At 58.2% G+C, this 107,102-nt stretch overlaps 3 protein-coding genes across 11 annotated transcripts; all 3 read left to right on the plus strand.

Moving 5' to 3' along the window:
• Nucleotides 1-8,056: 8,056 nt before the first annotated feature.
• TIMP2 (TIMP metallopeptidase inhibitor 2) lies at nt 8,057-52,701 on the plus strand. 2 transcript variants are annotated; one of them, XM_059149398.1, is made up of 5 exons: nt 8,057-8,495; nt 39,510-39,610; nt 41,736-41,844; nt 47,555-47,679; nt 49,795-52,701. In XM_059149398.1, exons 1-5 carry the CDS (start codon nt 8,366-8,368, stop codon nt 49,990-49,992), a joined length of 663 nt encoding a protein of 220 aa, XP_059005381.1. In that variant the 5' UTR covers nt 8,057-8,365; the 3' UTR covers nt 49,993-52,701. The 2 variants fall into 2 exon arrangements, with proteins under 2 accessions (XP_059005381.1, XP_059005382.1); XM_059149399.1 differs by lacking the exon at nt 8,057-8,495 and adding an exon at nt 15,578-15,662.
• On the plus strand, nt 18,264-39,502 carry CEP295NL (CEP295 N-terminal like). Of its 5 annotated transcripts, none has more exons than XM_059149383.1 (3): nt 18,264-19,315; nt 20,188-20,326; nt 27,215-39,502. In XM_059149383.1, exon 3 carries the CDS (start codon nt 27,382-27,384, stop codon nt 29,044-29,046), a length of 1,665 nt encoding a protein of 554 aa, XP_059005366.1. In that variant the 5' UTR covers nt 18,264-19,315; nt 20,188-20,326; nt 27,215-27,381; the 3' UTR covers nt 29,047-39,502. The 5 variants fall into 5 exon arrangements, 4 of the variants coding, with proteins under 4 accessions (XP_059005366.1, XP_059005368.1, XP_059005367.1 ...); XM_059149385.1 differs by having other exon boundaries at nt 18,264-19,287; XM_059149384.1 differs by lacking the exon at nt 18,264-19,315 and adding an exon at nt 19,322-19,711.
• Nucleotides 52,702-59,818: 7,117 nt separating the features above from the next.
• On the plus strand, nt 59,819-97,745 carry USP36 (ubiquitin specific peptidase 36). 4 transcript variants are annotated; one of them, XM_059149374.1, is made up of 21 exons: nt 59,819-60,075; nt 62,332-62,493; nt 64,423-64,684; nt 65,226-65,447; nt 71,992-72,102; nt 72,774-72,876; nt 77,934-78,001; nt 78,498-78,568; nt 78,983-79,065; nt 79,916-80,027; nt 83,554-83,694; nt 84,160-84,260; nt 84,960-85,098; nt 87,742-88,407; nt 89,052-89,179; nt 91,001-91,576; nt 91,969-92,180; nt 94,120-94,221; nt 94,827-94,942; nt 95,332-95,483; nt 95,799-97,745. In XM_059149374.1, the coding sequence occupies exons 3-20, from the start codon at nt 64,432-64,434 to the stop codon at nt 95,461-95,463; spliced, it is 3,336 nt and encodes a 1,111-aa protein (XP_059005357.1). In that variant the 5' UTR covers nt 59,819-60,075; nt 62,332-62,493; nt 64,423-64,431; the 3' UTR covers nt 95,464-95,483; nt 95,799-97,745. The 4 variants fall into 4 exon arrangements, with proteins under 4 accessions (XP_059005357.1, XP_059005358.1, XP_059005360.1 ...); XM_059149375.1 differs by having other exon boundaries at nt 59,819-59,980; XM_059149377.1 differs by lacking the exon at nt 59,819-60,075 and adding an exon at nt 62,025-62,142.
• The last annotated feature ends 9,357 nt before the right edge of the window (nt 97,746-107,102 follow it).

The raw sequence follows: 107,102 nt of genomic DNA on the forward strand, positions 1-107,102 counted from the left end.
ACAAGCTCCTCTAGACAGCACTGCTGGTAGGATCCTGTCTTGCCAACAGGGAGCAGAGACGGTCGAGGGTGGGCGGTCACGGGCCAGCGTCGCGGTGGGCGCTGGGAGATACACCCTGGTGCGTCTGATTCTGGGGAGCTGGTTTTGCCCCAAGGGAAGAAAGAAACGTCTTGTGGTATGATAAGCCGTCGTGAAATATAGAAGTTGAAGTGCTTCTCTACACAGCAGAAGGACAGATCACCCTTCAAAAAAACCAAACACCAAAAAACAAAACTGCTCTTCCGTAGTTGACTCAGGAATGACAACGTCCGGGATCTGCTTCCCAATAACCCGCTGGGGCCGGGGCGGGTAGCTTGATGGTTTCCAAAGCCGGGCACCCGTGGCTGGACGTGCATGACCCCGTTCTCTCTCCGTGTCAATATGCTGGCGAACTCTCGTAACAAAATATTGTTAAAAAGTAACAAGGAGGGACAGGGACAGGGTGAACAGTGTCGCGGCGCAGACAGCGGGCCCCTCCCCACGGCTGCCGCCCGCCGCGCCCCCTCCCCACGCCTCTGCCTGTTGACTCCCTTGTGGTCCAAGAACCCTCGGCTCTGAGTAATAAATGTGCGCTCTCTCGGCGGGACATGTGTTTCCAATCATTCTGCTCGGCAGTGAGTCACCCCCGACAGCTGCTGCCTGTCTGTCTCCCACCTCTTACCTTCAGATCTGCCGTGACGACACCCCAGGCCCTGCTCCCACCCCGGGTCGGCGCCCAGCCCCCACCTCCCTCCACCTGTGGACCTTCACACATGTCCCCCCTTCTGTCTGGAACAGTGTCCTCCCTGCCGCCCCCCTGCCCCGATGGGATAGCTCTTATCACCGTCCAAATCTCATTTATCCCAGGCAGCAACCGCCCCCCACCCCGCCCCCCAGACCCTCTGATGCCACAGTTGCCCATCCAGAACCCACGCCCTCCGGTCATTCTTTCTGTAGGTGTTTCTGCGAATGGGTGATTTTGTGCTGTAGAAGGAAAGGAGGCACGTCTGTTCCTCCCAGGCCCCCGACATCTGCACAGGCCTGGAAGATGGCAGGTGCCTAACACACCCTCGTTGAATAGACGAATGAATGAAAAAGTGAGCTATAACCTTAAGAAGCAGGGAGTCGTGGGAAAGCCGGACACGAAGGCAAGTAGCCTGTTAGAGAAAACGCGAGCAGCCTAATGGGTCCAGGCAATGGGGTCTGAAGGGGCCGTGACCATTGCTTCCTCTACCTGGGGCATCCCGCTGTCCACACATCCCCAGCGGGGCACCTCCCTAGGATGGAAATCACTCACGGGACTCACGGGCTGGGCTGGCTGCCCAGGGCACCAACAGGAGGGATCTCAGGCCACATCCAGGCTCGAGGGGGAAGGAGTGCTTGGGGTCTGATGGGGCCCGGGGTGGCAGAGAGCACAGGCACCCCCACTTCCCCAAGGAGTCGGACCACCGTCTGATGTGATGGGGAGCACTGATGGGGATCCACAGCACCCTTGATGCGGGAACATCCCCCACCCAGACCCCAGTGGTCCCCTCTGACCATGGGCATCCAGGTCACACCTGTGAGGGTGTGGCTGAGTCCTCGTGGGAGAAAGCAGGAGACCCCGAGAGGTGGCTGGCTATTGGTCCTGTTCCTGGGCCCAGAAGAGCAGGACAGAACCAGGGCTCCCCCAGGAAGAGCAGAGAAGCAGCAGGGCGTGGGCTGGCATGGCTCACGTGGGCCCACCTGCACCCAGGGGCTGGACAGGCCAGAGAGACGCAGGCACCGGACGGAGCTACTGCCTTTGGGCCCCTCGTGTGTGGGGAGCTGGGCAGGCTCTCTTAGCCGAGAGAGGGCGAGGGTGCCAATGTGCTAGACCCAAACTCCAGAAACCAGCCGGAAGTAGTGATAAGGACCCGACGACTCACTTTCCAAGGGGCCGGGTCCCTCCTTGCCTTTGTCCTGGCTCTGCTGCCCTCTGACCTTCTGGCTGGTGACCCGAACCACCCCCAAACCCGCTCTTCCTCCCGCCTGCCATTTCAGCTCAGGTCGAAGGAGCTCCTTCAGGAATTCTGCCCCTCGCTCTCACCCTGTCCTCCCCTGGATGGCATCCAGGGGCTGGGCCCTGGTCCATATATGCCCAGGCTGGTCAGGGAGGGAGGGGAGGAGGGCTGGAACCTGACGGTGACAGGAGCCTGGGCTGGTGCGCGGTGCTGCTCTGGGCACCCTGAGAACTCGAAGCGCCCCTGAGCAGAGAGAGCCGGGGGAGACGAGCGGAAAGAAGGCAAGGCAGGAGCATAGGGAGAAAAAGAGGCTGGGGAGAGGGAAGGGGAGCGAGAGAGAGAGGAAATTCCTGGGCACAGTCCTAATCATAGCCTTGAAATGAAATTTACTGCTGCACTCAGCATGGGACGCTGGCCAGCGCTGCCAAACCGGCCCCCCTCCTGTTTGGATTAGGCGATGACATCATGGCCACGGGCCGTCACTGCCAGCACCAAAGAAGAGAAGGATGGCGGCGGGAAACCTGAGCCTCCAACCCCCGGCTTCCAAGGGAGGGGAACCTGAAACCGGCAGAAGTCAGCCTCGACACACCCCTGCAGAGCTGGCCCAACGGTTCCCCTTGGCCCCGCTCCTGGCCGGCACCTGGTCCCTGGGTCGCCAGTGGAGGCGGCCTTCGGAGCAGGCCAGGGGTGGACGGAGTAGCGCCGGCTTCCCGGCGCTGCCCTCGGGCCCTGCCCCCTGACCCGCCCGTGAAAGGAAGCGCAGGACACGTGCCCAGGGCCAAGGCGAGGGCTCGAGCGCGGGAAAATGCGGAGCGGCGGGCGTGGGAGCCGAGCCGGCACTGGCCGGGCTCGGCCCGCTCCTCTGGGTTTTGCAGGAACTGAGTCAAGGTTAAGGGTCCCAGGAGAGCCCTGCATCGGGGGCCTGCAGGACAGGACCCTCTGTGTCCAGGGGAGGCAGAATGCACGCACGAGGCCATGGTGGGGAGAGGCAGCGCTGACGCAGAGCCCAGGCGGAATGAGGTGTGCGAACCTGGGCCCAGGGCGTGCGCGGGTGGCGCCAGCCCAGCCTCCCCAGAGGACGCATGTGTGCCGTCCAGCTCGGATGCGGTGGCCACTTCAAGCCCATGACTTCATGGGGCTGCCGGCTCACCAAGGAACAGCCTCCTGCCTGCCCGCCCGCCCTCTCTCTGGAGTTACTCTAGACTGGATCGGAGCAGCACGGGTGGGCAGGCGGTGCCGGGAAAGCTGCCCGGCCTGTGTAGGCTGCACACTGGGGAGCGGGCTGGCGGGGCCCACAGCAGGCGGGCACACCAGGTGGGTACCCAGGATCTGAGGCCCTTCCCTGTGGGGCACCTGCCTGCAAGGAGAGGGTGGGGGTGCCTGGAGGGGAGGCAGACAGAGACGGAGAGAGACGCCAAGACCCCGAGGGGAGACGGCATCAAACAGCCACGGATGTGGCCAAGGAAAGCCACGTGGGGAGCAGGAGCTAAGGGCAGTGAGGGTGATGGGATCACCGACATAACTGCCTCGAGGAGCTGTGCCCCGGGCAGGCCTCGACAGCGCCAGGCAGACAGCCCAGAAAATTCCCTAGGTCCGCCCCTGCCCCCCCAACCCTCTGCCGCCAGATCTAGCCCCCGCAGGGCTGAAGCGTCACCTAAAAATTGCTTTCCCAGGACAGGACGCCCATCCCGGTCACCCAGGTCCCCACCACCGGGAGACACTCCACAGACTTCCTGGTCGGCCCCGTCTTCCTCTGCGGTCTCTCCCGACGCATTTGTGTCATTTCATGTAAGCGAAATAGGACGCGTGCCGGTGGCTCACGGATGTCGGCCCAAAACATCCCTCTAACCATTCCTTGCCCTCCCCATCTCCCCGGAGAGCCCGCGTGGATGGTCTGGTCCGCCGTCCCCTGTGCCCTTGCCCGGGTCACGCACCAGCACCGTACCCTCCCCCGTGCGCCGGTGTTTGCTCTAAAAAATCGAACCTTGGGGCACCTGGGTGGCTCAGTGGGTTAAGCCTCTGCCTTCGGCTCAGGTCATGATCCCAGGGTCCTGGGATCAAGCCCCACATCGGGCTTTCTGCTCTGCGGGTAGCCTGCTTCCTCCTCTATCTCTGCCTGCCTCTCTGCCTACTTGTGATCTCTGTCAGATAAATAAAGAAAAAATCTTTAAAAAAAAAAAAAAAGGAAAAAAAAAAATCGAACCTTGTTTATCTGTCTCTGCGTTCGTTTTCTCACGTCCAGAGACTTTTATCAAACTTCCCTTCGCGGGTGCCGATCAACCGGGTGGTTTTGCTCCCCCACGGGGACATTAGGCAATGTCTGAAGATGTGTTTGGTTGTCCCAACTTGGGGGGGGTGGCATTTAGAGGGTGGAGGCCAGCCATGTTGCTCAACACCCACAGGGCACAGGGCACGCCCCCCCCCCCCCGGGAAAACAATCCGACCCAGAGGTCAGAGGCAGACACGTCAGGCCTGGCCAAAGGGGGTTAGTAAGGGCAATGCATGCAATGAATGAATGTGGAAGGTCCTTCAGGTGTCCCCCGCCCGTCGTGGAGGTGCTAACTGTCCAGACACCTGCAGCCCATCGCCAGGCCACAGTCGGCCCTCCTTCTCCTGACTCACCTTCTTGTCATCGGGGATGTTCCTGGCCAGGGGACATGGGGAACAGATATCTGGGCTGGCGCTGTGGTGGGGGAACCACCTGCCTATGTGGCCATGAGTCAGACGCCCAGACTGGACAGGCCCACTGGGATCCTGATCCCTGAGAGCCACGCATCCCACAACCCCAGAAACCTCCCAGATAGCCGGGCACACGGCTGTCCCCCAGCTCCCTGCACAGCCGGCAGCTCCCCACCGCCCCAGGAGCTGCCCAAGACATTCCCACTTGTCCGCATCCAGCTTCCTGGGCCTGCGGGGCCCGTGTGAATGCCCATATGCTGGGGAGCGTGTGGCTCTCTGCAACCTGCCGGATGGGGCGGGGAGGCTTTGGCTCCTGTCCTGCTGTCTCCGGGGAGAGAATACGCTCCACACACCCAGGAAGCGGCAGATCTTCTCCAAACGGAGAGAGTGAGTCTACGCAGAACCCACACTCCCAGGGCTCGCCCGTGCCGGGTGGAAAGGGCCTCATGCCCGAGGCCTGAGAGGTCACTCTGACTCTATTTACCCGACAGGAGCAGGAGGGAGGAGGTGCTGGCATTTCCTCCTGGACCCGGTGGGTGTTTACTCCGCCAAGCCAAGCCCAGGATGTGTTTGCAGGGTGTGCCCCGACATGAGTGGGACGGGTGACAACTGTGCTGGGCTCCGTGCTGGAAACCTCTCTCGGTGGGGGAGGCGGGGGCGAGGTGAATGTTCCTGGTGGGCCGTCGTGGGCCGGGCAGTGATGTCCCCCTCCTCGGCTGGCCTGGCAGGTGCTGCTCCCTCCCGTCTCTCTTAGGAGAGACTCTTAGGAGAGAGTCGGCCCGAGTCAGGCTCTGGGGCAGATACAAGCTGAGGTCCAGCAGGCTGTCGTCAGGAAGGATGCGGCCCGCTCCCCGATATCAGGGTAGAAGAGGCTGGTTGGCAGCGAAGGCGAAAGACGCAGCTACCAGCCCCGGGGCCTCTTCGCCAGCGCTCCTCCTGGGCCTGGGTGGGGGCGGCTGTGGGCCAGGCTGACCCCGTCCTCCTCCTCTGGGTGGGGATCCAGAGTGCAGGCCTTGCCCCGAGGTCATCCTGCGTCACTGCAGCTCTCTTGGCGCTGCGGAGCGCGTGAAAGAACCTCTCGTTGCCGGCCGCGGCCGGTCCTGACCTCCTCCTCCTTCAGTACTTCCTGGCCAGTGGCCTCGGTGTCCTTGGTCCTGAGCCGGAAGAGAGCGCGTGGAAAGGGCAGGCCCAGGACGGGAAGAGGGGCAGGGAGGTCCGCGGGAGCCGCGGCTGCAGGAGGCCGTCCGATGGCCGGGGCGGGGGACGCGGAACCCGAGGGGACCCGGGTTCCAGGCACCGCTCCGACCCTTCACCGGCTACATCCTCGTGAGAGTCGCTTGACATGGGCGCCTCGTGGTAACACGGGACACAGGCACCACGTACGAGAGACCACGTCGGCCTCTCAGAACAACCCGTTCGGGGGGGGGGGGGTCTAATGACCCTTGTGTGGACGGGGGCGGCGGAAGCCGGGTGGGGCGCGCGAGCTGGCTGGGCTGCTGCGTCTGGGTCCTGCCGGCGTCCTCGGCGCCCGCCCCATCCTCACAGAGGGAACTGCGACGCCCGCTGCTGAAAACCTACCAACACACTCAGAATCAAAGGTGCAGTCTCCCCCCTCCCGGCCCTTCTGACTGGGGTCTTAGCTGCTTCTTTTCCCTCATGTTCCTCCTCCTCCTCTGGCTCAGGGGTCTTTCCACCTGCTGCCCCTGGGACTTCTGTCTGTTCGGTGGATTTCTGAATGGCCTGCCCTTGGGACAGTGACCACTGTAGATTCTCCTCTGATGAGCACTGTTGGTGGACGGATGGACGGGCGGGCGGGCGGGCGGGCGGACGGGCGGCAGGCCAGGTCCCTCATTTCCAACCCCATGCAGTGGCCTGGCCCGCACCCCCCCACCTTGCCCCACCATCAAACCCGCCTCCAGGATAGTCATCACCCTCACTGTGCGCCACTGCTAATGTGTGTATCTTGCCTAAAGGACAGGGTGTCCTTAGGTTATCTGTTTCCCTCATAAACTGACAAATCGACTTTCGATTCTGTAAAGTTCAATTGCACTTTTCCCCACTTGTCATAAAGAAAGAAGGACAGAGGAAGCAAAGACCCAAAGCAGCCATCGTGTCTTGGCGTTTGAATGCACAGCTGAAAAGTTAGCATCCTACATCGTTTCAAGACGACACGGTTCTATTTTATGGGAACAAAAGTGGGAAAAGTGACTTTGGATTCCTCAGGGTGCTAAAAATAACCACAGGGCCTCTTTAACTCTGCTCCCAGTTGTTTGCTGCGAAGACACATAAACAGAAAGGAACCGTTTTTTTCCAGCCTTCCAGTACTTTCCAGTCTCCGACGGCCAGGCCAGTCGGCAAGTCGGCACCACGCAGTTTAGTGGGCAATTACTCCTCCGAGTACAGCCCTCCGGCCAGACTACAGACGTCCTGCGGGCAAGAGCGAGGGCCTGCGCGTGACAGCACCGACCACAGAGGGGCTCAGGGCAGACTGGGTGACAGGCACAGAGGGACCCCGGTGGCCACACTTCAGAGGCTTCTCGGCACCTCCAGGATCCCAGCCTTTCCTGGAACACAGAACTGTTTTGGGGAAAGTCCTTCAGTCCCACATCTGTGGGCGAAGGGAGGGAACTGTGAACAGAGCCCGGCTAACGTTTTCCTCCAACCCCAGCTCCTCGACTCCTGGGCCCACCCCTCTGGCTCTTGTCGGCTGGTCAAAAATATGGCCAGTTTATATAAAATCCTGTTTTGTTCATAGTAACCACTCCCCTCCCCCTCCATCTGAACTGGCCAAGCGCACTTAAAATTCTAAGACCTCCATTTGTAAAAGGATTCTTCAGTAAGCTTCCCCAGGCCACCTACCACGGGGGGCGGCGGGGGTTGACCCCTACCCCGCAGCGCGCCTCCCTTTGGCTCAATCCCTAGCTCAGGGACCCCAGGAGTGGACGCGAGTCGGGCAGGGTACACCTCCCGTGCCAAGCTGGAGAGGAAGGGGCGGTGGGTGGGCGCCTGGTGCCCTTGAGGGGTGGGCTTCGGGTCCCAAGTGCTGAGTCAGGCCCCCCCCACTCCCTCCAAACCCCCCCCCCCCCCCCCGCCACGGGCGCCGCCCGCCCCGCAGCGGCCAACCCGACCTCGGGAGATCTGGGGCGGGGGTGGCTGGGGAGCTGCGGGGGCCTGAGGGGCGCGGCCCGGGGCCAGGTGCGCAGCTGCGGGCCCCAGACGTGCCTGCGGGTCCGGGCACAACAAAGCCGGTTCGGGGGAGGGCGGGAGGCGCGGGAGGCGCGCGGGGAGGGGGCGGCCGGGAGCTCCCGGCGCCGCATTGGCCGCCCGCCACCGGGGGGCGGAGCCGGCACGCCTCGGAGCGCAATAAAAGGCCGGCTCGGCCCGCGCCCGCAGCGCACGCATCCACAGAAGGCCGTGGCAGCCGCTGGCGGCCGGTCGCGCGCGCGCTCCTCGCTCCCTCGCCGCCCCCGCCCGCCCGCAGCCGCGTCCCGCGCCCCCTCTCCGGCCCGCGACAAAGACCCGGGAAAGTTTGCGCGGGCGAGCGCGGGCCAGGTGCGGAGGGCGCGCCCGCGGAGCGCAGCGAGCCCCGCGCGGCCCCGGCGCGCCCCGAGGCCAGCGCCCGCACAGCCGCGGCGGCGGTCGAGCCCCGCGCCCCGCGCCCCCGCGTCCCCGCGCCCCCGCCCGCCATGGGCGCCGCGGCCCGCAGCCTGCGGCTGGCACTCGGCCTCCTGCTGCTGGGGACGCTGCTGCGCCCGGCCGACGCCTGCAGCTGCTCCCCGGTGCACCCGCAACAGGCGTTTTGCAATGCGGACGTAGGTAAGCCGGCGACCCCGCCCCGGCCCGGTGCCCGCCTCCCCGAGGGTCCCCGGCGCCCCGCCCGCCCGCGTCCTGCCGAGGGGCCCACGCCCGTTCGCCGGCCCTCGGGCCTGCTAGAATCCTGCAAGTGGACGCCGAAATCGCACTTTCTTTTTCTCCTTTCGTCTCCCTTTCTTTGCGTCTCCGCCGAGATGCTTCTCAACCTCAACATTCCGCCGAAATTCCTCCGCAGCTCCAGCCCCAGAAAAGGGAGCCAGGGAGCCGACGGGGTTTGGCAGGCGGAGGACCCTGGGGTGCCAGCGCGGGGGGCGGGGAGAGTGGGGGCCACAGCGTGGGCTGGGAGAGTCCCGGCCCCGGGGCTGGAGGGCTGGGGACCCCGGGAGAAACTTTCCCAGACAGACCAGATGGGGCTAGGCTTCTCAGGCCCGAGGCCGGGTGGGGCAGGGCTTCTCTGCCTGGCCCTCTCCCACCAGCCCGGTTTGGGGGCTCCCCGGATGAAGCTGGGGCAGAATGGAAGCTTCCCTCCTCCGGCCGGTTCCCTGGGCCCAGAGGGGCGCGGGGAAAGGCAGGTAGAGCCCCAGGGGCCGCCCCTTACTCTGTTCCTGGGGGGCGTCGCGCTCAGGGCTGGACAGGGAGGACGGCCCTTGAGTGCTTGGCCGCTGGTTGCCTGCAGGACATCCACAAAGACTGGAGACTTTGGGGCAAGTGGGGTTGTGTGGCTGCTTAGAATTCTCAGAAAATATCTTTTCCTCTGCGCACTCCTTTCCCCACAAAGGTGGGAGCGAGCAAGGGAGGGGAAGCAGCTCCGTATTTGTTCTGACCCACGCTGGGGCCAGAGACCAGCAGGGAGAACGCAGCAGGAACGGGAGGAACCAGCGGGGCCCCAGAGGTTTCCGTCAGGGCCTCCAGTTGCCCTGGTGAGGGTGTGCCAGATTTCCTGGGCCGAGTTCTGTTTAGCCAGAAGGACCCCCGTGTAGCAGGTGCAGGCCCCTGTCATCCTCCCCGCCCCCTTGGCTTCTCAACAGGTTCAGGTTGAGCTTCTAAGTCGCAGCCGGTGGAGCATCTGGTTGCCAGGCGAGGTGTGGGGAGGCCGGCTGCCCTCACCTGTGCACACCCGGGGCCGGGGTGTCTGGGTTTCTCCTGCTGCTAGCCTTGGCCTCCGATCTCCCCACACCCCCAGGGCTCCTGGCTGCTCCCGGGTTGGGCCTGTGACCTGCCGCCTAGCCCGAGGGGACGCAGGCGCCCACCTGCAGGTATCGCGTGGCTCCGCCACCTGGGTGTGGAGCGTGGCGTGTGCGTGCTTGCGATGCCATTTTATGTAAAGCCTGAGCCGGGGGGCATAAGGCTGACCCCTGATTTGGCTTTGGTGCCCAGCAGGATCTGAGAGCAAGGCACGCTGGCCTTCCTCTGGGGAGTCCACTGGGCGCCCAGGCCCCTTTGCTAAGAGCAAGGCCGTGCTTCTGACCATCTGGCTGGCGGGCAGGATGGTCCCAAGGCCCAGAGGAACCGACTCTTGTAAGGGCTTGGGCTCGGGCTTGGTTCACAGGAGCCGAGCAGGCAAGGGCTGGGCCTGGGGACCACCTCACTCTTCAGCTGCAGGAAGCCAAGGGTTCAGGGTCCAGGAGCTTCAGCAAGCCTCGTGGTTCTTTCTTGCTCTGTGCGCTCCTCCCTCCTCCACCTGGATCTCCTGGCATGTGTGTCTCGTTTCCTTGCATCAGAATTGTTCAAGAGCCTAAACTTGAACCCCGTCCCAGCCTGGAGGCCCTGTGGGGCTGCCCACGACTTGCCCGGTAAAGCCCAGTCTGTGAGGTTCCTGGGGCGGCCGTGGGGAATCCTCTAGCTGGGAGGCTCCAAACAGCCTGAGTTGCTTCTGTCACAGTTTGGGAGCCTGAAGTGCAAAATCAAGGTGTGGCAGGGTTGGCTCCTCCTGGACGGTCCAAGGGAGCATCTGCTCTGGGTTTCCCTCTCCCAGCTGCTGCTGGCTGCCAGCGCTCCTTGGCACCCCTGGGCTTGTGGACACGTCGCTCCGGCCGCTGCTCTGTTTTTAAGTGGGTTTCTCTGTACATGTCTATCCAAATCCCTCTCTTGTTAGAAGGAGCCTGGTCCCTGGGTTGAGGGCCCACCCTCGCCTGGCATGACCTCATCTTGCCTTGATCACATCTCCAAAGACCGTCTTCCCAGATACGGTCCCAGACGCAGGTTCCGGGTGGACATGATTTTCGGGGAGAGGTCTTCGAGCCGGGCCGCTGCAGCTGGCCCTTCTGTGCCCAGCCACCATGGGATACAGAGCCGAGACACGGCTGGCCGTGGAATCCATCTCCCAGGGAAGGCTCTGGCTTTTCTGTGTCTGCTTCTCCTTTAAGGGCGCTTATTCATGACTGTCTTGCAATGATCCCAGGCTCTGGCTGAGAACAGAACTGCCTGGGGCGCTGGTAACCATCACTGAAGTCTGGGTCGCTTTGCGGATACACGGAGTCTGGCCCGGACCTCTGGACCTCCGCTCCACCGGTGACCTTGGGCCCCCTGGGGCTGTGATGCAGGGGCCCGTGAAGGGTGACAGCTGCGAGCACGTTGGGAGCCTACAAGCTGCCCTTCAGTGTGGTGTCCTGGCACCTTTAATTGTTGGCCTGGTGCGGGCTTGTTCCCTGGCCTGGTGTCTACAAGAGGCGGCTGACTTAAGAAACAGTCGGATTTCTGTCTGCCTGTGCGGGGACTTCTGGGAGCCGGTAGGACTGGAAGTGTGGTCGGCAAAAGGAGCTCATGATGAGGTCACGGAATTCGGGATGAAGGGAGCGGTACGTAGGTGAGAGGTGATTGGGTCCCTCCTGGAAGGCTCTGTTCCCCGTCTTTCCGGGAAAGCAAGGACAGGCGGGACGCGTCTCCCGTCTCCAAGCACAGCTCGCATGTGCTGCTGGCCCGACCCCGACTGTCTCGTGGACTCTGTGGCCATGGATGGCGGGCGTGGACGGCTCCCGGAACCCGGCCAGAGACCAGCTTTGGGCTCGCTCTTCAGGCGGTGCCGTCGTGGAGCGAGCCCGGAGGCAGTTAGCCCGTTGAGCGACTTGGCAGATCTGGGCCGTACGGGCTAGTTTCTGGAGTCGGGTAAATCCAGGAGCTCTGTGGTCTGCAAACCCCCGGGTGATCTCCGACACCAGGTGGAGAAGGACCCGTAGCCAAGGCCATGTGCTGGTTGCCAAGGCGAGGGGACCGGCCCCGTGCGTGCACTGATGGGGGTCCGACAGCAGGCACCAAGCACTCGGAAACTGTGTGTCTTCTGCAGACACGCGTGCTGGGCTCCGGGTAGGGGTGGCGGGGTTTCTGTGAATGGCTACGCAGCGGCCAGCTCTGCCCCAGGGATTGCGAGGCCCGATCTCGTCCTCACGAGTGTGGACGTGGGTTTAGAACTGTGTGTGGCAGGTGGGCACAGCCCCGCAGACCCCTTCCCCGACGGCCAGGCTGTGGCATAAAGTCAGACAGGTGCCAGGGTCTTTGGGCAAATGATAAATGAAGTCACCATGTGAAAAGGGGCAATGCATTTTTGGGGTCTGGAGGAAGAGGGTTTTGAAGGGAGGGAGCTGTGGGGGGAGTGCCCTGGACCTGGATTCGGACAGCGGCCCTGGAAGGCTGTGTCCCTGGGGGAGTGACTAGAAGGCTGCGTTCTCCCAGGGGAGTGACTAGAACCAGAGCTGCTGGCAGTTCCTGGGGTTGGGAGACAGAGGGAGAGAGATGTGTCCCAGACTCGGGTGTAGACGCCGTGCTGGGGCATTGGGGAGCTCTCCCCGCACCTGCCTGGGATCTGAGGGCAGGCTGCCAGCCTCCAACCAGGACACGCTCGGCCCTCGGGAACTGGCAGTCGTGGCCTGGGTTCCGTGAGCTACTGATGAGCGCGGCTGCCTCCCCGTCTTCCTGCTGCCTCAGCCGGTCGTCAGGCAGACACCCGCGCAGGCCGCATGGTCCGGATCGGTCAGCAGTATTTGAGCCTGTTGAGAACGAGGACGTGGACAGCCGCCAGGCTTACGGGGTTGGGAGGGACATGCAGCCACCCTCGTCTAGGTGCAGAGCCACTGATCAGACACCCGAGGGGCTGCAGGTGTGGGCGAACCCCTTAGAGTCCATAATGGCTAAGAGATGTGTTTGGAGGAGCCTAGAAGGATGGAAGACGCCGCAGGAGAAAGAGAACGCCTGCAGGAGACAGAAGGAAGGAGAGCGTACTGGGCAGGGTCAGCGCTTCTCCCCTGCCTTGGATGCTCCCTGTCCCCTCGGCACACACGCACAAGGGATCCAGGGCAGCCGGACCCGTAGCTAGGATGGTCTTCCTGGGAGGAGAAGAGCAGTGCTGGGACATCAGGGTTGGAGATTGTGAACCCTCACTCCGAGGAGAGATCAGGGAACACACACCCGGGCACAGTGAAGTGTGTCCAGCCAAGGCCAGAGAGTGTTCTGGGCGCAGATGAGGCCAGAGAGGAGAACGAGGGGCCAAAGGACACCCCTCTGACTTATCACCTGCAGTCTTTGTCCCCTCCCAAGGCCCCAAGGTGAGCCATCGAGGGTGTGCACCTGCGGGTGACGGCAGGCGTGGCCCGGGGAGTTGGCTAAGTCGCAGGTGTCTGAATGGGTGTCCCGAGTTCCAGCCTCAGGGTCCAGGCCATGGGCACTGGTGTTTCTAACACTGTCCAGGTGATTCTGATGCCCACCAAGGTTTGTCTCCAACGCAGGCTACCCCGGACACTTGAGGTTAGAGAAAAGAATGTTCTAGGTTTTTAACATAGACATCGACACCTGCACTTGTACAAATTTTTTTCTTATTTTTAGACTTTTATTTATTTATTTGACAGACAGAGATCACAAGTAGGCAGAGAGGCAGGCAGAGAGAGAAGAGGAAGCAGGCTCCCCACTGAGCAGAGATCCCGATGCGGGGCTCGATCCCAGGACCCTGAGATCATGACCTGAACCGAAGGCAGAAGCTTAACCCACTGAGCCACCCAGGTGCCCCATGTATAAAATTTTAAATGGGCAGGTAAGTGTTGAGGCTGCTGGGTTAGGTTTCTGTCTTGGTGCCAGAGGGTCTGAGCACGTGTGGAGAGTAAGGACCAGGGGTAAGAGGGTCGACGAGATGCCCCGGAATTTGGGAAGAGAGGTGGCTGAGGGCCGTGGTGGAGGAAATCTTCCAGACCAAGGGAGGGTCAGGGGCAGTGTCTCCGAGGGCAAGTGGGATGAAGCTGCTCCCCCATTTGGAGCTGGGAGCTCCAGGGAGCCACTTGCCTGGACCCTGGGGCCCGAACTGGCTGGAAAGCTGGGATCCTTCCGTGCCTCCATCACTGTGACTCCAGGGGGAGAATGCGCAGAGACCCAGAGGAATCCCACTTTGTAGCTGACGAAACTGTACTGCCCCCTGGTCAGCTGAGTCAGAATACCCGGGTCAGGCTTCCCGGGGCCCCAGCGAGGCAGGCTGGACAGCTGTTCAGTCTAAAAAGCCAACAGGTGGGGTCTCTGGAAGGAAGGAAGCTGAACGGGGGTAGATGGAACCCGCCCAAAGCCAGCCGGGGGTGGGGGTGGAGGCAGGGAGGCTCATGGGAGGGCCGGTAGGTGTGGATGCGGGGCAGTGGCCCTGAAGCTGTGGACAGGAGAGTGATTTAAGGGGCTTGTGGTCCTCCGGGAGCCTGCGCGTGCACTCGGGGAAGGACTCGAGACATGAGGCAGATCTGGCAGCTGGGGGGTGGCGTGGGGGTGAAGGGCTCGTGGTGGGCTCGCCCCTGGGGTTTGGCCTCAGGCCTGAGGCTCCATTCCCTGCTTATTTCTGCTGGGGTACAGCGACCCTGGGGTCTGCGCGAGAAAGGCTCGGCGGTGGCTCGGCACAGTGGGAAATGTGTGCAGGGACCCGGAGGGAAGGGGAAGGGGAACGTGGCGGGGAAGAGGGGGCGGCAGGAAGCAAGGAGACTGGCCTTTTCGAACAGGCTGTGAGGGAGGCCGCTGTGGAGCTCCCCAGCGGCGTCCAGGGGAGGGGTCCAGGCGAGCGCCTCTGCCTCGTCTCTCCAGCTCCAAACAGGAGCCTCGGAGGGGTGCGGGCGGAGATCACAAGAACCAGTGGAGGTCAGATGTTCAGGACGGTGCCCCCGGGAGGCTGTGTGTGTGTGTGTGTGTGTGTGTGTGTGTGTGTGTATAGGGTGGGGACGTGAGCCCTCTCCGAGCTCAAGACCCTGCACTGTGTTCGCCGTCCGCACCCGACCCGGAGGGCGGGCCACACTGATGGACCACACGGGTTGGGGAGCTCAGGGAGACACGGGCCCGGTTTTGGTACCACCAGGAGGCAGCCAGGGAGCTGGGAGGAAAAGCACCCTCGTTTGTGAAGGGAGGGTGATGGGGGCCTATTAACCTTGTCCTTAAGAAATGCTAAGTGCTGACAAGTGGATTCCCAAGGTTCCTGATGTCAGCCCCGGGTTCAGTCCTTACGCCCATTTTATAGAAGATCAAACTGAGGCCTGGCTGAGGAAGTCCTGCCCCTGAGACAGGGGCCGGGGTGGGGGCTGTTAACAGAGGAGGCTGACCTTGGTGATCCTGAGCCTCCTGGGCTTGGCGCGGGGGTGGGGTGGGGCTGGCTGCTCCAGGCAGTGGGGGGCAGTGGGGGGTGTGGGGGGAGAGGAACCCCTGGCTCAGAGGTTAGCCCGCAGACTGCAGATGCGCCAAAGAAATAAAGCTGTAACCTGATGGCAGGGTTCCTTAGGGATCCGCGTTTCCGACCTTGAAGGACGTTTGGAGGGTATTAATTTGACGAGCCCAGCTGCCGCCCGAGTGCTTCGCGCGCGTGCTCTCCCTCCGGCTGGGGCCGAGTCTGGGGCCAACACACACACGTTTTGTTAAAACGCACACCCAAGCGCTCTCCATTTCTCAAGTTTCCGAGTGAGCATCCGGGTCAAGAAACAGAACATTGCTGCCCCCCCACCCCCTTCCCCGCCCCAAACCCTCTGGTGATTCCCTCCTGGCCCAAACTTCCCCTTTTTCCTTCGGGTCGCCCCTGGCCTGGTGTTTGGTGGCCGTTCCCTGGCTTTTCTTTATGCGGGTTTATTACTTTTGTGTGTATCTTTACGTCACGAAGAAGCATGTACACGTCGAATGCTCACAGGAAGGTCTGGAAGGGTGTCAGAATTCTAGGCCATGGTGAGGTCAAGGGTGAGTTCTATTTCCTTTAGTTTATCTGCATTTTCTGAATTGTGTTTGATGAACGTGTCTTGGGTGGGTAATTTCTTCAGTCGAAAGGCATCAGGGATGGATGAGAGAGGCAGGGGAGGTGAGGGTCTCCTCCGGAGGGGGCAGGCGGCAGGGAGGCCCCCCGTGACTGGGTGATGGCGCTGAGCCTGGGGGGGACACACGGCACCCCAGGGCCGCCTGACGCTCCCTCCGGTCCCCCGAGAAGGGGTCGCGTGGAGGGTTTGTGGCTCTGTGAGAAGCCTGTGGTCCTTCCTGGAACTCGGAGCCTGGCCGCTCTGTGTCGGCTACCCGGGGGTGTCACTCGCGTCCTGCACACCTGTTCGAGGTGCACAGGCTGGAGTCTTGAGCTCATTCACGGGTCTGGCTGAGGCTGAGGCTTTATCGGTCCCTTCCTGATCTGTCGTCTGGAGGCCTGGGCTGGGGGCACCATCACAGGCCCGGCGGGGCACGGGGTCCTGCCGCAGGCTCTGCCGACAGCCCCCGCTTGTACTTGAGGGCCCCGGGGTACAGACGCCCCCGGCTGCCGCTTTCCCGACGGCAGAATGAGAAAATGGACCGACATTTTAGAGGAAAAAGACAAACTGGAAAGTGTTGGGAGAAAAGCCAGCCAGAACCGGTTCTGAAGCCCAACTCCGTGCCCGAGGCTCCTTTCCTTGTTCCAGGATGAAAGTCCTCGGGATCCTGGCCCAGCAGAGGCTGGGAAGTCTCTGCGGGGTGAGCCTAGTGCAGACGCCGGGGAGGGCCCACCGCCGTCAGCCTGGGATGCGTGGCGCCCCATGCGCCGCAGCGCTGTCAGAAGAAAGCCGCCCCCCGCCCCGATTCGCGGCCAGCTCTCAGCACGAGCCCAGCCTGCCTGTCCTGTCCCCCGTTGCTTGTCACCTCCTTGCCTCCGGCCGGCGGGGAGTTCAGGGCACAGGGATGGACGAGGGCCGTGGACTTGCTCACGACCACACAGGCTCACGGCACCAGAGAGAAATGATATCCTCGGGGGTCTGCGGCCCGGCCTCTGCCGCATCCCTCTGCCTGGTCACCCCGGCTGACCCTCCGCAGGCCACCGTGTCCTCTCCGAGGTCCCATGACACGGAGAGGGCGGAAAACAAGGGCAGGAGGCTGAAGAGAGCCGGGAATGTGTTGGAGGCAGAGCCGAGGGGCGACGGGCCCATTGGGCTGCGTGTCCCGCGCGCTCGCACGTACCCGGCGAGGCCTGCGCTCACGGTGACCTCACCGGCAGCGGCTCCAACACCGGGGGAGATGACCCGAGCCTTTGCCCGCAGTCACAAGCCCACTGGGCGTCCCTGCTGGAACCCTAGCTGGTCACCGGAGCTTTCAGGAGACGGCATTTTCCATCACGGGTCGGGGAGAGAGGACGCTGGCCACCTGTGGGCTTCGGGTCCATGGGGGACCGTGCTGTCCGGAGGACAGAATCCATTTCAAGAGGGTGATTTGACTCTGTGACAGTGGGGGCTGAGGGGGGCCCACACAAGGCACCCTGCTTTTTGGGCAAAGGGTTGTTGGTCGGACGTGGGCACACAGTTCTCTCCTGGGGCCTCTCGTCTAGCGTTGAACCTTTCATCCCTCGATGTCTGGGAGAGAAGGACCAGCCCGGCATTTCGGGAGGGAGCGGCCGTAGCGCAGAGCTGGGATGTGTGTCCCCCGTCCCGGGTTCTCGGTCACGACATCCTGTCCCTTCAGCCCGGGTGGCTCCAGAACGGAGAACAAATCTGAGGTGGTCTTTGTTCTGCCGGCGCCGTCCTGGGAGACCCATCCTCCCCCATCGGACATCTCTTAGATCGAGACCTCGCCTGTCTCCGCCCTTCCAGTGCAGAAGCCCTCGCCAGCTCTCCCCTGACTGGCAAGGAGGCCTCCTTAAGGCAGGTGAGGCCCGTGTCCCCTCCCGTGTGGATGGGGAGTGGTTGGATGACTCGCCCAAGGTCAGGCCACCGCGGGCTGCTGCCAGGAGTCGAAGGAGCCCGGTCCTGGCACGAGTGTCTGGTAGCGGGATGGGATGTCACCGCGCTGGACTTCCCATGGCTCGGTTCATCTGCCTCCGGGGCTGCCTGTCCTTGGAAGGGCTTGAGGAGAGGGTTGCGCTGTCGCAGCCTGAGCGCTGGAGAGGGCTGGAGGGCTTTCAGCGAAGCCCCCCTCTGATCAGGCAGGCGGCTCTGTATCCAGGCAGCCATCGAGGACACATGTGAGCGTTTAGACGAGAGAATATTCCTCTCCGTCCTGTTTGTCTTCGGGAAACGTTGGAAACACCTACATGCATGGCAGCGGGGGTGGGGGGGGGCGGTTAAATCAATCACAGCTTTGGACGCTCCGCGGGACCAAATGGTGTTGGGTTTTTTTTTTTTACGGGAACTCGGATGGGGGGAGGGGGAGTCCGATGTCCTCGGCCCGGCATGCGTTTTCTCACGTTCCCGCCGTGAGCGCGAGTGATTCGTGTCCCTGGGAAAGTTACAGCTCAGCAAAGTGAGGGTCCAGCTGTGGAGCGCGGTCCCGGGTGGGGGAGAGGGGTGGGCGCCGAGGGAGTGCTAGGTGGGGAGGGGGGGATGTCCTCGCTCCGGAAGCAGCGCGGAGAGGATGGCCGTGGTGGCCGTGCTGGAGCGTTCAGGAAGGCCGGCAGAGGCCCTCTGAGCTGGAACGTGTGGAGGCCACGTCCGTCCGCCACCCCACACCGCCCCCGATCTTGTCCCTTAAGGGCGTGGGTACACCAGCCACATGCAGAGCTCGAGGGCTTGACGGTGCTTGCTGCGGAGGGATAGTCCCCATCTACAGACCCTGAAGAGGGACCCCAATGAAAGTGGGTGGCGGGGGTGGGCTGCGGTTGAGCCCTCCCCGCGGGAAGAAGGCCTCCCGGGGCCCTTCAGCCTCAAAGGCTTTTGTCCCCGAGACTCCCACACTTCAGCCAAGTTCCTGTTAAGAACGGTCTCCTCTCCAGAAACCAGACCCCGAGATCGCTTGCTTTGACTTCTGAGGGCCAGAGTCCTGTTCCCCAAACTGAATCGGTGGTGAGATTCGTGGAGGGTGCCCCAGCCCTAGCAACGAGGTCAGATATGTCCGATTGCTTTGGGGGCGTGGGTGGCCCAAGGGGGCCCGGGCTGGGAGCCCTTCTTCCCTGCCCCCCCCCCCCCGTGAGTCCTGCAGGGCAGTGACCCCCTGGAGCAGCAGGTGTCCCGCACCCGAGGGGGAGCGGACGCCCTCCCTGCGGCGGGGAGGGGCGGCAGGTATCGCGCGGGGATCCTGGGACAGCCGGGAAGAGCCCCGGCAGGGAGCACTGGCACGTGCTGCCAGGCTGGGGAGGAAAGGACCTTCTCGCCCAGAGCCCCTCCTTAACACCGAAAGGGCACACGTGCCAGACCTTCAAGATGCCCCTGCGTCCGGGCCGTCCCCCTACAATTTGGAGCCAAATTGTTGTGTTTGCTAGACCCACAGCAGGTGTCCTGCTGGGCGCTTGCCCTCCGGCTGGCTTGTCACTGCCCCTGAATTCACCCCTGCTCTGATGTCACAGGCCAGCAGCTCTGTGGTTCCCGTGGCAGCAGCCTGCCATGGTTCACCAGCTGGGGCAGACGCCGGGCCGCTGGTGGAGGTGGGGAGCTGCGATCCAGCCTGCTTTGGTCAGTGGGTCCTGGAGACCCCAGCACGGGCCGACCAAAGTCCCGCGGTGCCCGCCCCTCATCTGTGGTGGGGCGGGTCTTGTGTGTGCCCCGTGTTTGGGGCCTTGGGAAGTGGGACTGGTCAGGGTGGCCAGGCCGCATGCCCAGAAGGCTAGTTTGAAAGTCCTGTGCTGTGGGACTCTCCCTGTAGAGTTGGGTGGGGGTTAGGGGGCAGGACGGGGTTGGGGAGGAACATGGTGGTTTGGGGGAGTGGGGAGAGGTTATCGTGCAGCAGGAACAGCTGTTGGTCAGGGCCACCACCTGACCTGCACTGTGTCCCTGGAGTCCGAGGGGAGAGGGGAACCCGATGACTGGCCTCGTCAAGGGACATCGAGTGAGCCACCGGCCAGGTCCACTGTGAGTCTGGCCCTGTTCTGAGTCCAAAACTGGCCAAGGCAATAATGGAGACATGATGAGCCTGAGCCGTTCCCTCAGAGCCAGGCTGCCCGGCCATCTTGGCCTTCTAGAACTGTCCCAAGCAGGCTGTCCGTCAGGATGATTGACAGTTAGACGTACAGATCTAAAGCCCCCACTGCAGGATTCTGGTGCAAAAATCTGCTGTGGGACCTGGCCCGGATTCCTGCCTACTGTGACTCCCCCACCCCCCACCCCGGGCCCCCAGGGATTTTGATACAGGCGGTCCAAAACCCAGCTGGCTTTAGGAACCACTACTCTGGGACTTGGCTGAGAGTCAGGAAGTGGGCAAACCTCGAGGCTCTGGGTGACACAGACTGTGTCACCGAGTGTATTTTTAGAGGCCGGAACTCAAAGAAATGGGAATTCAAAATGTTTCTGACGTTTGTTTTATCCGGGCTTGGCTTGGATGCCTTCAGTGATGGGTGTCTCACTACCTACCAAGTCAGCCCAATGATTTCAAGACAATCCTGTAGGAAGTGCTTCTTTCCACCTGGCCTGTTTCTGCCTCCCTGTAATGTGCTCTTGGTCTAGCTCCGCCATCTGGAGACACGCACAGTAAGTACCATCCTATTCCCCGAACAGTGTACTGAGCGCTCGGGTGTTCCTAATGACCATCAGTGCCCTTATTATGGCCATTTCACAGAGGAGCAAACCGAGGCCCCCCGAGTTAGGAAGCTTGCACCGGATCACACAGTTCATACTCTGCACCAGCACACTGTGCTGCTCTAGACTTTTCTGTCACCTGGGAGTTCCCCTGCAAACCCTCTTGGTTCCTTAGGACTTTTCCTCGGTCGGGTTTTTCATTCTCCTCCTGACCTCAGACTGCGGCTTCTTCCCCCTCACTGAACACTCTAGTTGTTCTGAATTCTTTCTGTGAAGTCCAGTCCCTCCGTTGTTCAGATTTTCTCCTTATTTAGTGAAGTTGCACACTTGTCCCTGTCTGTTTCTTGTTTAGGTGAATTCCTGAGCATTTCAGTAGTTAGACTTTGATCATGAAACTGTCCCCCGACGTTTGCGAAGTAGACGAAGTAGACGAAGTAGACGTTGTGAGCTCTCGACACCTCTTTATGGCTATTCAGACCCACGTCTGTCGGCTGTGTGCCTGGGGGCGCCGCATCCCCCGTCTTTACAGCTCTGTGGTGCTCAGACACTCACAGAGCCTTCTTGTAAGCCTCGGGCAGTTTGCAGAGCCCCACGGGCCGCCTCGCTTGATCAGGACGGCCTGTGGCGGGGGAGCAGGATGGGCTTCTCCTGTGTCGGCCTGCATCTTCCACTGCCCTCCAGCTCGGCTCGCCAGGGCCCGGAATGCCCAGCTGGGATCCGAGCCGGGCATCACTGGGCTGGACCATTGTCCTGCTTGTTCTAGGTCCCTCTAACCTCACAGGGAAAGATCACACCTCCTCTGTTGGCCGTGCGTCTCTGCCAACCTGTCCCCGCTCTACATTTGTGCGGTGAGATTGGGGGCCCATGTGCGAGTTATAAATGTCTTCCTAGTACTTGGTTCCTCGTTATGTTGGACCAGGCATTCAAGCCCATTAACAATCCTCTGTGCAGGGGTGCCTGGGTGGCTGAATCAGTTAAGTGTCTGCCTTCAGCTCAGGTCCTGATCCCAAGGGCCTGGGATCAAGCCCCATCCTTGCATCAGGCTCTGCCCAGCGGGGAGCCTGCTTCTATCTCTCCCTCTGCCTGCCACTCTGCCTACTTGTGCTCTTTCTCTTAATCAAATAAATACATAAAATCTTTAAAAAAAAAAAAAAAATCTTCTGGGCCAGAGGGGCCCCTGACCAGTTTTTGCCTCCCGGAAGCATCTGACTCTTGATTTCAGCTCAGATTGGGATCTCAGGGTCGTGAGATCAAGCCCCTTGTTGGGCTCCGCACTCAGTGTGGAGTCTGCTTGGGATTCTCTCTCTCTCTTTCTCTGCCCCTCCCCTGCTCTCTTGCTCCCTCTAAATAAATGAATAAAATCTTTAAAAAATCTTTTGAGCTTGAGGAGCGCCTTCCAACACCGCAGCTGGTTCTCTGTGTCCCTGTGGGTCCTTGGAGGCTGGCTGTCCCCCGTTAGACTTGGTAGGTTGGAGTCACACACCCGTGTACTTGACTCACAGAAGAGCCCATCCATGCCCCGTGCCGCTGACTCCGTTGATGCTCTAGACGCAGGTTTAGCAAGCTCCCTGCGTGTGTGTCAGGCTGTTGAGGGAAAGGAGGCTAGGGTGCTGTCCGTCTGTCTGTGCCTCACAGCCAGAGCCGAGGACAGAGGAAGCTATAAAGAGTCGACCTGTAGAGCCCAGATTATATGCTGGGGTCATTTCATGTAGAGGCACTGTGTCCTACATATATATTTTTTTCTTTCTTTTCTTTTCTTTTTTTTTTTTTTTTGGTTCTATGCATTTTAAAAGCCCTAAAGGGATTCCTTATGTTTTAGTCCAAAAGCTTATCTGCAGTGTGCCGGAAAAGGTCAAACTTGATCTGTTCTGTGGCCTCTCAGAAGACAGAAATTATTAACTTGGCACATGAAAGCGTAAGCTTTCGTTCTAGGGAAATGTTCTCTGGCCATGCCAGCTAATGGGGGCCTTTCTGTGTCTATTTTTATATGTTTCAAAGAAGAAGTGCTAAAACGTGTCACCTAGGCGCCGAGCCGGTAGGCCTTTGGAGAAAGGCAGGAGCATTTCTGTTGTTGCTACAGAGGCCGGGAGATGTCCTTCGAGGAAGGAGAGACTGGACCAGGCGTGGGGAACCGTGGGTAGGGTGAGGAAGAGAAACCCACACGAGCAGTGTTCTGGCCCTGGACCTGGGTCGCGGTGGGAGGGGCATCAGCCCAGCTGGGGAGGGGAGCTGGGTCAAGAGCTGCCAGCCCGTCCTCAGGCCCACAGCCCCAGGATCATTGACCTTGTTAGGAATTGCCGGGGAGATGGTGAACTGACCGGGGTCTGGGCCCCTCCCTGCTGACGCAGGGCCTGGGAATCTGCATTTTAACTGGCGGCTCAGTGGACCATGCTGCAGGTGGCCTGTGGACAGTGCCGGGACACCTGCTGGTGTGGGTGAAGATGCCACGTGCTGAGTTAGGGCGGTGGCTACACCAGAGCGTAGAGGTGTTGGAGTAAGGCTCAGGGCAGGGGGAGGCAGAGAGGCTGGTCAGGAGTCTTGTAGGAGGGGCGCAGGTGGGAGAGGAGGCCGGGAGGAGGGCGCTCGAGACCCTGGTACCAGGGAGCGCCGTTTGCTAGGGCCGCCTTATTCAGAGTGTGGTCCGTGGGCCTGAGGATCGCATCCCCGGGGAGCGCCTCACAAGTCAGAATGCCGGCCTCACCCCAGACCTGTGGGATCAAAATCCAGCTCCGAGCAAGATTTGGGAGGCCTGGGGACGGATCTGGCCTTTCCGTGTTTAAGGAAAATACCTGAATGGGAAAGGGGAGAGTGATGCGTTCGATGAACCGCGGTAAAAACACGCAGCAAACACTATGGCCCGGCCCGTTGCACAGAGGCCTCTCGCGATGGTGAGTGCGCGGGTGGTAGGTTCACCCCAGGACAGAGTCCTGGCTCCCAGCACTGAGCCTCCTCCGCCGCGGGGCCTGCGACTCAGATCGGGGGTCAGCCTGCTCGGGCATGAACCCTTGCTGTCCTGCTTTGATCTGTGTGGCCTTAGGCAAGTTGCTTAACCTCTCTGAGTCTGTTTCCCCATCGGAAAGTGGGGATAGGGCTGGAGCTCCCCTGTCGTAGTGAGACCAGGCGAGAGCGATGGCCTGTGCCACGGAGGTTTACATGGTGGTCAGTGTCCTGTCCACACATCAAACTCTGTTTGACCGTTTTCTTCACACACGTGACCTCATTTAGTTAAATGTCTGTGAAATCGCGTGCAGTCCTGTGGGCCCAGATGAGCCCTCAGATCATGTTGTGGGTTCCAGCCGAGAAGAAGGTTTATGCGAGGTAGATGGACGCCCCACGTTCCCTGAGGGGTGCGCTGTCCACGTCCTGTCATTCTGATGACCACAGGCATCGTTCCGGGGGCCCGGGGCCCCACTACCACCTACAGCGTCATGGCAGCAGATGCCGACACTTGGAGGGCTGCGGGGTCTGTCCCAGCCAACTGCCACGGATCAGCCACGTGACCGTCCACCGCTTGCAGGTTGGGCCCCCTGCAGGTTCTGAGGCCACCGTGAGGACAGGCAGCGGGCGGGTCCTGGGCACATGCATGGCTTCGCCTGTGTCACCCCTCCGTAGCCCTGTGCGGGCCGCCTTGTGCCTCTTGTATGCGGGAGGGAGCCACGGGACTGGAGACCCTGCGGTGGAGTCTGTCCTGTCTGACTTCAGAGCCCCGGGTCTGTGTCCCCCCCCCAGGCCTCTGATCGTGGCAGAGTCGGCATCGCTGCTCATGGGCGTGAGGGGCCCTGGAGTCTGCTCTGGGCCTGGCGCCAGCTGGTCGCCCACAAGCAGGTCTCCCCCGCGGCCTGGCAGGGGCCCGTCTCTGCTGGAGGGCGACTGGAGCGACTGGCCGGGGGTAGCCACCACACTGGGGCCACGGGGTGTGAGAGAATGGGACCAGTGTCTGCTTGGCACGGGAGGCCAGACGGTGTCCACCGCGCCGTCCGTCTGCTGCTCTGAGTGGGGCTTGTCGGGGCGGGGGCTGCGGTTTCCCTGAGGGGTTGAAGGCAGCCAGCCTGGGGCAGACAGCCGTCCGGCGTGGGGGGAGCAGGAGTACGAGACCAGAGGGAGAACCCCAGGACACTCAGAACACTCCGGCCTCACGTTCGCGCGGGGGGCCGGGCTGGAGGGTGGCAGCTTGGAGGAGCTGGGGGCGTGGGCGGAGGGCAAGCTGGCGTCTGCTGGGCATCACGGGGTTTTCAGTTCCTGAACTGGGAGCTGACTGTAATTTCCGCACTTTGTCCTCAAGAAGTCTGTCCAGCCGTTTTCTGTTTCCATGCATTTGCCCGTCTCGCGGAAAGCCAACTCCGTGGTATTGTTGGGGGGGCCTCTCCGGGGCTCTGGGTCAGGGTGACCGAGCGGGAGCGGGAGAGGCATGTCCGGGCGTTACTAACCATCGCCGTTAACAGAAGGTGAGCCAGGGGACCGCTGGCCCCGGGGTGCGCTTTCCCTTGCTCCAGGGGTCTTCCAGATTGGACAGGGGACAGTCCCTGCTCTCCCCTCCTGTCCAGACCCCACAGTGGCCGTTCGCAGGGCGGAAAGAGCCCAGGCACATCTGCGACTCGGACCCAAACTCCTGTCTTCCCCGTGAGCCGGGAAGGTCGGCCAGTCCGCCTGCGCTCCCACGGCTTTGCTCTGGGCCCGCGCTTGCCTTTCTCTGGGGCGCACCCTCCGGCGTGCGGTTGCTGGGACATACGGCAAATCTGCGTTTACCTTTTCAGAATCGCCCAAACTGTTTTCCAAAACAGCTGCACCGTTTTGCATTCCGCCAGCGGCGTGGGAGGAAGCCGGCGGCTCGAAGTCCTCACCAGCACTTGTTAGGGTCCGTCTGTCTCGACATCGCCGTCCCGGTGGGCGCGAATGGTCCCCCGCGGCTTCCGCGTGCTCCCCCCTCCCGCTGACAGGCGATGCTGGAGCCTCACGCTTCATGAGCCGTGTGCCTTCTCTTTAATCGAGTGTCTGTTTTGCCTTTGTTTTTTTGGGCCCGTTTGAAGATCGGATTGTCTTACTGCATCTCAAGTGGTTTTCAGAGTCTGGATTCAAGCCTTCTGTTGCGCGTGTGATTCTCGGGTCCTTCCTGCCAGCCTGTGCCTTTTGTTCTCTCTTATGAATGACGCCCCTCGACTTGCAAATGTGTTTAGTTTTGATCCCCCATCCTCTCGGTTTCTTCTGTTCCTTGTGCTTTGGGGGTCGTACCCGAGGAGTCCTTGCCTGACCCGAGGTCGTGAAGGCACACGTGTGTCTCGCGCCGAAGCGATAGCTTGAGACCTTGCGTTAAGGTCCGTGCTCCGTTTTGAGTTCATTTTCATACGTGGTGTGATTTTGCACAGGGCTACGATCTGTCACGAAAACACCCAAACTATTCCTTTTCCCGTTGAGTTCCGGGGGCTCCTCTGCCGAATCCCGGGCACTCACGGCCGGTGCCCTGGCTCCCCCCAACCCCGGTTCATCGCGCCGGTTGGCAGAGTAGCTGCGTGGAGTGCTCACCGCTGTTCTGAGGGTCTAACCAGATCAGATTTACCGAAAGCCGGTGGCCGTGTGAGTGGCCTCGGTTGGTCAAAGGCACTGGGTTCACGAGAGCTACACAGACCCGTCTCTGCCACTTGCCAGCTGTGTGATCCGGTGAAGTTTCTTAAGTGGGCCCTGCCTCAGTTTCCCCACCTGTGAACCAGGGGTGCTGGTGGCTCCTTACCCCACGGGGTTATCGCACGGAGGATGAGCAGATAGCTGTAACTGTTCTGTGTTCCGCGGACCGGACGCGGGGTCGTCTTCCGACTCCTGCCGTGCCTCTGGGCCGGCCTGGCTCAGCCTGGCTGCACAGACACTAACGTGGAAGCGGGGGGGGGGGGTGGTGGAGGAGGGGCCCTCGGCACGGCCTGCCCCTGCCCAGGAAGGGGCTCCTTTAGCCCATCGGTCTGGCTGGTCTTGACATCAGCAGGTGGCCACAGGTGTGAGTCCACGCTTTGTTGGTGTAAATGCCCCTCCTGGTCTAAGAGGGCCTGCGGGGCACGGGTCCCTTCCTGATGCCAAAGTGTCCCCCTCCGATAACCCCACAGAAGAAGAGCTCTGGATTCTGAGAAAAGAAGCTTAAGCCTCCCTGATGGGTTTGCAGTGGATTCTAGTACCACACGGACACGCACACATGCACGCACACGGACACACGTGCACACTTGCACACCCCCCACAACCCTCATGTGTGCACCCACCTGCACCTGTGCATGTACACACGTGCACGCACGCACACTAATCCATACCTGCACACACGCACTGGCACACACAGGCACACACAGGCACACACACGCACATGCACAAACGTGCACGCACTCACACCCTAACCTAGAGGCTCCTCCTCCATCTTTCCTCCCCCCGTGTGTGAGCAGCCCCCCTGCAGAGCCCACTTGCATCCTCCTACCCCCACCAGTGTCCCAACACCCCTCCTAAGGTGGGAGATCAGGTGGGGGTCTCAGCCTTGGCACTGCTGACCAGGGGGGCTGAGCCACTGTCCACTGTGGGGACCGTCCCAGGCAGCACAGGTTGTCTAGCAGCGTCCCTGGCCTGCATATGCCAGGTACATCTCTTCCCCCAAGTTCTGACAAGAAAAAATGTCCCCAGACGTGGCCGATGTCCCCTGGAGAGCAAAACCACACCCCGCTGAAAACACCTGCCCCTCAGGGTCCTGTTAAAGGTGTGCCAGACAGATGGGGACCTGAGCCCATGCCCTTGAGGGTGGGTCTTGGCCTAAGTGACTGGGAGGGATGCGTTCTAGCTCTCGTCCTGCATTCAGAGCTGCGTGTGCCTTGTCTCCAGGGGCTCGCTCTTCTCAGAACGCTCCGGGCGGCAGAGTGTGTCGTGGTCGTGCGGGCTTCGCGTGGGCCGGCCGTGGCAACTGTGGCTCTCCGGCCCCTCGCGCCTTGCTTCCTGCTCTTGGCTCCCGCCACCGTCGCTCTGAAGCCGTGTCCGCACAGGTCACCAACATGAAAAGAAATGCAGACAGAGCCGCCGGGCTGAGTCCCAGCCCCGAACAGCAGGCCCCGCGCTTACAGCAGAAGCACAGGTTGCTGCAGGTCCGCGAGAAGGGACCCCTGGCCCTGCAGAGACAAGACCTCCCTCAGCCGAAGAGCCCACAGCCCCTGCGCCTGGCTGAGGAGCTGGAGGCCCCCGGCCAGCCCCAGCACGGCCGGGGCCTGGAGCACCTGTACTTAGCCCATCGGTTAGGTGCTGGGGGAGGACAGGCCAGGGAGCACCGGCCTGACTCGAAGGGGCCGGCCCAGCGAGGAACAGCCCGGCCGCCCAGGGCCTGGGAAAAGCACAGAGCAGCCATCCAAGAAGAGAAGAGTCACAGAGATCACAGAGAAGGGCTGGCTGGACAGCAGGCCCGGCTCACCCAGGCCCAGAGGAGAGCCGCGGGCCCCGAGAAGCTGGGGGCTCCCAGAGCCGCAGGCCTCACCCGTCGCCCCCTCTGCCCCCGCGAGCAGAATAAGAGCAAGCGACCGCCTTTGATGAAGGCCCGCGGTGGCCACCGTCCCGCTGACCCCTGGGGGAGCAGAGGGGTGGACAGAGAAGCGTTCTTGGCTGTCCCCGGGGCGTTCGGGCATCTGCAGAGAAGAGAGAGAGGAGGAGCCCGGGACAGGAGGCGGCGGCCGGGAAAGGGGACAACTCCTCCGGGTCAGGGCCGCACCCATCGCTCTCTGGATCAGAGCCCCGAGGGAAACACAGAGGACCCAGAACAGCCGTGGCCCATCTGCTGGACCCACGGAGGGGGTGCTGCGCCCCAGGCGTCTCTCTGCAGACGCGGGGACAAGAGCAGGTGGCAGAGGGAGCTGGAGTTCGCCTTCCAGGAGCTGTTCAACACCAACAGGGAGCTGAAGAAGCACTTGACCTTGCACCTTGCCCTGGGGCCCGCGGCGGATCAGAGCGCCAGGGACGAGCTCAGCCCCCGCGACGTGCAAGAACCGAGGGGGGAGTCCCAGCGCCACCAGCCAGCGGTGGGCCCAGAAGCGGACGTGGAGCCCGGCACGGAGCCCACGGGGCCAGCGCAGGCAAAGGCCCCCGAGTCCCGAACCAGCTTGGAGGAGTTCTTGAGCAACCTCAAGAACCAGAAATATCTCAGGCCGACCACGTTCCCGTCTAAGACCATGAGTGAACCGTTGTCTCCCAAGGCGGGGGTGTTTATCGGTGCAGAGAACCGGCTCCTGGGTGGCCTGGGCTCCAGGGAGGCGCTGGCCAGACCTGACCCGCTGGCGGAGGGCCCCCGGCGCCGGTTCCTGCAAGAACAGGCAGACGGAGCCAGCCTCGTGGCCTTGTGGCGGAGACCAGATGGGCTGCTGGAGCCAGTGCCCGGGACGGGGCCCCCGGGGCTGAGCTGGGAAGCCCGCTCCCAGGCCGGGCTGGAAGGGCAGAGAGAACAGAGAAGGGCAGGCCCGGCCTGCCTGACGTCTTACTCCTCCCTAGACCCCGAGGAGGAAGGGGCGTGTGCCGGTGACACCACTTCCCCCTGGGCCTCCGGCTTCATCCTCGACGATGACAGGCACAGTCAGATGATCCATGACCTTCAGCAGCAAATTGAAGAGCAAAACAAGTTGCACAAGCAATTTCTCGCAGAAGCCAGGAAACGCTTGCAAGAGTTTCAGAGGATATGATAAGAGCGGGCGTCCCACCCATGATAAAAATACATCACTGATAACGGGCGGGCGTGATGCCGGGAATGGTACCCCCCACCCAGAGAGTCTGTGTGTGTGTCCACTTCCCCGTTCAGACCCCGTGGGCCCCCTCCCAGTGGGCCACCTGTCCCTGCCACCCCCCCCGCCCCCACCCCCCGCCCCCAAAGGCCTTCTACCCAAGTCCCATCCGGGAAGGCTCCCTGGCACGACCCTGGGAACCTGTCGGGTGGGGCGCGGAGGCGGGTCCGGGGGCTGAGGCCGCTGGTGCAGGCCGGGAGCTCAGCCAGGGATGCAGGTGAGGGAAGGAATCCAGACGTTTTCAGCAGATAAGCGCTGGACTTCAGGGGCATCCAAGGTCAAGCGGGCAGAGTTTCAAAAGATACATCATTTGTTGCTTGGCAGTTGGCTGAGACACACATGGGGAGATCGCGCGAACGACTCTCCGTCTTGCAAGTCACCAAAGCCAACCTCATTTCATGGGACTTGGCTTACGACGTTCTTGTCACTTTACTGTTGGGAAGGGAGACAGGGAGAGACGGGCAGAGGAGAGGCAGGGGAAGGGGACAAAGACAGAGCCCCAGAGAAGAAAGGGGAGGGGTCTGCAGCAACCCGCTGGCCAGCTGCCTCGGCCTGGGGCAGGCAGGGGCGGGGCGCCTGGCTGGCTGGTCATGTCCCACCCCTGGGACGTGGGTGCACCCCAGACCCGGCAGCCCTGGGCACCCTGCCTGGGCGGGATGGGGTTCTTCTGCCAGTGGCAGATACTTAGAGACAGGAATAGGGACGGATACACGTTTTCTGCAGAGAACCAGATAATAAACGTTCTAGGTTTGCCAGCCCACCGGTCTCTGGGGCCACGACGCATCCCTGCTCCAGCACCTTGAACGCAGCCCTAGACAGCACATAAGTGGATGGGAAGGGCCAGGTTCCCAGTAAGACTCTATTCACAGAAATGGGGAGGGGAGGTGACTGGGTGCAGACCTCAAGCGGCAGTTGGGTGACCCCTGGACTGGCGCAGGGCGGACGTGGCTGCCTCCCTCCCTCCCCAGGACCACAGAAGAAGATCATCTGTCTTCGGTCCTGGTGCATTTCTGTCACTGGTCCATGAACGGCGTTCTGTCCCTTAGTGGATGCTTCCTGCATAGCATGATGAAGGACGTGAACCCGCCACCCAAACCCAGGACCTAGACTGTTTCTCAGAAACAGCTTCTGCCTGTGTGCTCCTTCCCTGGTCCGTTCCTCCTCAGCTGCATGCCTGCCAGACTTGGGGTTCATGCCTCTGTTTCACCCTGCGGGCTGCACAGGGAGATGTGGGGTGACCCAGGCCCATTAGAAACCCAAGCGCTTCCCTGGATTGCATCAGGCTCACGGAACCCCCACACGGGCCACTCAGACAGGGTAGGGACGGCACCCTATAAGTTTTGGGGATACTTTTCAAATCCCCAGTAGCCGGGGTGAGGGAGCTTTTGTGATCTCTTGTTCTTAATCTCATTGAAAGCATCTCCCTGAGCTCCGTTGTCTTATCTGGCTTTTCCATGTTAGGTAGAGAAAATTGTTTGGTCCCAGCCTGTTTCCATTCTGTCCTCTGCTGCTGGAATGTCACGGGTCTGGGGCTGCAAAGCCAACTTGACCGTCCGATCTGAGCCCAACATGAGTGAGCACGAAGCCCCCGGGGCCAGGAGGGCTCTGGGATTCCCAGGCCAGATGAGGATTAGCTGGGGGAGGCTGGGCTGTGGTTGCAGGCTGTGGGGTCACCTGGGGCTCCCGCCTGCTGCTAAAGAGTCACCTTGGTCCCAGAGGGCGCTGCGGGATCACCGGGTTTAAAGCCCTGGGTGTGATGGGCCCCGAAGCCTGAGCGCCTGGAGGCTGCGGTCCGCTGAATGGACGAGCCTGCCTGTCAGGGGTTATTTTTGTTTCTACTAACCAAGGTAGTATTTGTGGCCCGAGTGTCCTAGGCGAGGAAGTGCCCCTTCCCGGCCACACTTGAGCTAAAGGTAGACATAGGAGATGGACAGGGGAGCAAGGAAAAAGGTGAGTCACCGGTGCCCGGTGGTCACGCCTACCCTGCCCCCCGGCTGCAGGATGAGACACCCTGCCCTTGCCCACCGGGGCTGCAGGGGGCCACGGGTGCGGCTTTGCTCCCTGCAGAGCGCTCAGACGCACCTGGACGACGGTGCTAGAGGCCGTGGGACCCCGGGCTGCCGCCTGGACGAGTGGGGGCTCCTGGCAGGTGGCCATGGCGCACGGCCAGGCGGCGGCAGGGGTTCCTGACGTAATGACTGTGTGCGCCTTTGTCGTCCTGGCCCGCTTCTTGCGTCTTCCCCTGGGGGTCCACCCTCTGCGAACAGTGTATCTTCTAGAACTTTCCGTGGGTTTCATGCTGCTGTTCACACTTTCGGGGGCAGCGTCCCTGTTTCCATGTCGTTCTGAATTGACGAGAACATTTACTGTCCGGTCCGAGGGTCCTCATGCCTTTCTCCTCCGCCCCCCAGCCAGGTGAGCGGTTATGGGGTGATGATGATGTCTAGACCCTCAGAGACGTAAAATAAAGGGGAAATGAAGATTTTTAAAATTGGGGCCCAGGGCCCTCTCTCAGACCTGCAGCGGTTCTTCTGGTGAGCAGAGGACGGCCCCGACATGTGGACGGCCTCCCGCCCCCGCCTCCTCCCTCTGTGGCACGATGGGGGGGTTGATGTGGATGCGTGGCCGCCTCTACAGTTGCTGGAACAGCCCCGGCCGGGCTGCCGGCTGGGGAGGGAGTGCAGGGTTGAGCACGCCTCTCGACCCTGCCAGCTCCGGGGGTCCGGGGGGCAGCCTTGCTTGCTCGGCTAGGGTGTAGGAGGAGGGGCGGGCACACGACCTCCCGGGTGCTCCCCGCGCCGGAAGCTGGAGCGCGGGCCCTGGGATCCTCGCCCTGGGATCCTCTGCCTGAGTGTCCACGGCTTGGGGTCAGCCCGCAAGACTGCAGGTCTCAGTCCTACACGAGGGGGAGGGTGGCTGCCCAGTCCGGGCCATGGGCCCGGCCCTCCCGCTCTCACCGCTGCCTGTGGGGTAGCCCAGAGAGGGGCACAGACTTCCCCCGGGGCCCCAGCCTTAGAGGCAGTGTGGGGGCAGGCCCGGCCAGCCTCTCCGTGCCCCTCTGCCAGCGGGTGGGCAGGCGAGGATCGCAGCGGGGTGGCCGGATGGCCCCTCTGCCCCCCCCCCCCCTGCGCCGTCCAGCTGCTGCCCCCGCTGCGGGCTCCGGGCTTGCGGCTTTGCAGGGCCGAGCTTGGCCGCTCCTCGGGGTCTTGGCGGGGAAAGTGCAGAGCAGCACTTCCTTCCACAAAGCCGCACTGTTCTCAGCAAATCCTCCCAGGATCGGGGTGCATTTTTTTCAAGTGATTCAGCAGCACGTGAATGGGAAGGGCCTGCGCCCAAGGCTTCGGGAACCGCGACCGAGGCCTCTGGCGCATGAGATCCTGTTGGGCTCCCAGGGAGAGGAAGAGTGGCAGGGCGTGAGTCGGGGGCCCGCCGGGGTCCCGGGCTGGGGCAGGCGGCTGAACAGCGACCCCCCCCAGCTTCTCTCTGCACAGCCGAGGAGCTCTTAGGGCTGGTTCCCTTGTGCTCCCCGGGGGGCCTGAGCCAGCGGACAGGAAGTGGAGGTGGGAACGCTGGTCTCCATGGAGACGGGGTGTCCAGTGGACAGCAGCTCATGGGAATGTGCTAGAATCTCGGAAGGCCCAGGGCTGCGGCCACACTGCGCTCTGCTGTCCAGTCACCCTCCCCACCCCACCCTCGGCCCCCACAGACACACGTGCTCCGAGGGGCGGGTGAGCGCACACATGCCCGCCGCGGCCCGAGTCACGCCGGCCAACCTTGCCCTCGGCCTGGACTGGCGCAGCCCTGCCCCAGAGCTGGGGACGTCGGTCGGCTCCCCGGGGTGAGGAGGCTTTCAGGGACCCGAAGGTGGCACCGGGTCTGTCGGGGCTGCGGCTCAGGCGGAGGGAGCCCCTGGTTGCCTCCTGCCACCACAGGAAGATTTCAGTTATGAAATGGTGCCTGTCCCCACCTTTTTCTCAGTTCCCTAGAAGAAGTGAATTGGCGGAAGTCGACCCCACTGCTGACTGAGAGCAGCCAGGACCTGACACCAGGGAAGGCAGAGCCGGGTGTCCCAGGAAAGTCCCCCCCACCACCACCACCGAGGGGCACCTGCAAAGGCGGGGTGTGGCCAGACAGCGAGGCCGGGGGGCAGGTGGGGCCGGACGCTCCCGTGGACATCTGGGTGCCGAGCCAGTGCTGACGCCTCGCATTCCTTGGGACATCTCCCAGGCTGTTGGACCGCACCCCGTTTCCATGTGCAGTTCTGTGGGGAGGGTTGTGGCCCTGAGACCCAGAGGGTTTGAGTGGGCCCGCGGTCCATGTGAGTTCGCTTCTCTTTCTCAATCCCTGTGTGCCCCGTTCCCTGCCCTCCAGCGCGGGAGGTCGCCCACCCTGCCTGCGAAGCAGATGCAGTCCCGTTGGAGAGGTTCAAAACCGCCCTTACGATGCCCCCCGAAGCAGTTAGGGACCCCACAGCGGTGGGGGGCAGGGCGCTGGAAACGTGCTCGATTCCTTCTAGCTCTTACAGGGCAAAGCTGCCGCTGTTACTGCGGGGCGTGTCTGGGTGTGGACGGGGCTGTGGGGCACCCCCTCGCTTTCCCAAGTCTGGCCCCGAGGGCTAGCGTTTGGGTGGGATGGGGGCGCCCTTGCGCTGCCCTCAGCCGGGCTTTGGACAAGCTCATCAAAACTCCCCGGGACCTCAGCCGGGTCGACCAGCCGTGCAGCGTCCCCTGTCTGCCCAAAGGGACAAGAATCCCATCCCAGATGCCAGCTGCCGGATGCTACCGTGTTACGGGGATGGCGGCAGCTCTGTGATTGGGAGGGTGTCATGTCCAGACCCGGAGCACCCTGTTCTCTGGAGAGTGTGGACAAAAGCAGGGAACGTACAGCTGTCCCCCAGCCCCCCAGCAGAGAGGAGACCCCTGGAGGAAGGGGCATCTGGGCTTCCTCTGAAGAGGCCAGCAGGAAGACAAGTGGACCGAGGGACCCACGGAAGGTGTTTGCAGCCCGGGCAGCGCAGTGGCCCCGTTTCCATCTGACACGTGCCCTTCTGCACACTCACCCCCTGATGGCCCTCAGACCCCCGTGCCCGCGGTGGGGTAGGCTCAGCTGCATTCCTGTCACTGTGCAGGGTGACCCCCTCCCGACTGGGGACAGGACAGGAGGGTGTTTGGCAGATGTGCTGGGCCCCATCTCTCCCTCCCCCTACATGAGTGGCACGGGGAACGGGCCCCCAGCGGAGGGACCCCAGGGCCGGGGCGAGGATGGAAGAGCAGAGCAATGCCATCCCCGCGGGCAGCGGTCTCCCTGTCAACCCTCCCGGGTTCCCGCTGGCGGCTGCGGGCTGCGGGCTGGGCTGAGAGGGGACGTGGCCTCCACTGACATTGAGCTAGCCCTGCCACTCTGAGTCAGGACGCTGGTGAGACTCAGATGATCTGGGGAGGGATTCTGACCTTGGATTTAGAGACGAATGTTTTTTCCGAACCCCAGAGATTCCCACATCTCCTCTGGGCAAGGGCATGATTTTTCCCGAAGCCAGAAGCTTGGCGTTGGCCAGCACCGGGGCCTGGGAACTTAGCGTGAGCTGAGTGCATCCAAACAAGCCCATGAAGATCTAAAAGTCATGTTTTAACAGCCACAGCTTGACCTGGCTCTGGAATTGGGAGCGGCTGCCCAGCAGAGCGGCCCCTTGGGGAAGTGTCCCATTAGGAGATAGTTATGTATGTAGCTCTCCCGTGGGAGAGCTGCCAGGCTCACGGCAAGATAGTGAAAACGACTCAGTGGGTGTGAAGTCAATGAACTCGTTAGAGAAGGTTCTTTTTCACAGTCTGGCTGCCCACAGGTTATGGGGACGCCTCGTTCTTCTCCGTTGCTTCCCCAGGAATGTCCACGGACGCAGAAGGTGTCGGTGGGGTGCCAGCTGTGAGTGGGCGGGGGGGGGGTGATTTGAATCTCTGCCCAGGCTGGTCAAGCATGTCCCCCCCACCGCCCCTGCCCTGGGCCGGCCCAGGCCACGTGGTATGCTGAGGACACCCTAGGTTTCCCGAAAGCCCCGGCTCTTCTCACCCCACCCCCGCCCTAGGCAGCAAGAGGGACAGTCTGGCCTCCCGGACCTTCCCGGGCGTCCTCTCTCATAGTCTGAACGTAGCCTGTGTTCTTTGGATTCTCGTCCCCGACCTGGCTCTCCACCCACCCAGCTCTTTTCCATCCCAAATCTGGCTGGGTGGACTAGGGATTGTTTTGCAGCTGCTAACGGGGGAAGTGACATCATGTGATGTCCGCGGGCCAAGGGCTGGGGGCAGGGGCTCTGCGGTTGCGTGTGCTTTGAATTAAGTCGACGGTTGTGCATTCCAGTAGCCAACATCTGGCGGTGAATTCATCAGCCAGTGTATCACCCTTGATCTCAAACCCAGATGTTGTGTTAACGGCAGAAGGGGAAGAAAAAAAACAAAATCGGAGCAGCTCGGGGAGAAGCCATCATTTTTTAGCACAAAGCACTTAAAACAGGGATCTTTATAAAGCCTCTTGTTTCCTACAGCCAGGAGCAGGCCCATGGAGCAGAGCCGCTCGCTGCTGGGCAGTGGACAGCTTGCGGGCTGGTCACCCACCCGGGGCCAGGCACCCGGCCCAGCACATAGTAGGTGTTCGGCAAACGTGTCCTTGCCTGGATTTTAATTTCCTCTCGGACTCTTGGCGTCTCTTTGCTTTTCCCCAGTCCTGGCCGTTAAGTGGCCTGGGGCCGAGACGGGCCCATTCTTGACTTAGAGTGGCCTCCATCCCAGAGCTCTGGGATGCCTGTCCCCTCGGGTGTTGGAAATGCCTTTCTGGAGAGCTCTCTGCCTCCCCCCTGCCCACTGCTTGGGTTGGACGTGGCTTCTCTCTCCCCTGTCGGCGGGTCTGCCTTCTCCTCTGGGTGGGACGCACCTTGAAGGCCATCACTGTCCCAAAAGACCCTCCGTGGCCTATCCCTTTCTCCCAGGGGCAGGAGGAGGCCCACGCTTTTAGGATTTTACCTGAAAGGCAACTCAACCCCGAGCTCTGAGTCTGGCTGCTAAGAAATCCCCACTCTGGCCTCATGCCGGGGGCAGAAGGCTGAGGATCAGAATGTCCACAGCCCGAGCTGGCTGGGGTCCCCCATGCGGCGGCCCCAGCCCTCCGTCCCTGTGGGGCCCCTCTGCCTGTTTCCCCTGGGTCTCCTGCCTTCAGCTTGCCGGTGGGATCCTCCGGCTTTGAAGAATTCATTTGCTAAACCTTTGCTTGTACCCTTCCCCGCCCAGAGTGCTGAACCTGCACCGCACCTGCTTCCCTGAGCGCGGCTGCGGCATCTCCGTGGGCAGGGGTACCCCTGGCCCCTCTCCTTCGCGTCCGACGGTGTTGATGTTTTCAGATCGCCACAGAGCTGGTCTTTCTTTGCCCCTCTTGATTCTCTTTCTTTCCTTCACGTTATCTCCCATTTCGCAAAGTGGAGAGGAGGTTCCAGCGCCGCATTCAAAGACCCCGAGGAATCCTGAGTTCTTATTTGCGTGGGCCAGCCCCGCTGTGGTTCCTCCTGGCCCCCACCCCCACATCCCTGCAAGGCAGCCTGGGAGCCGGTTCACAAGCTGGCCTCGACCCGCAAGTCTGCCCTGGATCCCGGATTCAACCAGTTCCTTCTTTCCGATCATTTAAAAAAGGAAAGCGTGTCATCTGTCGCCCTAAAGCGAAGCCAGCAAGTTAGGAAGCGGTGTCCGACCTAGAGCCTGGGATTCGTGCTGGCCAGGGGGTGCCGTCCGGACCCGAGCGGCCGGCGCGGTGCAGCGCTCCCAGCCTCCTACCTGCAGGAGGAGGAGAACGAGCCAGGCACGGCGCGTCCCATGATCCGGGTCCTCTAGTCCCGGGGTAGCACAGGGGGCTGATGAGGGCGGTGCCTCGGTGTCTGCTGTGAGCGGCTGTGCCTCTGGGGCGGAGGGGGGGGCGTCCATGACCCTGCACGGCGGTCAGGGGCTGAGAGAAGGGTCTTGCCCGGTGCTGCCCCGGTTGACTAAGGATTCGGACTGCCTGCGACCTTAGGGGCTTTTCTAGGAGAAAATGCCTGGACCTGAACGCGGGGAACGGGATGGAACCTGCCCACTGGGGTTTTCTCATTGCCGCGGGGGAGTTGATGCAGGACCCGTTATTCGTGGATTCATGTGGGGTAGCGGACCCCGGAAAAGTCATTTGAAAGGTGCGGCAAATTGGGGGTGTCCTAGTAAAGCCCAGCAGCAGCACTGCTCCCAGAACCGCTGTCTCGCGTGGATGTTCTGGTTCATTTGCTACCACCAGCCAGGGACAACGCTGACAGCCCAGGCACACCTGGGGCATTGATCTGGGGCCTTAATCTGGAATGGTTCGTGATTTGCATCAACGTTTCCCCGTGTGGCAGCGCACTACGGTGTGGGTAAGGCAGGCAGGGAGAGAGACCACAGACAGACTCACCTGGGCTGCCTGGATGTCTCAGGGATAGCCCGGTTCCATCTGGTAAGGATCTAGTGGGCCCCGACTATGGGGAGAACGTAGCCTCTGCCCGGTAGAAGCCCCCTGAGCCCACAGGGGTGCAGGCGTTCACAGCAGGGTGGAGGAGAGATGTGGAACGTACCAAGGGCTGCAGGAGGACAGGATCTCCCAGAGCAAGATGAGAAAGGGTGATTTTATCTGGGTTTTGAAGGATGCATAGAAGTTCTCCTGGCAGCGAGGGCTAGATGGTCTTCAGGGCAGAAGAGACTGGTCTGTCCAGAGGTGGGGGCACCCCTCGGCATTTTGGGGTTCGAGGGACCCTTATGGACAGGCAGAGCAGCTAGGACAGGAGCAGCTGGGGTCACGGAGAGACCTACTGGCTGGCATCAGGTTGCAGAGGGTGTCCTGCTTTAGATGAGGGCAGTGGGCAGCTGAGGAAGGTGTTTGAGCCTGGAGGGACACAGCTATAAAAAGCATGTTGGCACTGGGGGTGGAGAAGGAGGAGCCACTGGACACAGGCTGACCCACTCCCAAGGGCAGGGCCTTCTGTTGAACGTGGCCCCCTGGATGGCAGTTCCTCGATGTGGCTTTGCAGGTTGGGGCCTGGCTTAGCCTGAGAAACCGGAACCTGCGCTTTGTGACTCAGCTCCAACAGAAGACATAAGAACGGGGTTTGGGCCTGGGTGGGGCCGGAGAGGGGGTGGCGTGGGCTGACCTCTGGTGACAGGCTGGGCCTCAAGGGAGGGGCACAGACGGGATGCACATGCCTGGGCTTCCCTGCTCCGTGGGCAAGACAGCCCCGGCCAGGGGGTTACCAAGATGCGAGATGCCTGCCTGGGGCTGGAGGGTGGAGGCACCTCTGTGCCTGGCTCTGTCTCTTTCTCACTGCTCTGCTCTGCTTTTGTCCACATTAACCTAACTCTCTCCCAAGTGACCCTGCACAGCTGAGCTGTGGAGGGCAAAGCTTTTAAAGCCATTAAACTAGGCGGTGTCACCAGCCAATAAGCCTCCAGATGAAACAAGGGAGAGCTCGTCCCCAGGGACACGTGAGCAGCCGACCGTGGCTGCATCAGGGTGCAGGCTGGGGCCGCGTCCTGGCCTAATTGCTGGGAGGATGCCCTGTGGTGCACGGCCCCCGAGCAGCCTCAGGCTCTGGCCAGCATTCCAGAACCTTCCCAGCCCGACCTCTTGTGTCATGGTCTGGGATCATTTTCTTTCCGTTTGGCCTCCCTCCCTGGCACCTGCCCCGTGGGTCTGCCGGTGGGGCCTGGGAATGTTTCCTTTGCGGGGCGGGGCGGCCAGAGCGCTCTGACCCTTCCTCTGTCGGGCCCTTGGTAGGATGTGGTGGTGTTGTTATAAAGAATCACCCACAGGACGTTCTTCAGGGTCACTTTTAGGACAGATTAGGCATAGCAGGCCAGAACCTTCAGATGTAAGACCCCCAAACCCAGATGCGATGGGGCCTCCGTGCACAGCCTGGAAAAGCCTGTGTGGAGCCGGCAGTGGCTAGAGGCTGGGCGGCGGCGGGATCTCGCCAGTCTCCATTGCAGGGTGACAATCGCCGCCCAGTTAATTCGCTTATCTGCTTCCCCAGCCGCCCAGGAATACACACCGGAGAGAATTTTAAAAAGCCCCTAAGCCCGCGAGCGTGGCATCAAGGAAGGGTTTTATCAGCGACCGCCTCAGGAAGCCGGCTAGCCCCAGGAGACCAGGCTCCTGCTGCCCCCGACAGCATCCTTGTTGAAGAATCCTGGGACCGGAGGGGTCTCAGAGCATCACCTCTTGCCCCTCCCTGCTTGGCACGTGTTGGGGGGCGACTCGCTTGCTCCTCCCGCCCCTCCTCGGCCCCAGGACGGCGCGGGGGCCCTACTGACCTCTGTGTCTTTGTCTTGCAGTGATCAGGGCGAAAGCGGTCAGTGCGAAGGAGGTGGATTCTGGGAATGACATCTACGGAAACCCCATCAAACGGATTCAGTATGAGATCAAGCAGATCAAGGTAAGGGGGGCCGTCGCAGGGTTGTCCTGCTGGGCAGAGCTGTGAGAGGGTCAGGAGCTGGGGTGGGGGGGCATCCCCTGGAGGTGGGAGACCCTGGGGAGGTGTCTTGTCTTCTCCGGGGCAGATGCAAGTCACTTGGATTTTCCTTAATCTGTAAATGCCTGCAGAGCCCTGTGGATGCGCGCTTTGACTGGGCTGTGTCAGAAATGCGTTCTCTTCACTTTGGTGGACAGTAAGCGTGTGGCAAAGGCTCAGTGTCCTTTTTTTTTTCTTTTTTTTAAGATTTTATTTATTTATTTGACAGACAGAGATCACAAGTAGGCAGAGAGGCAGGCAGGGAGAGAGGAGGAAGCAGGCTCCCCACTGAGCAGAGAGCCCGATGTGGGGCTCGATCCCAGGACCCTGGGACCTTGACCTGAGCCGAAAGCAGAGGCTTTAACCCACTGAGCCACCCAGGCGCCCCGAGGCTCAGCGTCCTTGCAGAACTGTCCAGAGCTGCTGTGGAACGTTCCACAGGTGCCCGTCCATAGCGCGAGGTTCGCGAAGGCAAGAGAGCTTGGCCACTGCGTCTGGGACCCCTCACGCCCCCAGACAGTGCTGGAGGCTTGAGTGTTGCGTGGTCAGCTTCAGATCCTGAGAGGGAGGAGTCCTGTGGGCAGGTGTGGTGGGGGCCGGCTTCTCGAAAGAGGATGTGGGTGGGGGAAGACTTGGAGACCACAGCCTGGCCAGAGGTGGGGGGTTCCGCCGGGTGAGAAAGGGACCGGAGGCGTGGAGGCTGCCGACTGAGGGCAGCCGGTGGGGTCCGTTTTCTCAGGATGGTGCTCGTGTCAGGGCGTGTGGCAAGGAGACGTGGGGAGTTTGCGCAGAGACGGGATGGGAGAGGCAGGAAGGATGGGGCCGGCCCTGGAGGAAAGTGGTCGTTGTCATCGGTCACTAACTTGGTCTGCGGCAGAGAGGGACGTCCTAGCTTCTGACTGGAGGGCCAGCGCTGTCCGCAGGAGTTGTCGCTGTCTGTTTTTCATTTCGTCACAAAAAGAAGCATCCACGGGCAGTGAATGTTACCAGGTCAACGAGACGCTGACTCGTTGCATCCGTGCCGTTCGAGGGGTGGCCTCTCTCGGGGCCTGAGTCTCTGTGAAAGGGAGAGAGAACGCCTCTGTTCTTGTGACCTCATCGAGGCGTCCTGAAAAGGCAGGTGTTAGCCCCAGAGAGCGTTCTGGCCCTCGGCGGGAGACGTCATTTAGCAGAGCCCGTTGTCCCCATCGGCCTCCCCTTTCCGGGGGCGGGGCGGACTGAGCTCTCGCAAGGCTGGTTTATTGTGCCATTGAGATGACCCCGTTGCGTTGGGGTCTGCTTATTCGAAACAACCCCCTCCCCTCCAAAGCCCACGCTAGTGACCTTGGCTTAGGCACGGCAAGGTTCCAGCGGACGAGCGAAGCCCTAGGGCACATGTGCCCTGCGTCCCGTGTTGTGTGGTCCCGGAGCACGTGTGTGCTTTCCCCTTTCCACCGCCTCCCGCCCCCGGCGCCCCCGTGGCCGGGGCAGAGGGCCAGCCTCCGTGCACACTCACATCCCCCGCCTGTCACTGTCCCCACCCGGTGGGGCAGCAGGAACCCCTGGCTGTGGCAGTCTCACTGCCTGCCAGGCTCTTGGAACAGTGCACCCACCTCCGGGCAGCAGGCTTGTCCCCAGTAGATCAGCAGCTGGGACATCAGGCCCCGTTGGCCCGCGGAGTCCTGTCCAAGGCCATGGAGGCGAGGGTGCCTCTCCCGTCAGGTAGCCGATGCTCGGTCAGAGTTGTGGGATTCCACAGAAGCGGTGGTCCCCCACGATGGGTCAGAGTTACCTGGATGTACACCCTCGACCTCGCCAGGGGGAGGGAGAGCCCGTGTGGTGTCAGAGATGGGATCCTCCAGGGGACCCCGCTGTGCCCAGCCTCGTGACAGCTGCCACACTACGTGACAAGCGTCTCCAGAGCATCACTCTGCAGTGGGAATGGCTGCCTTCTCGTCCAGCTTCTGCATTCCTTCTGTACCCCTTCCCCACGCCGGGGGTCTCCCGGGGGCAGGTCGGCGCGTTCGGGGTTCCGGCCATCTCCGCTCACAGCTCATCTTGGCCCTTGCAGATGTTCAAAGGCCCCGACAAGGACATCGAGTTCATCTACACGGCCCCTTCCTCCGCCGTGTGTGGGGTCTCGCTGGACGTCGGAGGGAAGAAGGAGTATCTTATTGCAGGTGGGTGTGTGGCTAGGCATGGGGCTCGTTCGTGGGGACTGGCCTCCAAGGCTGTGGCGCGGGGGGAGCCCTGAGCCCGTAAGGCTCTTGGGAAGTCTCCGGGCTCCCCTGCTTCTTTCCATCCGAGACGTCCTGGTGCGTTCTCGCCTGCCCGGGCCCCCACCACAGTGGAACTCGTGTGACTTGATGGGGAAACACAGTAAACCAGTATCCACGGGAGACAGGCGGTCGGGTGGACATCAAGTGGTGAGAATTTTCGCGTTTTATTCCTGAAAGGGAGGCCTGAGCCAGATGTGGAGCTGCTCCCTAGAGAAGCAGGCTCCGGCTTACAGCGTGGGGGGAGATGGGGGCGTGGAGGGGCAGCGCCTCGCATCTGTCATGTTTTGTTATACAGTCCGAGTTTAATCATAAAAATACATTCTGAATCCGAGTCTCTGTGACTTGGGGGGTTTCTTCTGTTTGGATGATTTGTACTTTTTCCCCCCATCCACTGAGAATATTTAAAAAATCAACACACAGGGGTGCTGGGTGGCTTAGTCGGCTAAGCGGGGTCCTAGGATAGAGCCTACTTCTGGCTCCCTGCTTAGCAGAGAGCCGGCTTCTCCCTCTCCCTCTTCCTGCTGCTCTGCCTACTTGTGCTCTCTCTCTCTGTCTTTAAAAATGGAGCGCCTGCGTGGCTCAGTGGGTTAAGCCTCTGCCTTCGGCTCAGGTCATGATCCCAGGGTCCTGGGATTAAGCTCCGCATTGGGCTCTCTGCTCAGTGGGGAGCCTGCTTCCCCCCTCTCTCTGTCTGCCTCTTTGTCTATGTGTGATCTCTGCCTGTCAAATAAATAAATAAAATCTTTTAAAAAATCTTAGAAAAAAAAAAACATACTAGGCAGGTGCCTACTAGATGCCTTGCCCTGTGCCCTGTGTGACGGGAGTTCAGGAGGGGCTCTCCCGGAGGGAAGTGCACACAGGCTCCCACTGTGGGGGCAGGAGAAGAAACGAGAGAAAATAAGACAGGGTTTTTGGGGGTGGGAGTGCTGTGAGCAGTGAGCAAATGCTCAGGAGGGGGGAGACCGTCTCAGGCAGCAGGTGCAAAGATCCAAGGATCCGGAGGATTTGGCACTGACCCCGGCTAGCTACGCTGTATGCATGGGGGTCCCTGCCAGGGGGGAGATGCAGTGGGGAGTGAGTGGGGCAGAGGACACGGCTGTCACCTCTCCTTGGGTAACACCCCCTCCCTCCCTTAAAATGCTTGTGCCTGGCATCTGGGTCCCTGGTTTGTTACTCCATTGAGACGTCTGTCCCTCTCCTTGGGGAGGGTGGGAGATTCTTTTTTCTTCTTTAATGAGCACTTCTGACTTTTCTAAATGTTTTCTTATGAGCTTTTATTGACTGTAACTCACACAGCGTACCATTCGCCCCTTTAAATGGCGTCTTTCAGTGGTTTGGGTAATCCGTGCAGCTTGCGACTATGGCCACCGTTGGAGAACCCCGACTCTTCTGCTGTTCTGCCTCCCCAGCCCCCACTCCCCACCCCCCAGCCCCAAAACGCTCCTGTCTCTTTCTTCTTTGGTTCCGTGGGTTTCCCTATTTCAGAAGCCTGTGAATGGAAGCGTGGACTCTGCGGTCCTGTGTCTGACGCCCCTCACTCAGCACTGCATTCAGTGTGACATTATTTAAAGTTCATCCACATTGTAACGTGAATCAGAACTTCTCTCCCTTTTATGCTCGAATACTATGTCTTTGAGCAGACCACAGTGTGTCCCCGCATCCGTCATCTGATGGACCCTGGGGTTGTTTCCACCCTCGGGCTCACATGCACGCCGCGGCTGTCAGCGCTGATCAGCAAGCGTTCGCGTGGCTGTTTGCGTCCCTCTCGGGCTGATGCGTAGGAGTAGAATTTCAGGGCATATGGTGACTATGTTTAATCATTTGAGGAGCTGCCAGACTGTTTTCCAAAGCAGCTGCACCATTTTACATTTGCAGTGTCTACTATTTTTACAGAAAGAAAAACAAAGTTGACCAGAGAGACAGGTATGGGGACAGAATCACGAAGCAGGGACCTTCCTGATGGTGCTTTCACCGTGACACCAGGGAAGGGCGAGGCAGGCAGGTGCAGGGAACACGGGGCGCGGGGGGTGCAGGTGCCCGGGGAGGGCTGTGAGAGGACCAGGTCCGCATGTGCCAGGAATGGGCAGCGAGCGTCAGTGTTATCTCCTCTTGATACGTCCCTGTATTTGCAAAATCTTACAAATAACATCCGTTGCTTTTATGGTCAGAAAGATAAGCTGTAGAGAGAAGGGAAAGGAGACGAGACCTCCCATGGTTCGGGGGAACTTGTTGCCCTAGGAAATCAACGGCTTCCGGTTTTCAGCTCCAGGCTTTGTGCTGGTCTCCAGGGAATAACCCTTCGAAAGCGGCACCTCGTGGGCCTTCTCCGGCTCCTCACACCGCCCTCTAGAGGCAGCCGAGCAGACTGCAGAGCTGTAGAAGCACGTGCGGAAGGCAGGCGGGCCCGGCTGGGTCTTCTGGGGGGGGGCTCCTGGGAAGGGAAGGTGACCCAGGTCTGGGTTCATGCAACAGGCTTCGCAGTCTCCCTGTTAATAGACGAGGATCGCCGTCTCCCTGGTCCTGATGGCCTCTGAAAGCTTCTCGTGTGGACTCCCTTTGATCCTTACCATCTCTTACAACCAAGGTCATGTTATGTGGTCCCCATTTTACAGATGAGGAAAACAGAATAGAGAGATAGACAATGTGCCCCAGGTCTGGTGGTGTGTGTCTGGACCCACTTTCTCACGTCAATTGTTAAAAATTCTGGTTGATGTCTCGTTGGTACTTTGAAATCAGGGCGCAAGCGTCTGCCACACAGACTCAGGCAGGTGCCGGGTGCTGGAGCTCTTTCTCCCAGGAGGAGCCAGTGGCTAGGCATTTCTCGGCACTCCTGTGCCTGGGCCACACTGCCGGACGTGTCTTCCTGACTCCCAGGTCTGTGACACTCTGCTTCCTCGCTCATGAGATCAAGGTTTTAGCCATCTTGCCTCCCCAGCATCTGAGCCAGCAGACTTCTGCCTTCACAGCCTGTTGGAATTTCTTCGGGAATCTGTTAGAAGTCCTAAACCTCAGGTGGCACCGTAGAGCAGTTCCAAGCAGGCCCTTCAGGGGGGCGGCCTGGGCATCAATGTTTCTGAAGCTGCCCAGGAAGGGCCAGTGGAAAGCCAGTGCTGGGAGCTGACATCCAACAAGAACCTTCCCTGCCCTGGGTCGGAGGCAGACCTTTCATCACAGAGGTGCCGAGTGGTGGGTCGGCACACACTAAGGGGGGCTGAGCCCCAGCAGGTGCGGTCAGTCGCCTTCCTTACCGAGGTACCGCCGGACATCGTGGTCATCTCCTGGGGCCTTTCATGGTCAGTCAGTCCTGCCTCTTGCCCAGAGATTCTGAGGACCTTGGCATCGCCCTTTATTCCCTGAGATGGACCGTCTGGACAGCAGGGGGGATGGCCTGGATGGCCAGGAAGCTGGGTTATGTCCAGCAGCCAGAAACCCTGGCGTGCAGTCTCTGCTGTGTATGTGGCTCACGTCCGTCCCTGTCCCACTGACCACGAGGCACGTGAGGAAGCCGCGTGGCTGCTTAGAAAGTGTGGGTCCGGAACGAGAGCCGAGGGCAGAGGCTGCACGCGGCAGCCTGGCAGCGACTCTCTTGAGAGGTTGCTTTGTGTTATTTCGGGGGACGTGGTAGGAGAGTCTTTTTATCTATTTTATTCAGCCTCTTTTCTGGAAGGAAGAGGTTTCTGTGTCCAAATGAGGCGTCGTGAGTCGAAAGCAGAGAGGCTGATCATCTCTGTTACTCAGTTACTCTGAGAACGTCGACCTTCTCGTGGAAGTTCACTCATTTATATCTGCCATCAGAGATGTGGCAGCGTCACGTGACATGGACGTGTCGTGGGCTGTTCCTTCACACGGGTCCATTAAATTGTCCCCAGTCTGAACAAGAAGACAGTTCCAGTAACTGGAACCCACCTCCTCTAGGCTTGCTACAACCGAAACCATCCAATCTGTGGCTCTGCTTATAATAAAAACGAAGAAGATACATTTTGTTTGAAGATACACCTGCTTGTAACTATGTGTCTATCCACTTCCACTGTTCCGCCTTTAATGCGGGGAGCAAGCAAGTGACGGGGCACATCTGGGTTTCCTAACTGGTCGTGGAGTCTAAGATCCATAAAAGGCAAATCCAGCAGGGGCCAGCATACCTGGCACAGGGGGCCCTCGCTGAGCTGACTACTTTCCCCAGCTTGGTCGGATGGCTCTGGGTCAAATCTGGTGTTTACTTTCTGAGCACACGCTCTCCATCTTGTTGTCCTGGAGTCGGTATGGGCCACCCAGAAATCACGGGGCACAGTAAACCACTCAGCCTGGCTGGCAGCGGCCCCAGGAGTGACCACATGGCCCGAGGCAGCCCACCTCCTCTTGGGCTGATGACTCAAGTTCACATGTTGAGCTGGGCACCAGGAGACGCTCATGTTCAGAACTGTAATTTTCTTCTGCAGTCCTCTCCTCCCAAGGGAAAAAGAAACCTACAACCCTCAGTTACAAATTTTAATTAATTCCTGTTTTTCTCTCCAAGAAAGACTGGGTGTTTTTCCAAGGCAGATGTACGAAGATGTTGTAACAGATTTTCACATCGTTTGTGCCCAACCAAGTCCTAATAACTGTACCTGTACGGAAAAGGTGTTCTTTGAGTGTTCTGAGAGGCTCTGTCATTTATATGCGACATCTAGGGTCGGCAGGAGCCCCACAGCCAGGCCCGTGGAAGATGCCAGTTTGCACCGCATCTCCATGTCCTTGCCCATCCTGCTCTAGGCGGGAGCTTGGACTGGTGGCAGAAAGGTCCACAGGGAGTGGAATCAGGAGCCTGAGGTCAAAAAGACAAACGGTGCCACATCCCCCCCATCCCCCCACCATGAAGGGAATTTGGGGTCGATTTCCAATTTTATAGAATTCCATGTTTTTGCTTGGTGGAAAAAACCCAGACAAGGTCAACGTCAAATGGAGGACATGCGTGTGAGAAATAAGACAGGAAACGGCATGATCTACACGCAGTGTGATCTCTTTCGTGCGAACACACGCGTGTGAAAGAGTATGGGAAGGAAACGCGTCTGAGTGTTCGCTGTAATGAAAACCGGAGGTTTTTTTCCTTTGTCCTTTCTTGGGTCTGCAGAGGGCTCTGGGTGTTCGTTTTGCTCCACACAGATGGTCCACGGTGTATCCATCAGCTCGCACCACGGGCCGGGGATCGATTCCCGCCAGCAGGCCCCGGGGCTGGGGGTCGGGCATCCGGCGTGGGCAGTGCTGGTTCTCCCGAAGCCTGGCTCCTGGGCTCGCAGATGGCCGTCTCCTCCCCGTGGCCGCAGGGCTTGTCCCTCTGCACCTCTCTGGGTCCTGATCTCGTCTTATGAGGAGCCTTTTCTTATCGGATGTGGGTCCCCTCCCGTGTGATCTCACCGAACTCACGAAAGACCCAGCTGCAAACACAGGCACATCTCTGAGGTGCTGGGGGTCGGGCTCCCACACGGGGCTTTCGGGGAGGCTGCAGCTCAGCCCGCAACACTCAGGACTGTGAGCAGCAAGGCTGCACGTGCCCAAGCCACACGCGGGTGCCAGGGGCGGCGGGAGAAGGAGGACCCGTAGCCTGCCCTGAGCTCGAGGACCTCTGTCTCCTCAGGAAAGGCCGAGGGGAACGGCAAGATGCATATCACCCTGTGTGACTTCATCGTGCCCTGGGACACCCTGAGTACTACCCAGAAGAAGAGCCTGAACCACAGGTACCAGATGGGCTGTGAGTGCAAGGTAAGCCGCTGCCGCCTCCTTCTGGGCTTTCCGTCGAGCCTCCATCTCCAGGGAGACTGCCAGGCTTTGATCCCTGGCTTGCCAGACCCTCTCCATCCACGGGGTCCTTAGAACAGGGCTCTGGGGAGGTACGGCCTCTCCACCAATGAGGCTGTCTGGCCAGGGAAAGAGCCCTGAGGCGTGCCCCCTGCAGAAGGATATCTGAGAAGCCCCTGCAATCTTGCCACATGGCCTGTAGCTTCTGGGAAGGAGAGCCTCCCAGGGGGAGGAATTTTGTGGGGAGAACAGGATGCCATGAGTGTTTTCTGGGGACGTACCAGTGCAAAGACTGGAGTGCCTTAGGAAAGAACACCCCAGCCGTTTCCATGCACTGGGACCATGGAGAACCCTGACACCCTGTCCCCTTCTTAAAAGCAGCTCAGGGGGCGCCTGGGTATTTCAGTTGCTTGAGCATCTGCCTTCAGCTCAGGTCATGATCTCGGGGTCCTGAGATCAAGGCCTTCATGGGGCTCCCTGCTTAGGAGGGAGTCTGTCCCTCTGCCCCCTACCCCCTGCCCATGCCCACCCCAAATCAATAAGTAAAATCTTTTAAAAAAGGGGCACCTGGGTGGCTCAGTGAGTTAAAGCCTCTGCCTTCGGCTCGGGTCATGATCCCAGGGTTCTGGGATTGAGCCCCGCATCGGGCTCTCTGCTCAGCGGGGAGCTTGCTTCCCTTCCTCTCTCTGCCTGCCTCTCTGCCCACTTGTGATCTCTGTCTGTCAAATAAATAAATAAAATCTTAAAATAAAAAAATCTTAAAAAAGAAAAAAGACAGCCCAGAGTTGGGGCTAGACACAGCCAGAGCAGGGCTCACGTATAGTGCTAAGTGCTGCCGTAGACCGTGAGATCTCCCTGGCCCCCCGCTTGGGTCCTCTCCCGCCCCTGCCCTCCAGCCCGCCGCCTGTGCCTTCAGCCCCAGCACAGGAAGCCCCGCCAGGTGCCAGGGCCCCTCTGCCGCCGGATGTGGGGCCGGGGCCGGAAGGCTGCCGGCCTCGCCTCTTGCCCGGGAGCGCTGTTGCTTGTGCTGCCGCATCGTTGCCAGCCGGTCCCTTGGCTCCTCTGGAGTGGGACTCCGGACCTACAGCTTGGGGTCCGGGGAGCACACGGCTCCACGGCCAACAGGAACTCAAAACTGAGTCCTTTAGCATCAAAACAAACGCGGCCTTGCCGCCTGCTATGACGTGGATGGACCGGTGGCGAGGGTGTCCTGCCCAGCGAAATAAGTCAGAGAAAGACAGTTATGGATGATCTCACTGGTCTGCGGAACTTAGCAAACAAAACAGAGGAGCGTAGGGGAAGGGAGGGGAAAACAGAGCAAGATGAAACCAGAGAGGGAGACAAACCATCAGAGACTCCTAACCACAGGAAAGAGCCTGAGGGTAGCTGGAGGCGAGGGGGGGGAAGGGAGGGGGCGAGTGGGTGCGGGGCCCTAAGCAGGGCCAGTGATGTAATGAGCACTGGGTGTTACATAAGAGTGATGAATCACTGACCTCTGCCTTGGAGACTAATGTTAATTAGTTTAATTTAAATTTTAAAATAACAAAACAAAACGGAGTTCTTCCCTTTCCGTCTTGTCTTGCGGACTCCCGATCCCCTCAAGGCCTAAGCATGCTTCCGAGGAAGATGCTGTCCTTTTTATGTGACTGGAGCCTAGCTCTGGGAAATTTGGGAGCCTCTGTGGTTGTCTTTTCCTCCCAGGAGGGTGGCGCTCCGCTGAGGCCTTTGTGGCATGCCCAGATATGGTAGACAAGACGGCCCAAAGCAGAGGGGGCACCTACAGCTGCGGGGGGGGGTGTGTGGGGGCAGTGCCTGAGGGTCACCCCAGGCCCCTTCCCCCGCGCCCAGGTGGGCTGCCTGCTGCTGTTTGGAGTCTGGGGGAACTCAGGAGAGGCTGCTGATGGAGCAGGTTCAACTAGAGCTCCCACTTCCTCCCCCGCCGCTGGGCTCAGGTGGTCATCCATTCTCGACCAACTGCCCTTGAACATCATTGCTGGGCTCGTGGCTGGGTTCTGGAAATGCTCCCTTGCGTGGGGCCCCGGTCCCTGACCGGGTCTGCCTCCGTGTCCCTCTTCCTAGATCACGCGCTGCCCCATGATTCCCTGCTACATCTCGTCGCCGGACGAGTGCCTCTGGATGGACTGGGTCACGGAGAAGAACATCAACGGGCACCAGGCCAAGTTCTTCGCCTGCATCAAGAGAAGTGACGGCTCCTGTGCGTGGTACCGCGGGGCGGCGCCCCCCAAGCAGGAGTTTCTCGATATTGAGGACCCATAAGCAGGCCAACAGCACCCCTCTGGCCAACGGAAAAGCCTCCAAGAGTTTAGACTGGTCCAGCTCTGACATCCTTCCCGGAAACAGCATGAATAAAACAGTCATCCAAGTGGGTCTAAATTAGTGTGTCTCCTCCCGCCCCCGTTTCCCTTTTAAAAGTGGTCGTGGTCCCACACCCCGTCTGCCAGCCTGGGCATCCTTGGGTGCAGGCACGGCAGGCCGCACGGGCCCAGCCCTGGCACCGTCACAAACACGGAGTGGGTGTCCCGTACGTAGGAGTCCCCCAGGCCTGGTCAGGGCAGAGCCTGGAATGTGCGTTTTGCAGAAACGTTTTGAGGGTCGTTGCGAGACTGTGTAGCAGGCCTACCAGGTCCCTTTCGTCTCGAGAGGGGCATGTCCCTCGCTTCCTGCAGCTTCCACACCTCTGGCCCTAAGGCAGCAGTCCCCACCCCTTGCAAGTGCCCCTGTCTCCTCTGTGCCCGTCACGGGCTCCCAGTACCTGTGACCCCCGTAAATACAGTCCTGGACCAGTGGCTCACTCCTGAAGAAGCCCCAGTTAACTCCATGAATCCACAATGGGAGCCAGGCTCCAGGGCCTGGTACGATGCGGGCGACAAGCTTCCCCTTCATCCAAATCCTTTTCATTCCCCGCACCACACACCCCAACTCTGGGGGAGTCCATGGCATTCTGCCCTGAGGGCGGACGTTTTGGGGGGACACTTGGCTCCCCTTGCCATATACTCCCGGGCTTCTGAAGTCAGTCTGGCTCCCTCCTCCTCTTCCTTCTCCTCCTCCTGGCATCGGGCACCCAGCTGAGTCGCACACATTGGTTTTGCACGGGGTTGTGTGTAGCCGGTAGCACAGGCTGGCTGTGTTCTGTTTGCACATCCTGAAGACATCGAAAAACTAGGCTGTGCTGTGTCCCCCAATGCACCTGGTGCCACAGCCTTACCGTGACCCCCTCCACAAAGACAGTCAGTCACTGTGCTGGGCGTGATTTCTGGGAGTGAAAGTAGCTGGGCATGTTGTGAAGTCTTACCCAGGAAGGGAGAAATTGGGGAGGTGGGGGGGGGGGGTCAGTGAATCTCTTTCCAGGCCTCTGGAATCACTGCGGCCAACATCTCATTTTCCTAAAGATGAATTCTCAGATAATCTGTGAACCCAAATCCCAGCCGTACGCCTCCACTTAGGTTTCTGATATTCCATCTCTCGGTCCAAAAAAAAAAAAAAAAAGAAGCGTCCTAGGGGACTGGAGAACCTGTTCCCCAAGCACAGCTTTCTGCTGCCAGTAAATTGGGGGTTAATGCAGGCAAAAATCACTCAGCAAAAAGTCTTCTTTTCTTCCGACTTGTGTACGGTATAAACTGTTCTGAGTTTTTCATGCAAATTAGGCAAACACACCGACGCGAGCACACGCACACGCGGTGACCCATGTGTGTCCGCCTGTGCACCCTCCTCCTGCAGAACACTTCGAGTCACCATGTTCTAAGCATTGCTCTAGTCTGCGGTGACCCCAAACCACCCGTAAGACCCCTGACCCCCACATGGCGTGTAGCCCCCCATGCCTGCCGGGACCCGGTCAGCACAGATTTTTGATGACTTCCCTTTCTAGGGCAGACTAGGGGGATAGCCAGGGATCAGCCCCTGAATCGAGGGTACTTTCATGCTGTACAGTGATAGAAAGTTTGTAAGATGTCATAATGGACCAGTCCATGTGATTTCAGTATATACAAAAACACCAGACCCCTCCAATCAATAGAACACCCCTCCCGTTTGCTTCCTGTATGGTGTTATCATATGTAACATTTACTCCTGTTTCTGCTGATTTTTTAAATGTTTCGGTTTGTTTCTGACATCAGTTGTAATCATTCCTGTGCTGTGTCTTTTATTACCCTTGGTAGGTGTTAGCCTTGCACTTTTTTTTTTTTTAAGGTTTCTGCATCGTGGAAGCTTTTGACCCAGAATGGAAAGCATGGCGTGCTAGCTAGCCTACGGTGGTGCATGCCTTCAGCTCTTTTCTTTCCTTCTTTGAGTGTGGTTGCTTTCTTCCAGCTGCTGCCTTTTGTTCTCTGGTTCAAATCATTACAGAGTAAAGTATCTTTGAGTTGGTTGGTTCTAAAAAGATGGCCTTTATACTCAGTCCACACACATTGGTCTTCTAGCCACGCTGAGCAGAAAACAAAAACAGAAACAAAAAATGCAAGAGGAAGTGCCCAGTGGCAGCCGAGAGACAAAGCCACTCAAATACCATCAGAGTCAACAATTACAGCGTGCGTGTAGTTGAAGAAGGCTCTCCATTCGGCATCCTTTAATTTATGTTCTGTTCTATGCACTGCCCGTTCCTCCTTCCGTTCTTGTCTCCATGCAAGCAACTCAAAATATTGAAAGTGAAGTTTACATTGTAGTTATTTTCAAACCTTTGCTTGATAAGTATTAAGAAATATCGGACTTGCTGCCATAATTTAAAGCTTTGTTTGTGTTTGTTTTTGCTTGGGTTTGGTTTTGTTTTGTTTCGTTTTGGGTTTTTTTTTTTTTTTTTTTTTAACTTTTGGGCAATGCGTTTTTGCTGGAATACGAAGTCTGAGACCTTCCTGTGCTGGGAACACGTGAGAGCTGTTGAACGTTGACAAGCAGACTGTGCATGTCTCTGATACTTTGTATCATTCTTGAATGATCGCTCTGTCAATGGACAATAAACAGTATTATCAAGAACGTTGGCTCTGTCTCTGTAGCTCTGTCTGATGCTGGGAGCCACTGCTTCCTAGCCTAGCAACCAAACACCTCCGAAGGAACCTGTCCTGTGGAGGTGGACGTGTGTCCCCCAGAGAAAGAGAGGCCCGTTGGTATCTAGTCAGTGTTCAGACATCTCCCATGGTCTCTTCGATGCTTTTTTATGGTCCATTGGCTTGCATCAGGATCCTAACGAGGGCCATGCATGGCAGTGGCTCCGAAGGCTCTCTTTTCTGCAGGTTTTCCCTCCCCTCCCCATCTGCCTCTTAAGCTAGGAAAGACGGCCCCATCATAAGTTAAACTTGAACGTGTCGTGCTAATGACCTTCCCCGACATTCGTGCCCCTCCGGAGCTGCAGGTTCCATCCTAGCAGACAACCCACCAGATGGCAGCCACCCATGTACTTTCTTTTTCATATTTACATATATATTTTGGGTACATATTTTTACATATTTACATATATAATTTAGGTCAAATGTGACTTCTTCGAAACACTTCTCATTATGGAAATTTTTAAACAAACCAAAAAAATGCAGAGAATGATCTGACGAACTCCACGCTCCCATGACCTGCTTATTATCTGAGCTTTCTCTGTCCTTGCAAACAATTTTGAGTGGGTTTGAGGACCCACATGCGGGCTGGGCAGACTGTTGGGGGGTCTCCAGACGCTATTCTTCCCCCCCCCCCCAGCCTCGCTCATCCTGTGGAAAGGAATGTGCATGGGGACTCGGGTCCGAACCTCCAACAGACATCCTAGGATCCAACGTGGAGGGTCCCGGGGCCAGCCACCAGGCCTGGTTAAAACCTCTAGAAGTTTGAACACCGCTAGCTTTCCCCTGATCCAACTCAACAACCAAACTGTGGAGCTATAGATGTTTTATCAGGGTCAGTTTTTTTTATGGACAGCTTGCCGTTACCACAGATTTGAAACTTTATGAACAGGTTCTATCTTTAGTCTCGGGTTCGAGCTCAGAGCTGACCCACAGCTCGCCTTGCCTCGCTCGGTTGCTGTGAGTCATTCGCCGTGAAAGGCAGCCCTTTGATTTGGGGAAACCGTCAGCTCTGCTAGCAGATTTTCTCCTTTGGGAAACAAACTGGGAGAGAAAAAAGACATTCAGAACCCCGACTGGATCCGTTTTTCATTCCATGATGATGATGGAGAGGAATCCCGATCTGAGCTGGCTGAACGGCGGGTGGCCGGTGGGGGGCAATGCAGAGAATGCTCGAGTGGGCTTGAGGATGGGATCCAAGATTTGATGCAGAGGCAAGGCTGCATACGGGACCCAGAAGGAAAGCCCAAAGCTTACCGTTTATTGTTGTCCCACTCAGGATGTTTGGCTTTACCCCTTCAAGCAAAGTTTGTAGGGGGGCAGTGGGGAGGGGAGCTCCAGGTGTAAGATTCCAGCCAGGGAGTCTCAATAGAGACCTAGCCCCGGGGGTGTTTACTGGGTGCCAGTCATGCAGGGATCCTCTGCATGGTGTGTAGCAGAATTCCAGCCTCCCAGAAGGAAAGCAGGTGTTCTGCATAAACGAACATTTGAGACACAGGATCCTTTTTGTTGTCTTTTCTTGTTTTCTTAAGAAGGCTTCACACCCACCATGGGGTTCAAAATCACAACCCTGAGATTAAAAGTCACACACTCCACCGACTGAACAGGGCAGGTTCCCCTGGATCTGTTCTTACCAGAGAATGGGGGATCCCTCCGGAAATCCGAGTTCCCAGACACCGACCCCGGACGCAGGCCTCCTGCAGGAGAGCGGCTCCAGGCCCGCAGTGGGACTCTGGCATACATGCTCTGCCCCTTTCCTGTTCACAACCTCTCCCCAGGCTCTGGAGACGCTGATGCTAAACCCCCATGGGCGACTGCTTAGCAAATCATTCTAATGATAGTAACCTCAGTCAAAGCTCAAGTTTAGTCCATGTCAGGACTGGCATCAAGGGCTTCAAATCCATTATCCTGGGTGACACTTGCCAATTCTGCGAAGTCTGTGTCCTCATCTCTCTTCGTTGGTCAATAAAGAGTCTGAGGCCTGGAGAGGTCAGTTTCCTGGGCACCCGGCCAGTAAGCACTGGGGCTGGGACCAACAGGGACACTTTAGAGAGAGAAGGAGGGTGCTTTCCAAGAGGGGGTCAATAGGCGTAAACCAGGACTGCCCCGAGAAAACCAGGGTGTGGTGGCTCCCGTCATTGTAGAACACCTTCCCCAGGCACACCAGGTGCATTGATCCCCCCACGCCCCCGCTCTCCCAATGCAGACGCTGGGGCTTGGCACTGGATGCAGCAGCCCACAACGCCCAGGGCCCAAAAGACTTATGACTTCCTATGATCTGGAAACAAAAGTATACCAGCCACAGAGATGCCGGGTGCCGTAGCAAGCCCAGCATCCCAGGGCATTTTTTGCCAAGACCAGTGGGGATGTCTTCTGGGTGACCTTCCGCGTCCGATTCCGGGACCTGGGCTCTTGCCCTCTTGTCCCCCCCACCTTCTGAAGCCTCAGGGTCCTTCCTTTTCAGCCAGAAAGAGGAGGGAGGGATGCCTGGCAGATGCTCAGCCTCTGGCTTAGGAGTGACACCTGGCACCTCCTCTTCCAGACTCTGGAGAGAATTAGTCACTGTTGAACTCACTACAGGCAGCTTCTGGCCTGGGTCCCCTGGGCCTGGACCCACCTCCTTCCCAGGCAGGCCCAGACACAGCAAGGGACAGTCTAACAGAACCTGCTCTCTGGGCAACCCTGGGCGGTGGTGGAGCTCAGAGGTGGTACCAATGCGAGGTGGTACCGGGATTTAAAAGAGAAGGTCTTGCACACTCTTGAAAAATGCATAGAATCAGTCCTGAGCCAAACATGGATACATGCCTTGCTTCAAAAGCAGAGTAACCGCTGCTGTGCGAAGTCACATTGTGTTACAGAGAACAATGCCCGGGTCCTAAGGAAAGGAACGAAACAGGAAAGAATGAAGCGAGGGGCTGGGGTGGGGGTGAATTTGGGGGAGGGAGATGGGTTCGTGGCAAGGAAGGGGAGGCGTCCTGAGGGCAGTGGGATAAGAATGGGGACAGTGAAGATTCAAGCAGGGTTTCGGTGTCAGCAGTTGGGGACAGCTACTTCTATGTACACCAAAAATGCACACCTGCACGTTGATGGGGACTTCATTTGTTTGTTTGTTTTTAAGAGAGAAAACTGCCCTGGGAGGGAAGGAGGAGGCAGGCCAGGGACCAGCACAGGAATTTAAGGCCTGTTGGCTACTTTTTGGCCAAACTACCAAACACATTCATGAAAAAGTAAGATCTTGGTGGGCCAAATTCAACAGCAGGCCACCCATAGTCCGAGGAGAGAAGGTCTACAACGACTCTGGCAATCTGCCGTGTGGCTTTTCCTTGGTGAATGCAGCCTGAGAAGGGTTTGGATCTTAATTTGGCAGTGTTTAGAAACACGGAAATTGTTAGGGTTGTGTAGGCCCAGCCAGAACAACTCCTAGGAACCTGAACTCACAACAACTGATGTAAAAGTCAGAATTATTAATTTACAGTGAGAGACGCGAGTTGGATCTCTCCAGAAATTAGCACACGTCTTTGGCCAGTCACAGGTGAGTTCCGGATACTGTTAATCTGTTAATGTACATTCTTTCTTTTTTTTTTTTTTTAAATTTTTTTCAGTGTTCCAAGATTCATTGTTTAATTGTAAATTATTTCTTTTTTTAAAATTTTTAAAGTTTTTTTTTTATTTGATTGAGAGAGAGAGAGAGCATGAGAGGAGAGAAGTTCAGAGGGAGAAGCAGACTCCCCATGGAGCTGGAAGCCCAATGTGGGACTCGATCCCGGGACTCCAGGATCATGACCTGAGCCGAAGTCAGTGACTTAACCGACTGAGCCACCCAAGCACCTAATTGTACATTATTTCTTAAAATAAATTCTCATTTGATTCATTTTGGCTATAGCTTTTATTTTTATTCTTTTACCTTCAGTGTTTCTCTACTTTTCTTCTGGATTTAGAGATTATTCATTGTCTCATCTTGGGCATTTCATTTTGTTTGGTTGGGGTTCATAGACATTTATGCACTGGGTACCTGCAAAGCACTCAGATGAGTGAGATATTGTGAGACCTTTACCAGTCATCAAGGGGAGGGAGAAATCGAGAGAACATTCCAACTGAATCTGTAAATGGAATGTACAGCAGGCCCAAGGCAACACCTGCCCCCAAAGGCAGGGATGGAAGAAATCCAGGAAGACGTCCTGGAAGAGGTAGTGCCTGAGGAGGTTGTAAAGGGCAAGTAGGAAAGGGAATTTAGGCCAAAGACCATCATGAGCCTGGAGCAGAGATTACCTGATTAGGGCCTAGGGGGCATTTGGATTTAGTTCTGCTAAAGGATCTGGGAGTGGCGGGGGATGAGGAAAAAAAAGCAGGCAAGAGGCCGTTAGAGACCAGGTTAAGGAGAGCTTGACTTTCCCATCAGCTTCAGGGGATGGGGAACGGTTCACAGGCACACAGTGTTTTGGGGGTAGGCCTTTTGAACATACATATATATTTTTATTTTATTTATTTGACAGAGAGAGACAGAGCAAGAGAGGGAACACAAGCAGGGGGAGGGGGAGAGGGAGAAGCAGGCTTCCTGCTGAGCAGGGAGGCTGATGTGGGGCTTGATCCCAGCACCCTGGGGTGAGGGAAAGAGGAGACCAGGATGCTCTTGGCCAGGAAAGTGGGTGTTAGGGTCTGTATCACCCTGGGTCCAATCAGAACACCGAAACCACTCTGTACAGCCTTTAAAACGGGGGATTAATGCCGGGCTTGGTTACATCGTGATGGCAGCCCGACCAGAGGACAACCAGCAGCTGTTAGCACGTCCCGACCAGAGCCCATGGAGGGCAGGGTTTGGAGAGGGCGGGAGGCTGGAACCACTGTGCACCTCTCTGGTTGGAGCAGAGAAGGAGGGAGAGGAAGGTCCTGCCTCTCTTGTCCTTTGCCCTCCAGTCTCTCAGTGACCCCCAGTGGCCAGATAGTCCTGGACACCAGGGAGCCTGGAAGGGCAAGGATCTGGTCTGAACTCTAGCACAGCAGCCCAAGGGGGCACAGGGCATAAAAAGAGAGGCAGCTTAGGGGAGGTGGGGGGATGCCCCCGTTTCTGGGCATGGTGAGTTTGAAGCGCCTGTGAATCCTGCAGGGAGACAACCAGCAGGCCCTTCCTGGGCCCACCTTTCCAAAGATTGGGGTGGGGGGGCAGGTCTGTATGTGCACATGCGGCATTTACTGGACTACAGGCCTAGTTAGGGTAGTGAGAGCCATAGCCATGGATGGGCTCAGGGGTGTTTGTTCCTTCCAGGAAACCTCTAACTTTTCCCTCCAAAATGTTTGCACCATTTATACTCCCAGCCGTCTTACAGAGTCTACTTGGCTTCACATTCTCTCCAACATGTAGTCTTTTTAATTTTAGCTCTTCTAGTGGGTGTGAAATGGCCCCCCGGTGTGGTTTTAATTTGCATTTCTCTGGTAGCATTTGAGACTGAGCACTTTAGGAAAGGCCCACGTGAACGTACCTGAGGTACCGCTCTGAGGCTTCTTTGAGGGAATCCTAAGAGGGAGTGGGACTGTGGCTGGCCAAAGGCTCCTCCCAACGTCTAGGTCTCAGATTACACTCCCAGGCAGGTTGGAGGCCCCTCTGTCATCTCATCAGAACTTGGGGGCTCCTCTGAGGGCTCGGCTAGGGGTGTGAACTTGGGAGCCTGACAAACCCACGTCGAAATCCTCACATCACTGCTTGCTTGCACGGATGGTGCACACTCAGTTTTTTCATCTGTAAAACGGGAACAGTATCTTTCCGTAGGCTTGCCGTGGGAATTGGAGCGTATCATGTTGGCAAGGCAACCAACTAGGTATGGGAGTCGTAGTATCAGCTCAGCAATGGAAGCAATTGTCTTCAGTTTTCTCAAGACCTGCTGGGGACCGCCTTTACTCCACAGACAAGGAAAGGGAGGCCTAGAAAGCAACCTGCTCATTGGTTGGGCAGCTTTGGGATCAACCCCCGTGTCCTCAGCCCCTTCCAACCTGCCCTCACACCACGCATCACTGACGGATACATAGTGTCAGATGTGAGACCTGTCTTTGTTTGAATCATTGTTTCAATGATTTCAACGATTCACTGATTCAGTGATGGGGCCCAGAACCCATCCCAGGGAACATCTTCATCTTAAACTTTTAAGGGTTCTCACAAGGCTCGGACTCAGGGGCTCAGGCCCCTACAGTGTTGTTCCTGTTCGTTTGCTTTTGCAAGACCCCAGCACCCGCGTCGTAAGTGCAGAGTGAATCCTGTCCGGGTTACACCTCTTGTCACCCTCCATCCCCAGCCCCGAGCGCAGGGACTGACTGTGTGGGGCGCGGGCTCCCCCAGCAACTCACCCGCCCCCTCCAGACACCCCCCCCCCCCAGGAAAGGCCGGGCTGACCGCGTCGTGTGCAGGAGGTCGGTCGTAGTCTGGGGGCAGTCGTTTGAGACCAGGGCCTGGGTCGGGCTCGGGGCGCGCCCCTCCCCCCACCCCAGCCCGGGAGGTCGGGAAGGATCGGTTTGGGTGCAAAGCAGCCCCAGAAACGCCGCAGGAGCGGCGCGCATTTGCCGGCACGCCGCCGGCAGCCTCAGGTCATCGTCACGCGGTCCGCAAGGGGGCTGGGCACCGCGAGCGCCCGCGCGGCCCGGACACTTCCGAAGTCAAAGGCCACATCCCCCTACGCCCCCACCCTTCACCGCAACAGCTCGGCTCGGCCTCCCCTGCTGCCCTCATCGCTCCCCGTCCGCGTCTAGGCCACTAAAGGGCTCGGGAGAGGGAGGCCGAGCCCCGCGCCACCCGCGCCACCCGCGGCACGCGCCAGGAGCCCGCGCTCCGACGCTGCGCCCGCCGCACACCCGCCGCAGACCCGGAAGCGGCCGCCTCACGTGCTCTCCGGGAACGCGCTGGGCGCCGGCCCAGGGGGCGGGGCGACTCCGGCTCTGCGTGTTGGCGTCATCGCGTAGGCTGGAGGGGCCGCGGGGAGCAGCGTGACGTAGCGGCCACGTAGAACGGCTGTGGGCGGGCCCAGGGAGCGGGGACGCGGCCAGCCCCGTCTCTTAAAGCCGCCGCGACCTTCCGAGTCCCGCAGCGCGGGCCGCCGGTCGCGGCGCCTTTAAGCGTCGCCGTGACACGTGTGTGAGGCGGCCGAGGCCCGGATGGTGCGCGTGCGGGGCCCGGGCCGAGCAGACGCCAGCGCCGCGGGCCTGCAGCCGGGCCCGCCGAGGGCCGGGTAGGCTGGGGCCGGGTGTCGGCGGCGCGCAGGCCGACGGGGGACTGCGCGTCCGGCCGGGTGAAGGACTTCGGCTGGGCCGGGGGCGCGGGAAGGTGCGGCCTGCAGGGGGGCGCCCCGGGGCAGAGGCGGGCGCGCGGCCGCGAGGGGCTCGGGGGCCCGTGGGGAGGGCCCGGGGCTACTTCGTTAGCGAGGGGGTCGGGGCCGTGCTGTCCGGGAGAGGCTTGGGCGTCCGCGGGCAGGTCAGGGGCGCGGGGTCTGCGAGGGCTCCGAGGTCCGCGGGCAGGTCAGGGGCGCGCGGTCCCTGAGTGGTTCGGCGGTCCACGGCGAGGTCAGGGGCGCGCGGTCCGCAAGGACTCAGGATCCGCAGGGAAGGCCCAGGGCTGCGCAGTCCTCGAGGGGCTGGGGGTTCTGCAGACAGGGTCGGGGAGGCGCGCTCTTTGCTGTTCCCGGGAAACCGCGACCAGTGGTGGGGGATAGAGCTGCCCCAGCCAGGAGCCCCGGGGAATCGGGGACGGCCGTGGTCTCTGTCGGTCTCGGGCACAGCCGTTGCCCAGGGAAGCATCACCAGGGCAGGACCCAGACTAACCCTGGAATGCCTTAAGTCAAAATCTGGAGGAGCCTGTTCTGCTGGGCGGCCCTGCTGGAATTTCATTCCCCCCCCCTTTTAGTAAGAAATGTGGGAAAGACTTATCCCTGGAGAGGGTAACCTTCTTCAGGGTCATGGTTATGGTGGATGTGGGTGGGTGGGACAGGCTGTGCGGCTGTACAGGCCCGCCCCGTGTTTTATTCGGGAGAGTTGAGCCTCCCCTGGGGTACTAGGGGCGAGGCAGAGGAGCTTCTGAAACGGAGACAGATGAGCGAGGAAAGCATGGTGGCCAGCCTGCTTTCTGTAAGAGACGCCTAGAACCAGGCCGCCAAGGAGAGGGAGGCTCTGCTTACCCTTTCCCGGCTGGAGACCGGTGTCCTGCAGGCTCTGCGGACCGGAGGCCCCTGTGAAAGTGCCCCTGAGAGGCCCCAGGCTCTGTCCATCTGGGCTCCTCCCCCACCAGCACGTGGTTGGCCCTGTGAGTCTTGGGTGCATTTCATCCCGGAAAAGTGCATTTAGAGGGAGGAGGGAGAGAGAATATGCTTGAAGGGTGTTCTGCGGATGCTGTTTTCCTCCTCCGGGAGGTAGACATGGGCCTGGAGGAGCCTGAGCTGTTCCTGGAGGGCGGAGCGGAGGGAGCACCCTTGCCGGGTTTTTGAAGCGCGTCCTGTCCAACAGTCATCAGAGGGCTTGCTGATTACAAGGACATTTTTCTCTGGGTTCCTACACCTCAGAGAGAGCACATTTTTTTGGTTGTTGTTGATGTTTTGGGTGGAACTGGTGACATAGAGGTCGTTCTTTGTCAGAAATTGAAAAATTGCTCGAAATCTCTGACTTCCACCACGAGGAGTAGGCTGTGGGATAGATGTTCTTGAAATCTCTTCTCTTGAAATAAATATTATCTGCCGAGTTCTGTTTGTTGTCTTGCTGTTTGGTTCCCGAGCATTTGCCCTTGGACCCATGTCCGTCTGTCCACGTGGAGGTACGGTCGTATAAGGAGATTTTTGTGAGACTGGAAGCTCCACCTCACCGATTGGCTTTATTCTGAGATCATGTTCATCATGCCCCCCCGTTTGTTTTGTGGTTGGTAGACTTTTTATTTATGGCGGTGAGGCACGATCTATCTGAAATTTGCGGTCAGTAATGTGGGGACAGGAGAGGAATCAGGTGTGGGCCTGCGCAGCAATTACTGGTGCTGAATAAGGGGACGTGGTGGTCCCTGTGTTGTTCCCACCAACTTGTACGTATCTGAAGGCTTCCGCAGCAAAAAATGTTTTAAGTATTTTAATTTTATGTAGTTACAGTGATTGTGGATGGTAGTTCAAGGGAAAAAATCTGCACTTAGCCAAAGTGAAAATATGGTAATTCGGTAATTCTTACTGCTCCTTCGATGCTTTTCCTTTTTTTTTTTTTTTTTTTTTTTTTGAAATTCTGGTTTATGAAATCTGGAAGTCAGCCCTTTCACTCTTTGGAAAGTGATTTAGACTGGAGTTCACCGAAGATTTTTGTTCACTGGGCTTGTCACGGGCCTGAAGGTTAAGATACCAAGCCAAGGGCGGTGTTTTCCTATCACGTACGTTGTAGTAACTTGTAGCGAGTCTGTTCAGTTCTTCCCCAGACTCCCGAATCCACCCAGCACCATCCATACTCCTTCAGACAGACTCTTCCAGACAGACAGCCTGCCTTCCCGCCCTGGGTCAGTGCCGTGGGGCTGAGATGGTGGAAGAGAGAGGCCTCACGTGGTGCCCTGTTCACCCCACAGATTCTGACGCCCCTTCGGGTCGACAGACTTGCAGCTTTGGTGATTTCATGGGGCGCAGCCAAGGAGCTCATGAACCGGAGAGTCCTGCCCTGCGTCTGCCCAGTCTGGCCGGAACCTGACCCCATGCTGCAGCCCCAACACGCCCGAGGTCAGCCGTCCCAGGTGAGCCAGCACAGGCTTCAGAGTCATTTTTCATTTCCCCGCGTCGCTGGCTTATCGCCCAGGAGCAGTGCTTCAGTGGGTAGGAACACTTCAATAATTCCCCTTGGGAAAGGTTCTTTTATTTCCTCAAATCAAAGAACTTGTGCTTGCTGCTTTTTTTTTTTTTTTTAAGATTTTATTTATTTATTTGATAGAGACAGAGAGTATGTACACAAACAGGGGGAGCCACGGGCAGAGGGAGAAGCGGGCTTCCTAGCGAGCAGGGATCCTGATGCGGGGCTCACTCCCAGGACCCTGCGATCACCACCTGAGCCGAAGGCAGACGCCCACCCAACTGAACCCCCAAGCGTGCCTCCCCCTGCCCACACAAGTTTTTATAGATAAAAATATTTGACCCATGTGGGGAGTGAGATGCTCCATAAGGATACATTTGAACGGCTTAGTAAGAGGTGCTGTCACTAAGTTTCAGGCTCCTCCTGCCACGGCAGTGCCCTGTGGCTGACTGGGTGCTGGGTACCTAACGGGGTCCTCCTTTTTCTGATGACAGTGAGCAGTTAACCAACTTATTTTTCTAACTGTGACTCAGATTGCCTTTGAGCTCTGGCTGGGATGGTTGAGTTGAAAGGTAGTGACTTGCAGTCAGAGGTGACTGGGGGGGGGGGACTCCTGGTCAGTCGTGTTTCCAGCGCTGCAGCACGCTCTCCCCGCGGTAACCTCAAATCCACCTTTGGTGCTGCTTTCAGCCCCCTGTTTTACACAGAATAGGGGACCTGGGAGGTCACAGTGGTTGTCCCTGGAATTTAGAGCCAATAGGTACGGGAATAAGCCAGGCCTGCCGCTCTCCACCCGGAGCTGTCATCTCCCTCTTGAGATTTGGGTGACTTGCGGGAACCGTGCCCGTTTCACCACTGTCCCGTCTCCCCTCCCTCACTTTCAGAACGATCATCTGTACAAGTGCTGTCCGATAACACAGGCCACACGTATAATTTAAAATTTTCTGGTAGCCACATAAGTAATAAAAAGCAAGTGAAATTGATTTTCATGTTCCTTAACCCAGTGTGTGTAAAATTTTATCATTTCAGCCTGTAACCCGGCTCAGGATTATTGAGATGTTTTACATTCTTACACCAAGTCTTTGAGATCTGTTGCATGTGTTGCACTTCCAGTGTGGGTCAGTGTGGACTTGCAGTGTTTCATTGATGACCCGTGCCCTCTGGCCTTCATTTGGAAGAGCACAAGCTCGAGCACAGAGGTGTGCGCTGTAACTCACCACGCTCATTCTGGAAGCGTGTGGTCTGTGTGTGCAGCCAGAGTGTCTTCCGAGCACCAGTGTTCCCCCGTTCTTTTTTTTTTTTTTTTTTTAACTTTTTTTTAAAGATTTTATTTATTTATTTGACAGAGAGAGATCACAAGTAGGCACAGAGGCAGGCAGAGAGAGAGGGGAGGAAGCAGGCTCCCCGCTGAGCAGAGAGCCCGATGCGGGACTCGATCCCAGGACCCTGAGATCATGACCTGAGCCGAAGGCAGTGGCCTAACCCACTGAGCCACCCAGGCGCCCCCCCCCCCGCCCCGTTCTTGAGCCGACGTTAGGACCATGTGGTCACCCCCAGAGGAGATTGCACCAAGCCGGGGCCCGTAGTCGCTCAACAAGGACATGCTGCGGGGCCCTCCGGCTTCCCGGGGCCACCTTCGTCTCTTTAGTGCTGTTTGTGGAAGTGCCTTCCCTTCCTGACGGAGGCACGGGCTCTGTCACGGCGGTCGGTAGTGTTTCTCCGTGTCTCACACCTCCTTCGTGGTGCTGGCAGCCAAGCCAGAGTAGCCTTGGTAGTGCTCAGCGTCCGGAAAGACGTGAGGGGACTTTCAGAGAAGTGACACTTGGTTCCTGGGACTTAGTTACTCGTCACTCTGTGCTCCTTCTTGTCCCCACAGTGATGCACCATGCCCATAGTCGATAAGCTGAAGGAAGCCCTGAAACCCGGCCGCAAGGACTCGGCCGACGATGGGGACCTGGGGAAGCTTCTGGCCTCCTCTGCCAAGAAAGTCCTTTTACAGAAGATCGAGTTCGAGCCAGCCAGCAAGAGTTTCTCCTATCAGCTGGAGTCCTTAAAGAGCAAATATGTCTTGCTGAACCCTAAAACAGAGGGAGCGAGTCGCCACAGGAGTGCAGACGAGCCACAGGCCAGGAGACAGGGTACGGATGCCCGGGGGGTGGGCAGAAGGGGCCCCACCCTTGTGTGTTGGCCGTGCGGCGGGCAGAGTGTTGGCAGAGTGGGGGAACAAGAGCAGATGTGGTCGGAGTGGGGAAGCTTCTCTGGGGTCGGTGCTCTGTAGTTACGGAAGTAGCGACGCGGGGTTGCCTCACGATGGCATCTCTATCTTTAGGAACCCTTGGGACTGTGTGTGTTTGATAGGATCAAAAGCGGGGCTAGGAAACGAGCCGGAGAAACGGGCCGGGCTTCGGAGTGCTGAGGCCTGGCTCTAGCTCTTCGTTCCCGGGGTGTCGTCTCCTCCTCCACGAGGGCTCCTGGAATTCCAGACCTGAGCAGTCCACGGGAGCCATGGGATGACTGGGTTTTCACCGGGGCTTTCTAGTAACTGCCAGGGGACACTGGTTACCCTTCGACACCGCGTCTTGGCAAGTGCACGCGGAGTATGCCTGTCGGCGATTTCTTTTTCATGACCCCCCGGGCGCAGACTGAAGCCCTGCTTTCCTCCCTGTCTCTTTCTCACAGGCAGCGAGCATGCGTACGAGAGCGGTGGTGATGGCGTCCCCGCCCCGCAGAAGGTGCTCTTCCCCACGGAGCGGCTGTCGCTGAAGTGGGAGCGGGTTTACCGCGTGGGAGCGGGGCTTCACAACCTCGGCAACACCTGCTTCCTGAACTCGACCCTCCAGTGCTTGACCTATACCCCGCCTCTGGCCAGCTACCTGCTCTCCAAGGAACATACTCGCAACTGTGAGTGCCGCTGGCCCTACGGGTGGGCTGGGAGGCGCGGGGACCGGCCGGTGTCCTGGGGAGATGGACCCATGCGGCCGTGGTGCTAGCAGCCCTTGGCCCGGGGCAGATTCAGGAGCGGAGCCTGCGACATAGTTTCTGATGAAAGCTGCATCTGCCGTGTGCCTGCTGCAGGCCAGGCCATGGGAGCCGGGCACTGGGGTGGAGTGTTGGTCCCAGCCTGTTCTGGGAATGAGTACCCAAGGGGAGAAAGGTGTTTTAAAAAACACGTACAAAACATGTACCTTCAAAAAAAAAAAAAAATGTCCCTTCGATGACCCCACATCCACGGGGGTACCCGTCTGTGCTGTGTCCCTTACGCGGTGCGCCCCAGAGATGTGAGAGGACAAAGGTGAAATAAAATGTCAGGGAGCAAAACCAGAGCAAGCAGAAAGCCTGCTGACTGTTCAAGAAATTGGGTTGGTGGTTAAAAATCTTCCCATGAAGAAAATACCAGGCTGAGATGGCTTCTGGATGAACTTTATGAAAATTTAGAGAAACAGATTCTGCCAGAGAATAGAGAACCCTCAGCTCACTTTATTAGATTCTCAGGTAACAGAATTAAGCAGGTACAGGAGGAGAAAGCAACAGTACGGTCCCATTTACGATTGTAGTTACAGAACTTCTAGACCGAATACTGCCGCAGGCAGTCGTCTCTGCCACACTGCGAGTGGCTCGTGTTCGTCCTGGTGATGCAGGGCTGTCCTCGGAGTGGGACCGTGGAACGCACACAGCACGGCAGGCGAACCCATTCCTCCGGAGCTGGGCCTGCTGCGCCCTGTCCTGGCTTTACCCCGAAGTGCTGTGATCCCTGGAATGTTACCTAACCTTCTAGAAGCTTCCTGTTCCTCATCAGCCAAGTAAGAATATCATCTCCCCAATAGCGGTCTTGGGAAGCTTGAACGACTGACGTAAAGTGCTCAGAATAGTACTTGGCTCACGGTAAGTGCTACGGAGGAGACTGCTAAGTTTGCTTCCTTAATTACTGTATCGACAGATTGAAAGAGAGAGGTCGCCTGAAAGTAGTGCCCCCAGAAGAAGTTTATGATAAACTAGCGAAGGAGCAACAGGAAGGAGTTCCCTTATCGTGATAAAGGGCATCTACTAGGCATGCAGAAGAACGTTCCAGATAGGAAAATATTGGAAGCACATCCTTCAGAATGCAGAGGGGAGCAAGGGCCTCTCGCCACTTGTGCTGAAGATGTGTCGGTGCTGCCCCAGCCGTGTCCTAGGAGGGAAAAGGAGGGAGCGCGCTGTCGTTCCCTGAAAATGACATTCCTATGTTGGAAAGCGAGAGAATCTTAAGTAGAAATTTGGCAGTGGGACGAGATATGATATTAGTATTAAAAAAAAAAAATTAGTTGAATTTCTCTACACCAAATAACAAAGTTTTTAAAAATGTTCGCCACTGTAGGTGCCTGGGTGGCTCAGTGGGTTAAAGCCTCTGCCTTCGGCTCAGGCCATGGTCTCAGGGTCCTGGGATCGAGTCCCGCATCAGGCTCTCTGCTCTCAGGGAGCCCGCTTCCCCCTCTCTCTGCCTACTTGTCTCTGTCAAATAAAATCTTAAATAAAATAAAATCTTAAAAAAAATTTATTTGCTGCTGTAAAATTCAGAATCACAACCAAAGTGATAGAGCATCTAGGTTTAAATTTACCAAGAAATCCTTCACAGGAAGACATGATACGGTCGTCTACATACCTGAAGAGAGCTGCCTTCAGAGGGAAGCCTCACTGTCACAAAACATTGATTCCCCCCCCAATTAACATGACTCCACCTGATCCTAACATTTCTATGGAAAAGCAGGGCAAAGGACCCCAGATCACCAAAACACCTCTGAAGGAGACTGTGCGAAGAGAAGCACCTTAGCAACTATGAAGTCTTGTCAAGTTAGATTAAGACATCATAGTTTTGGGTCAGGGAGGGGACCTGCTCACCGAAGGAACGGAATAGAGCCCAGGGCCCTGCGTACACCTGGAGGTGTGTGACGTGTCGGTTCTTCACGTGTCTCCCATTTGAAATGAATGAAACATCACAAGAGCTCGGGCTTACATATGGAAGAAGCGAATAGGATCCCCGTTTCACAGCACACCTGTGCTCAGAGAACACGTTAAAAATTTAATATCAAAAATAAATGTTAGATTCTTACAACCAACATTGGTAAATCTCCTTCTGACCTTGGGATGGGAGATTTCTTAAGGCTCAGACGGTACCAACTACAAAAGAAAAATGACACATTCAGCTGCATTGAAGTTAACATTTGTTTCCAGAAAACACTTAAAAGGCAAACAGGGAGCTACGACCTGGAGGCAAGACCCAGGACACACAACCCACAAAGGATCGCTACCAAGAATGTGGAAATCATTCAGACCAACAAGGGAAAGAGCACTCCTAAAAAAGCAAAAGAAAATTACGAACTGGCATTTTACAGAAGAGGAAACTCGTGGTTTGAGTGTAGGGAGAGACGGGAACCAGGGACATGCTCTCGAAGTGGTGACAGGTGTAGTGACGCCTTTGCGATGGGTGTGCCTGCGGAGGCCGAGCGGTACTGTGTCAGCATGAGGATGAGGAGAACCTTCTATGGTCGTCTGAACTGGCCTCAGCTTCCAGGCAACCTACCAGCCAGCGGGTCTCCTGCAGAAGAGCTCTGGTCCGTGCCTGCCAGGACGCCTGTGTGTAAAATCATCTGTAGGCAGCAAACTAAGCCGCTCAGGTGCCCGTCAACAGGACGGATGCTTGAAACGCGGCGCGGGCCCCTGCCGGGGTAGCAGCGAGGTGTGGGGAAGGAAGACCGCTCGTGCGTGCCGCCACCCGGTGCCCAGAAAAGCCCCAGAGATTGCGTCCAGCCTGGATGGTTATTTATGGAGTTGGAAAACAAGACGATACAGTGTTTAGGTATCCACGTAGGGGATGAGATTTAAAAATGATTTTTTAAAATTGGTGAACAATGAAAATAAGTCAGGAAATCGGGATAGAGCCGGAGGCAGAGAGTCGGGAGCCAGAGAGGGACAGCGTCCAGATGCGCGCTTGTGTGAGGTCTTCGGGGAGCTTCATTATGTTGCTGCTTTTTAAATGAGTGAAAGGTGACATGTGCAGGAAATGGCATTTTAAGCATTTTGTGATGGTGATGGCTCCGCGGTGGCTGGAGTTGACATACTGAGGCACCGGGCCCCGGCAGGTGAAGTCGGTCATAAATCTGTTTCGGTAGTGACCTTGGTGATGTCGCACGCATTCTGGGTAGACTTTTAGCAAGACTTGACTGGGCTGTCATTGTGGGGTTTTTTTTGTTTTTTTTGTCTTTTTAAGCCTTTTTTTTTTTTTAGAGGGAGGGAGTGCGCACTTGGGTGGGGGAAGGGACAGAATGGGGGAGAGACTCTCAAGCTGACTCAGAGGCCCAGTGCAGAGCCTGAGGTGGGGCTCAGTCCTATGACCTTGAGATCATGACCTGAGCTCAGATCAAGAGTCAGACACGCAGCTGACTGAGCCCCCCGGCACCCAGCACCGTTCTTCTCTCGTGACTGTGGTAAGGAGACCCCCCTCTCTGGACTTAGGTCGCTCTGTCCTTCTCTTGTTCAGCCGGCTTCCTCGGCTGAACCTTTGTCAGCTTGGTTAGGGTTGGTGTAGCCAAAGGCGGTGACACCGGCAGTCCCTGTAACCCGCCACACATACTCTGCAGCCCATGGGAGCGAGGGCATGAGTGGAAGCAGCCAAGATCAGCCCCTCTTTGCGGTGGGCTCTCGCCCTCCCTCGGGACGCCTGTGCTGTGAAGGCCCCAGGGTCCCTCTGCATCACTCTGAAACTCCGCAATTGTGAATGCTTGTGTTTAAGTTCTTTTATTTTATTTTTATTTTTTTTTTTAAAGATTTTATTTATTTATTTGACAGAGAGAAATCACAAGTACACTGAGAGGCAGGCAGAGAGAGAGAGGAGGAAGCAGGCTCCCTGCTGAGCAGAGAGCCCGATGTGGGACTCGATCCCAGGACCCTGAGATCATGTCCTGAGCCGAAGGCAGTGGCTTAACCCACTGAGCCACCCAGGCGCCCCTGTTTAAGTTCTTTTAATAGCATGTTTTAGTTTTTTGCCCAAATTTGAGCCCCTCAGGCATTATTGTTATTTTAAAAATAATTAATGGTTAGGGTCAGAAGAATCCAAAAGCTCTGAAATGAGAAGTGAAAGTCTCCCCTTTTTGTAAAGGTGCTCATACAAACTTTTCCAAGAATCCTCCAGAGGGGTCGTGTATGTAGTAGCTTTTTTTTTTTTTTAATTTTTTAATTTGGGAGGGGTAGCATTTTTAAAATTTTTATTTATTTAATTTATTTTTTTTAAAAGATTTTATCTGTTTATTTGACAGAGAGAGAGAGATCACAAGCAGGCAGAGAGAGAGGGGAAAGCAGGCTCCCCACTGAGCAGAGAGCCTTACGTGGGGCTCGATCCCAGGACCCTGGGATTGTGACCTGAGCCAAAGACAGCGGCTTAACCCACTGAGCCACCCAGGCGCCCCTAGCATTTTTTTTTTAAGATAAAACTTCGGTACTGGGGTAAATGCATATAATGTAAAATTTGCCATTTTAAAACTTTTAATTTTTTTCCCCAAGTACTCTCTATGCCCAACGTGGGGCTCAAACTCATGGCCATTGGGTCGAGTCAAATGCTCCACCAACCGAGCCATCTGGGTGCCCCAGAATCGACCACTTCTGGGTGTACAGCTCAGAGGCATTAAAAACATTTACGTTATGGTGCAGCCATCCATCTCCAGAGCTCCTTCCTCTTCCCACACAGCAGCTCTGCCCCTTCAACCCTGACTGCCCGTCCCCCTCCCCTAGCCCCTGGTGCCCGCCCTCCTCCTTTCTGTCTGTGAGCTGGGCGACTCCAGCCACTCGTGGAGCCAGAATCCTACAGTATTGATTTTCCTGTGACCGGCCGGCTTCACGCGGCATCACATCCTCAAGGTTCATCCGTGGTGATATGGCAGGTGTCAGATCGGCTTTTAAGGCCGAGTAATAGTCTGTTGTGCGTACATCCTGCGTTTCTTACCCATTCACTTGTTGGTGGACACTTGGCTTCTGTTACATCTTATGAATAATGCTGGGAAGGCTGGTGCATAGAACCTGTTTGAGCCCTGCTTTCGTTTCTTCTACGTGTAAACCCAGAAGTGGGATTGCTGTTTGGGAATTCTGGGTTTTTTTAATTGTTTGAGGGAGCATCCTCCTGTTTTCCACAGCTGCTGGAGCAGGTGCATCCCCAGCAACGGTGCACAGCTGCTGGAGCAGTGTGCATCCCCAGCAACGGTGCACAGCTGCTGGAGCAGTGTGCATCCCCAGCAATGGTGCACAGCGAGTGGTCCCCATCCCTCCACATCTTTGCCAGCCCAAGCTATGTTCTGTTTCTAAAGAGCACAGACTGCAGGCTGCTTTGTTACTGACTTGGAGTGGGTCGAAGTACCTGGGTAAGGAGAGCTGTTGCACGGGGAGGACAGCTGGTGCATTTTGTGTTACGACCGGGTCTGCTTGGGCAGTACTGGAGTGTATCTGAGACCGCACTGATCGTGGGTTTGCCCTTGGACCCAGAAGTCTTTGGTGAGTTTATGCCTTCGAGAAGGTTGGACACCGAGACGGGTGCAGGATTGTCTGTGATAGCAGGAACACGGAAGGATCCGTGTGTGTCAGCAGGAACACGTATGTGAACTGTGGTTTCTCCGTTGGGTGAGAAGCTCTAGTCTATGTGAAGGGCCCAGAGCTGCATTAGGACCACTGACCACTACATACCACATGGTGTAGTTTGTGCAAAGCAAGCTTACCCACACCTGCTGCATGTGGGTCTACACGTGTGTAGGAACTGCGTTAACGGGAGCAGTCGGGACCCACTGAGGTTAGTGGTTCCTCCAGCGAGAGACTCCTGGCAGTGTGATGGAGGGGACGTCACTGTGACAGCAGCATTTTACTTTGAAGATACCTCAACTGGATCTGAGTGGTACAGGCTTTGTGCTTTGTGCGTAAAAGATCTCTTAATTTGTAATAAAGGTTAGAAGGTACCGATCTCCAGCCTGCTGCCCAAGCAGCAACAGAGTTTCGGATGTGGCAGGGGCTGGCAGGCCGCGGCCTGTGGTCTCAGTTGGGCCCCCTTTGTTAAGTCGAGTTCTGCCGGCACCTGTTCTGTACAGTCTGGCCGCGCGCTCTGGCCGCCTGGGCTCTCGGAGGCAGAGCTGTGTCACCGTGGACGGGATTCCATGTTTGAGGAGCAGACTCAGGGTTGTCGGGAATCCCTAGAACATTCTCACTTACTGACCACGTGGCACAGGTTAGAAGGTGGACGACATGTTATAAGCTGATTTTGAGAGTCAGACTTACTCTTCTTATCAGGAACTAGCACCAAGGGCGCACAGATAGGGCTTGCACAGGTCAGTAGCACAAGCCTGGGGTGGGGTGCATGTGGGGACCGCAGTCTGGACGGGGGCGTCAGGAGCGAGTGGGGAGCTCTGACCAACCAGGACCGCCTCGTGCCGCGCAGGTCACCAAGGCAGCTTCTGTATGCTGTGCCTCATGCAGAACCACATGGTCCAGGCCTTCGCCAACAGCGGCAACGCCATCAAGCCCGTCTCCTTCATCCGAGACCTGAAAAGTAAGAGTCCCCCGGCCCCGACCAGAGGGCAGCTCAGCCCGTCTGTGGTGGCGCTGGGGGCGCAGGGCACTGGGGACGTGGGGAGGAGTCAGCAGCAAACCCCAGGAGTCCTACGACCTCCCGTCACAGACTTCAGAGCACGTGGTGGTACCGACTGAGGGGCTGGTGTGGGTCAGGAGGCAGGGGGCGCTGACCCCTTAACGGGTGCGGATGCTTGGGCCAGCTGGGGGCTGTGTCTCAGGGAGGAGGGGGAGGCTGGGGCTTTTCCGAATGTCCCAGGACCAGTTAGCACAGACGCCTGTTTGCTTGGTAGAAGACACAGGTCAGTTGGTTCCTGAAACCTTGTGCGGCGTCCTTGTGACCTGCCTGTGCTCTGTGCCGGCTCCTGGAAAACTAGCTCACAGAGGCTTTCCCACCCTTAGTGCCCGCTGATGTGCAGCATCCGTGCCTTCCTGTGGAGGATGGACAGTGTGGGCCCTCTGGTCGCCTAAGAAAACCCCCGCCGCGAGCGCTTGGGGTTGGGACACATGGTTCCTGCTGAGCTCTTGGTTCCCTCACTTGCTGCTGGCCCCCGGGGACGGCGGGGGTCGCCGATGAGCACACAGCGGTGGGAGATGGGGGAGAAGGCGTGAGCTCGTCCCTGCTGGTCTGATGCTTCTCTCTCTCTCTAGAAATTGCTCGGCACTTCCGCTTTGGGAACCAAGAGGATGCACATGAGTTTCTCCGGTATATCGTGGACGCTATGCAGAAGGCCTGTTTGAACGGCTGCGCCAAGTATGTGCCTCCTCTGTCCTGAGGGGCTTCAGACCCCGCTGCCGTGGAGGCAGCCAAAGCCCGTTCTCGGGGAGGCAGGTCCTGCGCCTGCTGAAGCTCTGGTGCAGGACCGCTCCCACAGCCCGCGCAGCTCCGCGCCGGGACAGGGGGGCGGTGGCAGGCACCGAGGGGGAGCCCTGTCCCTGCAGCTCGCTGCAGGGAAACGTTTTGGCAGGTGCTTCTGAGGGCCTTCAGCTGCTGTCCTGGACTCTTTCCTTCTCTTAAAAACCACCTCGTGCTTGTGAGACAGGGTGGGGGTAGGGATGCCAGCGTCTTCACGACAGCGCGGGGACATCGGAGGGCGGGAGGTGTGTGACAGGCTTCATTCTGCCTGGTTACGATGTCTTCATTTCGGATGGGAAAGCAGAGACAGACGCACGTGACAGGTCGCTGACTTCCTGCCACGTCTTCCCTTTCGTGAAACAGTTACGGTCAGGGATGTTTTTGCAGCTCCTGGCGCCTGGGTTCAGACAAAAGGAAATAGGCTGAAAATGCTCCCTGTTCTAGGGCTGTTGCTTGGGCTTGGGGTAGAACTGAGTCCTGGAACCTGGAAATGCTCCTTAAACAGCTTAAGCATCTGGAATGTCCTTCAACAAAGTCGGGTAGTAGCTGTGATCGTGGGAAACCTCTGGTCTCGGTGATGCGGTTCTTTTTAAACCCTGAGAAGACGTCCCATGGGTTCCTCTGGCATCTGTCCCTCGCTGTACTGAGATGTGTATCGCGATCACATGCTCTTCCGCTTCGGTCCCTAGAGGCGGATGGACGCTGGGGCTGCCTTTCGGTGCCTCTCCCCGCCCTGGGCTCTAGCTAACGATTTGAGGTCTTTGCCCATGTTGCCTGCGTGCCAGGCGCTGGGTTTGCACTGGGCACTTCCAGGGGAAAGACTGGGTTCTTGGGAGGAGCTCAGAGAGGGAGGGATAAGCCGGATACTGGCCAGTGTCTACAAGGTCACGTGGCAAGTGCTGTCACGGAGGGATCCTGGGAGCTGTTCCCAGGAGAACTCTGCTGCCCTCTTACCCGCAGGAGGCCTGCTAGGAGTCCCTGTGGGGCTGAGATGGGGAGGGAGGAGGTAAGGAATGTGGCTGGTCCCGGGGGAGGCCTGCAGGTGGGGAGGGCGTGTGGCCTCCCTGCCACGCAGGTAGGTACAGCACGTCCCCTAGGGGCTCCCAGCCCTGGTCATACGGCAGAATACCGGGGAGGTTGAGGACAGCAGCTGACCATGCCACCGCGCCAGCCTGTGACCCCGATGCTGCAGGGATGGGAGCATCTGGGGGGACGGGCCGGGTTGCTAGGTAGGACGGATAGGTTCAGGGTTTGGGCCTGTGGGCGGTAGGGGGGCGTCCACATGTGTCGTCTGGGCAGCAGGGTGGGTGGCTATGAGCCTTCCGTGGTCCGGGGCACAGTAGTGGCCGGGTGTTGGCGGAAGGATGCGCGTGGCTGACGTCAGGTGAGCCAGGCACGGCCAGGCCCCCGTGCAGGGGGTTGTGGGATGCTTTCTGCATACCCGACCGCAAGAAAGGCGTTGCTGCTCTTCGTGAAGTGAGAAAAAGTAGGAGTCGTGTCAGCTGAACGAGCCAGTTTGATGTGCAGGTGGAAGTGACTTTCCTTTCAGTTCTGTCTGAGACTAGATGGACGTGTGGGCAGAGCACATTCATGCTGTTTCTGCTTCGCGGGCCTCGCTCGTGCCGGCCCTGTGACCCGTGCGCGCGGGGCCTGCCCCGGTGTGCTCTGCGTCGGCGGGTGGTCGGGTGCCCGGCCGCCTGCCCCGGCGTGCTCGCTGCCTCCGCCTCGGTCTCTGCGCTGGGCCGGTGTTTGGTGTCCTCTCTCTGGCAGGTGCCCGCCTCCTTGGGCCTCCTGGAGCTTTTTCTCGGCAGACGCGGCTGTGGTCACATACCCACACGGTCCCATCTTTGTTGAAAGCCTGTTTCATTCGTAGGCGAGTTCAGCCCTCTGCATCTGTTGTGATGACTGGAGTTGGGTCTTGGCCCGGCCGTGATGCTGAGGCTTACAATGAGGGCACATGGGCCGTGTTTCTCCCTCTCTCCGGTTTCCCTTTGTGCAGTTGTGTCTTAGGTGCCGCAGCTCGGAAGACGTGGATCTCCGACCCAGTAATGCCTCTCCACGCACGCTTGCGCATGGCCTTGCTCTTCTCTGGACCGTGGTTCTGTGTGTCAGTGTTTGGGGGCTCGGCACCTCCATCCTTCCGTCTCCGCCTGCCTCGTAGGTGCTTTACCTCTTACCTTACTGTGTTCTCCTCCTGCGTTTGTCCCCAGCTTTGCTTCAGTGTTTCCCGCATTCAGAAAGCCCGGGCTGGGTGGACCTGGGCTGGGGATGCGGGGCTCCAGAAGCCCGAGGCCGGGACCTCTCTTGACCTTGCAAGGACCTTACCGAGACGATTCAGGATCTTCGTTCACTGTTTAAAGCCCAAGGATTTCTCTCGGAGCATCTTTAGAGCTGACCGTCGTCGGTCGGTTTGGTAGACACCTGACCAGGGACAACGAGAGGCTGCACCTGTGGCCCCGAGGACTCAGGCATCATGAGCGCAGAAACCATTTCTGCCAGCCAAGTGCCAAGCGCTGTCACTTGGTTCGCTCAGTTTGAGTGTCGTGGCTCGAGAGTGCACGACGGTAAATGGGGCAGACGTCGTGCATCCGTGTGTCGTGCCCCCAGGTGCGGTTTCCCCGGTGGGGTGTGCGCCCTGCATCCTGTCCTCAGCGGGGACACTCACAGTCGTCAGAGCCTTGTCCCCTCCGGAGCACGTGACGGTATCGGCTCGGTGTTAGAGGCCTGCGTCAGGGCCTCCAGTCACGGGGGTCTCCTACAGGACCGCCTTCTCCCCGGCGGCCTGGTTTTTCTCGACCTCCCCTCCGGCTGCTTTCTGCCTCATCGCGCCCTCCCCCGTGCCCACTTGAACCTCTTCTCGCCTGGGCCCCTCACCTTCCCACTTCATTCCCAGCGTGATTTCGTCACGGCCCCACGTTCGTTCGCTTTCTCCATCTGCGAAACTTGTCACGCCGGTCTTTTTCTCCCTGGACACCTGTTTGAGGGTTTTTAGGTGAGCTGGGGATCGCATCTTGCTCTTTCTGTCTGCCTGGTGCTTGCTTCCGGGGGCTGGTCCTCACAGTCGGGGTCTGTGACTCTTGCTCTCGTCTTCCTCCGCCGGTGCCTGGGCGGGACTGAGGCCGCTTCGGCACCACCCCTGGCTCCAGTGGTTTGCATGGGTCTCGATCCAGGGTGCCTCGTGTCCCAGAGGCTAAGCACTGGACAGCCCTTGGCATGGCCTGTGTCTTAGGACCCGGCAGGCTCCTCCTTCTGCCGGGGTTTCTGGGTGACTCTAGGGCTGCCTTTAGTCCCTGGTCTCTCCCTTGGTGTTCCCGAGACCAGCCTGCATCTCCATCCAGCAGGGCTCCCGTGGGTCTGCTGAAGGCAGCTTTCTGGAATCCGGCTTTTTTCCTCCTGACGGCTGGTTTGAGCTTGGAGTTTGCTCTGCCTCGGGGTCCCGAGAGGGGGTTCTGTGTGATGGTTTGCTCCTCCTGTTCTCACGGCCGGGCCAGGCCTGCTCGGGGCCACCTGGATTTCAGCAGCCGCCATCACACGTGGCGGTCCACAAGCAAGCTTCCAGTTTGTGCTGAGGTCATGTCCACGATGATTTGGGGAGTGAAAACGGTCCTCCTCTTGGGACACCTGGGTGGCTCAGTCAATTAAGCTTCTGCCTTCAGCTCAGGTCATGATCCTGGGGTCCTGGGATCGAGTCCTGCATCGGGCTCCTTGCTCAGCAGGGAGCCTGCTTCTCCCTCTGCTTGTGTGCTTGCTCTCTCACTTTCAAATAAATAAGTAAAATCTTTAAAAAAAAAAAAAACTCCTCTTGACAAACGGCAGTAAAAATACATGGTGGCAGTTGGTTTCTTACTTTCTAATTTTGCAGAATGGCAGTATGTTCTCATGCGGGTCCCCCACCATGTGCAGCCCCCTCATCCGTGAGCTCCTGGAATCTGGGCTGCACTGTCGTGCCTGGTCCCGTGACTGGTCCCGTGGCCAGTCCCACACACTGCAGGCGGAGCCCGGTGCAGGGCACCATGGTTCACGCACAGGCTGGGGAGGAGTGCTGGGAGGCAGCAGTGCTGAGTGCCGGCCAGGCCCGGGAGTCAGCACTCAGGAGCGGCATCTGCAAAGCTGGGGGCTCAGGGGGCCCTGGCAGAGAGGGGAGCGTGCCCGGGAGGGACCAGCTGCTCTGTCCAGGGCTGTCGTGTTCCAGCACAAAGACTATGGTCTACTGGATTTATGTCCCAGAGGAGACTCTGAGGGGGACGGTTTCCGAGGAGTGAGTCCGAGCTGGATTCCGTGGGTCGCAGGCAGATACCAGGAGTGGAGGCTAGAGACAGGGTGGTGTTCACAGAACCTTCGTCACACGAAGAGCTGTGCAGTGGGGGTGCTCGGTTTCGCGGGTCTGTGAGGCAGCTGAGCAGTAGCCGAGGCCTAGGGCAGCCTCAGATCCTGGCTGGTAAATGGGGCTGGGGGTTTGAGTAGAGGACGGCCTGACCCTGGAGCCCTCGCCGTGACCGCTCCTATCCCGCTGAAAGATACAGAGGTGGGGGTTTGTCCCTGCTCGCTCCTTTCTTCAGATAAGAGGCTCGGGTGTGTGACGGCAGCCAGGAGAGGGGCTGACGGCAGGACTGAGGTGGGGAGCGCTGGGGGACAGGGGTGCGTTCCAGGTGACGGGGTCACCGGGTCATCGAGACTCGGTGCACTAGGTGCGTTTCTCCGACCACTCGTTCCCGTGCAGTGGGGAGCGAGGAGCCTGCAGAGAGGGTGAGGGTCTCGGATGTCTGAAGTGGTGTGGGGGGGTGGGCCGGGCCCATCAGAGCCGTGTGGCACGACGGGGTCCTGCCCAGAGCCAGGGCGAGCGCATCAGACCCATGCTTGTGTGGGGCATTCCCCAGGGGCGAGCTGGGCTGGGGGTGAAAGGGGCGGGGGGCTGCCTCCTGTCTTTCTCCTGAAGGCTGTGGCCTTCTTTCCAGGTTGGATCGACAAACACAGGCGACTACTTTGGTCCATCAAATTTTTGGAGGCTATCTCAGATCCCGTGGTAAGTGACGGCATTTTCTCTACCCCTTTGTCGAAGATAAGAACATGAACCAGGAAGACAGGGAGTCCGTGGCCAGGTGGAGTCCCTTCCTGGTGGGCAGACCTGGGGTAGCCACGCTGGCCCCAGCCTCCTCTAAAATGCACCCCTGCCCGTGGGTCGCTGTTCCAGGGAGGTTTGGAGCAGAATGTCCCGCATTGGTAGAAGAGGGTGGCGTTATTTTTCCTCTGAGTTCCTTAGTTCTTCATGGATGGCCGTTACCCTTCAGCTGGGAACTCGGAGCAGCTAAGGCCACGGTCAGGGTGGTGACGGAGGTCCAACACTGCGCTGGGCAGTGAGGTGCTGGGTTTGACAGACGTTCCCTTGTGGACTCTGGTTGTCAGCGAGCCTGCTCCCCAGATAGCGGGGTTCACGAGGGACAGGCTGAGTCTCGGGGACACGGTGGGTGGCGCGCGGGGGGCACCTGCAGCCGCCCCACCACCTCCGTGTGCTGTTGCAGTGAAGTGCTCGGTGTGCAAGAGCGTCTCGGACACATACGACCCCTACCTGGACGTCGCACTGGAGATCCGGGTACGGACCACTGCTCTGCCCTGTCGTGTTTGTCCTTGGCCAGGGAGGCTAGGGGGGTGAGGGGAGCCAGTGAGGGCACGTTCACCGGGCAGATAAGGACATACTGCAACTCCTCCTGCCTTAAGGTAGGGGCCACCATTTTTGCGTGTGGATTTCTAGCCTTTTCCCTGTGCACATTCACACAGGAAGATAAAGTGCAGCTCCGAGGCACGAGCGCACCGTGGGGGCAGGACACAGAGCTGCTCGCATGGGGGCCGCGGGGAGGCCAGTCCCCATCCCGTTCCAGCCCTGTGTGGCTGCAGCCGGGACGGGGGTCTTGGCACCCGGGGAGCCGGCGGGCCGGCTTGGGTGTGGCCGCTTGCTGGGGTTTGCTGCCTCCCCCGGTTGACGCGGCCCCCGTCCATGTCCTCCCAGCAAGCCGCTAACATCGTGCGTGCTCTGGAACTCTTCGTGAAGCCAGATGTCCTGAGTGGAGAGAATGCCTATATGTGCGCCAAGTAAGTCTCCTTTTGCCCCAGCAAAGCGAGCCCGCCGTCGGGAGCACCGGAGCCCGCCTGACCCTCCCGCGGCTGGGCCCCCCTTTCTCGGGCCGCCATCCGGTCCCCAGGGCGGAGCGTAGGTCCTCATGCAGAAGGCCTGGCAGGCACGGGGCACAGGTAGCTGCAGCGTTGCTCCAGCACGTCCGTGTATGTCGCCCTTGCGCTGCACCAGGAGCGCCCTCTCGTGGACGTCAGGCCCAGCGTGGTAGGCGACCTTATGTGGCCGTGCCGTGCACTCCAGCCGCTCTGCCGTGCTGCGTCCCCAGGGAGAGCTGCCTTCAGGGCCCGGGTCTCCTGAGGGCTGCGCAGGCTTCCCGTGAGCAAACGGCTCATTCGGAAGCTGCAGCCGCTGGAGAATAGTTTCCTTAGTTGCGTTTTTCAGATTTATCATCCCGCGCCAAAACACTGTTCCCCTGCACGAAATCCGTCTTTCTAGCCCTAGAGGCTGTGTGCTCTCCTTTGTCCCTGCCTCACCCCGGGTCGCCCTGTCACTCCTGGTGCTCGCGCTCGGCCAAACGCGCTCCGGTGCCCCTGCAGTCTCCCAGGGCTGCTACCCGGGTGCCGGACCGAGTGTGTTCTGTGGGGAAGAGCTTCCTTGTTGCTCTGCGCCGTCCTGCTCCCCCCAGGTCCTTGGGTCCCTGCGCCGCTGTCCTTTGCTTAGGTCACGGGGGTTGTGTCTGGGGATGCACAGGGCGCGCCCCTCAGCCGGGGAGCCCCGTGCCAACAGCAGGTGTCGCCGCTGTGGGCCCATGACGACCGCGTTCCTCGGATCGCTGGCCAACGCCTTTCCCACGCGCCCTCCTCACAGGTGCAAGAAGAAGGTCCCAGCCAGCAAGTGCTTCACCATCCACAGGACGTCCAACGTCTTAACCCTCTCGCTCAAGCGCTTCGCCAACTTCAGTGGGGGGAAGATCACGAAGGTGAGCCTTGGCCCTGGTGTCCAGTCGCCCCAACACCGCCCAGAGCCAGTGCCCGAAAATCTCTGAAGACAGGGCTCAAGAGCCTGTATGTTCACAGAGTCCCTAACTGGTTGTCACGCACAGTCAAGTTCAAGAACCACTTTTTTTTTTTTCTTTATTCTAGAGATTTTATTTATTTGACAGAGAGAGAGTGCACACAAGCAGGGGGAGCAGCAGGCAGAAGGAGAGGTAGGCTCACCGAGCAGGGAGCCAATGTGGGACTTGATTCCAGGACCCTGGGATCATGACCTGAGCCAAAAGCAGACACTTAACGATGGAGCCCCCCCATGCTCCCCAAGAACCACTGTCTTAACTAGGTTCTTTTTCCCAGCCTCTGCATATGTGTGGCATGTTCCCAACACACCAACTCACGGTTTGCTTAAGAATGAGCACGAACCCTGCACTGTGGGGCTCTCCTCTACCATGTGCTGTTCTGTGGTGAACATAGATGCAGTTGTACACTGTGGCCTTTTGTGGAAGGTGGAGCCAAAACTTACTTCAGTACAATGGCATTTTATTTATTTTACTTTTTTTTTTTTAAGACTTTATTTATTTATTTGACAGAAGACAGTGAGAGAGGGAACACAGCAGGGGGAGAGGGAGAGGGAGAAGCAGGCTTTTTTTTTTTTTTTTTTTTTTTAAGATTTTATTTATTTATTTGACCGAGAGAGAGATCACAAGTAGGCAGAGAGGCAGGCAGAGAGAGAGGAGGAAGCAGACTCCCTGCCAAGCAGAGAGCCCAATGCAGGACTCGATCCCAGGACCCTGAGATCATGACCTGAGCCAAAGGCAGAGGCTTAACGCACTGAGCCACCCAGGTGCCCCTTTATTTTTTTTTTAAGTCATCACTCGACCCCCAGCATGGGGCTTGAACTCACAACCCTGAGATCAAGAGTCCGACGCTGTCCCAACTGAGCCCACCAGGTGCCCTGCACAACGGTGTTTTGATAGAAGATGTCCTTTCATAAAAGTGGTTAGAACGGACTTAGATGGTTTGGGGCAGGGCACTTGTCAGAGCCTCCACTTCCGCACTGGCGGTGGCGGGGGCTTGCTTACATCAGCATTTCCCACGCTGGTTTCTGCAGAATGTTTGTGCTGTATGTTTACAAGGTACTGTGTTTTGTACTTAAACTGTGCTGTACTTTGAAAGCAGTCTGTGCTCACCAGGGTTTGGGAACTGCCAAGCTCAAGGGCCTTTTTTAACTGCAGGCCTTCTCAGAGCCTTTATTAATAATCTGTGCTGTATTTTGACTCTCTAGGAGGAGGGAGCTTTATTGTCAAGGTGTTGTTTTTGTTTTAAGATTTTATTTAAGAGAGAGAGAGCAAGTAGGCACACACAAATCAGGGGAGGGGACGGTGACAGAGGAAGAAGCAAACTCTTGTCCAAGCAGGGAGCTCGACACAGGGGTCAATCCCAGGACCCCAGAATACCCCAGGATCATGACCTGAGCTGAAGTCAGATGCTCAACCGACTGAACCATCCATGCGCCTCTTGTGAAGAATTTTCTGAAGTTAACTGTGTGGGGTCCATTTGTGTATTCGTTTCACTAACAGTGGACGTGCGTAAATCCTACCATGTGTGCAGTGCATCAGGGAGTCCGTGGGACGCTGTCAGTGCTCAGTGAGATCGCTCTGCTTTCACCTTGACCTCCCCTGGAACTAGTTTTCCGTGGGAACAGTTTGAGAAGCTGGTTTTGGCGTCCTGTATGTGGCGAGACTACACTGGGGTTCGTGATCTCGTATACATTGGCTTTCGAGACTTCCAGTTTGTCACTGGAAGGAGGAAGGTGCGTAGGGTCAGTACCACAGATGCTGTATGGGCCTAAAGAAGCCAGACAGCACAGTACATACTCTGTGTGTCCGGGTGTGAAGCTGAGAACAGGCAGAGCTGATCAGTGATGGCAGAAATCACAGCCGTGGGTATCTGAGTTGGGGCCATTCTGCAGCGCGAGGGAGTTTTCTGGGTTGATGTCTGTGTCCTGATGGGTTATGGGTTACGTTCATGCGGTACTCCTCCAGCTGCACGCCTAAGAGCTCTGCAGTTTACGTAAATTACACTATTTATTTATTTTAAAGATTTTGTTTGATGGGGAGCACAAGCAGGGGAGCAGCTGGTGAGGCAGAGGGAGAAACGGGCTCCCTGCTCAGCAGAGAGGGGCTCGATGTGGGGCTCGATCCCAGGACCCTGAGATCATGACCTGAACTGAGACAGACACTTCACTGAGCCACTCAGTCACCCCTAGACTTTATTTTTAAAAAGTCAGAATGTGTACGGTGCCTGGGTGGCTCAGTAAAGCATCAGACTCCTATTTCCTGCTCAGGTTGTGATCTGAGGGTCTTGAGATCAAGCTCTGCACCGGGCTCTGAGCTCAGCAAGGAATGTGCTGAAATTTCTCTCTCCCTCTTCTTTGTCACTCTTTGCTTGCTCTCTCTCTCAAAAGAATCTTTTTTTTTTAAAAGTGCGTATAGACAGAAATGAAGGTAAATCTCTTACCATTCAAAAATAATATTTGAAAATACTTCCTGGGGCACCTGGGTGGCTCAGTGGGTTAAGCCTCTGCCTTTGGCTTAGGTCATGATCTCAGGATCATGGGATCGAGTCCCACATGGGGCTCTCTGCTCGGTGGGGAGCCTGCTTCCTCCTCTCTCTCTGCCTGCCTCTCTGCCTACTTGTGATCTCTCTCTGTCAAATAAATAAATAAAATCTTTCAAAGAAAAAACAAAAACAAAGCAAAAAAAGAAAATACTTCTCTATGAAAATTGTCAGGATTTTGTTTTTTGTTTCTTGGGGTTTTTTGTTTGTTTGTTTGTTTGTTTTTAGATTTTATTTATTTATCTGTCTATCGAGTGTGAGAGAGAGCATGAAGGGGAGAGACTCAGAGGGAGAAGCAGACTCCCCGCTGAGTGGGGAGCCCGATGCAGAACTCAGTCCTAGAACTTTGGAATCCTCACCTGAGCTGAAGGTAGACACTTAATTGAGCCACTCAGGGGCCGGAAAAATTGCCAAATTTAGAAGTAAACTCTGGCATGACCTTTGTCCCAACCCACGCAGCTTTAGTTCTGACTTCCCGTGACTGTTGGCTCCGTGGACTGAACGCCTTTTTCTCTGAAGACCCAGACCTGGGCGTTGCCTTCCTGTTCCTTAAGTGGTAGGGAGGGCCTGAGCTGTTCCTCTCACCTTACCGTGGGGCCTGCAGAGGGCGACAGTGGCCGTGGGTGCGGAGCCCAGAAGGAGTAGGTCATGCAGCTCTTCATGGGACAATAAAATAGGGTTTCACGTCAGTGGGTTGGCTGGCTGGTTGCCTCCTGTTCTTTAACCTCTGACCAGGGGGCTTCTTAGTGCAGCGTTGCCACAGGCCGGGTTGCATTGCCCCCAGATGATCCAAGCCCAGCCGAGGAGTCGTGCATTTTATGTGGCTGGAGTGGGTGAATCGACCCTTTCCCCCACGGATGAATTTCCATTGCCTTATCCTTGGCTTTCCTGCAGGATGTGGGCTACCCGGAGTTCCTGAACATCCGTCCCTATATGTCCCAGAGCAGTGGGGAGCCTGTCATGTACGGGCTGTACGCGGTCCTGGTCCACTCAGGCTACAGCTGCCACGCCGGCCACTACTACTGCTACGTGAAGGTCAGCGGTCCCACGTGCGGGCGGTTCCAGACGTGGCCTCCGTGTCACCGTGTGCGGGGGCCCGTTGTGGCACCAGGGAACGGGGGGCAAGGATGTCTTTAAAGCCCGTCCCACCAGGAGCTGCAGCGCCCTGTCCTCGGATGGGACGCCGGAGAGGGCTGCTTCTGGGGCCCGATGCTGGAGCCCGGGGATATTGGTGGGAGATGCTGGGCCATGCAGACCTGAAATACCCTTCAAGGGGAAAGCTCACAGCTGTTGGGGCACCAGGAAGGAACAGGGGTTCAAAGCGCACTTCGTGGTCCCATTCAGAGCGGGGTGAGCGTGAGACATTCTGCTGCTCACTTAGCACGTGGAGAGATGCGGCATTTCTCCGCAGATTTTTTATTTCTTTCTTTAAAGACTAAGGATTATGGGACGCATGTTGATCGTCCCATTTTGTTTTCTCCTGTGCCCGTGCTGCTGCAGGCAAGCAACGGACAGTGGTACCAGATGAACGATTCCTTGGTGCATTCCAGCAACATCAAGGTGGTTCTGAACCAGCAGGCCTATGTGCTCTTCTATCTGCGGTGAGTGACGCCTGCCCTCGGCCCGTGGGCGCTTGCCCTCTGCTCTCCCTGGCCTGCTGCTATGCGGGCATCGTGGAGACGGGAGGGGAACGGGCAGGTCACGTCCCGGGGGGTGTTGGGAGTGTCCCTGGGGAAGGGCTCTTCTCGACCACGCCAGCCCAGCTGAGCGACAGCCAGTGCCTCTGGGAAGGTCAGCAGGACTCCCTCGGCCTGCTCCACGCGGAGCTGCCGCGGAATAGAAATGGGGAAGTTACCTCTTTCTGCTGTTGCCACAAACAAGATGCGTTGTGTGTGGATGGCACCGACGCACTTTCCTCTCTGGCCGTGAGGGGCCTTGCCAGAGCCGGGAGGTTGTGGCCGGGTACCTTCCCTCAGGGCTGGTGGTCAGCGACCTGGAGATCAGAGGACATGGAGGCTGAAGGCCTTTTTACTGCTTCATAGCTGTTCTGCTAAATTTGGACGCAGGGACTGAGGGGTCCCTGGCTTTCTGATAAAGTGAGAATCTCATCTCAGAGGACCTTCGGCTGCGCGGGGCTCTCTGTTTACACTGAGCCCATCTCCGAGGTTCCGTGACACACCTGCGCTGTTGCCAGGGCAGCGTGGGAATTCAGAGAAGCTCACCCGGGGAGTTGGGGTTCTCTGGGGACACCTCTGTGGCTTCGGTAAGAGATCTCCGACTCCGATTTCTTCCTTTGACAGAATTCCAGGCTCGAAGAAGAGTCCTGATGGCTCCCTCCCCAGGACTGTCTCCTCCGTCCCCAGCCGTCCAACTGTGGTGCCCGACCACTTGAAGAAGAGCGTTGGCAGTGGGAGCGTTGGCTCCCTGCTGACTGGAAAGGTACATGTTTCAGAAGATCCGTGTTTATGCCGCGGACCTTCCTGTCTGTGCCTATCAAGGGACCGTGGAGCCCCCAGACCTCTTCATGCTCGGGCACTCAGCCTGACGGAAGGGAAGCTCAGCGTGTCCTGTTTTATTCCACGTTCTCTCTCCAGTTGGTCAGGAGCTGACATCAGGGACGGGGAGGGCGGCGGGAGGAGACACAGTGATGCGAAAACCTGGCCAGTGAGCGGACCAGACGGTGGCTCGGCGAGCCCCTGTCCCGGGCCAGCTGCCATGCACACTCGACCCGAAGCATCTGGGAAGAAATGTATTTTATCCTCAGAATTCAGTATTGAAAATGTGGGAAGTCTCTAGCAGTGTTTGTTTCCTGCTTTTGATGATTATGCTGCGGGTGTGTTAAGAAAACGACCTTGTTCTTAGGAATGTACATGGACATACGTAGGAGTAAAGGGACATCATGTCTAAAATACATTCAGATGGTTCAGAAGAGAAATGTCACACGTATGTGTGTAGACACGCGGAGTGAGTGAGCAAGAAAGCCGATGTGGTAAAAGGTTAACAGTTGGGAAATATCCTCATTTTCAAGTTATTTTTGTTGAAAGTTGTTTTTGTGTGTATTTGACTTTTTCTACTACAAATCAGTTTTATTAGCAAAGTAGTGAGTGGTTACCTTACAACACAGTTCTTACAGCTCAAAACCAGACTGGTCCTTTCTGCCGTCTGTGTCTGATTCTTTCCTTTCAGTCTGAAGGTCAGATCCTGACGCCGGCCACAGGCCTCATGGTCCGCAGGGCGTGAGTCCTTATGCAGATCCCGCATTTCCCTTCCAGTGCACGAGAAAGAGAGGGTTGGGATTGAGTGTGGCAGGGAAAAACCGTGGCCTGATGGTCAAGGGGGTTGTCACTGTGTTCCAGACTGGGAGTTGGTACCACAGGGCCACACCACTGGCCACGCACATTTGCATTACAAAGATCATGTGCCACACATACTGTATTCGCACAAAAGCCATTTTACTTTTTTTTTTTTTTAAGATTTTATTTATTTATTTGACAGATAGAGATCACAAGTAGGCAGAGAGAGAAGAGGAAGCAGGGTCCCTGCTGAGCAGAGAGCCTGATGCAGGGTTTGATCCTAGAACCCTGGGATCCTGACCTGAGCCAAAGGCGCCAGGCGCCCCAAAAGCCCTTTTACTTTAAATTACATAGTATAAGTTCCATGAAGTTAAATGTTTGTGTGACAGGGTTTTACAGTGCAGCAGGAAGATGTGATTTTTTTTTTTTTTGCTTAAGTATTTATTTATTTGAGAAAGAGAGCATGGGCAGAGGGAGAGAGAGAAGCAGGCTCCCAGCCAAGCAGGGAGCCTGACATGGGGCTCGATCCCAGGACGCTGGGATCATGATCTGAGCTGAAGGCAGACGCTTAACTGACTGAGCCACCCAGGTGCCCCAAGATGTGTTCTCTTTAGGAAGAATGTAAGTAAAGGATAAGTTATTTTTAAAAATAGAGGGGAAAAAAAGAGAAGAAACTTGGAGGAAGTAGAAGTGCATTCTCAGTAAGCCTCCAGAACAGAGAAAACTGTAAAAGTATAGAAAAACAAGAAAGGAACTGGATAAATGAAAGTTTGAATTTTTATGCATGATATATTAGAAATTAAAAAAAAAAAACTTCTAAAAATATTTGCAGCAAGCACAACAAAAGGTTCCTGTTCCTAGCACATAACGGACTAGTTCGGATGAACTCAGATGACAGGGTGTGAGGGTTGGTGCACCAAGAGCCAGCTGTGGCGTCGACTTAGCAGAGATTTTGGAGGAGAGCCCCCTCTCTGTCCCCAGGGAGAGGACAGCAGGTGTCCTTCGAGGGGAGTGCCAGCGCCCCGAGCCGTAGCCTAGTGACCACTCCCAGCAGACAAGCAGGTAATTTCCTGAGTAGGGGAGAAGCATTAGTCTCTCGGTGGTCAGTTCAGCCAGATGTTCAGCAACCAAATGGTTCTTCAGCTCTGATTCTGGGAGACCCTGCGCTAGGCGGGAGGCAGCGGTGGGGAGCAGCACAGACCCGGGCCGTGGGGAGCGTTTCCACAGAGCCAGGACTCAGAGCCGGGTGAGGGGAGGGCTCTGGAGGACAGGGCGCTGTTCACTCCCGAGGCAGCTGGAGACAGGCCAGGTCTGGGGACGTCATGCGGCAAGGTGGGTTCCAGTCAGACGTTAATGACCTTCACCGGGAGCACGTGGGAAGCCACTCTGGGGGGCCGTGGGTAGAACTGGGCGCAGCTGTGCGGGCCAGCGCCGCTCCGAAAAGCAGGGCCGTTCCAGAGCAGAGGGTGCCAGCGGGCCCGTCAGTACTCATGTTTGGGCAGTAGGTGGGACCCTGGTGCTTTTATTTTTTCCTTTATACTTTTTTGTGTTTCTTTGCTTCTGACAAAAACCATCCTGCTGTCAGTAAAGGGCCCATACAGATGCACGCCCCGCGTGCACTGCTCACAGGATACCAGCAGCGCCTTTACTGGGCATCCATGTAGATGATCTGTCTCGGACTGTTGGTGGGCACCCCGTCCGCTGCACAGGCTACTCCGACCTCGTGGGGAGCCGCCGGCCCGTGCTCCCTCCAGGGCGTGATCATATCCTCTGCTCTGCTCTCCTCCAGCGACCGGACTCGCTGCCGACGAAGAAGCCGCCGGCCCCCGAGGAGGTTGGTGTGCCCGTTTCCAGAAACGGCTCCGTGTTGAGTCTGAAGTCTCAGAATGGATACGTTCCTCTGAAGCCGTCCGTGGGAGCCCCTTCCCCCCGACTCTCCAAAACACCCCCCCCCACACCAACCTCTCTGGATGAGGCTGGAAAGAAAGTCAAGAAACCAACTCCCCTGGGGCCCCTCTCCCCGTCACGCAAAGCTTCTCAGGGGTTCCACGGGACCAGCAGCGGGAATGGCAGCAGGAGCGAGAGCCCCAGGCAGGGCTCCTGGGATGGCAGGGCTGCCGCCCTCTCTACCTCACCGAGGCTCCCGGCCGGAGGGACTGCCAACGGGCACGGGCCCAAGGCGGGCAGCGAGAGCCGCGAGCTCCACGGGAGGGGCTCCTGCAGCTCCAGCCCAGGCCGCTGTGCCAGCAGCGACCCCACCAAGGGCCCCCAAGCGCCCGAGAGCGGAGCTACTCGCTTGGGGGATTCTCAGGGAACACAGTCCAGAGCGCTGCCGGACGGAGACGACTCCAAAGTGGTGAAGCCCAAGTCCCCCGTCCTGAGCAGCACTGCCGCCGAGGCCGCAAACATCATGTCTCCTCCACCGGCCAAAAAACTGGCCCTTTCTGCCAAGAAGGTGGGTGTGTGGGAGCCTGCCCGCCGGAAGTGTGTCTCTAGGGCCCACAGAGCAGGTTTGGTTTCAGTCTGGGGAGGGGTGAATCGTGTCCGGGCCCTTGGCCGCCCCCGATCGGAGGAACGGAGGTGGTGTAGGCATTTGCAGATGACAGGGCTGTCCGGGGGCCAAGGTGGGGCTTTGGGGGTCCCTGATGTGACCCACACACCGGACGGCTGCTGGGGGTTGGGGAGAGGTGGCAGGTCCCCGTGTTTGTCCGTAGACAGAATCTCCTAGAGGAGCCTCAGGGGGAAGATGGGGCCAGTGCAGTGGGCTTGGCAGGCAACCTGGGCGCGGGGGCATGCGGGCCATGGGCTGGCTGGCACCTGCGTGTGCAGCGTGAAGCTCGATGATGTAATTGTGCTGAGATTTTTGTTTAAATTTCCTTCCTTTTTTCCTTTTTGTTTCTAACCAAAAACACTTCTGCTTCTTCTTCTACCGTCCCCCTCCCCCACCCCCCGTTTTCCTCCTTCTGCCCCTCATCGTCCTTTCCGGGCTCTTTCATTTTTATTTTTTGTTTTTATTTATTTGTTTATCTTTATTTTCCCTCTTCACTCACGACGACCTCTTTTAGACCACCAAGTTTTTATTTATGTCGATAACTGCAGGCCAGCACCCTGCGGAGGGCAGCCGGCAGTGACCTCCGTCCGCCCCTCTCTCCACTGTCCGACCTCACCTACCCCAGGAAAACCTCTCACCCCGTCGCTGCCGCCTCCTGGCCCGTCTGTGCAATCAGGTGAGCCGCGGGCGCAGGCCCCCGGGCCGGCCGCTCCCCCCTGTGCTTAGCGTGTGCCTGGCTGGTGAGGACACACGTGGTCTCCGGCCTTGCAGGACGGACAGGGGTGCGCCGGTGGACAGGCACAGGGCGGGCCCTGCACCGACTCCTTCCTGCTTTCTCTCTCTCCGTCGGGCAGAGGAGCTCAGGCCGGTCGGAGGCAGCCTGCTCTCTGCGGTCCTGATCTTTTCACTTGTCTTCATTTTCCATCCACCTGCCGGGTCCGTGTGGGGATGCGGTTGTGCCCTGGAGTCTCTCCCCGGCCTTGTGACGGGACTCCGGAGTAGAAGGGGAGGGCAGGAGTCCCAGGAGGACCCTGCGCGAACCCAGAGTCCTGTGCCCTGCGGAGGGCTGTCTTCTTGCTGCCGGTATCACTGTGTCTCTCCTCCGGCACTCCCCGGGCTCCCCTCTGCCTCCCTGCGGGGGCTCCCCCAACTGTCCCCTCACACTGGCTTGCAGAGCGTTGGGCGAGCGTCCAGAGCGGGGAGCCGTGGTTCGCCGGGAGCTGTGTTCAGGCTCCGACAGACGCACCTCCCATCCTGTCACACGCAGGGATGCTCATATCCCCCAGGTTGTCGACTAGCCAACAGCTGAGTTACTGACACCTGCTTGCCCAGGGGCCGCCTCGGGAGGCTCTGGCAGCTGTGGAGGGAGGGAGGGGGGAAGCTGGGCGAGGCTGGGAGGTGGTTTGGGTGGTTGCTGTTTGCCCTGGGCGCTGAGGGGTCCTCGCCACCCTCCGGCCACCATGGGCTGGTGCTGCTGCTGCACGCCCCCATCACCCGCCTCTTTCGCCCGCACACTCGGCCCGGACCCAACACGGTATTTTTACACGTGGTAGGTCTTGAAGTGTGTGAGATATTTACTGTGGGTTTTTTTTTTTTTTCCTTTTTCAACGTACAGTTTTTTGTTTTGTTTTTTTTCCCAAGCTTCCCGGAAAACAGTAAACGGAATAGTGTAGTTTGTCTGGGCATCTGTCCTAACTGAGGTCACGGCAGTCCTGTTTGATTCCATAACCCTTTGAGGTCAGCGTTACTGTCAGTCGCTTATGTCTGAGAAGCCCGAGGCCTAGAACAGGTTAACTCTTGCAAGGTCTGCCCAGAGGTGGGTCAAAGAGCCTAACCCGACGGAGCGCCCCGTTGCGCCCTGCCTCGCCTCACGGTGTGATGGGCTGCAGAGTCCGTTTTCCCGAGTTTCCGGAGCCCCTGAATTAGAGGGGGTCCGAGTGCACAGTATATAGGCCCGTGCTGGCCCCTCTTATGAGGCTGGCATCACGTGCGTGAACACCTTGAAGCTTCTGGGTGAACTTACAGAATTTTCTTCTAACCCTTGTGCCGGGAATAAAAAACGTGAGTTCGGGGCGCCTGAGTGGCACAGTTCAGTGGCCGACTCTTAATTTCAGCTTAGATCGTGATCTCGGGGTTGTGAGATGGAGTCCTGCCTCGGGCTCCGAGCTCAGCAGGGGCTAGGGGATTCTCTCTGCTTCTCCCCGTGCCCCTCCCCTGCTCGCATGCTTGCTCTGTCTAAAATAAATAAATCTTTTTAAAAAGAAACTCAGTAACACAGGTTTGGGAAAATACTTTGAACTTCTTGGTGACAGGAAACTAAGAGGTTCCGATTTTTGTTAACTTGGATTTTCTCTCTTTTCTAAGTTGGTGTAATTTATGTGTCTCTGAGATTCCCACGGTGAGGAGAGACCGTTGGGAATCCTGGGCTGGACGGGCAGAGGCTGCGGGTGGGCAGGAGGGGCCCGCCTGTGCGTCAGAGCAGTGTGTCCCCCCGCAGGGCGCTTTCACCTGCTCCCAGACCATCCAGCCACCTGAAGCTCCCCGTCGGTCCCCACTCCGTGTCACTGTCCAGTAGCCCCAGACCTCTCGGGACGTCAGACCCACAGAGCTGCTCCTCCGCCTCTGCTCCCCCACCTCAGGCCAATGGGGACTTCCAGGCCCCTCCACACCAGCTGCCAGAGGCCGCCAAGTCCCCCCACGGCCTCTGTAAGAAGAGGAAGAGGAACCGCAGGGGAGAGAGCCAGGGGCAGGGCTCAGAGACGTGCACAGCAGCAACAGCCTCTCCGGGGAAGAGGAAAAGGAGGAAGAGGAAGCGCGCGGAGGCCCTGGATGCCTCCCCCCTGCAGGAGGGGCAGATGCGGAGGCAGCCCCAGAGCGTTGAGCGCGGGAAGGAGGCCCGGGCAGAGGTGCCCACTGACAGACTGGAGGACGAGGGCGGACGGCTGCAGGAGAACGGCCGGCAAGTGGGAAGCGTGACCGACGGCCACCCCGTGAGCAGCAAGAAGAGGAGACGGAAGGGCACTGAGGGCCTCGGTGCGGGAGATGGCCTCCAGCGGGACCCGCCGTGGCACAGGTAAGCTCGGGAGCCAGGTGGCCCCGCGTCTGTCCTAGGTGGGCGGTCCGGAGACCCAGGGTGCTGGCCAGCCTTCCCGACGGGCATGTGAGCACGGTGCAACGGGTCATGTGCCCCTGGATCGGCGGGCGCTGCGGCCGCGTGCTCTGGCCTGGAGGACTCGCTTGGGTTCGGTGCAGCTGTGGGGTTCTCTCTCTGACATCTCCCAGGCTTGATGGTGGCCCCCGGACCACGGGCGTCTGTGGCCCCCGGACCACGGGCGTCTGTGGGGCGCACTCGGGGCGGCTCTTCTGTGCGGTTGAGGCCCGTCCAGCTGGGAGTTCTGAGGTAGCGACCTGAACCCCCACTCACCCTCAGTGTGCCCGAACTGACTGTTGACTCTGACCCCCCAGGAGCTGCTCTCCCTTGGACGTCATCGAGCTGGAGGCCGCTGTAGCGTCTCCAAGGAAAAAGAAAAAGAAAAAAAGACAGCAGGAGTCATGGCAGGAAGTAGAAGAGAATGAGCATCCTGAAGTTTGCAGGGGTGAGAGGCAGAGGGACTCTGCTCTCCCTGGTAGCCCGCCCTCCCCACCTCTGAACGGCAGGCGTCCCGGGAATGGAGCCGGTATGCACCTGTGAGGAGCAGGGGTGGGGGGCGGGGGGGGGCACCTGGGGGGACACCTGTGCCCCGCCCTGCCATACAGCTAGAGTAGGTGTAGTGCAGGGGAAGGCCTGGAAAGACCGCTTACCTCCGCCCCGCGTCTGTCCGCTTGGGCAGGCTGTGTGCCCTGTGGGTCACGGCTTCCCCATCTGGCGAGGCGGCCAGCCGAGACCACTCCGAGAGAAAACCTAGGAGATGCTTGAACTTTAGATGTTCTGAGGACGTAGTGTTTCTTCTGATTCAACACGCTTCTGCCTAAACTTTTCCTGTTTGGAGGAGTCCTGGGCCATCCAGCCTGGAGTTTTTCCAGTGATTCTTAAACTTGAAAGGTTGGATTCAGAAGTTAACCTTCCACTGCCCATTTTAATAGATAGGCCTTTTTTTTTTTTTAAAGATTGTATTTATTTATTTGATTTTGGCTAAGATCAAGTATATGATCATGCAAGAGCACAGCAGAGGGAGAGGGCCCCACTGAGCAGGGAGCCCGATGCGGGGCTCCATCCCAGGACCCTGAGATCGCGACCTGAGCCGGCTGAGCCACCCCCGTGCCACAAGCTGGGCCTTTTTAAAGACAGTGTGGCCTCTTGCTGGTGGAGTTTGCAGTGCTTGTGCTGTTTCCCAGGCCTTGGCTGCCCGTGGCCGAGTGACTTCTGGTTGTTTCCTCCAGGACTGACCAGGCTCAGCTGGGCTCTCCTGATACAGTGTCCGTTAAGCGAAGGGGAGAGACGCTCGTCCCTGCTTGCGCAGGGACCCGGCGTGGCCGCGCTGCTGCGAGGTCTGCTCCACAGCCTGGGGGCCAGCGGTGTCAGGCGTGTGCGGGTGCCAGGCTGCTGGGGATGGTGTGTGTTTGTCGGACTCCTGATAGATGAGCCTGTGACTAAACACTAATCCCTTGACAGGGGGCGCAGTCAGTTACGCGTCTAGCCCTTGGTTTCGGCTCAGGCCGTGATCTCAGGATCCTGGGATCAAGCCCCACGTCGGGCTCCAGGCTCAGCATGGAGTCTGCCTGGGACTTTCTCCCCCTCTCCCTCCGCCTGTCCCGCTGGTGCTGTCCCTCTCTCTCTCTCAAGTAAATCTTAAAAAAAAAAAAAAGAAAGAAAGAAAGAAAGAAATCCCATGACGAAACGTTACCACTGGGCTACGAGGACCGCGGCCTGTCTTGGAAGCGAGGCTGCTCAAAGGTGGCGCCAGAGCAGGCCGGTGGCAGGCATGAGCCTCCAGCGCCCACTTCGTGTGCCACCGACCCCGGGCTTCAGGGCCCGCCGCCCGGTGCAGGTGCTCGGGCGGCGGGGGTCCAGCCCCTCCTCTGTTTGCTCTCTGTCCTGACTAGTGGAAGAACTGGCTCCGCGGGGAAGGGCATTCCAATCCCAGACGCGGAGAGAGCATCGTGGTGGCCCCGTGTAACCAGTGGGCTGCGCTGTGCTGGGGGGCGAGGGGCTGGAGAGGGCAGCAGGGACTGGCGGTGGGGCATCACACTAGACACTGGGCATGAAGGTCATGGGGTCACTGATACACTGGAGGCACGGAGAGCAAGGTCAGGTTCGTGCTGGGGGAGGGGAGCCCTTTCTAGCAACTGTAGGTGGTTAGCAGGGACCAGGCAGGGCCCAGGACCAGGCAGACAGTCGTTTCTGGAAATCGAGGCGGGCAGCCTCGGCTTTCCGCATCCAGCCGTCCGCGGTGGCCAGGCTCTTCCAGGACTCGGCCGGAAGACAGCCTCCCTGGAAGCTGTGGTGACAACAGCACTTTGTCATTTCCTCCAGCTGCCGCCACTGTTTTCCTGGCCGCTTCCCTGTGGGGGGGCTGTTTAGACTCTTCCGAGAGCTGATTTGGACGGTAGCCCCCCTTGAGAAGTAATTGAGGGCCCCGTCAGAGGTGTGTGGACCTAAGTGTTCTCTGGTTGCAGGGCAGGCCCAGGCTCCCCTTGCGTCCTGGGGCAGAGAGCCGGAGTCCGACGTGCTCCAGGAGCTGCTCGAGTATTCATCCGATAAAGCTTACGGGAGGAAAGGTACTGCTTTCGAGAACGGATTTCTGTGCTGCGGTTCACTCGTGGGGCCACATGGAGGTCGGGAACGGACCCGTTGTGCCGTGGTCCTGGGGTAGGGGGTCACCGGGCTTTAGGGACGGGCAGAGGAATGTCCGCCGAGAACCTCCCTGAGCTGTGGCCATTGCACAAAGTGCAGAACCAGGCCCTGTGGGTGGTTTGCTGTGGAAGATCCAGAACGCCACCTCCTGGGGGTGTCGGCAGGGGTGCTGAGAGCAGGCCGGAGCCTCTGGGTGGTGAGGGCTGCTGTGGGGAGTGGAAGGGAATCGCCCGTCTCCGGTGCTGTATGTCTTCGGTCTTGGAGAGGGAACGTGAGACTTCTGTCTCCAGCGAGAGCACGGGTGTGAAAGGAGCTGAGCTGGGGGCCAGTGGTGCAGAGCGGATGGCATGTGTGCTTAAGGGACAGACCACTGTCCTGCACGTGGAGACCGCCCTGCTCTCCCTCATCTTCCTCTGCGCTGTCCATTTCACCGAATGGTGTCCCTCGGCCAGGCCACATGTATCGGGTGTAGGCAAAATGCGCTGGAAGCGAGTGCACGAAGTGCCCACACTCGGTGTCTGCTTTGCAGTGTTGACGTGGGGCGGCGAGGTGTCGGCTGTCAGTCAGGATGCCATTCGGGACAGCAGATGGGCCCGCATAGCCACGGTCGTCGATGACTGGGACGAAGAGTTCGATCGAGGGAAGGTACGGGCCGTGCTTGAAGCTGGCGTGACGTGGCAGTCACAGCAGTCCCACTGAGGGCCGGGCAGGGAGGACTTGACCCTTCGGGGCCGTTTGAAGTAGCAGCGACACCGTAAAGTGGTCAGGGAGGCAGGCTGCTGGCTCCAATGCCAGGCTGGCCACTGTGAGCGTTGTGTGGCCATGGACGAGGTATTTGTCCCTGTGGCTTTGTTTCTTCGCAGCAGGGTGGGGACAGCGGTGACCCCTCCTTCAGGCTTGCAAGAGTAAGCCGGTTGGTTCTGTAGCACATTGAGAATCGTGTCCCCCACCCAAGAAGCCTTCACAAGAGGTGCGGGGATCAGGGGAGAGCCCTCTTTGGGAATGGTGACGCCTGAGTTTTTTTTTTTATGTAGGAAAAGAAAGTGAAAAAGTTCAAAAGAGAGAAGAAAAGAACCTACAACGCCTTCCAGAAACTTCAGAGTAGACGGAACTTTTGGTCTGTGACTCATCCCGCTAAGGCCACCAGCCTCAGCTACCGCCGCTGACTGGGCTGCTGTCGAGATCGGTCAGTGCGGGGGAGGGGGTGGGGGCGTTAGTGTGCGTGTGTGTTGATGGGGGCGAGTTCAGAGTGTGTGTGTGCGCGGTGTGTTAGCATGTGGTGTGTGTGCTGAGGTGTATGTTAGTGTGGTGCGCATGTGGTGAGGTGTGAGCGTGGCGCGCGTGCGTCTGGCGCATGCAGGTGTGTGCGGTGTGTGGGGCTGGAGCGGGTGTGTTTCGAGTGCCATCTAATGCTGCGTGTCGTCCCGACGTGCGCTCGGGGGTGTTGGGGGGGCTCCTGGGGTCTCGTCCCTCATCAGGAGCAATGTGGTGTGCCCCACAGCCTCTGGAGATGCGGGGCGCATCCTGGGCACCGCCCGTGTGAACCGAGGAGCGGCCTCGTTGAGGACCGAGCTGCCCTATGGCCGCGGAGCCGGGCTTCGTCGGGTCGGGACCTCTGGCATCGCCGCTGGTGCTGCGACGACCCCACGGTGACGTGTGGAGCAGGCGGCGGCCCACCGGCCAGGAGCCTGGACCGCCTCGCGTGTGGTCTCCGGGCGGGAGCAGCGGGCGGCGGCCGTGCTCTTCCCCACGTGTCGTCGAGCGAGCAGGTGCCTGCGGGGTGACGGCACACGCCGGGCTCCTCTCGGCGGCTGCCCGTCCCCCGCTGCCGACGGCCGGCGCTGCCGTCTCTGCCTTAGCTGTGCCCTCAGCACGGAAGCCCCAGGGCGCCGCCGGCGCGTCCCTCCCTTGCCAGGACCGAGACCGTCTCTGGAGAGCGCAGGCTCTCTCGGGGCGCGGGGTGACGGCGGGCGCGCCTGCCTTTCCCGCGGCTGCCGGGGCTGAGACAGCTTCGCCATCCCTTCCTTGCAGCTGCCGCGGCCCACGGGGCTTTCGAGGTGGTGGTCTTGGGGTAGAATCCTTTTATTTTACTACTCAACAGAGACTTTTGTTGTGACGCGGTCTGTGGCTTCTATCAGCAATACGTCCCCTTTCCCTGAGCTGCGACACCGGCTTGCTTTGCTCTGTTTTGTGAGCGCGCCCGAGTCTGGCTGATTGTACCCTCGCGGTCGCTCTTCTCTTGCTCAAGCTGTGTGTGCGAACTCGTAATTCAATAAATACAGGAAACCCTCGGTGAAGGTGACGTTTTCCAGAGAACAGACACACACCACCCAGTCGCAGAGGGTATAGCAGTCAGTCCGAAAGCCGCTCCGCGGACGGACGTCTCCACGTCCTCTGATCCAGAACGTCGGAAGCAGACACAGACAGACATCGGACGTGGACGTCCGTCCTCCACAGTGGTTCTTTGGGACCTGAGGCCCCCGATGGCCTGGCCTGGCCCCCCTGTGTCACCCGAGCCTTGCCTCTTGCTTGGGGCCTGGGGGCAGGGGGATCAGAGAAAAGTATCCTTCACAGGGCAGGGGTGGGGACATACGTCAACTTTCTCATGTAGGTTCTTCTAGATTTTTCTTCCTGTTCTTACATTTCTCTTCGCAAAGGTGGGGAAAGTAGTGGTGCCTGTGGCCCGAGCGGGGGCCCAGCAGGAAGCGAGCAGGGCACTGGCTGCAGATGCCGGCCTGGAAGGATGGGTTTCTCCGCATTGACCGCCCCTCGTTCAAAGAGGAGGGCATGCCCCCGCCTCCCCACCCCTGTGCCCTGTGGCTCTCTTATCTGCCACTTCCGAAGGGGAGGCAGGCGCCTTTGTGGGCAGGGCATTGGTGTTTTCCCTCTTCAGTGTAGACCTGCATCCCCGTACAGCCCTGTTTCTCGGTGGTGGTCTCCCGTGGGAGGGAGGCCGGCGTGGGCCGCACGAGCCCATCTCTTCTCGCTCCCTCCTCTTCAGGCTCTTCCCTTCTGCACTGTGTGATTATGAAACCTTTTCCTGAGGAAAACATGCCCGTTGCGTCTTGGGCGGTGCTGAGCACCGGCCTGTGGGCAGCATTTGCCACTGTCCGTCGGGCGGGCCCTTCCCTCCCACACACGGTCCTTAGCCCTGGGGAGGGAGAGGGTGGGCCCAGAGGATCAGCCCAAACCCTAGGGCACGTGTAAATATGTAAGTGTATATAAATAACTAAAGCTTTTATAATAGCGGTCACGTGGGTGACTTAGAATGTGGGTTAACTTAACTTTGGGGGGGTCGCCTCTCCTGGGGGTCCCATGTGGCCTCACTCACCTGCCTTTTCCTGGTGGGCTCAGTCTGCCACACCCCCGCGCGCTGCACCCCTGCTCCAGGCACCGAGGCGCCTCCGATGTTGCCAAGATCCTGGTGCAATAAAAGGAGATTTTGTGAGCCCCGCCTGTGTCTTTGTGTTTTTCCCTTTGATTTTTAAAAGTTAAGGTCCCAGCTCCCAGTTCAGATGAAGGGTTCCCCGTGGTCCCCCTTTGGGTAGCCCGTTGTACACGGCAGGTTTGGAGCAGGTCTTCCTTAAGGATAAAGAGGAATAAAGTGATTTATTTAAACGTATTAAGTACACTCATTTGAATTTAAGAAGACAGAGGAACCCTTTGAAGGGGCCACCACACTCGCTGGGGACTGGCAGTGAGTACTGCCTTGAGGAAACCGTGTTCCGCTGAGGTTTGCTGCGCATTTTTCACTGAATAACTTGGATTTCCACGGGGAAAGAGGAGAGGACAGTTTTGCTCAACTGTGAGTTTTGCTCACGGTCGGCGAGAGCAGCACAGGCCTCCGGTTTGAGACTCTCCGTCTTGGCAGCTGCACGGCCAGGAGCCCGCGTGGCCACGTGCTGAGCGCTGCCCACAGCCCATCCGGGCCCAGGCGGCCGAGCCCGGGTCGTGTGTGGGGCACGCTGGAGGCCGTGCGGAGGAAGACGTGTTTGTGGGCTCCAGGGAGATGTCCCCGTCTTGTCAGGCCGGGCCACCTGCTGAGCGGGAGGGTCAGGGTCTGGCTGATCACGTGTCCTGGACGCTGGGTGAGGCCAGTGGGGCAGGGGCAGCAGGTGCCTGCAGGGACGGGTACCGGGAGGTCCCATCTGGCCAGAGCAGCACCGGGAGTGGGGGACGGAAGCAAAAGGCGCCCCAGGCAGCGGCAGCGTTCCAGTGGGTTCCGTTCGGACACTCCATGGACACCACCGGGCAGGCCCATCCTGAGTCCCACTGCTCCTTCCTTTTTCTTCCCTTCAGCGTCTCCGAGCTCCCACCTAGTCGTGTCCCTCAGACCCGGGGACTCTGCCCTGCCACTGTGGGAGCTTAGCCAGACAGCAAAGGAGGGACGGGAGATGCGGACAGCCCGGACGCAAACGAGCAGGGGGCCTGGTCGGGTGGGAGAGTGGGCTGGCAAGCCGAGCTCGCGGCCCCAGCGCCTGAGTCTGGCTGGGCCGCAGGAGGTCGGGGGTCCCCTTCCACCCTGGGGCACAGGGGTCACGGGGGCAGGACCACAGGGCTTTCTCCTCGTCACTTTAACAAACGTTTCCGCTCGATACTGGACCTGCGTACACGAAGAAGGACGCAGCTCCACGTCTACGGCAGCCGCGGTCTCCAGGGTGGGACCCGCGCTCTGGGTGGCAACCGCAACGAGCGTGTGGCCGGCCCTGCCTCGAGTGCCACAGGCCAGGCAGGGCCCACTGAGTGTCCACGGACACAGTGCCAGCACAGGCGGTGTCGTGGTTGGCAGTTCCCGTGTGCACCACAGTCTGCCAGCCTCCGTATGTCGAGAGGCCCCACGAGCTGCTGCGCGACTTCAGCCAGAGCTGACAAGGTCTGTGGGGCTTTAGACTCTGGAGGCTGACGGCCGCGCGCGAAGGCCCAGGAGCTCGAGAGGAGGGAGAAGCGCGGTGAGGATGACCAGCCCCCAGACCAGCCAGCAAGGGCTCCAGCCGGAGCGGACGCTGACAGAGCTGTCAGGAGGTGGGGTCCCCTGGGTCTTTGGAGACGGATCAAGAGGAGACAGAAATGGAAGGTCCGGGGTGGGGGCAGGACAGCTCCTGGCTTGGGTGGGCAGGTGAGTGGCAGGGCCAAACAGTGCCAGAGAGGCAGGCGGGTGAGTGATCCCGCACCCCCGCCATGCAGCCAGGCCTGGGGAACCTGCATGTTCCCAGACGGAGGGAGAATCACAGGGGGGCAGAGGTAGGGGAGCCGCAAGCCCGCAGTCCAGGTGTTCGCCGCACCCCCACCCCCAGGAGCCGGCTGGGGTCCCTGTAGCAGCCAGTGTGCCCTCCAGCCCAGAGGAAAGCCAGAGCCCCAGTTCCTGCCCTGAGTCTCCGTAGCGCGGGCAGCCTCAGTGTAGACAGGACTTGGCGGCACTGGGTAGACGCCCGGCTCGGTGGTTCCCCCTGGCCCTTCCCTTCCCTTCAGCCACCCTCGCGCAGGGGCGGTGGCGGCCGTGCGGCACTCTCCTCACAGACCCTGCCGTCACAGCGTCCCGCTCCCCCCCGACCTGGGTCCGGACCAGCTGCCCATCTTCCTTGGCTCTGCTTGCCCCGGAGATGTGTTCCCCGCCCCGCCGCTTCAGCGCCCGTTCCCAACGCTGGCTCTCCTCCTTCCTGTGTGCCGCCAACTCTTGGCAAAGGGTTTCTAGTCCCACTCCAGGAATCTCCTCCCACTCCAAAGTAAAGCAAAACTCGAGGAACCACCTTCTCTCCCATCGCCATCTGCTCCTTTCTCCCCCTAGCGTGATGCTTGCAGCACTCGGTGGGCAGCAGAATCAGCTGGGCAAGTTATTTAGGACTGGCATGAATGAGACGGGAATCTGGGGGAGAGGCTTGGGCACCGGCACGTAAAACTTTTCCGTGGGATTCTCCCGGGTGGCCGGTGCGGAGAAGCACTATTCTGGTCCCAGTGCCTCAAATAAGAGCGAGCTTCAGAATCTCCAGGGGGTCGTCCCAACACCCACATCGCTGGGCCCCCTCCCCCGCGCAGTCTGATTCAGCTGGTGGGCTGGGGCTTGAGAGCGCGCGTCTCTCACATTCCTGGGGGGCAGGTTCTGATCTGACGGTTCTCGGTGCAGTGGTCAGCAGCGCCGGGAGTCTAGGAAGGCAGGCAGAGGTATGGACGGAAGACTTACCCTCAATCTTGTGGGGACGGCCGCAGACTGTAGCCACCAGGGGTCCCCCCTCGGTAGGGCTGGTGTCCCACCTGCACCCTCGAGGTCAGCCTCTTCTTCCCCTCTGGGGATCTGTCTGCCGCCTTCGCTCGTGACATGTTCACGTGTCTGCCATCCTAAAAAAGCCCCTGCTCTCTGCGCTCTGGGCGTGCTTACTCTGAACATAGCCTCCTCCTGGCTGGCCTCCAGGATCAGCTGCTGTGTTGTTCCTGCTTTAAAAAACTCAGAGAAGAGTCGGTCTGGGTCAGACTCACTCGTGGCTCACTGCGGAAGGGAGGCCAGCCCCGTGCTCTGACCTACCGGCCGACCAGTGCTCCGCCACTAGCGATCAGCGTGAGGCTGGTGACCTACACCACCGCTCTGCGGCTGAAGCCCTCGTGACTCTGGTCACCGTCACACTGCGTGCCTCCCGTGCTCCTTCTCCCTGGTGTTTCTCCCTGTCTGCTTCGTGTCACAGACGTGCTGTCCCCCAGGCAGGCCCCGGGTATGTGGGTGCCTCTGACTGTCACTGGGCCAGATTGGAAAGGACAGGGGGATGGGGAATTCAAGTGCTTTTACGTAAATGAGTGACTTTTCCCTGGCTGTGTTATTAAATGAAGGCATCCACCTTCACGTCCCCGTGCTAACAGCTGGGACAGTTTAAATGTGGTCTTTTGCCCTTACGGTCTCAGAAGTGATCTGTGTTTAATGTACCTTTCCCTCCTCTTCCACGCGTGTGCCTCTGTTTCCTGTCTCACGTGGCCACTGTTAGGTGCTTCCGGTCAGCAGGGAACGGTGGTCACTGTCTCCAGCAGGGCCCAGGAAATCCTCGCCAGGTCAGTGTCCCGGAAAGGTCACTTCAAGGAAGGGTCCTGGATAACCGTGCGTCTGGCCTCTTCTGGGAAAACGGGCAGCCCACCCCCCGAGGACATCACTGGCTTGACATGCCGCAGGCACCGCTTCTTGGTGACGTGGTCTTCTCTGAGCCCAAGCCCCTGTCTGACCCTGTTTGTCTCACAAGTGAAATCATGCAGGCAGAGACCGGCGGGGACTGGAGCACCAGCCCCCATTTGAAGTGAGAGCCCGAACTGCGTGGCACGTGGCCAGCTGCCTTTTGGGCGGCGCGGGAGCCGCTGGTGACAGCTGGATACAATCAAGTTCCATTACAAACACATTTTAAGTGCCATTCACACGGAAGAAATTGCAAGCTTTAGCAAAATAAAATCTGGGGGTTTTCAAAGCAAGACAATGCCCCAAAATAAAATCTGGGGGTTTTCAAAACAAGACAATGCCCCAAAATAAAATCTGGGGGTTTTCAAAGCAAGACAATGCCCCAATCTTGGCCTGCGTGAGCGATCTGGTTTGTGGTCTCCTCTGTGCGTGACGCACCCTTTCTCCCCCGGCACACTGCTGCCCCCGAGAGCAGACCCGGGTTGCCGGGCAAGGCTCCGAGGCCAGCCGCCGGGCCCTCTGCCTTGTGTTGGTCGAGGACGCTGGCTCCAGTGCCTGCCTGTATCAGTACAGTTCTGCCTGCTCACCTGGGTTGGCTTTTTCAGATGTCAGTCACCCGTTGAAAGAGAGAGAGAACAAGAGAGCACAAGAAGCAGGGGGAGCAGCAGGCAGAGAGAGAAGGAAGCAGGCTCCCTGCTGAGCAGAGAGCCCGATGGGGGACTCGATCCCAGGACCCTGAGATCATGACCTGAGCCGAAGGCAGATGTTTAATGATTGAGCCACCCAGGTCCCCCTAAAATTTTTACCTTAAAAATTAATTTAGGAGCATCTGGGTGACTCAGTCGGTTAAGTGTCGGACTCCGTTTTGGCTCAGGTCATGATGTCAGAGTCCTGCGAGAGAGTCTGAGCTCAGCGGGGAGTCTCGCTCCTTCTCCCTCCCCCCACCCTGCTCTCTCTAAAATAAGTAAATCTTTAAAAATAAATAAATAAAATACATATATATTTGGTATATGGCATATAATTTTAAAGCTCTGTATTTCCCAGGGCCAGAGTTTTACATGCCGGTGCCCAAGCCTCTCCCCCAGATTGCCGTTTCATTCATATTAGTCCTAAAGAACTTGCCCCGCTCCCTCTGAAGGCTTGAGGACAGAATCCTCGCTTGCCTCTTCTAGCTCTCAGCGGGGGCTCCCCGGGGGCCCTTGGCTTGTGGCCGCATCCCTCCAAACTCTCCAACACCTTCCCACGACCTTGTCCTCTGCATGTGTCTGTGTCTTCGTTTCTGACAAAGCCATCCATCGTTGGATTTGGGCCACGCTAGTGACTTCATTTTAACTGGATCACATCTGTAAAGATTTCCAAATCAGATCACACAAGGTGCTGGGGATTAGGGTTTTGGGGGACACGATCCAACCCCTAGCAGTATGGAAGGGTTTGTCCCTCCCAGTCCTGTTTCTCTGGCGGTCAGCTCTCCCCCAGTGGCAGGCACAGGCAACCTCTGAGTGCCCAGATGCGAGGGTAGACGCCCCGTGAGGGCCGGGCTCTCCCAGCACCCTCTTCGTTACTGTGCCCCCAGCACCTCGAATGGTGCTTAGTACCGCGCAGGCTCCCCAACAAATATTTGTTGAATGGTGGAACATGCGAGTGCCCGTGTCTGTTACGAGTGCACATATTTTTATTACAAATGGAAATATACACTGCAGTCCTACCGTGCTTTGTTCACTTCGTACAGCTTGCGAATCCTCTTGTGTTGGTAAATACGGAAATCAGGCTCCGGAAATCAGCCTCCGTCTCTTTAAAGCCTGTGAATGTCCCTTTGTAATGAAAACATTGTAGCACAGTAACCTGCCCCCAGTTGAATACACACTGTTTGTGAAGAAGTTTGAAACACCACAGTATAAGCACAAGAAAAAAAAATGTCCTTATAATTGTAATTTTTGAGATTATTATGTAAGGAGGGGTTGGTAAGAGAGAAGAACCAGCTTTAAAAAGTTGTCAGCAGTGGGGTGCCTAGGTGGCTCAGAGGGCTAAGCCTCTGCCTTTGGCTCAGGTCATGATCCAAGGGTCCTGGGATCCAGCCCCGCATCGGGCTCTCTGTTTCAGCAGGGAGCCTGCTTCTTCCTCTCCCTCTGCCTGCCTCTCTGCCTACCTGTGATCTCTGTCAAATAAATAAATAAAATCTTAAAAAAAAAAAAAAAAAAAAGTTGTCAGCGGACCAAGCCGCTGAGGACTGACCACAGGGAAACAAACGGCAGAAGTCCAAGGTTTTCTGGAGAAACAGCGATGTGGGGAGGACATCTAGGTTGAACCGGTGGACCAGAGGGAGGCCCAGCTGGTCCAGGGGGGCCCGTTGCTCCTGGCTCTGCCTGGAGGCAGGCAGGGAGAGGACTCGGGTAGCCAGCAAAGCTGGATCCCGTGACTCGACCCTGCACGGTGAGCCTCAGTTTCCAAATCTGTGTCACAGGGATGACATCTAAGCCATCCCTCTGTGTCACCAATGTCATCTAATAGAGCGTCTTTGACCGTGACTCCAGGTCAGAAATCCTGTTACATCCTTGCGCGTGTTTACGCACAACCCAAACAAAAGCTGTCCTGTTCCATAGGATAGAGCGCTGATTTTTTAAAAATTGTACTCTGCCTTCATCAAACAAGGATTGTTTTCTCAGTCACTGGGAGTTGGGACCAGTAGTAGATCCAGGTTAAGGCAAAGGAACTTGTGAACAGTCGAGTACTGTGCTAATCGCAGTGATTAACTTTCACGGCAGGACCCCTCACTATGCCAAGGTGCTAGGTTTGGAAGTTCAGACAAAGTTTTGGTGTTGATAGTGAGAACCAACCTGTCATCCCAATGGCTTTGCTTCCCGAGGTTTTGTCACTGATAAAGAGTTCAGGTGGCAGGGGACACCTCTACCATGCTGTTAGGAGAAGGCCAGCTGGAGTGCCTTGAGTCCCCTGGTGACTCTGGCCTAACAGCCGGGAGGGGGCAGGTGGCAGGGAGATTACGTGCTCCACTAGGGCGAAGGGAGATCACTCGGTCAAAGCCAGTGGACTCTGAGAGCATCGAAGTCCAGGCCAGCCCAAAGGAAGTGTAGCCAGATCACTGAACACATACACACACACAGACACACACACAAAGGACGTGGGCACACTGGGGCCAGAACAGGACTCCCTGCTGTCACGTCCCCTGTGAAACTAGACCATCTGGCGAAATCAGGGAAGCCAAACCTCACAAATCCACCAGAATTGAACTTGGAGAAAGATAACATAACCTCTAAGGGAAGCATCTCATTTCTGAAATTATTTGAAAGAAAGGCGCGTGGGGGAAGTGCCTAAGGAAATAGGGACCATCTTCTTAGATTTTAGGGAGACAACAAGGTTCTCCACCGAAGGCTGGGTTGGTCAGTTTGTGAAATTAGAGACGGATGTTTGTGAATGAGCAGTTTTCTTAGAAGAGTGGGCCAGAGCTGAACCCCCAACAGGATGCAAAGATTAGGGCTCCTCGGGCTGATATGTCGAAATCCATCCCATCCAACAGAAATTCCCGTCAGCCGTGTATAAGTTGAGCGGAAGACCGGGACCAATCTAGCAACTTCAGAGATCACTTCTGGGCGGAAGCCTGGATTTTACCGGCAGAGGCTGCATTCTGTGGGCAGGAAAAGGTCAGGAGGGTTGAGCTCTTCGCCCGGGTCAGGAGGCTAATCAGAAGCACATCTGAAATAAAAGCACGGAGTTTCCTCATGGAAATTACTTTTCTTTGTTGCCTACAACAATCGAGAAGTCCTGGGAGGCCTATCCTAGGGTTGGCCAATAATGAAACAGGCTGCCAAGAGGGGTCACACCTCCCCCTGGTGGAGATACTTCAGGACAGGTCCTGTCGGCTTCAGGTCCTGTCGGCTTCCAGACTTTGCCAAGGCCTGGGCTGAGCTCTCCCCCAGCAGCCCCAGGTCCAGCACAATGGAATCGGAGTGTGGTGGTCTGCTCCACCAGGAGGGGCTTGGACCATCCTGTAAGATGAGTGATCCTGAAGTCCCTTTCATCTGAGGTTCTGGTAATTTTTTTAATGAAAAATTTTAAAAGATTTTATTTATTTATTTGAGAGAGCATGAGCAGGGAGCCTGACGTTGGACTCCATCCCAGGACTCCGGCATCATGACCTAAAGGGAAGGCAGATGCTTTACAGACTGAGCACCAAACCAGGAAAGAGCTTGTGCATCTGGGAGTAGCTAGAACAGTGACATTTTTCTTCCTTTTTCCAAATCAACAACAAAAATACATGCGTTTTAAAACAACCAAAAGTCACAGAAAAACCACGACAAAGTGAATACAGAATGAAAAGTAGGTCTCAACCTCCGTTTCTCCCAGTTGATTCCCATTTCTTGTGTCTCCTTCCTGGGAAAAGTGGTTTTGCACACAGCAACACATGTACGCAGCGTTTGTATCCATCAGTGAATGTCTTAAAGTGGACACGTGTGAGGCAGTGCATTGGGGATTAGGAGACACTGAACTGTCTGTTGCAGTTGAGTGCTATCATTGTGGGCAAGCCGGTGCTCTCAGGAAGGAACACTTCCAGCAGGGAGGTCAGCCAGACAGGGCTGGACTGGGGACAGGAGGGCCCACAGGAAGGGCTCTTCACCTTCACCTCCCTTTGCAGACGGATCTCAAGCTGCAGAGTCAGTGGATCAACACGGAGTTCCTGAGGTCGTGCTCTGTGTCTGGCTGGGGAGTCACGAGTCCTTGGAAGGGGAGCTTGTGGGTTCTGGGGCTCTCATTCTGCCGCACTGGGCTTTTCCTTTTTGTGATAGAGAAAACAGCCTCCAAATTTCTTAGGGTCTCACTTGATCCCTTGTTTGTTCTTTTTTTTTTTTTTTTTTTTTTTGCTGTCTTTTGAGCAATTCGTTTAAAAGGTCAGGTAGGAACACATTTCAGTGGGTGGGGTTTAGAGTGGTGATGTTGGGAGAGTTGGGAGACCTCCAGAAGAGAGGGCCCTGCCGGGTCCTGTCTCAGCTCCACCTGCGCCCCGGCCCCTGCCCCCCCTTGGGCTTGCAGGACAGGCTCTCCCGCAGGGGACTTTCCAGTTGGTTCTGGTGTCCCCTCACGGGCTGACGCAAGCGGATGCTCTTTAAGGAGGACAGCCCGGGAGAGCAGAGGCCTCCAGCCTCCAGGAGCCGAGCCGCTGCCCGAGCTCGGCAAAGGGCCGCTCACTTCACCAGGGGCAGAGGGACAGACAAGCCTCGTGCAGCCAAAGGAAAAATGCCCAGAACAGTCTAGAGACGTGTGCATTCAGACAGGGTGAATCAGGGTCACGAAAACCCTGAAATGAGGGGAGTTGGGGCGGCTCCCTTTGAAACGTGATCCAGGACAATTCGGGGACTCGAGATGTCTCGCAGCGCAGAAGTAAATGAATTCAAACGCTCTGCGGCCTCTGGCCAAGGACCAGGCCCTCCCGGGCGAGCTGGGGCCGGCCTGACCTTCGAGGCTGACGTCAGCGAGGACCACCCTGCCCTTCAGCAGCCGGACGCGACCTTGGGCCCGAGGGCAGCCTCCCGCCGGGTGTGGGCAGGACCGCCCGCGCCGCCCTAGCGAAACCCGAAACGGGCGGGGCCCGCGGGAGCGAGAGGGGCGGGGCCTCGGCCCCTCGGGGGGCGGGGCCCGGCGGGCGCA

Source organism: Mustela lutreola, chromosome 15 (assembly GCF_030435805.1).
Source record: "Mustela lutreola isolate mMusLut2 chromosome 15, mMusLut2.pri, whole genome shotgun sequence".
Lineage (NCBI taxonomy): Eukaryota > Metazoa > Chordata > Mammalia > Carnivora > Mustelidae > Mustela > Mustela lutreola.

Excerpts from the sequence above, each read along its gene's own strand:
- TIMP2 (XM_059149398.1), top strand. The coding sequence starts at position 8,366 with ATGGGCGCCGCGGCCCGCAGCCTGCGGCTGGCACTCGGCCTCCTGCTG. Across the intron at positions 8,496-39,509 it reads GTTTTGCAATGCGGACGTAG|TGATCAGGGCGAAAGCGGTC; the intron begins GTAAGCCGGCGA and ends TTTGTCTTGCAG. Across the intron at positions 39,611-41,735 it reads ATGAGATCAAGCAGATCAAG|ATGTTCAAAGGCCCCGACAA; the intron begins GTAAGGGGGGCC and ends TGGCCCTTGCAG.
- CEP295NL (XM_059149383.1), top strand. The coding sequence starts at position 27,382 with ATGAAAAGAAATGCAGACAGAGCCGCCGGGCTGAGTCCCAGCCCCGAA.
- USP36 (XM_059149374.1), top strand. The coding sequence starts at position 64,432 with ATGCCCATAGTCGATAAGCTGAAGGAAGCCCTGAAACCCGGCCGCAAG. Across the intron at positions 80,028-83,553 it reads GTGGGGGGAAGATCACGAAG|GATGTGGGCTACCCGGAGTT; the intron begins GTGAGCCTTGGC and ends GCTTTCCTGCAG. Across the intron at positions 94,222-94,826 it reads TAAAGCTTACGGGAGGAAAG|TGTTGACGTGGGGCGGCGAG; the intron begins GTACTGCTTTCG and ends TCTGCTTTGCAG.